General features: G+C 41.2%; 2 protein-coding genes and 1 long non-coding RNA gene across 8 annotated transcripts; 1 reads left to right on the top strand and 2 right to left on the bottom strand.

Annotated features, from left to right (window-relative positions):
- Positions 1–4,871: 4,871 nt before the first annotated feature.
- CDKL2 (cyclin dependent kinase like 2) lies at positions 4,872–97,908 on the top strand. 6 transcript variants are annotated; one of them, XM_055297311.1, is made up of 14 exons: positions 4,872–5,355; positions 9,481–9,677; positions 22,820–23,014; positions 29,748–29,926; positions 31,467–31,579; positions 33,152–33,291; positions 36,388–36,476; positions 40,309–40,444; positions 41,283–41,584; positions 42,178–42,271; positions 46,491–46,614; positions 46,840–46,946; positions 56,795–56,883; positions 59,218–61,915. In XM_055297311.1, the coding sequence occupies exons 2-13, from the start codon at positions 9,510–9,512 to the stop codon at positions 56,858–56,860; spliced, it is 1,713 nt and encodes a 570-aa protein (XP_055153286.1). In that variant the 5' UTR covers positions 4,872–5,355; positions 9,481–9,509; the 3' UTR covers positions 56,861–56,883; positions 59,218–61,915. The 6 variants fall into 6 exon arrangements, with proteins under 6 accessions (XP_055153286.1, XP_055153289.1, XP_055153287.1 ...); XM_055297312.2 differs by lacking the exon at positions 59,218–61,915 and adding an exon at positions 97,776–97,908 and having other exon boundaries at positions 4,892–5,355; XM_055297310.2 differs by having other exon boundaries at positions 4,892–5,355; positions 58,526–61,915.
- ODAPH (odontogenesis associated phosphoprotein) lies at positions 75,132–84,367 on the bottom strand. The gene is given in 4 exon segments (XM_055297335.2): positions 75,132–75,374; positions 75,377–75,728; positions 83,806–83,849; positions 84,241–84,367. Coding segments are annotated over 4 exon segments (528 nt in total). The 5' UTR covers positions 84,308–84,367; the 3' UTR covers positions 75,132–75,309.
- LOC134731524 (uncharacterized) lies at positions 94,265–101,417 on the bottom strand. The gene is made up of 3 exons (XR_010113860.1): positions 101,398–101,417; positions 98,892–98,969; positions 94,265–97,244 (listed from the first exon to the last, which is right to left on the bottom strand). It is a non-coding gene; the product is annotated as an uncharacterized lncRNA (long non-coding RNA).
- Positions 101,418–111,035: the final 9,618 nt, after the last annotated feature.

Below are 111,035 nucleotides of genomic sequence, written 5' to 3' on the forward strand. Positions count from 1 at the left end.
GGACTAGTGGTGGATGGGCAAGAAAATGGCCCAAGCACATTGTTTTTTGGATGTCAAGATATGTAGAAAATGATCGTTGTGGAGAGTAATTTAAGAGATGATTGCTAATGTGAGGAAGAATGGCTCTACTCTAAACTAAAATATATAAATTCATTGAAAAATACTTCTGGGCAGGCTATAATTTCTAATCCCCCTCTAGTCTATTATTATTTTATTTTATTTTATTTTATTTTATTTTATTTTATTTTATTTTGAGACGGAGTCTTGCTCTGTCCCCTAGGCTGGAGTGCAGTGGCGCGATCTCGGCTCACTGCAAGCTCCGCCTCCCGGGTTCACGCCATTCTCCTGCCTCAGCCTCCCGAGTAGCTGGGACTACAGGCGCCCGCCACCACGCCCAGCTAATTTTTTTTTTTTTTTTTTTTTTGTATTTTTAGTAGAGACGGGGTTTCACCGTGTTAGCCAGGATGGTCTGGATCTCCTGACCTCGTGATCCGCCCGCCTCGGCCTCCCAAAGTGCTGGGATTACAGGCTTGAGCCACAGCGCCCGGCCTATTTTTTTTTTTTTTTTTGAGACGGAGTCTTGCTCTGTCGCCCAGGCTGGAGTGCAGTGGCGCGTTATCTGCTCACTGCAAGCTCCGCCTCCCGGGTTCACGCCATTCTCCTGGCTCAGCCTCCCGAGTAGCTGGGACTACAGGCGCCTGCCACTACGCCCGGCTAATTTTTTTTGTATTTTTAGTAGAGATGGGGTTTCACTGCGTTAGCCAGGATGGTCTCGATCTCCTGACCTTGTGATCCGCCCGCCTCGGCCTCCCAAAGTGCTAGGATTACAGGCGTGAGCCACCGCGCCCGGCCTAGTCTATTATTTTTAAGTTGAGATACAAATTACATAAAATTCACCTTTTTCAGCGTACAATTCAGTGGTTTTTAGCATATTCACAAGGTTATATAACTGTCACCACTACCTAATTCCAGAACATTTTCATCACCCCAAAAAGAAACCTCATACCTATCAGTAGTCACTTTCCGTTCCCATCTAACCACAGCCCCTGGTAACCACTAATGTACTTTCTGTTTCTATGGATTTGCCTAGGCTGGACACTTTATATAATATGTGCCTTTCTGTGTCTGGCTTCTTTCCCTTGGCATAGTGTTTTCAAGATTCATCCATCGTGTATCAGCACTTCCTTTTATGGTTGAGTAATATTCCATTAAGTTGAATACACCAAATTTTATTCCTCAGCTGATGGACATTTGGGTTTTTTCTATTTTTTTGGCTATTAATAATGCTGTTGTGAGCATTTGTGTGTAAGTTTTTATGTGAACATGTTTTTATTTCTCTTATAATACTTGGAAGTGGAATTGCTGGGTCATATGGTCCTTAATCTATTTCACATTTATTTCACTGCCATTGCCATCTCTCAAGCTATCCTCTCTTGACATCTACCTCATGCACTCCCATACTGTTTTCTTTAGATTTTTAGAACATTTGCACTTTCTTCAGTGATTAATGTCTTTCTCAGCCTCTTCCACTATAGTCCTACTTGGTAGTTCATGTTAATGAACTTTTCATACTGTGACCTCAAGTTTCTTTGAACTCAATGACATTTTCCACTCAATTTCAGCTACCCAAGGAACAGCCAAATACTCCACCCTTTAGAACTGATCATCCTGTGCCATTTCCAACATCTGGAATACACAAACTGCTTTCTCTGATAACTTTTTCCTCCTATATTGCTCCTTTAAACTTATTATTCATGCCTATGATGACTTCCGGACCCTCAGTGCCTCCATTTTCAGTTTATCAGCTAACTGCTGTCAAAATTTATCTTCCTATTTAGCAGGAGCCCATGGCAAGCAATTTTAATGGTATTTTCTCCAGCATCTTTGATTCCTTTTTTTTTTTCTCAGTGATCCTTGTTCTGAAATTCCTTAACTCCTTTGTTTAATCTTTTTGCATTACCAGTTCTCTAAAAGAGGCGGCTTATATACCATCTATTTTCTCCATTCTTTCCTTTGGGGTTGCCCAATTCTGGGCAACAGTGTCAGTTGGTTCACTGTAAATTCATGGTATCCAGGCTCAAGTGAGCACATTTTTACTATTTTGTGTTCCTTTTATATCAAAATGACTTCTTAACTATTCTAACGTATTTCTGCTCTCAAATCCTTAAGCCTCTATCTCACCATTACCTTTTTATGCAAAAATAAAGTTCTTTTACTGAGATGGCCTGGGCCCGCCGTGTATGCCCTACACTTTTCTCGGTTTTTTCCATTTTCTCTAAACCTCTTCAAGCCTAACCCCTTCTCATATATTATTACCTACTCTTCAGTACCTCTCCTTGGTTTTTCATTAATTATTTGTTTTCTTGCCCCTTTAAAGTCTCTCTCCACTCTTTTTCCCTATAAATATTTCCCTCTTTAAAAAGAAAAAATAGGCTGGGCGCCGTGGGTCATGCCTGTAATCCCAGCACTTTGGGAGGCTGAGGCGGGTGGATCAACTGAGGTCAGGAGTTCGAGACCAGTCTGGCCAACATGGCGAAAACCCTCCTCTACTAAAAAAAGAAAAAAATTAGCCGGGCGTGGTGGTGGGGTCCTGTAATCCCAGCTACCTGGGAAGCTGAGACAGGAGAATCGCTTGAACCCAGGAAGCAGAGGTTGCAGTGAGCCAAGATCGTGCTGCTGCACTCCAGCCTGGGCAAACAGAGTGAGACTCCATCTCAGAAAAAAAGAAAGAAAGAAAAAATAGTAACACAATCCTGTTTCTACATAATACCTTCTCTATAACAATCCTGTAGATGGCCAGAATGTGCAAGTCTTTAATAACCTCTGTCTTCTACAACTGGCTTTCAAACTCAGTTCTTACTGAAATTGTTTTGTTTGTTTGTTTTCTTTTTTTCAGCCTCCCAAGTAGCTGGGATTACAGGCGTTCACAACCATGCCCAGCTAATTTTTTTTTTTTTTTTTGAGACGGAGTCTCACTCTGTCGCCCAGGCTGGAGTGCAGTGGCGCGATCTCGGCTCACTGCAAGCTCCGCCTCCTGGGTTCACGCCATTCTCCTGCCTCAGCCTCTCCGAGTAGCTGGGACTACAGGCGCCCACCACCACGCCCGGCTAATTTTTTTTGTATTTTTAGTAGAGATGGGGTTTCACCGTGGTCTCGATCTCCTGACCTCGTGATCCGCCCGCCTCGGCCTCCCAAAGTGCTGGGATTACAAGCGTGAGCCACCGCGCCCGGCAACCCAGCTAATTTTTGTATTTTTAGTAGAGACGGGGTTTCACCATGTTGGCCTGGCTGTTCTCAAACTCGTGACCTCAGGTGATCCGCCCGCCTTGGCCTCCCAAAGTGCCGGGATTACAGGCATGAGCCACCGCATCCAGCTGAAATTGTTTCCTAAAGCATCACTTGTTCGCCAAATCCAGTATTTTCAGTCTTTATCCTTTGGTTCCCTGTGAGATATAAATAGATTATTTAAGCTTCTAGGCCTCTTGCATGAAGGGGCCTTAAAATGTTATATGGTTGAATATGATTATAAAGTTGCAAAAGTAAAATAGTTTTGCGCTCTTGTTCTTGAGCTTCAGGCCCAGCAAAACTGAATCTACTCCCATACAAAAGAAGTTCATCAGATTCTCTTATAGCCTATAGAGGTACCAAATGGGACAGGGCTTCTCGCAACTTGGACACAGCTAAGGACAGAGCTAATTGCTACATTAACAGTCACATCTTGAATTGATCAAATAATTCCATTCTTTCCATAAGTCAGGTCTGGTTCTCAATATTACAGGTTCAGGAACTAGATTTTAAGCAGTTTGACCAAGGTAATTAACCACTGGGAGATTAATGCAAACTAACCAAACTCACAAAAGAATGTCTATTTCTTAATGTGCAAGAAGGAATCAATACCTTAACATTAATTATTTATACCTTAATATTGACTAGGGTATATGGTAGACACTTGTCTATCCAGGACACTCTATTCCCTAAATCAAAGTAGTTTCGAGACCAAAATAATCATGAAGGTTTAGTTATCATGGTTGAAAGTGTTATTTTACTGGCCTTATGGCCTCCTTGCTGCCTCAGATCCCTTGAAAATGGGGTAAGCTCTGTTCCTGTGTGATTTAAGCCTGTGCGTGATTCTGACCTACCAGTCTTGCTCAGTCATGGATTGAGCTGCATTTTTACATTTAAGGCAAGTTTCATCGCAAGCCCTAACTCCACCCCATTTGGCTGCCATACGCGGGTGTTGTGCGTGTCCTCCAGATCCCCAGCCATCCCAGCGCTTTCCCATTCCACTCATGCCCTCTCTTCCCCTTCCTCCATCTCAGTGTTTTCCCTCACTCTCAATGGCCAGACTGGCCTTCCCAAGGTCCCTCCTAACGTCAGGTCTGTCATCATCTACCTTCTTCCACCTTGCCTCGCCTACTAATCATCACCTCCTAGACTGTCACCGTTATCTCCTACCTGGCTCACACTGGCCCCACCGCCCAGAACGGAAAGGAAGCATGGAATCCCGGTCAGGCCGCGCCTTCGCGACTCAGGGCGCCCGGGGCCCGCCCCTGACCCAGCGGCGAGGCTGTGAGGGAAACCGTATCGCATTTTGCATAGTCTTCGCAGTCCTACATAACTGCCACCTTTACCCTTCGCGTGGGTATCACAATCGCCACCTCCCCCTGGGGAAGGCAGAAAGGCGCCTCCTGACGAGAACCAAGGCGTGTTGGGACGCAGGGCCTCTGCGTGTCAGGGAGCAGAACCTGGGCCCAGCCCTAGGTGAAGGGGCGGGGTGGTTGGCCCTGAGCCAATCATGGCTCGTGACGACACGGCTCGGCCAATCAGAAGAAGGGAGGCCTGGCGCTCTCGGGGCGGGCGAGGAACCGCCCCCCTTGCAGCTCTGCGACCAACGCCTTCGCCCAGGGGTAGTTGGAGCGGTGCAGGTTCCCAGGCTCCAGGTACTGGGCGCCTTACGAGCTGGGACGTGGCGCCTCTCACCCAGCTAATTGCTCTCTAGTCCTTGGCCTTCACAGGTGTTGGTGCCTGCGGTGAACGCATTCTGACCTGGGCCGTATCTGTCTCCCAAGACTTTGTGCCTATAGTTGGGGACAGAGTGAGGTCGTTGCCTTGACGACGACAGCATGCGGCCCGTGGTCCTAAGTGTGAGCTTGCGGCGGACCGAGGCCCACCTGCCTCCCTGCCTGCTTCGCCCTGGACTCGTGACTGCGTCCGCAGAAGAAATCACAACAGCGCTGGAATTGCTAGTTTGCTAAGCAGCATCTTTTGGACCTGCGAGCCATATGCATTTCACCTCAAATTTGTTTCCAAGTTGAAAACCTTTGGGTCTTTCTATGCGAACGGATTGAAGAAACGGTAAGTATAGTACATTTTAAAGCTTCTATTATCTCGTTCTTTGATCTATAAAAGATTTCAATCTGTCTTTTTTTTTTTTTTTGAGACGGAGTTTCACTCTTGTTGCCCAGGCTGGAGTGCAATGGCACGGTCTCAGCTCACCGCAACCTCTGCCTCCTGGGTTCAAGCGATTATCCTGCCTCAGCCTCCCAAGTAGCTGGGATTACAGGCATCACCACCACGCCCGGCTAAGTTTGTATTTTTAGTAGAGACAGGCTTTCCCCATGTTGGTTAGGCTGGTCTCGAACTCACGACCTCAGGTGATCCGCCCGCCTCGGCCTCACAAAGTGTTGGGATTACCGGCGTGAGCCACCGCTCCCGGCCCTTTAATCGTTTTAAACAAAAAATTAGCATTCTCCAAATATTTTTATCAAAATTGTTGCTATTAGAACCATCCAGAAATAACACCTTGCCCATTGGCCAGGTTTCTTTTTCGTTTGTATTACCTTTCCATTCAAGAGCAGAAGGCATGAGAAGTTATAGTTTATGAGTAACTGTTTCAGGAAACAAGAGGCTTGGTAGGCTGTGATACTTTTAAAGTATTTGTGGACAGTGCCACTTGAAAAAGCAGGTGTGTTCAATGTGGTGTGTCCAGATGTGCAATTGGTTGGGAGAATAAACTTGAAGCAGTCAACCTGCATTAATGTTAGCTTGTGATACGCTTCAGAACACCTCAGACATGCTTAAAGTCATTTTTTTTTTCACTTTGTGCTTTCAAATATTGAGGACACCAATTACAAAATGTTTAAAAATGATCCAGGTTATAGATTCAAGCTATTTTTGTCATTGGTGTGATAAACCTACAGTCTAGTCCCTAATAAAACATACTCTCTTAATGGAAGAGAAAAAAATTAAGAAGGGATAGAATTATATGGAGATTTTTTTTCAAATACAAACATTTTATTAAAAAATAGTTAATGGAAGTGAAATAGAAGGTAAAATGTCAAACGCATGGAAAGTTAGTGTCTGGGACACTGCTCTGTAAAAAGTTTCTAGTAGAATCTACTATGAAAACTGGTAGTAAAATAATAATTTAAGTTGATGTTCATTGGTATTGTTTTCATTTCCCACTCCTCAAGATCAATCTTCTGGTTCTCCACGTATATCTACATTAAAAATATGTATATTATAAAATCTCAAACTATTATATGTCAAGTGTGGAAAACGTATTGTATACATTGGATTAGCATAGTTTGCTAGAACAAAGAGAATATTTGTTTTGTCTTTGCATCACTGTTCCAGTAGAGAAACAGGAAAAACAGTTCACGATCTGAGTAAATTAATTTTAGATTGCCGTAAGTATATGATTAATACAATAGGCAAGAATTATTTCTCTTTCCAAAGTTTAATAAATGAGCATTTTTATATTGTCAGGTGTAAAAAAAATCAACCCTGAATCGTCATTGGATATATAATTATTAAAAGACTGTTTTTTTCTTCTGAAACCATTGGAACCACATTGGGATTTAGAGCAGCATTTTTTATTCTTATTGGAGTTATAGTTTAATAGCTTATATATATCATGGCAATCAAACCTTATGAGTTAAAATCTATCTATATTTGGACTGAAATAATTTTTTTCTGTACCAAAGCATTTTGTCCAATGACTGCTGGACCTTCATCAATCATTGGTAAAACAAGAAAGATTCTCTTAGGATTGCCTTTATTCAGAAAATGTCATATAATATGAGTAAAAAATTTCAAGGCCGGGCGTGGTGGCTCATGCCTGTAATCCCAGAACTTTCGGAGGCCGAGGCAGGCAGATCACGAGGTCAGGAGATCAAGACCATCCTGGCTAACACGCTGAAACCCCGTCTCTACTAAAAATACAAAAAATTAGCCGGGCGTGGTGGTGGGTGCCTGTAGTCCCAGCTACTTGGGAGGCTGAGGCAGGAGAATGGCGTGGACCCGGGAGGCAGAGTTTGCAGGGAGCCAAGATCGTGCCACTGCACTCTAGCCTGGGCGACAGAGCGGGACTCTGTCTCAAAAAAAAAAAAAAATTTCAAACACAAATTCAAATTATATTTATAGTGAGTAATCATTAACAGGATTTTTGAAATACTTTTACTGTATTTGGTACTACTAATATTTAATTTAATTTAATAATTACATTAAATTTAATAAAATTTAATTTTAAAAATCTGCTTATATACCGATGTCATTTCTCTTATTTTCTAATTTCAATATAGTAACAGTAACATGGCGAAACCCCGTCTCTATTAAAAGTACAAAAATTAGCTGGGCGTGGTAGTGGTGCCTGTAACCCCAGCTACTGGGGAGGCAGAAACAGGGAATCGCTTGAACCTGGGAGGCAGAGGTTGCAGTGAGCCGATTTCGCGCCAGTGCATGAGACTCCGTTTCAAAAAAAAAAGAAAAGTAAAGAAAAATATTTTATGAAAGATGCTCTGTGTTAATTTGTTATGTGATCAAATATTTTTTCCAATTAAGTGGAAGGTGCATAAGCATTTCCAACATTGATCTAAATTCAGTGTGACAAAAATGTTGATCTTCATTAAAACTAAATTCAGGCCGGGCGCTGTGGCTCACGCCTGCAATCCCAGCACTTCGGGAGGCCAAGGTGGGTGGATCACTTGAGGTCAGGAGTTCGAGACCAGGCTGGGCAACATGGCAAAACCCCGTCTCTATGAAAATACAAAACTTACCTGGGTGTGGTGGCTCATGCCTGTAATCCCAGCTACTCAGAGGCTGAGGCAGGAGAATTGCTTGAACCCAGGAGGTGGAGGTTGCAGTGAGCCTAAATCTCACCACTACACTCCAGCCTGGGCAACAGAGCAAGACTCCATCCCAAACAAACAAACAAACAAACAAAACCCCCCACCAAATTCAGTTATGCATCTTTGAGTGAAAGAGAATTGTGCTTTTTTTTTTTTTGAGACAGAGTCTCACTCTGTCACCCAGGCTGGAATGCAGTAGCGCTATCTTGGCTCACTGCAACCTCCGCCTCCCGGGTTCAAGGGATTCTCCTGCCTTAGCCTCCCGAGTAGCTGGGACTGTAGGGGTGCACCACCATGCCTGGCTAATTTTTGTATTTTAGTAGAGACAGGGTTTCACCATGTTGGCCAGGCTGGTCTCGAACTCCTGACCTCAGGTGATCTGCCTGCCTTGGCCTTCTAAAGTGCTGGGGTTACAGGTGTGAGCCACCACACCTGGCCTGTGCATTTTGTTTATTTGTTTTGTTTTGTTTTGTTTTTGAGACAGATTCTCGCTCCGTTGCTCAGGCTGGTGTGCAGTGCCATCACAGCTCACTGCAGCCTCAACCTCCTGGGCTCAAGCAATTCTCCTGCCTCAGCCTCCCAAGTAGCTGGGACCACAGGCATACACCACCACACCCAGCTAATTTAAAAATGTCTTCTGTAGAGACAGAGTCTTGCTATGTTGCCCAGGCTGGAATTGTGCTTTTTTTTTTTTTTTGAGACGGAGTCTCGCTCTGTCGCCCAGGCTGGAGTGCAGTGGCATGATCTTGGCTCACTGCAAGCTCTGCCTCCCAGGTTCACGCCATTCTCCTGCCTCAGCCTCCCGAGTAGCTGGGACTACAGGCGCCCGCCACCACGTCCGGCTAATTTTTTTGTATTTTTAGTAGAGACGGGGTTTCACCGTGTTAGCCAGGATGGTCTTGATCTCCTGACATTGTGATCTGCCCACCTCAGCCTCCCAAAGTGCTGGGATTACAGGCGTGAGCCACCGCTCCCGGCCTGGAATTGTGCTTTTTAAAGTGAGTTGTAATTGTTATGTATGATAGCTCAAGTATTGCTTTATTAGAATTAAAAATACATGGAATTTCATTAACATGACATTAGTAATTTAAAGTTAATGGCTTCAATTCCATTTGCTTTGTCTATTATGAAGTGTGTGTGACCATTTTGAAAACACAGCTTAATGTGTGTGACCATTTTGAAAACATAGCTTACATGTAGAAACACTAGGAAATTGTGAATTAATACAGGAAAGCCATGAACACAGTGACTACTCTAATATGGAAAACAAGCAGGGAAGAATTAATTTGCTGGGAAGGTGGAGGAAATTAATGTACTCAACGTTGTTAAATCTATGTTTTGGTTTTCACAGCAAAAAGTTTCTACTGACTTTAAATTAAAATGGAAAAATATGAAAACCTGGGTTTGGTTGGAAAAGGGAGTTATGGAATGGTGATGAAGTGTAGGAATAAAGATACTGGAAGAATTGTGGCCATAAAGAAGTTCTTAGAAAGTGACGATGACAAAATGGTTAAAAAGATTGCAATGCGAGAAATCAAGTTACTAAAGGTGAGTAAATGCATATATTGAATTGAAAAAATATAAGTTTCTTTTTTGGCAATAAGAAGAAATACAATGATTAGATATGCTAATTCATTTATCTGGTGAATGTAAACCTGATTTTAAAAGTGTTTGTTCCTTCTCTCTGTATCTTTCTGTGTATTTATCAATCATCTACCTATAGTCTGTGTTAGGAGTCCCAAAGACCACCCCAGATCTGATGACTTGTTAGGAGGAATACCATTAATTTTTGTTCTTTATTATTTCATTTTTTCTACTTATTTGTATGGGTTTATTTTGCAGCCCTTTTTCCTAATTTGTTGAGATAGATGCTTCTCTAATTTCCAGACTTTTTTCCCCTCAAATATGCATTTAAGGATATACATTTTCCTGTAGGAACAGCTTGGTATGTATCCTGGAAATTTTGATTGTTAACAATATTTTCTCATTTCCGTCCTATTTTTCTTAATCCCTGAGTTATTTAAAAGTACATTTCTGAATTTCCAAACATGGACATTTTCTATGTTATTCTTTCCTGGTTATTTATTTGTGAGACAACTGCCCTATGTTCTGAGTATACACCATATAAGAATTTATTTCTTTGAAATTTCTTGATATTTGCTTTTTGGTTCAGAATATAGTCAACTAAAAAAAACCCTCTTGTTCTTGAAAAGTATTTCATATATGTTCATTAGTTCATGTTAATTGTGTTGTTCAATCTTCCAAATTCTAATTTATTTTTCTTATATGCTTGTTTTATCCAGCACTGAGAAGAAATATGTTAAAGTCTTCCTTTGTGATTATTGATTTTTCTACTTTTCATTGTAGTTCAGTTAATGTTTATTTTTATAAACACAAACAGTATTATTAATGTGTTATATTTAGAATTATTATATCTTGCTGTTGAGTTAAATCTTTTGTCATTATGCAATAACCCTTTTTATTACAGTAATATTTTGTTTCGTTGGACTTTTTTGAGACGGAGTCTCACTCTGTTACCAGGCTGGAGTGCAGTGGCGCTATCTCAGTTCGCTACAACCTCCTCCTTCCGGGTTCAAGCGATTCCCCTGCCTCAGGCTCCCAAGTAGCTGGGACTACAGGTGCGCGTCACCATGCCTGGCTAATTTTATTTTATTTTTCGTATTTTAGTAGAGACAGAGTTTCACTATGTTGATTGGGATGGTCTCGATCTCCTGACCTCATGAACCGCCCACCTCAGCCTCCCAAAGTGCTGGGATTACAGGCGTGAGCCACCACACCCGGTCATTTCATTTTGTTTTTTTGACACAGGGTCTTGTTCTGTCCTCCAGGCTGGAGTGCCGTGGCATGATCATGGCTCACTGCAGCCTTGATCTCCTGGGCTCAAGCAATCCTACACCTCAGTCTCCCAAGTAGCTAGGATTGCAGGTGTGTGCCACTATGCCTGGCTAATTTTATTTTTAGTAGAGATAAGGTCTCACTATGTTGCTCAGGCTGGTCTCAAACTCCTGAGCTAAAGTAATCCTCCTACCTTGGCCTTTCAAAGTGTTCGGATTATAGGTGTGAGCCACCACACCTGGCCAGTATTTTGTTTTAAGATCTAATTTATTTGAAATTAATAAGAGTACATGCATTAGCTTAATTTTGGTTAGCATTTCCATAGTAAATCTTTTCCATATTTTTACTTCTAATTTTTCTGAATTCTTTTTTTTTTTTTTTTGACATGGAGTTTCACACTTGTTGTCTAGGCTGGGGTGCAGTGGTGCAATCTTGGCTCACTGCAACCTCTGCCTCCTGGGTTCAAGCGATTCTCCTGCCTCAGCCTCCTGAGTAGCTGGTATTATAGGCGCCCGCCACCACGCCTGGCTAATTTTTGTATTTTTAGTAGTGACGGGGTTTCACCATGTTGGCCAGGCTGGTCTCAAACTCCTGACCTCAGGTGATCCGCCCGCCTCAGCCTTCCAAAGTGCTGAGATTACAAGTGTGAGCCACCGTGCCTGTACCCCTAATTTTTCTGAATTCTTGTTTAGATGTATCTCTTGTGAAAACCGTATAGTTATATTTTGCTTTTTTCCTGTTTGATAATATTTGCCTTTTAATTGGAGCATTTATTCCATTTACTTGTAATATAGTATCTGATGTATTTTGAATACATATATCTATCACCTTAATATGTGCTATTTGTATTACCAGTTCTCTATTTCTTTGTCTTTTGTTACTTTGGATTGATTACATTTATCATTCCTTTTTTTCTAATAACTTGGAAATTATACATTGTGTTTCTGTCTTTTAGTGGTTATACTAGGGATTTGTTAAAGTCTAAGTATCTAATACTTGATCTTAATGATGGTGTTTGACACAGTCAAATCTTATGACTTTTCCCTTATGGCTATCCAGTTGTCCTAGAAACATTTATTGAAAATACCATGTTTTTCCCCACTGTTCTGAATATTCCTTTTGCCACATGTTCTCCCATATAGGCAAGATTTTATTCTGTCCCATTGGTCTATTTGTTTAAGCTTGCGCCAGTAGCCCACAATGTTTATCCTAGTTAGTAGGTTTATCCTAGTTAGTAGGTTTTTTTTTGAGACGGGGTCTTGTTGTATCACTCGGGCTGCAGTGCAGTGGCATGATCTTGACTCATTGCAGTCTCTGCCTCCCAGGCTCAAGTGATTCTCCCACTTCAGCCTTCTGAGTAGCTGGGCCTACAGGCGTGTGCCACCATGCTTGGCTAATTTTTGTATTTTTTGGGGTAAAGATAGGGTTTTGCCATGTTGCCCAGGCTAGTCTTGAGCTGCTTGGCTCAAGCAATCCACCCTCCTCAGCCTTCCAAAGTGCTGGGATTACAGGTGTGAGCCACTGCAGCTGGCCTAGTTTGTAAGTTTTTATATCTGGTAGAATAAATCCTTCTGTTTTGTCCTTCTTCTATAAGACCATCTTCCCTATTTTTGTCTGTTTGCATTTCCATATAAATTTTAGAATCAATTTACCAATGCTCATAAAAACTCTAGGAATTTAATTGAATTTATATAGATCAACTTGTGGAGAATTGATGTGTTTACAATATTGCATCTAGTTCATGAACATTGTATAATCCTTTTGTTTCTTGGTCTTCTTGTCTGTTTTTTTTTTTTTTTTTTTTTTTTTTTTGAGGTGGAGTCTTGCTCTGTCACCCAGGCTGGAGTGCAGTGGTGCGATCTCGTCTCACTGCAACTTCTACCCCCTGAGTTCAAGCAATTCTCCTGCCTCAGCCTCCCAAGTAGCTGGGATTACAGGTGCCCGCCACCACACCTGGCTAATTTTTGTATTTTAGTAGAGATGGGGTTTCACCAGGTTGGCCAGGCTGGTCTCAAACTCCTGACCTTGTGATACAGCCACTTTGGCCTCCCAAAGTGTTGGGATTACAGACGTGAGCCACCAGGCCTGGCCAGTCTTCTTGTCTTAACATACACTTTGTCATTAGTATGTTTGCACTTTTGATCATTATTTATATGATATATATTTTTTAATCCTTTCTCCTGTTAACCTTCTGTGTCGTTAGATGTAAAGTATATCTCTTACAAGCAGATACAGTTGTTTCTTTTGTTTTATTCAGTCTGACAGTCTTTGTATTTTACTTGGAGTGTTTAGTCTATTTATATTTAATATAAAACTTACATGTTTGGATTTATACTTATCATCCTAGTTGCCTTCCATATGTCTAGGTTTTTTCTTTTTAAAAATTATTTTGTTAAACATTCTTTTACTAGTATTTTAGAGATTGTTCTAGATATTTTAATATACAAACAACTTATTGATACTCAAACAGGTACTTTTACAATGCAAAAATCTTAGCAATTTTAACTTCAGTTACCCCTCCTTTCTCCCCTCCACCCATCAGATATATGTGTTATTGCTGCTATGTAATATTGTTAAATTCTGTATATAGTTAAATCCCTTTTAAAATTGTTCACAGTCAGCAGTTGTTAGGATATACCTAATATTACCCTTTCTATTACTCTTTATTTAGTCTTCCCTACATTTCTGAGTTTCCATCTGGGGTCATTTTCCTTATGCTTAAAGCACTTCCTTTATTTTCTTTAAAGCAAATCTGATGATAAGAAATTCTTTTTTTTTTTTGAGACGGAGTCTCACTCTGTCGCCCAGGCTGGAGTGCAGTGGCGCGACCTCGGCTCACTGCAGACTCTGCCTCCTGGGTTCACGCCATGCTCCTGCCTCAGCCTCCCGAGTAGCTGGGACTACAGGCACCCGCCACCTCGCCCAGCTAATTTTTTTTTTTTTTTTTGTATTTTTAGTAGAGACGGGGTTTCACCGTGTTAGTCAGGATGGTCTCGATCTCCTGACCTCATGATCCTCCCGCCTCGGTCTCCAAAGTGTTGGGATTACAGGCGTGAGCCACCGTGCCCGGCCTGATGATAAGAAATTCTATTCATTTTTGTTGGTGTAAAAAAAAGTATTTATTCTACTTTGTGTTTAAAATACTATTTCAAGCTAGGTGCGATAGCGTGGGCCTATAGTCTTTGCTACTCAGGAGGCTGAGGTGGGAGGATCACTTGAGCCCAGGAGTTTGAGACTGTGGTGTGCTATGATCATGCCTGTGAATAGCCACTGCACTCCAGCCTGGGCACTGTAGTGAGATCTCATCGCTTAAAAAAAAAAAAAAAAGAAAAAAAGGCTGTTTTCTCAGGATATAGCATTCAGGGTTGTCAGTTAATTATATTCAGTATGTTCAGGATAGAATCCTACTGTTCTGCTGGCTCCGTTGCTTGTATTGAAAAATCAGACATCAGTCTTATTGTGTTCCTTAATAACCATTTTCTTCTAGATACTTTTAAGGTTTTCTCTTTGATTTTCAGGAGTTTACAATAATATGCCTAGGTGTGGGTTTTTTTTTTTTGTCTGTTAATTTTATGGCTCTTGCTTCTATCAAATAATGTCGTTTGTCATTTTTAAAAAATGCTCAGGCTGGGCATGATGGCTCATGCCTGTAATCTCAGCACTTTGGGAGGTCAAGGTGGGTGGATCACTTGAGGTCAGGAGTTCGAGACCAGCCTGGCCAACGTGGTGAAACCCTGTCCCTACTAAAAATACAAAAATTAGCTGGGCATGGTGGTGCATGCCTGTAGTTCCAGCCACTCAAGAGGCTGAGGCAGGAGAATCTCTTGAACCTGGCAGGCAGAGGTTGAAGTAAACCAAGATCGTGCCACTGCACTCCAGCCTGGGCAACAGAATAAGACTCCATCTCAAAAAAAAAAAAAATGCTCAGCTATAATTGTTGCTTCACATACTGCTACTGTCCCATTCTCTCTTCTCCATTTAATAATTCAGCTTCATATACTAAGGTTCATATCAGCTGCTACTGATAACTTGAGGACTTTTAGGGCTAACCCAAATGAAAGGATTTCACCAGCACTGTACTCCTTCTTTTCACCTTCATGGCCCCTGAACATCAATCACTGCTACCTTAGGCCTGCAACATGGTGAAAAGTGCTACTGATCCTCTTAGTCTTCCCTCTAAAGTGGCATATGTTTCTTGGGTTAAAAAAATTTGGCCCTAATTGCCTGGCTCACTTTTCTGGGTTTTTGTCTTCCTAGCCCAGGTATTTTTTACTATATTATCTTTTTCGTTCCTCCAAGTAGTTGTGTTATGTATTTTGTCCAGCTTTTCTACTTGTATTCATTTGGAGAATTGTTACAAATTACCTAGTCTACTGTTACTGTGAACAAAAGTAATTATACTTTTCCATCCTAGAATTTTTATTTGGGTCCACATCTGTTATGTTACTTTTTATGGTTTTAAGTTCCCTCCATTTTTTGAGGTTGGCTTTCTTTTTTAAAGAGTAGTAGTCCATATCTGATAATTACAATATCTGAAGTCATTCTGTATCTGTTTCAATTGCCAATATTTTCTGGTATTTCTTACTTATGGTGTCATTTCATTGTATGCCTGCTTATCTTCAATTTTGTGCTGAATCTTATCTTTGAAATACTATTATTATCATTGTTATTATTTTTTAGACAGGGTCTTGGCTCTGTCACCCATGCTGGAGTGCAGTGGTGCAATTATGGCTCACTTCAGCCTCAATCTTCCAGACTCAAGCAGTCCTCCTGCCTCAGCTTCCTAAGTAGCTTTGGAGCTTGGACTACAGGCATGTGCCACCATGCCCAGCTAATTTTTTTTATTTTTTGTGGAGACAGGGTCTCAGTATGTTGCCCAGACTAGTCTCAAACTACTGAGCTCAAGCAATTTTTCCGCCTCAACCTCCCCAAATGCTAGAATCATAGGCGGGAGCCACCACGCCTGTCCTGAAAGATTATTTTTTAAAAATAATTTGAGGCTAAGGTAAAAATATTTTTCTCCACCGACAATTTTTATTTCATTCTTCCATGTTCATGGGCACTGTGCCAGTAATCAATTTATTGTCTATCAACTCCAAATCATTCCTTTTTTTACCTACTTTGTGATATTAGAGCTGGACTCTGTAAACATTTCTTTTTTTTTTGCCAGCTGATTTGATTTTAGGTTTTGTCAACAGATAGAGGGCATGGAAAGACACTGTCGGTCCTTAGCAAGACGAAGAAGCTTTTCTTCCAGCTTCTGGTGTGCTTTTTTTTTTTTTTTTGATACAGCTGTGAGCCCATCACCATGTGGGAGGTCTGTTAGCTCACTTCAGCATCTTTCTTTTTTTTTTTTTTTTTGAGACGGAGTCTCGCTCTGTCACGCAGGCTGGAGTGCAGTGGCGCGATCTCGGCTCATTGCAAGCTCCGCCTCCTGGGTTCACGCCATTCTCCTGCCTCAGCCTCTCCGAGTAGCTGGGAGTACAGGCGCCCGCCACCACGCCCGGCTAATTTTTTGTATTTTTAGTAGAGACGGGGTTTCACCGTGGTCTCGATCTCCTGACCTCGTGATCCACCCGCCTCGGCCTCCCAAAGTGCTGGGATTACAAGCGTGAGCCACCGCGCCCAACCAGCATCTTTCAAGGACCAGTTCTGTCCTACCTACTCATTCTGGTGAGTTTCTCTACTAACTGCTGGCCACTCTACAAACCATCTCTGGCCTGTGTGCTCTGGTGAATTTTTTCACTATTGGCAATCTTCACATTTTGGTGGCTGCTGGGCCATTTCCAATGAGGACTACATGTCTGGTGGTTATTGGGGGCTCTTCTACATTTTTAGTTCCTTCTTGTGCCCTACGTACTTTCCTTCAGCCATAAAAGTGGAGCTTCCTGTATTTGCTAGTTTAAACATATCCCTTAGAGTCTTCTTTTACCCCCTTTAGTAATTAACTACCCTTCGTAATGAAAAATTATTTACATTAAAATTTTCCCAGTTCTGGTTTCTGTCTGATCCAAGCACACTACCAGCCCAGGACCTCCTTAGTTAAGTTCAAAGTTCTTGCTTATAGTCTCTTTTTATCTGTGTTTCTCATTATCCTTTAGAACTGAATGTTATTTTTGAAATTTTATTTGTAGAAATATTTTGAGGCTAAGGTAAGGTTTTCTTTGTCCAGAGGCGATATTCATTTGCTTCTGACGGGTACATGGAGATGCTCCCAGTCCAGTATGTGAATACAAGTTCAAGGCTTTTAGTTCCTTGAACCTGATGTTAAGTCTAGTGAAGCCTCGTTTATTTCTGTTCATTTTCACTCTGGAGGATGTAGTTTTTTGGGTCCTAGCTTTAATTGGAGGTGGTTTCTCAGATATCCCACCTTTAGAAGGCTTTTGGACTTTGGCTTTTCCCTTTTAGCCCTGGGGAGCCACAAAAATCAAAGCTCATTTCCACATTTGTTACTTGATGTCAAAATTAGCTTTGAGTCCTGAGGTTAACTCTTTGGATTCTCATGTTCTTGATTTTAGCCCAGTAATCCTCACTGTCGTTTTAGCCTTTTATATGTTTAAGAAGATTTTTTGAAAACTAATCCAACTTTTAAAGAATTTTCAATGGCTGGGCGCGGCGACTCACGCCTGTAATCCCAGCACTTTGGGAGGCCGAGGCGGGCAGATCACCTAAGGTCGAGAGTTCCAGACCAGCCTGACCAACACGGAGAAACCCCGTCTCTACCAAAAATACAAAATTAGCCGGACATGGTGGTGCATGTCTGTAATCCCAGCTACTTGGGAGGCTGAGGCAGGAGAATTGCTTGAACCTGGCAGGCGGAGGAGGTTGCGGTGAGCCGAGATTGCGCCATTGCACTCTAGCCCGGGCAACAAGAGCGAAACTCCGTCTCAAAAAAAAAAAGAATTTTCAACTGGAGGGCTGGTCTGAGTTATTCAGTCTGCCATTACCAAAGAAGGTAACCATCTGCCATTAAAAATATAAGCACAAAGGCAGAGAACCTGTGGAGCTGATAGTCTGTGCTTTTTTTTTTTTTTTGACGGAGTCTCGCTCTGCCCAGGCTGGAGTGCAGTGGCATGATCTCGGCTCACTGCAACCTCCGCCTCCTGGGTTCAAGTGATTCTCGTGCCTCAGCCTCCTGAGTAGCTGGGACTACAGGCACCCGCCACCACGCCGGGCTAATTTTTTTTTTCTTTTTTTTCTTTATTTTTTTTTTTAGTATAATACTTTAGGTTTTAGGGTACATGTGCACAATGTGCAGGTTTGTTACATATGTATCCATGTGCCATGTTGATTTCCTGCACCCATTAACTCGTCATTTAGCATTAGGTATATCTCCTAATGCTGTCCCTCCCCCTCCCCCCACCCCACAACAGTCCCCAGAGTGTGATGATCCCCTTCCTGTGTCCATGAGTTCTCATTGTTCAATTCCCACCTACGAGTGAGAACATGCGGTGTTTGGTTTTTTGTCCTTGCGATAGTTTACTGAGAATGATGTTTTCCAGTTTCATCCATGTCCCTACAAAGGACATGAACTCATCATTTTTTATGGCTGCATAGTATTCCATGGTGTATATGTGCCACATTTTCTTAATCCAGTCTATTGTTGTTGGACATTTGGGTTGGTTCCAACTCTTTGCTATTGTGAATAGTGCCGCAATAAACATACGTGTGCATGTGTCTTTATAGCAGCATGATTTATAATCCTTTGGGTATATACCCAGTAATGGGATGGCTGGGTCAAATGGTATTTCTAGTTCTAGATCCCTGAGGAATCGCCACACTGACTTCCACAATGGTTGAACTAGTTTACAGTCCCACCAACAGTGTAAAAGTGTTCCTATTTCTCCACATCCTCTCCAGCACCTGTTGTTTCCTGATTTTTTAATGATGGCCATTCTAACTGGTGTGAGATGGTGTCTCACTGTGGTTTTGATTTGCATTTCTCTGATGGCCAGTGATGATGAGCATTTCTTCATGTGTTTTTTGGCTGCATAAATGTCTTCTTTTGAGAAGTGTCTGTTCATGTCCTTTGCCCACTTTTTGATGGGGTTGTTTGTTTTTTTCTTGTAAATTTGTTTGAGTTCATTGTAGATTCTGGATATTAGCCCTTTGTCAGATGAGTAGGTTGCAAAAATTTTCTCCCATTCTGTAGGTTGCCTGTTCACTCTGATGGTAGTTTCTTTTGCTGTGCGGAAGCTCTTTAGTTTAATTAGATCCCATTTGTCAATTTTGGTTTTCGTTGCCATTGCTTTTGGTGTTTTAGCCTGGCTAATTTTTGTATTTTCATTAGAGACAGGGATTCACCATTTTGGCCAGGCTGATCTCGAACTCCTAACTTCATGATCTGTCCGCCTTGGCATCCCAAAGTGCTGGGATTACAGGCATGAGCCACCATGCCCGGCCGATAGTGTGCGTTTTAATTATGATTGCAGGGTTGGAGCTACTGTGGAAATCTTTGCAAAAAGGACTTGACATAGGGTAGAGAAACAGAAATTATCTAGTGCTATAGTGTGAATTTTTTATAAAGAGTAAAAAGTTTTAGTGTAATGTTTTCTTCTATTAGAAATGTGCCAAAACAGCCCAATGGAACAACTGACATTCTAGTATTATTTAGATTTTTTATTTGATAAAATAGAACTTGCCAGAATTTATGGTTCCATTAGGATATGAAATTTGTGGGTTTTGGGGCATTTTTTGTTGATTTCTTTAGTTTTTTGGTTTTTTTGAGAAGGTGTTTTAATCATGCCTCTACCAGTTATTGCTGTGTGACCTTGGACAAGTTCCTTACCCTCTGTGTGAGTTAGTTGCTTCAGCTATAAAGCAGGATAATAATTGTACCTATTTCATAATGCTATTGTGCTTAGAATAGTACCTGGAACATAGTAAGCATTGTGTAAGTATTAGTTGTTATTATGTATAATATCGTACTCTTTTGTAATTTTTATTTTTTTCTTGGCAACACTTCTTTTACATTGTAAAATGTCTGTTTTAAGGGAAGGCAGGGTAGAAGTTTTTTTTTTAACTTTTAAGTTCAGGGGTACATGTGCAGGATGTACAGGTTTGTTACATAGGTAAACATGTGTCATGGGGGTTTGTTGTACAGATTATTTCATCACCTAGGTATTCAGCCTGGTATCCATTAGCTAATGATTAGGTGATGATGGTACCTAGTCTTTGAATTTGTTGACCACACAATTCTTGATGACTTGGAGCTCTTTCCAAATGGACTAGACTACCAAGTAGTTCAAAAGTACTTGTTTCAGATTATTAATAATGGAATTGGATTTTGTCACAGTCACGATGTAAGTCTTGGGTTTAAAGAATTATTTGTCAGTCATTTTTCCTGGTCCTCTCCCTTCTCCCACCCTTTGCCCTCCGGTAGGCCCCAGTGTGTGTTGTTCCCCTCTACGTGCCCTTATCATTTAGCTCCCTCTTATAAGTGACAACATGTGGTATTTGGTTTTCTGTTCCTGTTAGTTTGCTGAGGATAATGGCTTCCAGCTCCATCCATGTCCCTGCAAAGGACATGATCTCATTCTTCTTTATGACTGCGTAATATTCCATGATGTATATGTATAACTCTTTAAAAAATATTTTTCTATATGGTCTCTGAATTCCTTTTTTTTTTTTTGGAGATGGAGTCTTGCTCTGTCACCCAGGCTGGAGTGCAGTGGTGCAATCTCGGCTCACTGCAACTTCCGCCTCCTGGGTTCAAGCGATTCTCCTGCCTCAGCCTCCTTAGAAGCTGGGATTAATTCATCGATATTACTTCATTACTTCATGGTGGTGGCCAGGCATGCCACCACGCCAGGCTAATTTTTTTTTATTTTTGGTAGAGAAGGGGTTTTGCCATGTTGGCCAGGCTGGTCTTGAACTCCTGACCTCAGGTGATCCACCTGCCTCAGCCTCCCAAAGTGCTGGGATTACAGGTGTGAGCCACTGTGCCTGGCCCCTGAATTCCTTATATTATTTTTATATTTATATTGGATGTGTTTCCTTGGTAACCTTTTTTCGTTTTTTAATTTTTTAAGAGACAGAGTCTCACTCTGTTACCCAGGCTGGAATGCAGTGGCATGATCATAGCTTATTGCAGCCTACAATTCTTGGCCTCAAGCTATCCCTCAGCTTCAGCCTCCTAAAGTGCTGGGATTACAGGCATGAGCTACCATGCCTAGCCATATTGCTTACCTTGATAACTATAGTGTTAAATAACATAGTTACTTCTTTGTAAATTAATTATTATATTTCTATTTCCTTTTATCTCCCACTCACCTACCATCTGATTTTAGAAAATATCTTATTTACTTTAGTGTTTTGTTTTTTCATTTTGTTTCAAGGTAAGGTCTTGCTCTGTTGCTCGAGCTGAAGTGCAGTGGCATGATCATAGCTCACCACACTCATTGCAGCCTCCAACTCGTGGGCTCAAGTGATTCTCCCACATTAACCTCCCAAGTAGCTGGGACTAGAGGTGTGCCCAACCACACCAGGCTAATTTTTAAATTTTTTTGTAGAGATGGGGTCTCACTATGCCCAGGCTGGTCTCCAATTCCTGGCCTCAAGTGATTCTCTTGCTTTGCCCTCCCAAGTCACTGGGATTACAGGTGTGAGCCACTGCACCTGGTGTATATATACACTTTTATCTTGTTTACATCTTCTATATCATTTGTGCATTGTTGCATTTAAAATGTTCACTTTCTGTTTTGTAACCATGATGCCCACATTTGTATAAGATTTAGTCCTGCCTTAAATGGATTCAATGCTCATGTTGTCTTTTACTTGAATGACAATTTGGTTGGGTATAAAGTTTCTGGATCATACTTGGATTTTCTTGAGGATTTTGAGAGCTATATTCTGCGTTCCATTGGTTTCTTTCCCTTTAAAGGTGGCAACATTTTTTTCCGGTGAGTGTTAATCTACCATTTGTGTTTCTTTCTGCTTTCTTCCTCATTTCTTACATCTTTGAATAGATCCTTGATTGGTTCCTTTTTGATTGTTTCTTATAATAAAGTCTGAGTCTTTGGAGGACTATTTGTAGGAGGTTCTGGGGAGAGGCCATGACTTTGTTCCAGGCTAGCAGGAATTTACCATAATTCACAATGGTATTCCTTATCACATATGCCTGAGTGTGGGATTTAATTCTGTTAGGTTTAATTTCTCTAAAACTTGCAGTTGCAGGTTTGTTCATAATGAATTGTTTTGCCTTCTACACTGCTTCACTGAGAGATTGTTTCCAGCAAATGTGTTTCTGTGTGATTCCTTATGCAGCCCTTCCTCACTGCTGTTTCTTGTGCCATTCAGTTCTAGGGATGTTTTCACTGCTGTCTATGAGCCTTATTTCATATATATATATACACACACACACTATATATATGTATATATAGTTTTCCATTATATTAAAGGAGGACTTTTTTGTCTTTTCAGGGTATGTCACTGGCTTCAGAGAACTCTTACGCTGCCAGCTTTGTAGCCACAGATGATCTTTTGGTGTCCTCCTATACTCCTGTTTGACCTTGATTAGATTTAGTAGTCCCATCTCATTTGTTGTGAGTAGGGGGTCATAGATCTCTCTTAGTTTCAGCAAAGATGGAGTTACACTTATTTTTCTTATTAGCTTTATTTTGTTCTCTGAGAGGAGAAAGGAGCAATATAGTCTCTCAATTGTAGTTTAAAAACCAGAATAGCTTTTACAATTTACACTGTATATGCATTTTATTTATATATTTTTCTTATGCTGAGATCTATTTTAAATAATTAATTGCTAATAATTTGATCTTAGTTTATATAAACTATTTTGCATTTTAAAATAACAGCTATTTTGCATTTTTTAATAACAGCAACTGAGGCATGAAAACTTGGTGAATCTCTTGGAAGTGTGTAAGAAAAAAAAACGATGGTACCTAGTCTTTGAATTTGTTGACCACACAATTCTTGATGACTTGGAGCTCTTTCCAAATGGACTAGACTACCAAGTAGTTCAAAAGTATTTGTTTCAGATTATTAATGGAATTGGATTTTGTCACAGTCACAATGTAAGTATTGAGTTTAAATAATTTGCTTTATCACCTATTTATTCATTAATTAATCCTTTAATCTCTCTTATTGATTTATGCATTTGAAAATAAGTTGCAGACATCAGTATACTTTAACACTAAAGACTTCATCTGTGCATCTATTAATTGGAGTTAAATATTTGTTTTCTGGGTTTTTTTGTTTGTTTGTTTTGTTTTTTTCTGAGACAGAGTCTTGCTCTTTCACCCAGGCTGGAGTGCAGTGGCAAGATCTCAGCTCACTGCAACCTCTGCCCCCCAGGTTCAAGTGATTCTCCTGCCTCAGCCTCCTGAGTAGCTGGGATTACAGGCATGCACCACTACGCCTGGCTAATTTTTGTATTCTTAGAAGAGATGGGGTTTCACCATGTTGGCCAGGCTGGTCTCAAAACTCCTGACCTCAGGTGATCTGCCTGCCTTGGCCTCCCAAAGTGCTGGGATTACAGGCCTAAGCCACCGTGCCTGGCCCTATTTTCTGATCTTTTTTAAGGTAATATTTACTAAGTGAAATGCACAAATTTTAAGTGATGAATTTTGAGAAATGTATAGACCCAAGGGTCTGTGTATTTGTTAGTTTGTGTTCTCTTGCCTAATTATAAAGTGTGAATGTATGAAAATTTCTACCCTTACCCTGTAGTCTATCACAATAATTTTATATACTTTGAGTATCATATAAAAGCGCCTACAAGAAGAGTGATACCTATAAAGTATAAATGAATCGCTCAACACATAGATTTTGCCAGTTTTACAAAATATTTTAAATGACTTTTTTTGTGTGATTATAAAAGTAATAAATATTAATGGTAGAAAAATTTAAAACTAAAGATAATTATAAAAGAAAGAAAAACTCATTTTACATACCTGCCACCTAAATTGATATATTTCTTTTTGGTTATTATTATTATTCACTATCTTTAATTTTTTAACTGTCTTTTATTGTGTAGTTTTGTTATGTTACTGAGTTATAGTGTGAAGTTTACATATGTAAAAAAATTGCTCAGTAGAGGCAGATACCTAGTTTCCACTGGGAAAAACACTGCCCTTTTTTAGGAGGCCTTCCATAATGGCCTTCTGGCAACTTTGGAATGATCCAGGCTCAGAAAATCTATTTTGAGAAACCTAATTTAGAGTATCTGTCTCTTAGGGCAGACTCACATTGACCAAACTCAGGAGACTGAATGCTAGTTTAGTAAATTGCAAAGAGAGATAATTGTTACAGGGGTGAAATATATAAAGTAGAATAACAATAATGTTGGATTTGCAAGAAATCAGATCAGCATGAGGTGTTAGTGAATCAAATACTTAATGTATCAGTTTAAAAGATACTGATTCATCCTTCTTCATAAAAATGATTATATCTTCCCAATGGGCCTGTAATATTTGGAGTTAGGTGGCTGAATGCCCTACATTCATCTCTGTACTAAGGATAGGCTTGCCAGTGGAGCCAGTAAGCAAAAAGAACCATTGTCTCTCTCATATTAGAAGCGCATTTGAATGTGTCCTGCCTACATTGCTTCTGTGTCCCTTTATTCTTATACTTTCATGATGAATCAACCCATGTTTAATATAACACATTCTACCTTTAGATGTACAGATACATCCAGGCAGTTTAGAGTCAAGTACTGCTGGCATGAGTGCCATTCTGTGTTTAAGGAAAGAGATTTTAGGCCTGGCGTGGTGGCTCATGCCTGTAATCCTAACACTTTGTGGGGCTGAGGTGTTCTGATCACTTGAGGTCAGGAGTTCGAAACCAGCCTGGCCAACGTGGTGAAACCCCATCTCTACTAAAAATATAAAAAAATTAGCCAGGCACGGTGGCAGGCACCTGTAATCCCAGCTATTTGGGAGGCTGAGGCAGGAGATTTGCTTGGACCCAGGAGGCGGAGGTTGCAGTGAGCTGAGATCGTGCCACTGCCCTCCAGCCTGGGCAACACGGTGAGACTCTGACTCAAAAAAAAAAAAAGAGATTGTAAAATCCAGTGTTTCTCTGGGCGCGGTGGCTCATGCCTGTAATTCCAGCAATTTGAGAGGCCAAGGCGGGAGGATCACCTGAGGTCGGGAGTTTGAGACCAGCCTGGGCAACATGGAGAAACCCCGTCTCTACTAAAAATACAAAATTAGGTGGACGTGGTGGCAATGCCTGTAATCCCAGCTACTCGGAAGGCTGAGGCAGGAGAATCGCTTGAACCTGGGAGACAGAGGTTGCGGTAAGCCAAGATTGTGCCATTGCACTCCAGCCTGGGCAACAAGAGTGAAACTCCATCTCAAAAAAAATAAAAAAATAAAAATAAATAAAAGTGGTTCCCTGCTAAGCTTCAGAGCGTTTACATATCTCTTTAAACTATAGAAAATATGAATTTTTATGGGTGGAGAACTGATCTCACTCCAATTTATGAACACTTGTCTCAAGGGAGCATTAGTGTTATTAGTGTTGCCTGGCAGTCATACTACTTTTTTTCTAGTCCATTTACTCTTTTTTTTTTGAGACAGAATCTCACTCTGTCACCCATGCTAGAGTGCAGTGGTGCGATCTTGGCTCACTGCAACCTCTGCCTCCTGGGTTCAAGCGGTTCTCCTGCCTCAGTCTCTCAAGTAGCTGGGATTACTGGTGTGCACCACCACGCCTGGCTAATTTTTGTATTTTTAGTAGAGATGGGGTTTCGCCATGTTGGCCAGGCTGGTCTTGAACTTCTGGCCTCAAGTGATCCGCCCACCTCGGCCTCCCAAAGTGCTGGGATTACAGGCATGAGCCACTGTGCCCAGCCTCCATTTACTCTTAAACTCTTCTAGATTGTGATTTCTTACCCTCTTTCTTCTCAAACCCTAGTACCTCTTCTCCAATCCTTACTCCCAGCTCCTAGTTAAATGGAGATAATAATAGCACCTATCCTTAGGGTTATTGTGAGAATAAAATAAGTTAAAACATGAAAAACATTTAGAATAGTGCCTGACACATAAGTATTCAAGTGTCAGCTATTATTACCATTATTATTAAAGGTATATTTTAAGGTTTTGTTTTCTAGGCAGTTAACATTTCTCTTTTTAATGTAGACAGATAATAATGGTAGTGGCTGGAATAAATAAACACACAAATACATACATACATACATACATATATATAAACACATATATGTACACGTAAGGATGAGATGCTTGACTTTAAGAAAATGAAAACATTTATTCTCAAATATATTATTCATTTTTAAATGTATCTATATCTGTGAGCACTTGAATTTTTTAAAATATAAATATGATTTTAATCCTTTATGAGCCAGACTGAATAACATATTTAAAAACAAATTTAAGATTGCTGCCCATTGAAGTTTGACCCAAATAGTACAGAATATTATGAGGTTTGTAGAACCCTAAACGACTTTTTTTACTGAAATTACAAGGTATCATAATTTATTTGGGTTATACCTAGTATTAAAGACCCATGTCAGAGCCTACCCTTTTCATAGTACTGTCTCTGGCCACCCCAGTCTGCAATGATGAATTTTAGGAAAAATTCAACTCATATCATCTTGGTTATGCTTAGAATCCATTGTGTTACCATAAATTATAAGGTATTAGAGTAGGGAAGAAACATGGTGATCATGCACTTTAGCCCCCTCATTTGTGGGCTGAGAAGATAGACTTAGAAAGATTGAGTTGTCTATGGCTGTACTGAAAACCAGGGACTAGACCCAGGTCTCCGGACTCTCAGTTTAGCTCTTTTTTTCTTTTTTTTTTTTTGAGATGGAGGCTCGCTCTGTCGCCCAGGATGGAGTGCAGTGGCTTGATTTCAGCTCACTGCAAGCTCCGCCTCCCAGGTTCACGCCATTTTCCCTGCCTCAGCCTCCCGAGTAGCTGGGACTACAGGCGCCTGCCACGACGCCTGGCTAATTTTTTGTATTTTTGGTAGAGACAGGGTTTCACTGTATTAGCCAGGATGTCTCGATCTCCTGACCTCGTGATCCACCTGCCTCGGTCTCCCAAAGTGCTGGGATTACAGGTGTGAGCCACCGCACCCGGCCCCAGTTTAGCTCTTTCTACCACAGCACAGGTGGTCTGAGACTGGACCTGTGTCCTCATCACTGATATCTAGGGTAATAAAAGTTGGTAGCCTATACAACATGCTCAGCAATGGCAGATTGCCATTTAGGATGCTGGTCTTCTGAAAGAGTTTAAAACAAATCTATCCTTTTTAGTTTTCAAAATACAATTTGCTTATATTAGAGAATTAGGCCTAATAATGTCTTTTGCCTAGCTGTAGATTTTTAAATATATATGATATATATATATCATATATATATCCTATATAGGATATATATCTATATAATATTATATATATATATATATATATATATATATATATATATTTTTTTTTTTTTTTTGAGATGGAGTCTCTGTCGCCCAGGCTGGAGTGCAATGGCGCAATCTCGGCTCACTGCAACCTTCCCCCTCCTAGGTTCAAGAGATTCTCCTGCCTGAGCCTCCCAGGTAGCTGGGATTACAGGTGCCTGCCACAGCGCCTGGCTAATTTTTGTATTTTAACTAGAGACGGGGTTTCACCGTGTTGGCCAGGCTGGTCTCAAACTCCTGACCTCGTGATCCACCCCCCTCAACCTCCCAAAGTGCTGGGATTACAGGCGTGAGCCACCGCACCTGACCAGATTTTAAAATATTATCTGAATATCAGCATCCTGTTTTATTCTTATAAAGTCTCTCCTTTAGAAATTTTAATCACTGATGTTTTTGTTTACTCTTTACATTTCTAATTGCCTGATGAATGTCTATACTTGGGTGCTCAGCATTCCACCCAAAAGTCCAATGATTAAAACTAATTATTCCATTAAAACTAACTTTCTCTAGGCTTTTCTAATTTTGAAAATGAAACCACCATTCTTTTAAATTCTCAGGTTCAAACAAAATATCTACGACTCTTCTAAATTCTATTTCCTTCTTTTTTTTTTTGAGATGGAGTCTTGCTCTGTTGCCCAGGCTGGAGTACAGTGGTGCGATCTCGGCTCACTGCAACCTCCACCTCCCGGGTTCAAGTGATTCTCCTGCCTCAGCCACTCAAGTAGCTGGGATTACAAGCACGTGCCAGCACGCCCAGCTATTTTTTTGTATTTTAGTAGAGACAAGGTTTCACCATGTTGGCCAGGCTGGTCTTGAACTCCTGACCTCAAGTGATCTGCCTGCCTCGGCCTCCCAAAGTGCTGGGGTTACAGGTGTGAGCCACTGTGTGCGGCCTATTGATTTTTGATGTATTGTATTTCTAAACTGTATTTCCTCCTTCCCATTCCTCTGAGCACCAACCTAGGTTAGGCCTTTATCACCTCATACTGGTCCTACTGCTCTTCTTCCTGCCTCTCGTCTTTCTCTCTGATTTAGCTCATTTATGGCCAACATCAATTTTAAACACCACATTGTCTATCACTTCCATGGGTTCCCAGGGTCTTGCCACACTTCCTAGTATGTCAGCTGAGATATTCCTCCTCTACTTCACACAACCTATACTCTAGAAAAAAACGTTTTCTGGCCAGGCGCGGTGGCTCACGCCTGTAATCCCAGCACTTTGGGAGGCCGAGGCAGGTGGATCACCTGAGGTCAGGAGTTGAGACCATCCTGGCCTCAACCTCCTCTTTCTGGTATGCTGTTTTCAGTGTACGATGGCATAGCATAGATTGGTCAAGCTTGCTAGAGTTATGCGTAAACAAAGAATGAATAGGCTCTAAATGGAGCCTGAGAGTTTTATTTCCAGAATAAAGTAGTGAAACCCCGTCACTACTAAAAGTACAAAAACTAGTTGGGCATGGTGGCAGGCGCCTGTAATCTCAGCTACTCGGGAGGCTGAGACAGGAGAATTGCTTGAACCCAGGAGGCAGAGGTTGCAGTGAGCCGAAATCTCGCCATTGCACTCCAGCCCGGGCGACAAGAGCAAGACAATGTCTTAAAAAAAAAAAAAAAAAGTTTTTGGCCCGTGCGCGGTGGCTCACGCCTGTAATCTCAGCACTTTGGGAGGCCGAGGCGGGCGGATCACGAGGTCAGGAGATTGAGACCATCCTGGCTAACACGGCGAAACGCCGTCTCTACTAAAAATACAAAAAATTAGCTGGGCGTGGTGGCAGGCGCCAGTAGTCCCACCTACTCGGGAGGCTGAGGCAGGAGAATGGCGTGAAACCGGGAGGTGGAGCTTGCAGTCAGCCGAGATCGCGCCACTGCACTCCATCCTGGGTGACAGAGCAAGACTCCGTCTCAAAAAAAAAAAAAAAAAGTTTTCCCACAATCTCTTAACTATCCCCATTTCCATTCTTGCTCTCCTTGTTACATTCACTTGGGTTGCCCTTCTTTCTCTTTATTTATCTAGGTCATACTTAGTATTAAAGACCTATGTTAGAGCCCACTCCTTTCATAAAAATTTTCCCTGACTGCCCCAGCTTCAATGATAGCTTTACTCTCTTAGTCTTCAGAGCAGTCATTAACTGAACAGTTGATTAAGTAATTTGAAAAATATATTTTATCCAATATTTTTGATTGTTTAAATAAAATTTCAAGTATAAATGTTCTTTCTTGCCCAACTAGGTCCTAGGTTGTTTAAGGCTAGGAGCAACTTTCTATGCTTTTGTTTGTATTCTTTATAGGGACAAAATACAATGCCCTGCACATAGCAGTTGCCCCAAAATAATTAATTTTATTTAACATCCATCACACTCTGCTTCTTGTCTAGATCATACACAGAGATATAAAGCCAGAGAATATATTAGTCTCCCAGTCTGGCGTTGTCAAGCTGTGCGATTTTGGATTTGCACGAACATTGGCAGCTCCTGGGGAGGTTTATACTGATTATGTGGCAACCCGATGGTACAGAGCTCCAGAACTATTGGTTGGTGACGTCAAGTATGGCAAGTAAGACATCGGTAATGGGGAGGAGTAGATTTTTACTCTTGCTTCTTGCTATAGTGGAATATGTTTATGATATAGCAAATGATCCCTCTAATACTGAAAGGAAGGCTTGAGTTTCAGGGGCTATGTAAAGTGACTTATAATCATTTTTGGTGCTTCCCCTTTAAACGTTCCTGTGAAACAAGTTTACTTATTTTAGAGGTGCGGAAATTAAGTGGTCTATTTTATACAGTGGGTCGGAAATAGATATATTTATCACTTGTAAAGAGAGGTGAACATTGATTGGTTAAATGTAACATTGTTGGAATGGGGAAGATGGAGTAAGCAAGGGTGGAGGCAGAAATATAATTAAGTAAAATGTTTTTAAAACATAAATTGTCTTCACAAGGGAATTCTTCAAAGAAGAAAGGATTGTAACTTTTACTGCTTTTGATTGAAATCTTTCTAAAATATTTTCTATAATTTCTGTTGTCAGAGAACACTAAAGATTATTTATTATTTTCTTGATTACTGAGTTCTTATTTTGCTACCATGTTATAATTGTTGTGCCATTTTATAATTCAGCAATAACCTTACGCATTTTAAGGTAGTTGTTTCTATGCCAAATGATGCTTGCATATTCTTTGAGTTCTTGTAACTGATTTTTAAGATAGTTTCAAAATTTTTATCCCTAGGCTGGGCGCGGTGGCTCACACCTGTAATCCCAGCGCTTTGGGAGGCCCAGGCAGGAGGATCATGAGGTCAGGAGTTCAAGACCAGCCTGACCAACATGGTGAAACCCCGTCTCTACTAAAAATACAAAAATTAGCCAGGCATGGTGGCATGCATCTGTAATCCCAGCTACTTGGGAGGCTGGGGCAGGAGAATCACTTAAACCTGGGAGGCGGAGGTTGCAGTGAGCTGAGATTGCATGACTGCACTCCAGCCTGGGTGACAGAGTGAGATTCTGTCTCAAAAAAAAAAAGAAAAAATTTATCCCTATCAGCCCTCAGTTCTCTTCATTGTTACTGTATTTATCCTTAGCAGTCACCTCCTCTTTCTGGTATGCTGTTTTCAGTGTACGATGGCATAGCATAGATTGGTCAAGCTTGCTGGAGTTATGCGTAAACAAAGAATGAATAGGCTCTAAATGGAGCCTGAGAGTTTTATTTCCAGAATAAAGTATACATAATAACTGTTCTGGCTTTTCAGAAGGCATTTCCCTTTTATGTCACATGATTGAAGTTTCTGGAAAGCTCACTTATGCAAAATTGGGAGTTAGAACTTTAATAGGGAAATATCTTTTCATGGGTAATTTAAGGCTTACTATAGGTTGAGTATTCCTTATCCTAAATGCTTGGGACCAGAAGTGTTGCAGATTTCAGATGGGTTTTTTTTTTTTTTTTTTTGGATTTCGGGATATTTGCATTGTACCATTGGAGCATGCCAAATCTGAAATGCTCTGGTTCACATTTCCTTTGAGCATCACCTCAGTGCTCACAAAGTTTTGGGTTTTGGAGCATATTAGGATGCCAGATTTTACACCACATTGCTTTTCTTTCAGGGCTGTTGATGTGTGGGCCATTGGTTGTCTGGTAACTGAAATGTTCATGGGGGAACCCCTATTTCCTGGAGATTCTGATATTGATCAGCTATATCATATTATGATGTGTTTAGGTAAGGTTACACATCTGTGTTTTAAATTTTAGAGATTTTTCTGCGTATTTGTTTGTGCCTGTGTGTTTGTGATTTTTTAAGCTGTTGCATTAAAGATTGTATATGTTTTAAGTGAAGGTAGGGAGCATATAGGAAAACTATGTTTGTGTGTGTGTGTGTGTGTGTGTGTGTTTTGAGATGGAGTTTCGCTCTCCTTGCCCAGGCTAGAGTGCAATGGCAAAATCTCGGCTCACTGCAACCTCTGTCTCCTGGGTTCAAGCGATTTTCCTGCCTCAGCTTCCCGAGTAGCTGGGATTACAGGCATGTGCCACCGTGTCTGGCTAATTTTGTATTTTTAGTAGAGATGGGGTTTCTCCATGTTGGTCAGTCTGGACTCGAACTCCTGACTTCAGGTGATCTGCCCACCTTGGCCTCCCAAAGTGCTAGGATTACAGGCATGAGCCACCGGGCCCAGCCGTGTGTGTGTTTTAATTTATTTTTTCCTTCAGTCTGGCATTGGTCTATCTGATGCATGTTCTTTTTTTTTTTCTTTGAGACGGAGTGTCGTTCTGTCACCAGGCTGGGATGCAGTGGCGATCTTGGCTCACTGCAACCTCCGACTCCCAGGTTCAAGCGATTCTCCTGCCTCGGCCTCCCAGAGTGCTGGGATTACAGGCATGAGCCACCGTGCCCGGCCCTGATGCATGTTCTTAATCACGCTGACCTCCCCTTTCCCCTCAAGAGAGAGGAAAAGAGCAGAGATTGTGCATTTCTCTGTACTTTTACATACAGTTAATTACATGTAGAGAGGATGCAATGATCATTTATTATTCTTGAGTCAGTAAGCATTTGGTGTAATAGACTACTGTCCTTACTTTCACATTCAAGAGGAGAGACACAGAGATTTCCAAGGTTGGTTTAATCTTGCCACAGATTTGGACTTCTGCTATTAGTGCTTTTGACAGATTTTCAAAGCTGGACTATCAAAATCTTACGTTTGTTGAAATATCAACTTCATGTTTGAAGATGGAGCTTAGAAATGGAAATAATGGGAAAATACCTGGGGGTAATTTAACTATTTGATTTGAAGTTTTCAGATTAGAAATTAAATAAGCAGTACAATGGTTTCTTACAGTGGAATTTTCAGATATGTTTTACATTCAACTAGATATTAAAGTTGAGAAAAAAGATAAAGTGCTCAAATCTGACTTTAAGATAAGCACAAAATCAGTTGACCAAATATTAAATTCTTAAAGGGGTAGAACTGATTCATCTAGATTAGATCCTGTCCATATGACTATTAATATTTTTATTGTTTTATTCAGCACTTTATGCTTTCTAGTTAGAAACAAAGTGCTGGTACTTATATCTGGAAAGTTATAAAATATTTTTTACCTGTCCTTTTCCTACACTCCTTAAGACTGCCATATACCACCACAGTAACAGCATTGTCTTTGGTCAATTTTGCATGTTGAGAGAGCCCCAAACTCCATAAGCTGTGTTCCACTATTTCCTCTACTTCACACCACCTGTCTCTTCACCATTTCTATCATGTTGTATAATAACAGAGATATGTGCTGTTTTCACTTCCAGGTAATATAATTCCAAGACATCAGGAGCTTTTTTATAAAAATCCTGTGTTTGCTGGAGTAAGGTTGCCTGAAATCAAGGAAAGAGAACCTCTTGAAAGACGCTATCCTAAGCTCTCTAAAGTGGTGATAGATTTAGCAAAGGTAATAATACTTATTGTTTACACTTTATGACAGGGAATTTATGCACTATCAAGACTTTTTTGTTTTTCTTGTCTAGTTGATCTTTTTTTTTTTTTTTTTTTTGATGGAGTCTCGCTCTGTCACACAGGCTGCAGTGCAGTGGCATGATCTTGGCTCACTGCAAGCTTCGCCATTCTCCCTAGTAGCTGGGACTACAGGCGCCCACCACCATGCCTGGCTAATTTTTTGTATTTTTAGTAGAAACGGTGTTTCACTGTGTTAGCCAGGATGGTCTCAATCTCCTGACCTCGTGATCCGCCTGCCTCGGCCTCCCAAAGTGCTGGGATTACAGGCATGAGCCACCACGCCTGGCCTCTAGTTGATCTTTTAGCTCAACAATTTCCTCTAATAATTTTAATTTTTGTGCATTTAGAAACAATTTAAATAATTTGATGGGGGTAACTTCAGAGAAAAAGTACTGAAAATTTTACCTGTTTTAAAACTCATTAAGAAAAAATTTATTGTTACCTAGCATTTTGTAAATGTGAAAACATCCTCATTGAAAAACATATTAAAAACATAAAAACACTGTATGATTTTAAGTTTAACATTTAAAATACAAGCCTTGCGTAAATGGCAAAGAAAATAAAAGTAGGATAAGAAAATAAAAAGGGGCTGGGCATAGTGGCTCACACCTGTAATCCCAGCACTTTGGGAGGCTAAGGCAGGTGGATCGCTTGAAGTCAGGAGTTGGAGACCAGCCTGGCCAACATGGCAAAACCCCATGTCTATTAAAAATACAAAAAAATTAGCTGGGCATGGTGGCACATGTCTGTAATCCCAGCTACTCGGGATGCTGAGACAGGAGAATCACTTGAACCCAGGAGGCAGAGGTTACAGTGAGCTGAGATCGCACCACTGCACTCCATCCTGGGCGACAGAGTGAAACTCTCTCTTTAAATAAATAAATAAATAAAGGATAGGGAAGTAGGAAAATATTAAAATGTAGGGCATAGGATGGCCGGGCGTGGTGGCTCATGCCTGTAATCCCAGCACTTTGGGAGGCCGAGGCAGGTGGATCATGAGATCAGGAGTTCAAGACCATCCTGGCCAAGATGGTGAAACCCCGTCTTTACTAAAAATACAAAAATTAGCTGGGCGTGGTGGCACGTGCCTATAACGCCAGCTACTCGGGAAGCTGAGGCACAGAATTGCTTGAACCTGGGAGGTGGAGGTTTCAGTGAGCTGAGATTGTGCCACTGCACTCCAGCCTGGGCAACAGAGCGAGACTCCGTGTCAAAAAAACAAAACAAAACATAAAAGATAGGGCATAGGATCATGATCTGTATGATATTATCAAAGGGGTTTTTGCTTAGCCACTGGATTGGCTGCAGGCAGTTTACAAATGGCCAATACTTTTTTGTTGTATTTGATTAAGGAAGATGTTAGAGAGGTTTTCATTCTATCAAGTGAGAATCAACTCTAAAAGTTGACCTTTTTGGGGAATTTTTAGCTCAAAAATTTCTCATCAGTTAAGATTGTTTAAAGTATTGATAAAATACGTACCTCTAAAACACTAGGCTATAACATTTACCCATTTTGTTTTGTTTTTTAATTCTTTAACTCATGAAGTTTAATAGGCTTATAACTAATTATAACAAGTTCTTAGAATAATACGTTTCCAGTTTTTTACATAATCTTCCAACAGATGCAAATATTTTTAATTGGTACAAGCTTTATGATCTATCTGTAAGGAGATAAAAAGGGAATAAAGGTAAAACTATTGTCCAACTTGTGTACCTTAATCGTACCTTAAAGAATCATATAAAACTTTTAAAACATTTTATTATGGAAAATTTCAAACAGAAAAGAAAATAGAAAGAATAGTTGTATAACAAACCTCCATGTACTTATCATTTAGTTTCCACAATTATCAACCTTTTGATAATCTTGTTTAATTTATCTACATTCTTCAACTTTTTTTGGAGTATTTTGAAGCAAATCCCAGACATATTATTTTACTTATAAGTAGCACAGTTATGCAGAGAGCTTTTCTTGTTCATTTAAAGCTACTTATTGAGTCCCTTCTATTTTTACTGGCATGTTAGGGGTTTTAATGAATCAGAACAAGACTTTGCAATAAAATAAAATAAAATAAAATAATCTTTGTAAAGCATCTAGCCTAGGGATAAGCACAGGGTAAATCCTTTCCTTTCCGTTCTGTAATAGCCTTAAGTTTAAAAAATTCCAAATAATTTCTTACTATCATAAAATATCTAATTGATGTTTAAAGTTTCATTAATTTTCACAAAATTTCATTTCATAGTTTGAATTAGTATGTAAATGAAGACTATAGATTGCAATTGGTCTATATGATTTTAAAACTTTATTCGTAAGCTTCTCTTCATCTCTTTCTTTTTTGTTTAAACCTTGCAATTTATTTGTTGAAGAAACTAAGTTGTTTGTCCTTAGAATTTTCTACATAATGCAGTATACATGTTCCTCCGTGTCCTGTATTTCTTATAAACTCACAGTAGAGCTAGAGCTTGATCAGAATCAGGTTGATTTTTTGGCAACACTACTTCATAGGAGGTATTGTGTATTTCCATATAGAGACACTGAATGTTTGGTGGTCTTTTTGTGATACTAGCAACCATTGATGGTCATTGTCTAGATTTGTGCTTTATTCTTTATCCTTGATTATAGATGTGTAAAATTCATTGGTGGGCAAGTGTGGTGGATGGCGCTGGTAATCCCAGCATTTTGGGAAGCTGAGGAGGGTGGATAGCTTGAGCCCAGAGTTTGAGACCAGCCTGGGCAACATGGCGAAACCCTGTCTCTACAAAAAATACAAAAATTAGCTGGGTGTGGTGGTACGCACCCGTGGTCCCAGCTACTCAGGAGACTGAGACGGAAGGATCACCTGACACTAGAGAGGTCCAGGCTGCGGTTAAGTAGTGATCACACCACTGCACTCTAGCCTGGGTGACCGAGTGAGACCCTGTCTTAAGAAAAAAAAAATCGTTGACGATAAAGATGGTTTTTTTCCTATATTTATAAATTTAAATGTAGGTAGTTTTTCTTTGATATGAACTCTAAGTGTTCTTAATTTTTCAGAAATGCTTACATATTGACCCTGACAAAAGACCCTTCTGTGCTGAGCTCCTACACCATGATTTCTTTCAAATGGATGGATTTGCTGAGAGGTATAGTACTTACCCATGTTTTTCAGGCCATACCAACCTAGGGTTAAAGTAAGCCTTCCACAATAGTCACAAACAGCACTTCTCTTATTTCTGTTCCCACCTACTTTGCAGGATCTCAGATATCTACCACCCTACCCCCATATTCCCTTAGCAATAATGCAGTTCCTAGGGGTGGTCTCCTACATTTACTAAATGGTTTTCATGAAGCAGTCATTTTATGCTCTTCTTTCTGTCTCCCTGTGGTGACATCTACCAGTCAGGTCATTGATTTCTATGTTGCTACCAACTGTGTGATGCCATCATCTTAGATGCTGATGTAGTTACAAAAGTGCCACCTCCTATTGCTGCCAAACTCATGCCACACCAAGTCCTTTGATACTGCTGACACTGCTGATGTGTTGGAGACCTTGATATGCCAAACCTGTGGGTGCCAGAGTTGCTGGCATGGTCTTCTGTGCTGCTCAAGCTGCTGGCAACAGTGCAGCTGACGAAACAAAGAATAGTAAGATGAGTGGCAGTAACATGTAGCTTAATAAAAGGTAGCTAGGTTTTCCTATTTGCTTCTGTACTCAATTAGTTGTGATATGTTGTTTTTGTGGAAGTATATGAAGAAACTTTGGCCTCACGTAAGTAGATAATTGTGGGTATTCTTTGGTTCTATACCAAAACTCTGATACCACAGCAAAACTTGACAGTGGTAGTTTCTTTTTTTTTTTTTTTGAGATGGAGTTTTGCTCTTGTTGCCTAGCCTGGAGTGCAGTGGTGCGATCTTGGCTCACTGCAACCTCTACCTCCTGGATTCAAGCGATTCTCTTGCCTCAGCCTCCCGAGTAGCTGGGATTACAGGCATGTGCCACCACAACCAGCTAATTTTGTATTTTTAGTAGAGAGGGGGTTTCTTTATGTTGGTCAGTCTGGTCTTGAACTCCCAACCTCAGGTGATCCACCCGCCTGGGCCTCCCAAAGTGCTGGGATTACAGGTGTGAGCCACCGCGCCCGGCCCAGTGGTAGTTTCTTTTTTTTTTTTTTTTTTCTTTTTAGAGACAGAGTCTCGCTCTGTTGCCCAGGCTGGAGTGAAGTGGCGCTGCAAGCTCCACCTCCTGGGTTCGTGCCATTCTCCTGCCTCAGCCTCCTGAGTAGCTGGGACTACAGGCATCTGCCACCGCGCCCAGCTAATTTTTTGTATTTTTAGTAGAGATGGGGTTTCACCCTGTTAGCCAGGATGGTCTCGATCTCCTGACCTCGTGATCAGCCAGCCTCGACCTCCCAAAGTGCTGGGATTACAGGTGTGAGCCACCGCGCCCTGCCTAAGTGGTAGTTTCTTAAAGACTGGTTGCATTGTGGAATTTGAAACTATATCATTGAGTTTTTCTTCCTTCGTTAAACTAAAACCCATTTGTCTGTCTTGACTTTTTAATGGATCTTTTACCCATGCATGCTTTTGTAATATCATGCTTTAGTCATTTGGAAAATATTAGTTTGCTGAGTTATGCAGATCCTAAAAATATTGATATATTTCTTGTACAGCATCAAAAATTACATTCTATCTCATAAAAGTTTGTGAGTTTTGGGAAGCTGCTAAGCTCACAGTGGTGGATACAAGTTTAACAGAATTGTAATTTTTGCATAAAATTTTGAATTTTATCATTGACACAATAATTTCAGTTTTCCTTGAAGTGACAAGATGACTTTATTTGTTAAAAGAAAATGTTTCCCATAGACCCAAAGTCTTTTTTTTTTTTATTAATTTTTGCATACAAAAACAATAAACATTTTCTAAAAATACATACAAACAAAAAGATGCATATCAAACATATTAGGAAGGTTGCACATGGGAAGTCGGGGAATAGAAATGGGGGGTGGGAGTTAAAATAAATGAGAGAGGGACTTTATATGGATCAGTGATAATAACTCAATCCTCTATTTGACAAAGAAGAGGGAGAAGGAAGAGGAAGAAAAAGAAAGTGGGATAAAGGATCAGAAAGGGAAGAAAATAGAAAAAATTAGAGTATGACTCCAGGGTAGACCTGTTTTGTTGTCACTGAGTTGGTTGGTTGGTTTGTCTGTTGTATTCTTCATGTTTTGCCAAGTTGGCCAGACTGGTCTCGAACTCCTAGCCCGAAGTGATCAACCCGCCTCGCCCCCCAGAGTGCCGGGACCACAGGCGTGAGCCACCACGTCCAGCCCCCACATTGCTTCTGGCCTCCGTGGTAGACCTCCCAGACGGAGCGGCCAGGCAGAGGAGCTCCTCACTTCTACCCAGACACAGGGCGGCCGGGCAGAGGAGCTCCTCACTTCCCAGATGGGGCAGCCGGGCAGAGGCGCTCCTCACCTCCCAGACGATGGGTGGCCGGGCAGAGGCGCTCCTCACTTCCTCCCGGACGGGGCGCCCGGGCAGAGGCGCTCCTCACTTCCTCCGGGACGGGGCGGCCGGGCAGAGGCGCTCCTCACTTCTTCCCGGACGGGGCGGCCGGGCAGAGGCGCTCCTCACCTCCCAGACGATGGGTGGCCGGGCAGAGGCGCTGCTCACTTCCCAGACGATGGGTGGCCGGGCAGAGGCGCTCCTCACCTCCCAGATGGGGCGGCCGGGCAGAGGCGCTCCTCACTTCTTCCCGGACAGGGCGCCCGGGCAGAGGCGCTCCTCATTTCTTCCCGGACGGGGCGGCCGGGCAGAGGCGCTCCTCACTTCCCAGACGGGGCGGCCGGGCAGAGGCGCTCCTCACTTCTTCCCGGACGGGGCGGCCGGGCAGAGGCGCTCCTCGCTTCCCAGATGGGGCGGCGGCCGGGCAGGGGCTGCAATCCCAGCACCCTGGTAGGCCAAGGCAGGCGGCTGGGGGGCGGAGGCTGCCGCGAGGCCAGACCACACCACCGCACTCCAGCCTGGGCAACACTGAGCACTGGGTGAGCGAGACTCCGTCTGTAGTCCCAGTACGTCGGGAGGCTGAGGCAGGGAGAGCACTCGGCGTGAGGAGCTGGCGACCAGCGTGGCCAAGATGGCGAACGCGTGCCTGCAGCGAAAGGAGAAAAGGCAGGCAGCGGTGGCGCACGCCGGCAGTCCCAGGCAGTCCGCGGCGCGGGCAGCAGCAAGCCGAGTAGATTGCAGCCTGGGCCAGAGAGGGAAAAGAAGAAAGAAAGAAAGGAGGGAGGGAGGGAGGGAAGGAAGGAAGGAAGGAAGGGAGGGCCCAAAGTCTTAATAACCATAGTTTTTCTGTCAGTCTTTCTTTCAAGTAAAAATATCTAGTTTAGTTTGTATCACAAATAATTATGCAAGCATTTTTCTTAAGACAACCATAGCGTTTTGGTTTGTAGCAGAGGTGCTTTACGTATATTCTCATTCTGTCACACAGACCATAAAAAAAGGATGCGTTTAAGAGTTTGGCTTTAATGAAGTTAATATCTTTTTGCTGATTCATCAGAGACATTCTTAAGCAAGACTGCCTTTTTTAAAAAAAAAAAAAAAAAGCAACTGAGAATGTGTGGTTATCAAGAAAGTAATGACTGCTACTACATTTTGGTTTTGCTGCTTTTATTCTTGGTAAGGTGTCAGCAGTTTTATCCACCACTGCTTTCATGTTAACCTGGTGAGAAGGACGAACATCTTTATGTTAAAATAATAGCGTTGACCTTGTGAACCTTCTGAAGGTTCTTAGGGATCCCCAAATATCTACACACCACCCTTTCCAAACTGCTGATCTAGGCCAGGATTTTTCTCATTTTTAATAACATAGACTAGTTTAACATTCCATTTTAAAAAAATAAATATCTTGAAAGTCATTTTTTTTTGTAGGTTTATCCATGTCTTACAATTTTATTTTATTATATTTTTATGTAGGTTTTCCCAAGAACTACAGTTAAAAGTACAGAAAGATGCCAGAAATGTTTCTTTATCTAAAAAATCCCAAAACAGAAAGAAGGAAAAAGAAAAAGATGATTACTTAGGTGAAGAAAGAAAAACACTTCTGGTACAGGTAAATGTTCATGTTTCACATTTTAAATTTAATGTACTTTTTAAAAAATATTTTCAGAAAAAATGATGATTTTGAAAAAAGTTTTCTGAGCAGTGAGCAAATTGTTAACTTTTAGTTTAGTTGTAAAAATGTATCTTCTCAATGGATATTACCTGTTTAGAAAACTTAACATATCATGTTTTGAGTACCTGTTATGCGCCAGACTGTGCAACAGTGCTTGAATCACATTCATCCAAGAACATCTAGATATGTGTTTTCATGCACACATATACACACAGACACATGGAACAAACAACCCTCACTCCACTTATCTTTCTTAAAGGATATGAGTGAAAAATATTGTCTGTAGAAATTTATATGAAGTAAAGCATTTGAAAAGTGAGATTTGGATACTTAACTTAGGTTTGCTTTTCCTGGTAAACTACCCAGGATCTGTTCTTGATAAGGTAATTCAAATCCACCACCAATCCACTTATATCAAGTATACCAAAAGAAGAAAGAGTTATCAGTTTTGTGTTCCCTGACTCTGAATACGTAAGAACAAAAGTGGCATTCTTGATTCCTTTTCCATGAGTTTTTCCACTGATGTGTGTGTATGTGTGTGTGTGTGTCTGAGCGAGCTGTGTGAATTGCATTTCCATTCTTTTTGTATTTTCCCAATAACTATCTGAATAAGAATCTAGCTTTAATTTTAATACCCTAGGAAGAATAAAGAAAACAGTTTCAAAAAGGTGATATTTATGATATTCTGCTCTAGTTGACAAGTACTTTATAAGAAGAGGTAAATTTTCATTCTCTTCAGATCATTAACCTTATTAATATTTTTATTAATGATCAGGGTACCAATGCTGATCCCAAAATTAAGGATTGTAAACTATTTAAAATAAAAGGCTCAAAAATTGATGGAGAAAAAGCTGAAAAAGGCAGTAGAGCTTCAAATGCCAGCTGTCTCCATGACAGTAGGACAAGCCACAACAAAATAGTGCCTTCAACAAGCTTCAAAGACTGCAGCAATGTCAGCGTGGACCACACAAGGAATCCAAGTGTGGCAATTCCCCCACTTACGCACAATCTTTCTGCAGTTGCTCCCGGCATTAATTCTGGAATGGGGACTGCGACTATACCAATTCAGGGTTACAGGTATGAATTAGCAAAATAAGACCAAAAAATTGTTTAAGGATATATTTGCAAATTGCAAGGGTTTGTCAATTCATCCACATTGTTTTTATTCTCAGAATTCTGGATGCTATTCATTTTTGTCAGGTAGCTGTTTCAAAAGGCTTTTTGGCTGTGTGATGAAAATTATTAGCATTTGATCAAAACAATTCACCAAAGTCCTGAAAAAGTAGGGTTTTATTGCTTAAGGTGAAGAGAATCTACAGCTATATAGTCTAATAATGTGAAAGCAGGTTGTCATACTAAAAGAGATAATTTTTGAGTGGTTGCTGCTGCATGGTGTGACTGTGAGCCTATAGTAGTATAAGGAAGCTCCATTTGGGAATTTTGCTGAAAGGAGGGTAATGTATTTGGTAGGAGTTGGGGGCTGGTGGGAGGCATGAGGGTAGTGTTAAAGAATAGAATGTTTCACCAGATTTATGTGCATTGTATATTTGAGAATAGACATTACATTCTGGTTAAACTGCTTGTTAGTTGGTGCTGTGTCATTTGGTTTTGTGCTTGAAAAAATAATTATTGCTGGTTCTAACTTAAAAACATTTTTTTTGTTGTTACAGAGTGAATGAGAAAACTAAGAAGTGTTCTATTCCATTTGTTAAACCAAGCAGACATTCCCCATCAGGCATTTGTAACGTTAATGTGACCACATTAGTAAGTAAGCAGTTCTCAGTAGTAGAAGAGCAAACACCAGTCAGCTCTAGACTTTTATTAAAATTAAATATGATAGTGAAGAATTGAGAATTCTATTTGGATACACATAAAGTGAAACCTTAATGGTGCATATATTATCCCAGCCCATCACAGTCATAAATGTGAAATTCTGAAAGTTTAAATAAGTTTTATAAGTCTGAAAACTCCTTCCTTCCTTCCTTTCTTCCTTCCTTCCTTCCTCTGTTTCTTTTTCTTTTCTTTTTTTTTTTTTTTCACGGAGTCTTGCTCTGTCACCCAGGCTACAGTGCAGTGGCGTGATCTTGGCTAACTGTAACCTCCACCTCTTGGGTTCAAGTGATTCTCCTGCCTCAGCCTCCTGAGTAGCTGGGATTACAGGTGCCTGCCACTGCACCCAGCTAATTTTTGTATTTTTAGTAGAGACAGGGTTTCACCATCTTGGCCAGGCTGGTCTCGAACTGCTGACCTCGTGATCCACCTGCCTTGGCCTCTCAAAGTGCTGGGATTACAGGTGTGAGCCATCTGTGCCTGGCTTGTTTTATTTTTTCTTTAGTAACATAGTAAATTTTCTCAACTTGATGATTGCTGGTCAGTTCTTTTTTAGAGTAGATGAAAAGATAAATTGTCTTGTCTCACCCACACCAGATTTTTGGTGGCTGTATTCTATTGGCCGGGGAAGGTAGCACACATCTATAATCCCAGCACTTTGGGAGGCCGAGGCAGGAGGATAGTTTGAGCCCAGGAGTTTGAGACAAGCTTGAGCAACATAGCAAGATCCTGTCTCTATAAAAATTTTTTTAAAAAGTTAGCTGGGTATGGTGGCACATCACTGTAGTCCTAGCTACTTGGGATGCTAAGATGGGTGGGTTGCTTGAGCCTGGAAAGTTGAGGCTACAGTGGTAAGCTGTGGCTGTAATTGTGCCCCAGCACCTCAGCCTGAGTGACAGACCAAGACCCTGTCTCAAAAAAAAAAAAAAAAAAAGAAAGAAACGATTCTATTTATATAATAAATATCAATCATTTATTATGTGTGAGACACTGATGATAAATAAGTCAATCTTTCTTTTCAAGGACTTCATGATCTAGAGGATCAGCAAATTAAAGCATAGTATCATATTGTATTTAGAGATAGCATAGGAAGGAGCATTATTATTCTCAGCATGGCCTCCAGAATGTTTCTCTTTTAAAGTTAGGTGGAACCCTCATCATTCTTCTGCTCAACATCCTCCATTAGCTTCTTATCTCTGAGGAAAGGCCAAAGTCCTTACAGGGTCTATAAGTGCCTGCATGATTGACTCCACCCAACCCTTTATCCCATCTCCACCTACTCTTTCTCCATCAATCTATTCTACCACACTGATTTCCTTGTTATTCCTGGAACATAGTCAGACATACTCCCACCTTTGGGCTTTTGCACTTGCTATTTCTTTTGCTTTGGAACATTCTTCCCCCAGATAACCCAATGGATTTGCTTTTTCTCTTCCTTAGCTCACATGAAACCTTATTGTGAAGTCTTGTAACTCATTATGCCTCCCTTTATGTTCGATGCCTTCTCCTTGCTTATTTTTTTTCCATTGCATTTACCTGACATCGTCTATATACTCTTATTTATATATTGTCTGTCGCCGCCAACTAGAACGTAAGATTCCAAGGCAGAGATTTGTGCTTTTGTTTTCCTCATTGTACTTTTCCTTCCTATGCAAGTAGAAAAAATAATTTTTTTTTTTTTCGAGACAGAATCTCACTCTGTCGCCCAGGCTGGAGTGCAGTGGCGTGATCTTGGCTCACTGCAACCTCCGCCTCCCAGATTTGAGCGATTCTTCTGCCTCAGCCTCCCGAGTAGCTGGGATTACAGGCACCCGCCACCACACCCAGCTAATTTTTATATTTTTAGTAGAGGCGGGGTTTCTCCATGTTGGCCAGGCTGGTCTTGAACTCCTGACCTCAGGTGATCTGCCCACCTTGGCTTCCCAAAGTGCTGGGATTACAGGCATGAGCCACCAGGGCTGGCCTAAAATTTAAAAATGACTTCAGACTACCAGATTAACATATTCAAAGAGTGAAAATAAAACACATAATAAATATTTATAATAATACATTTATTCACACCTTAGAATAGGGGTATAAAACATGGGAGAGAGGTATTGACCTTTAACCCACAAGTTGAAGAAAGTCTAGGCTTATCTCTGCTTGCATTAATTTTCATTAAGGAAAGACTCCACACTGAATGAATGAATGCTTTTCACAACCAAGGGAGGTATGGATGTATTCCCAAAGGAATATTTTGTGTGTATGTGTGTGTGTGTGTGTGTGTATGTGAGACAAATTTCCCTTTTCTACTTCTCTCACTATCTTCAGAGCTGAAAAATGCAGCCTTTTCATCTCTCTTGTGATTTGGACATTGCATTTGTTTTTCTTTTAATTATTCTTTTTTTTTTTTTTGAGACGGAGTCTTGCTCTGTCGCCCAGGCTGGAGTGCAGTGGCGCAGTCTCTCGGCTCACTGCAAGCTCCACCTCCCGGGTTCACGCCATTCTCCTGCCTCAGCCTCTCCAAGTAGCTGGGACTACAGGCCCTTGCCACCACGCCCGGCTAATTTTTTTGTATTTGTAGTAGAGACGGGGTTTCACCGTGGTCTCGATCTCCTGACCTCGTGATCTGCCCGCCTCGGCCTCCCAAAGTGCTGGGATTACAAGTGTGAGCCACCGCGCCGGGCTTCTTTTAATTATTCTTAGTTTATAATTTCTGTGCCAATAGTACTTTCTTTTTTGGTTTCTTCGTGGATATTTGTGTTTTAAAATCCTGATTTGCTTTGGAAGATTATTTTAATCGGGAAGCCTTTTCAAAATAGCTGGTTCAATACCATTTTGCCAGAACTGATATCAACCTGCTTTCAGGTATTGCATAATCAATGCTGGCTGATAATTTTAGATCTGATTTATTCTTCTTTGGAAGAGGTAATCAAGAGAGGAGGTGAAGATTAGGAGGGCGAAGACCCAGTGGAGTCTTTCCTTAATGAAAATTAATGCAAGCAGAGCTAAGCCTAGACTTTCTTCAACTTGTATGTTAAAGATCAATACCTCTCTCCCATGTTTTATGCCCCCATTCTGATGTGTGAATAAATATATTATTATATTATATATTATATAATATATATATTATATGTTTTATTTTCACTCTTTGAATATGTTAATCTGGTAGTTTAAACTCATTTTTAAATTTTATTTTTTTGTGCTTGCATATAGTTTTCTTTAACTATTTTATTTTATAGCCGACTTGAACCAATAGCCTTAGCGCTTGTTCTATGAAAAGAGTAGGCAGAAACATCCAAAAGAAAGAAACTCAAAAGCTCACTGCAGGACTCTTGAAGACTTTCTGGCAGCCAGAATGGCATAACTCACAGAATATTAAGTTTGAGGCATCAAGGAACCTCAATAACTTAATGTCATTATACATATGTTTGTGTGTATGTAGTTCATTATACATACATATGAATACAGGCTTTCTGTGATTCTCGAATGAAAAATATTGGAAAAGTGTCAAATTCATAAGGATGCAGAATTGAAGTGCTGCTGCTATTCCTCACTATTTTTTCTGACTTTATCAACTGTGAAATAATAGTACTAAGAAAGATCAGGAAAATGATTGAAGTTACAATTCTTTACTTAATAAATTGTATTCCTAGGAAGATAGTATTATATTCTAACTCTGAGGAGCAAGACAAGGACAAATACAGAAAAATGAATAGCAAAATTTTATTGGGAAAGTGAAAAATAAGCTAGGGGATGATATACATGTGAAGATAAATTGTTCAAAATTTATGAAGGCAACAGCAACTATTTGCTGAAAAGCCTAGGAAGCGTTATAAGGCCCAACCTTGCTGGCCTGAAGAACCAGGGCATCAATGCCCATCTTTTAACCTTTTACTACTTGCTGGGACTTACACCCTGATAATTGGCAAAGGGAGAAGGAGAAACTCATAGCAATCAAGTTATCTACTTGTTAGCAATTTTAATGAATTTAATGAGGAAGACATTTGAAATAATTGGATGAGTTTTTTGTATTATTCGTGTCCGTCAAATTTTTTATTATAGACCTTCAATTTCACAAATTTTAGGATATGAACATAGGAGTTACAGAAGAAGGAAAGCCTAGCTAACCTTGAAACTAATTCTTTTTTGTTGACTATGTTGATGATATTAGGTCTCTAGTGAAAAAAGCCTCTTTTGGGCAAGTAAGAAAAGAAGAGAATACTCCAGGACAGATGTCCATTTGCCTGAACTAAACTATAATCATCTCCCTGAACTAAGAGCATTGGAAGGCATAGGTGTGTTGATAATGCTTTTACTTTGTATAGTCTGTTTCGATTATTTAAAATGTATGTTAAATAAACAGAATTTAAAATAAAACTTTTTATAGTAACTTTACATATTTAAGTATGTAAATACCTATTATAATAAGTACATACTGAGGAACAAGTAGAGAATGTGAAAAACTAAAAACTAACAAAATGTCTAATATTTTCACTGTGTTTATGGTCATTTCTATCTAGCTCGAAATTCCAGGCTAACAAAGAAAGAGAGCAAAATTCTTTCAGAATCTCGAATTCCTTCTCTGGCTGCTATTGACCTGCACACCCCCAGTATTACATTACATCAGGTACAGAAATACTCTTTATAGGATGGACAGAATTCGGGTCTCTCTCTTACTAGTAAAGTATTTTAGGGAGAGTTTGCTCTTAAGAATTGTGCAGGTTTATTGGTGGGATCTATAACATTTTGCTTGCTAAAGTTTGTTTGATTCATTGCACTTAGTGCCTTTATTACGTATATATTTACACAAACATTTCCTAAGTTCCCATAATACTTTTTTTTTTTAGAGACATGGTCTCACTCTGGTGCCCAGGCTGGAGTGCAGTAACATGATCCCAGCTCACTGCAGCCTCAAACCCTTGAGCTTAAGCAATCCAACTACCTCAGCCTCCCAAGTAGCTGAGATTACAGGCATGCACCACCATATCCAACTAATTTTTAAATTTTTTGTAGAGATGAGGCCTTGCTATGTTGCCTGGGCTGGTCTCAAAACTCCTGGCCTCAAGTGATCTGTCTGCTTTAGCTTCCCAAAGTGTTGGAATTACAGACGTGAGCTATGGCTTCTCGCCAGTAATCCATTTTTTATAGGTTAAAAATGTGTGTGTCTGGGTATGCAGCCTAGCTACAGTTTTTGTTAACTACTGGGTTGTTTAAATATTTTGTCGTATTTCACTATATTAACTCCAAAGTAATAAACAACCTACCTTTCAAAGGGAGAAACTCTGGAATTGTTTTTATTCTTCCAAAATAGATTATCTGTTTGACATTTTTTCCCCAAGACAATCCATGTTAAAGATTTGCTATTCCATATAGTCATTTTTTTCTATCATTGCTCTTAACTTTTCAGAATATATGTGTTTCTATTACCTTTATATCAACAGCCATATCACTCATTTTTACACTGAAAAAACTGGCAAACTTAAATCTCCTGAGCCAACCATAACTAGCTACAAACTTTGGCTATGGACATTGTACTTTCCGTTTACTACTTCAGACAGATTTTTCACCTTTGCTTGAAGCTAGGCAACTTTTGTTTTAGAATTAATTCTCCGCCCTCATTATTAACACATTTCCATTTCATAGAGATTTCCTGTATGTTGTTCTTTATCCATGGTGATGCTTTTTCCACTGTTAACTCTTTTTTTATTTTTATTTTTTGAGACAGAGTCTCACTCTGTCGCCCAGGCTGGAGTGCGGTGGTGCAATCTCAGCTCACTGCAACCTTTGCCTCCCAGGTTCAAGTGATTCTTGTGCCTCAGCCTCCCGAGCAGCTGGGATTACAGGTGCGTGCCACCACACCCAGCTAATTTTTGTATTTTTATTAGAGGCAGGGTTTCACCATGTTGGCCAGGCTGGTCTTGAACTCCTGACCTCAAGTGATCTGCCTGCCTCGGCCTCCTGAAGTGCTGGGATTATAGGCATGAGGCATTGCCCCCAGCCTCACTGTTAACTCTTTAATAGTTCTGTAGAGCTCTACAAAGGAGTAGTGTTACTGTGAGGATAACAAATTATCTAGAGATGCTGATGAAAGGGTTTATTGCTGTGATTGCTTTGCCTTATCTCTTGCCAACAATTTCTATAGCAACATTTAATTAAAACTGAACAAATTCCTGTCAAGTGAAGAGATAATCACTGTCACAGATTCCACATTTAGGAACCATAGAGTATCAATACATTTCTTATATACTTCTTTACTTCTTTTTTTTGAGACAGGGTTTTGCTGTGTCATCCAGGCTGGAGTGCAGTGGCAACATCATGGCTCGCTACAGCCTTGATCCCCTGGGCTTAAGCAATCTTCCCACATCACCTTCCTGAGTAGCTGGGACACAGGCATGCACCAACACACCTGGCTATGAGCCACTGTACCTGGCCTCTTTTTTTTTTTTTTGGACACATGGTCTTGCTCTGTTGCCCAGGCTGGAGTGCAGTGGCATGCTTATAGCTCACTGCAGCCTTGAACTCCTGGGCTTAAGACATCTTTCCACCTCAGTCTCCCAAGGAGCTGGGACTACAGGTGCAGGCTACCATGCCCAGCTAATACAATTTTTTTTTTTAGAGATGGAGTCTATTTATCTATTTATCCATTTTCCAGCTGAGGGACAGTTGAGTTGTTTGCAGTTTTTGACAATTAAACGTGAAGTGTTATATAAACATTTGTAAATTTTTTTGTGTGTGAATATACAGTTTCACATTTAGTTGGTAAATAACTGAGAATGGATTTGCTGGGTCACTTGGTAAGTATATGTTTAACTTTAGAAGAAACTATCAAATTTTTCCAAAATGTCTACACTATTTTGTATTTCAACCAGCAATGCATAATAATTTCAGTTGTGCCTTATCCTCACCAATACTTGGTATTGTCAATTTAATTTTAGCCATTCTAATAGGTGTGAAGTGGCATCTCATTGTGGTTTTAATTTGTATTTCCCTAATGACAAAGATGTTGAGAATCTTTCCATGTGCTTATTTGCACATGAAAGAGCTGTATGTCTTCTCTGATGAAATATCTGCTCAAATCTTTTGCCCATTTTTAATGGTTGTTTGTTTTCACATTGTTGAGTCATTAGTTCAAATTAGTCCAGTTTTTCTAGTGGGATCCCCTTCAAGGTAGCTTCTGTCTCCTTTTGACAAGTCCTCATCATTCTTTGAGGAATTCCTTGCTATCTGGCACAACAGATAATGCAGATGGATTTGTACCAGCCTGAAATCAGCCATCTCTCTAAGGATCCCTAGTTTCCTTTAGTAGAAAATCATATTTAGAAATTAAGATCTGGGCTCTAGGTGTGTCCATTGATTTGGGGGGAGTCATTGTTCCAAGGCCCTCTTAGTGGACAGAGCTAGGTACACAGACATATGTATATACATACACATTTACTATGAGTTTATTTCTATTTCTACCTATGGTTACTGAAATCTACAAAGATACCTCTAATTGTGAATCCAACACCCAGGTTTGGCCTAGTTTACTATTCTCTTCTTTAGCAGTGAGAAATTTAGCTGTATGTTATTCCATGTATAATTTAATATATGTACTTATTTGATTAATTATTTTATATATATCTAACCTCCTATTACTGCTATTATGATTTCCCTTTTTTAAAAAAGATATATTTGTCATGTTTTAACATTAAGGTTTTGTTAGCTTCATAAAACAAGTTGAGCAGTGGTCTCTCTTTATTTCCTGAAAAAGTTTAATAAGTTGGTGTTATTGGTTCCTTGAATATTAATAGAATTCACTGGTGAAGCCATCTGTCCCAAGAGCTTTATTCTGAGGAAAGTTTTGGATAATTTTTTTTTTTTTTTTGAGACTGAGTTTTGCTCTTGTTGCCCAGGCTGGAGGGCAATGGCGTGATCTCGGCTCACGACAACCTCCGCCTCCTGGGTTCAAGTGATTCTCCTGCCTCAGCCTCCTGAGTAGCTGGGATTACAGGCATGTGCCACCACACCCGGCTAATTTTGTATTTTTAGTAGAGAAGGTGTTTCTCCATGTTGGTCAGGCTGGTCTCGAACTCCCAACCTCAGGTGATCCGCCTCCCAAAGTGCTGGGATTACAGGCGTGAGCCACCGTGCCCAGCCTGATTTCAGATTTCAATTTCTTTTTTTCTTTTTCTTTTTTTTTTCTGAGACAGAGTCTTGATCTGTTGCCCAGGCTGGAGTGCAATGGCGCGATCTCGGCTCACTGCAAGCTCCTCCTTCCAGGTTCACGCCATCCTCCTGCCTCAGCCTCCCAAGTAGCTGGGACTACAGGCACCCGCCACTACGCCCAGCTAATTTTTTTGTATTTTTAGTAGAGACGGGGTTTTACCGTGTTAGCCAGGATGGTCTTGATCTCCTGACCTCGTGATCCGCCCGTCTCAGCCTCCCAAAGTGCTGAGATTAGAGGCGTGAGCCACCACGCCCGGCCTCTCAATTTCTTTAAAAGATACAGTGCTATTTAGATTTTCTGTTTCTTCTTGTGTCTCTTTTGGTAGGTTTTTTTTTTTTTTTTTTTTTTTTTGAGACGGAGTCTCGCTCTGACGCCCAGGCTGGAGTGCAGTGGCGCAATCTCGGCTCACTGCAAGCTCCGCCTCCCGGGTTCACGCCATTCTCCTGCCTCAGCCTCTCCGAGTAGCTGGGACTACAGGCGCCCGCCACCACGCCCGGCTAATTTTTTTGTATTTTTAGTAGAGACGGGGTTTCGCCGTGGTCTCGATCTCCTGACCTCGTGATCTGCCCACCTTGGCCTCCCAAAGTGCTGGGATTACAAGCGTAAGCCACCGCGCCCGGCCGGTAGGTTGTATTTTTTAATCTTTTTGTTCGTGTCACACAATTTTTAAAATTTGTTGGCATGACGTTGTTCATAGCATTCTCTTATTGTCCTTTTGTTTTGTTTTTGCTTTTGAGACGGAGTCTTGCTCTGTCACCCAGAGTACAGTGGCACGATCTCAACTCACTGCAACCTCTACCTCCTGGGATTAAGTGATTCTCCTGCCTCAGCCACCCGAGTTACTGGGATTTCAGGCATGAGCCACTAAACTCAGCTAATTTTTGTATTTTTAGTAGAGACAGGGTTTCACCATGTTGGCCAGGCTGGTCTCAAACTTCTAACCTCCAGTGATACACCCACCTCAGCCTCCTGAAGTGCTGGGATTACAGGCGTGAGCCACTGCACCTGGCCTCTTATTGTCCTTTTAATATCTGTAAGGACTGTGATGATTATTCCTTATTTATTTTTACTTATTATGTTCACTTTCTTTTTCTCGATCAGTATAGTTAGGAGTTTATCAATTTTGTTGTGTTTTTCAACAAAATCAAGCCTTTGGCATTGTTAATTTCCTCTGTTATCTGTCAGTTCCCTATTTTATTGATGTCTTCTCTTAGTTTTCCCCTTTTACTTACTTTGGGTTTATTCTCTCAATTTTTCTAGGTTCTTAAGGAAACCCATCACTTGGTCACTTAGTTTTTTGTTTTTTGTTTTGTTTTGTTTTGTTTTGTTTTTGTAATGTAAGCATGTAAAGCTACACATTTTCCTCTAAGCACTGCTTTACCTTCATCCTACAGCTTTTGATATGTTGTATTTTCATTTCTATGCTTACTGAAATCTACAAAGATACCTTTAATTCTAATCCAACATCACAGAGTTTGGTGTAGTTTACTATCCTCTTCTTTGAGAGTGAGAAAATTAGCTGTATGTTATTCTATGTATAATTTAATATATTTCCTCATTTGATAATTATTTTGTATATATCTAACCTCCTATTACTGCTACTATAATTTCCTTTTTTTAAAAAAGATATTCTTTGTCATGTTTTAACATTAAGGTTAGTCCAGGCTGGGCACAGTGGCTCACGCCTGTAATCCCAGCACTTTGGGAGGCTAAGGCAGGCGGATCACAAGGTCAGGAGATGGAGACCATCCTGGCTAACATGGTGCAACCCCATCTCTACTAAAAATACAAAAAAATTAGCCGGGCGTGGTGGCAGGTGCCTGTAGTCCCAGCTACTCGGGAGGCTGAGGCAGGAGATTGACGTGAATCTGGGAGGCAGAGCTTGCAGTGAGCCAAGATGGTGCCACTGCACTCCAGCCTGGGCGACAGAGCAAGACTCCGTCTTAAAAAAAAAAAAAAAAAGGTTAGTCCAAACGTTTTCTAATTTCCCTTGTAATTTCTTCTCTGACCTATGAATTATTTAGAAATGTTGTTTAATAGCGAGGTATTTGAGGTTTCCCTAGATATCTTATTACTGATTAATTTGTAATTTAATTCCATTGTAGTCAGAGAATACACTCAGTGTGATCTTGATTTTTTTAGATTCAATGAGACATGTTTTATGGTCTACGGTCTATCTTGGTGATTGACTTTGTTCCCTTGAAAAAATGTATATTCTTTGTTGTTGGATTAATTGTTCTATAAATGTGAAATTAGATCAAGGTGGTTAATAGTACAGTGTTCTTCAGATCATCTATGCTCTTAATTTTTTTTGTTTAAGTCTATCAGTTCTTGAAAGAGTGCTGTTAAAATCTTTTATTATGTTGTAGAATTGCCTTTCTCTCTTATATCTGTTTATTTTAATTTAATTAATTTATTTATTTCAAGACAGAGTCTCGCTTTGTTGCCCAGCTGGTCTTGACCTCCTGAACTCAAGTGATCCACCTGTATCGGCCTCCCAAAGTGCTGGGATTACAGGCATGAGCCACCATACCTGGCCTATATCTATTTATTTTTGCTTCATGTATTTTATTATTATTTTTTTAGAGATGGGGTCTCACTCTGTTGCCCAGGCTGGAGTGCAGTGGCATGATCATAGCTCACTGCAACCTTGTATTCTTAGGATCAAGCCATCTTCCCCCATCAACCTCCTGAGTAACTAAGACTACAGGCACAGCTCACCACATCCAGCTAAATTTTTTCTTTTTTGTTTTGAGAGATGGGGTCTTGCTCTGATGTTGTGGCTGGCCTTGCTGTGTTGCTCAAACTCCTGACCTCCTCCTGAGCCTCCTGAGTAGCTGGGATTACAGGAGTGAGCCACCACGCCTGGCTGCTTTATACATTTTAAATCTCTATTATTAGGTATTTGCACATAATTGTTTTGTCTTTCTGATACATTGTACCTTTTCTCATTATGAAATGCCTCTCTTTATCTCTGGTAGTGGTCTGTGCTTTGAAGTCTATTTTATCTGATATTAAAATAGCCATTCCAAACTTCTTATACGTATGTTTGCATAGTAAATCTTGATTTCATTTACTTTCACCCTATCCGTTTTTTATATTTATATTTAAAGTGTTTCTTTCACAGACAGCATATAAATAGGATCTTTCCTTTGTATACATTCTGTCAGTCTTTGCCTTTTAATTGGAATGTGTATTCGTTTATTATTTCTGCTACCTTAGAGATACGGTAGTCCCCCCTTATCTATAGTTTTGCTTTCTGCACTTACAGTTACCTATGGTCAACTGTGGTCTGAAAATGTTAGTGGAAAGTTCCAGAAATAAACGGTTCTTAAGTTTTAAATTGAACACCATTTTGAATAAAGCTTGAGCTGTCTGGCTCTGTTCTGCTCAGGACATGAATTGTCCCATTGTCCCGTGTATCCATGCTGTATACATGTATGCTACCTACCCTTTTATTGCTTAGTAGCTGTCTAGGCTTCCAGATAAAAAAAAAACACAATACTATATATTTAGGGCTTGGTACTATCTGAGGTTTCAGGCATCTGCTGGGGGCCTTGGAACATATCCCTCATGGATGGGGGGGACTACTTAACACACTAAATTAATATCCATTTATTATCTCGCAGTTTCTGGGTCAGAAGCTAGGGCACAGCTGCTTCTCTGCATGAGTCTCACAGGTGGAAATCAAGGTGTCTGCAGGGCTGCATTATTTTCTGGAGGCATTAGGGGAGAAACCATTTCCAGGTTCACTTGGGTTGTTGGGCTAATTTAGTTCCATATGGTTGTAGGGCAGAAGTCCCTATTTCCTTGCTGGCTAACAGCTAGGGGTTGTTCTCAGCTTCTAGATGCCACCCACATTCCTTGGCTCATGGCCCACTTCCTCTGCCTTCAAAGCTAGCAACAGTGGTCAAATCTCTGTTACACTTGAATCCCTCTGACCACTCCTTCAGCCACATCTCTGACTTACTCTGATGCTAAGAGCTCACATGATTACACTGGGCCCACGAAGATAATCTATCCTAATTAGTAACATTTAACAGCTAATTAGTAACAATTAACAGCTAATTAGTAATATTTATTCCAGGTACAAAGTCCCTTCATATCGGTACTGAAACTAGTTTGATTAACTAGCTGGGGACAGGAATCTTAAGGGCATAGCTTTACAATCCTGCTGACCACAGAATGTTTAGACCATTAACATTTAATGTGATAATTGATATTTTTGGATCTAGTCCCTTCTTTTTATTATTTGTTTTCTGTTTGCTCCTCTGTTTTTCCTTTTCAGTTTTCTTTTGTTTTTGAATAGTTTTAGTATTTTTTCAGCAATATCTTTTTATGTTTTTTTTAGTGATTGCTCGAGGAATTACAATATACATCACTAATTTTTCATAGTCTACATTGTACCCCTTGAAACAAAAAGTAAGAATTGCCCATCCATTTCTCCATCTTCCAGGAAAGACGTTGGTTTTGAGGTTGACATACCTATAAAGGACAGTAACTACCGTGGCTTCCACCGCTTTGGCAAAACCTCAGATGTGTGGTCTTCTGGCCAAATGTCTGTGATTTCATATGTTGGAGCCTTTATTGTATCCCTGGGGGTTGCAGCTGTCTGTAAGATTGCTGTGGCTGAACCAAGAAAGAAGACATATGCAGATTTCTACAGAAATTATGATTCCATGAAAGATTTGGAGGAGATGGGGAAGGCTGGTATCTTTCAGAATACAAAGTGATTTTGGAATGCAAAGGATTTCTTTGGGTTGAATTACCTAGAAGTTTGTCACTTAACTGTGTTCCTGAGCTATGAAACATGAATATGTGGTCTAAGAAATAGTTTCTCTTGATAAATAATTAACAACAAAAAAAGTAGGAAGCCTTGCAAGCATATTCCCTTCTCCCCAGTTTGCACTTTAAGTTAGAACTTCATATGTACTACATTTACATGTCTTCAGAACCCCAATACGTTATGTGTTTTGTTTTAAACAGTCATAAATAGTTTAAACAGTTTAAGAGAAAAAGTTGTCTTTTATATTTACCTAGCTCTTTACCATTTCTGTCGGTCTCTTTTTTCCCTAGATTTTCCTCTGGTATTATTTTCCTTCAGCCTGAAAAACTTCTTGTTAGCGTTTCTCGCAGAGCAGGTCTGACGGTGACAAATGTTCTTAGTTTTTCTTCATTTGAGAATGATTTTACTTTAATTCTTGAAGTATATTTTATTGGATATGGAATTTGGGTTGACATATTTTTGTTTTTTTGTTTTTTTTCCTCCCAGCACTATAAAGAAGGGATTCTTCTGTCTTCTGATCTCTGTAATTTCTGGTGGGAAATTCTCAGGCATTTGAATTGTTTCCCTATATGTAATGTTTCATTTTCCTTTAGCTGCTTTCAAGATTTAATTTTTATCTTTTCTTTTCATTGGCTTAAATATGATGTATCTAGACACAGTTTTCTTTGAGTTTGTCCTGTTTGGGGTTTGCCAGCCTTCTTGAATCTTTAAACTTATATATTTTACCAGATTTGAGGAGTTGTTGGTCATTGTTTTTTGAAATTTTTTTTTCTGCCATAATCTCTCACCTCTCCTTCTGAGAGTCTAACGATATGTATGGTAGACCATTTAGTATTTTCTCATAGGTTCCCGAGACTCTGTTCACTTTTTCCTAATCATTTTTCTTTCTATTCTTCAGATTGGGCCATTTCTATTCATCTATCCTCAAGTTCTCTGACTTTTTACTTTATCATCTTCATTCTGCTATTAAGCCCATCCAGTGAGATTTTAAAATTTCAGATACCATGCTTTTTAGTCCTAAAATATACATTTGGCTCCCTTTTATGGCATCTATTTCTCTGCTAAGAATTCCTATCCCTTCATTCATTTCAGGTATGTTTTCCTTTACTTCATGTAGCAGAGTTATAAGGGCTGCTTCAGAGTCTTTATATGATGGTTGCAACAGGTTTTTGTTTTTGTATTTTTGTAATAAGTAGAAGAGATGGGCTGTAGTGGGCTTACACTGCCTTGGCAGATCAGAAGTATCTTTTAACATATGCATAAACCAAGATCAAAGAATAACATCCACTCAGCAGTAATGTTTGGGACTAAAGAAAAGGAAAAGAACAATGTCCCCTTACTTCATTCTTTTCCATGTAGGCAACTTGAGCTATGGATAGTTAATTATAAACATCTAATATTTGAACAAATAGAATTGAAATTTTGGGGAAGTGGAACTTTTGCAATTACTGAGAACATATGATGCTGTATTATTAATTTATAGGTATCAGGACCTCCCCTGTCAGATGATTCAGGGGCTGATTTGCCTGAAATGGAACACCAGCACTGAGAACCATTTTGGTTCTGAACTGGGTAGGTGTGATTTCCCATACTTAAAGCTGTGCGGCCTTTCACAGGTACTATTTTGTGGCTTGCTGAATACCAATTTTTCAGCTGAAACCTTCTCCATTGACTGATTCCATGAGAACTTCTGATAGAGAAAGAGTTGTGCCACTTAGAAAACCAGAAGTAGTATTTATCTCTGAGATGAAATCCCTTTTCACAGAGCATACCTCTCTTGCTCTTAAACTAATCTCCTGCATTTTATTGGACATAGTAATGTGAATTTAGGGTGACAAGTGCTCAAGAAAGATATATACCTATCTCCCTTATCAGTCATTTGCCCTGTGGGCCTGTAAAGCAAGATTGATTGATTATAGTGATGCCTAGCTTAATGTTCTGAAAGATGAGTCCTTAGGTGATTTCACTGTTATGCTAACATCATAGTTTACTTACACAAACCTAGATGATATAACCTACTATACTCCTAGGCTATATGGTATAGCCTATTCCTCCTAGGCTACAAGCCTGTACAGCACGTTACTGTACTGAATACTGTAAGCAATTCTAACACAATGGTAAATATTCATATATCAAAACATAGAAAAGGTAATGCATTGCACTATGATGTTACTAGCTACAATGTCACTAGGCAATAAGAATTTTCAGCTTCATGATAATCTATGGGACTACCGTTGTATATGCAGCTCATTGCTGACCTAAACATTGTTATACAGTGCATGATTATACTTGGCAATATTTTTCCCAATAAAGAGAGATCAGTGCTATACCAAATTATTGACTTCCTTTTAAATATAACTTTTTTAGTATTAAAAAATCAAAACAAAAATCAGACTTTTTTTTTTTGAGATGGGATCTTACTGTGTTGTCCAAGCTGGAGTGCAGTGGTGTGATCTCAGCTCACTGCAATCTCTGCCTCCTAGGCTGAAGCGATCCTCCCACCCCAGCCTTCTGAGTAGCTGGGGCCACAGGTGTGTGCCACAAAGCCCGGCTAATTTGTTGTATTTTTGGTAGAGATGGGGTTTCACCATGTTGCCCAGGGTGGCCTTGAACTCCTGAGCTCAAGTGATCTGCCCGCCTTGACCTCCCTAAGTGCTGGAATTAGAGATGTGAGCCACCATGTCTGGCCAATCAGACCATTTTGAATGATAATTTATTTGCTCAAGCAAGTCATTCAATGTTTAATATCTCATTAACTGTGTAAAATATTATGATGATAAATTCCCACATTCTCACAACTGTATTTATTTATTTATTTTTTTGAGACGGTGTCTTGCTCTGTCACCCAGGCTGGAGTGCAGTGGCACGATCTTGGCTTACTGCAACCTCCAAGTGATCCCTCATGCCTCAGCCTCCTGAGTAGCTGGGATCACAGGTGTGTGCCACCACGCCCAGCTAATTTTTGTATATTTAGTAGAGATGCAGTTTCACCATGTTGGTTAGGCTGGTCTTGAACTCCTGACCTCAGGTGATCTGCCCACCTTGGCCTCACAAAGTGCTGGGATTACAGTCATGAGTCACCATGCCCAGCCCCTAACTGTATTATTGGAATTAATCTGTTAACCTTTACAAAGCATTTTGAGCATTTGTGACATCAAAGGTGAATTTACTGTGAAGTGAACAAAGCTTAAGTTTTGATCTTTCATTTGCACAGGTCTTTTCAAGGCCCTGGGAGAGTCTCTGCAATGCATTCATTTGAGTTAATTCATGTTGGGCAATGAACAACTAATTCATGCAAACTGTGTAAACTGCGGGGTCTGCAAAACTTGGATGCGTTTTGTCAAAATTAGTCATTATTTGCATAAAAGGAGATACGTGTTACACATGATAGTTTTTTTTTTTTTTTTTGAGATGGAGTTTCGCTCTTGTTGCCCAGGCTGGAGTGCGATGGTGCGATCTCTGCTCACTGCCACCTCCACCTCCCAGGTTCAAGTGATTCTCCTGCCTCAGCCTCCTGAGTAGCTGGGATTACAAGCATGGGCCACCATGCCTGGCTAATTTTTTTGTATTTTTAGTAGAGACGGGGTTTCTCCATGTTGGTCAGGCTGGTCTTGAACTCCCAACCTCAGGTGATCTGCCTGCCTCGGCCTCCCAAAGTGTTGGGATTACAGGCGTGAGCCACCGCACCCGGCCATACGTATGATTGTTTTGATTGGTAATTATTCTAAAGATTGTCTTAAAAATTTGCTTTTGATACATCTAATTGAAATCTAAGGTTTTCTTAAACTACATAGTACCCACCAATATTATCAATATATACAATGTGAGAAAGCAAGTGAAATAGAAATTAATTTTTAGAAAGATTTTTTGTAAAATAGTTGGTGGTATACCCTCCTGTGCTTTTAGATGATGCTCTTGCACTTGAGATGACATCTTCTTGCAGCAAGAGTGCTGATATCCCAAGAGGAGAGATTCATGGTTTTGATCATTTCCTCCTGAACTGCCTGCATTTTCTGAGGAAGGCCTTCTAGAAGAAGGAAAGACAAAGACTTCCAAATGTTTCAAAGGAAGATTGAACAAATGGCCCTCCCCAACTGTTATCCCATTACCTTTCACGTCCACCGATGCTATTTCAAGATATATCCAGTAGAATAACGGTGATATGGTTCTTGTTACATGAATGTGTATTTATTGTTAAGAGATTGTATATTTTAAGTTACCCATGATTAAAAGTGTGTAAAAAAGGGGGACAGAGAGAACTATTATAAAAGGCCATGTTACTCATGCACTGAACTTTGTGTGTTTTCTGTATAAATGTGTACATTTATTTAGGAGTGGGTTTGGTAAGGTAGGTGATAAAAATTAGGATCAGTTGAAGAAAATTGAAGAAACTAGGATCAGTAAGAGAAACTGTTTGCTTTACTTGAATTTAACTATGAAAACACACTTAACAATCTTACACGTTTCTAGATATTAAGGGAATATGTAACTCCTGTCCATGGGTAGATGTGTATCTTTGGCTTCTGTAATTATTATTGATATTCTGTCAGTGTATTATGAGACTCTGGCCTCTTTGCAGATCTTCTAAGAACCACACTAATGCAAACTTGACAGAGAAACCTTCTCTTTCGAATGACTTACTACAACTCTGGCATTGGTTAGTTCTATGTATTATAAGATTCTGGTGCTAATGCTCCATACAGAATTAATCAGGACTGATTACTCTTCTGTGGACCAATTGCTATTGAACCACCCAGCTGAAGACGCTTTGGGGAGAGAATGTTCATTATTATGGACTCCACTTTTGTCCCCTGGTAGTTTAAGGGTGATACTAGAATCCAGAGAAGTTCCTGTCTCCTTGTGGCCTCAAACACTTAGGCCTTCTGAAAAGCTTTTCACCAATGTGCAAAATCATTTACCTGCATTCCACACATCTTTTCCAATGCATGGATCCAAAACTTTTTAGGTGGGAGGAATAAACACTAAGTTGGCTACAGGTTCTTGATTTCTGGGTTTCTAGACATGCTCTGCGTTTATCATTTTAGAGAATGGTTGTTTAGGGAACCAGAATTTGTGTGAGTTTTGTTTTTTTTTTTGCCTTAACCAATTAATAGTGTGTTGCTTTTTTTCCAAAGCCATTGACTAGAACTTAGCTGAAGAATTTAACTAGAACTTTTCTTTACTACTCTGAGGAGCTTAATATTGAAATTCTGACCTTGGATATTTAATCCTCAAAAGAGTAGGACATTCAAGAGGAGGCAAATAAGGGGTTTCAATGTACAAGTCTATAGGTGGTGGTTAAATTAAAATTTGGTCTGGATTTAAAAGCTCTACTTTTAATCTGTGACCAGCTGTTTGACTACATTAGTATGGATAACATGCTGAAAAAACTAGGGTATCAGCATTAATAGGCTGCATATTAAAACGTTACTATTTTATTTTTACTTGAAAAACACTGCCAATAGATTCTGCAGCATGGCAAACAGGTAATACTTAAAGCCAAATGGTGCTTCAGCTTATTTCAATACCATTTTTATGTAAAGATCAGTGTGAAAATATCAGCTCAATGGTTAAGGTTCTAGGATCAATTACCTTGCAGTTTTTATACTAGCTTTTGATATCTTTTGCCTATTAAAACACCTTGTGAACTTTAGAATTAAGGAACTAAAAAATATTTACTATAAGTCCAAGTTACAACTTGAGGATCATATCTAATTAGAACTGTGGCAGAACTACTAGAAAAAGAAGATTCCGCAAATTGGTTTCAGTGATTCTTGTTGATGTAATCAACAAGATTACATAATCATCAACAATAATAGATATTGAACCAAAATGATCCTTTTTTTAAGTTTAAGGTCATTTAGTTTCGCTTGCAAGGATATGATTTAGTCACACACTAATAGGGAATATGTGTATGTATTGGTGGGGAGGAGTGGGCTTGCTGCGTGTATGTATGTTTTAAAATTAATAAATATTATCTTACTGGGCTCCATAGATGGTTTTAATTTAGATTTATTTAATTAAGAGGCTATAGATAATATATACACTACTGTATCGTATTTAAAAAATAAGTTTTAAATCTGTTAATTCTTCTGGAAAACTTTGGATGTAGGGATGGCAAGCTAATTTTCTTGTATAGCTGGTGATATAAGCAGCATGGTCATAAAATAACATTTCTTGTAAAGACTAACTGGTAAAAGTTGTGACAGAACCTGGTTTTCCTTACTGAGAATCCCTTGCTTGCTTACAATATCTGACTTCCCATTGAAATGGAACATAGAAAATGTGTTTTCTTATGTGACTCTCATTATTGGTTCCTTTATCTTAGTTGTGCTACAATATAAGGCTGGACCTGTAATACACTATGTATCAGACTAGACTGAAAAATGTGATCGATTTGTTTCCTAAGCCCTCCTCTGTATAACTGAACCATGGTCAGGGGATTAGAGAAGCAACAGAGCACTGCTCCTAAGGCTTTAGGCTAGTCTTAGTGAATTGGACTAAATGGATGTTTCTCTGTTGTTTTTTGCATTAAGTGTTTTTGCACTAGAAGAGGGTGCTTAACACTCCTCTATCTATATGAATAAAAAATTATGTTCTCACATTGTTTTCTCAAGGGTCTTATTTTTTCTCTTGACAGCTTCAGACACGAAATAACTAGAAAATGTAATTAACGTACAGCATATTTTTTTCTTAACGTGCCCTCTGAGAAGTAAGTACCTTATGTTATCACTCGTGGGTAACTTGTGATTTAGAGCTTTGTGTTTATAGATATTTGTGGATATCTGATGTTGAATATATTCTGAGAAATTTTCTTTAAAACCAAAACCCATCCACAAGACGGCATTTTTCTTTGTTTTCAGTGAAAATTTAGTTTTGCCCATTGCACATTCTTAATTTCTATATTCTCTACTTTGGCACTCAGGGCCATCTCCTGTAGAAGTGAAGTTTCTGGTAACATTTTGGAAAATGTATTGTCGATTAATATGAACATGTAAGAAAGGTTCAGGGAAATGAAAACAGCATATCTCAATTCAGCATGTTTTCCTATCCCTAAGCTAGGGTAGGCTCTCCTATCAGTCTGGAGAACAGGCTTTCATACCAGTTTACCTCCATCCAGCTATCCCACCTGCTCTAGACCTGGAAAGTGATCTTCATTAATCTTGCTGCTAGGATTTAAAACTATCCCCTGACCGCCCCCACCCCCCACCACAAAATAATGTTTTAATTGGTCACTTCCCTCCTTGTTTTATTATTTTATTTTATTATTATTATTTTTATAGAGATGGGGTCTCACTGTGTTGCCCAGGCTGGTCTTTAACTCCTGTGCTCAAATGATCCTCCTTCCTTGGCCTCCCAAAGTGTTACAGGCAAGAGCCACCACGCCCGGCCTCCTCAACCTGTTTTTAGTTGTCTTCCTTGGCTTCTCACTCTTTTTGTTTACATGTATATCTATCTCCCCCCAAATTTTTTTTTCCCTTTAACTAGAAAAGCCATTTATTGAAAGGTGTTAAGTTGCTCCTCAACCCACCAGAAGAGTCAGGGTTAGATTCTGAAGGCACACAGGCAAGAGCAATACCCAGTGTCACTGTCTCACTAAATTTTCAGTGTCTATAAAGATGGGGAGGCCGGGCGCGGTGGCTCACGCTTGTAATCCCAGCACTTTGGGAGGCCGAGGCGGGCGGATCACGAGGTCAGGAGATCGAGACCACGGTGAAACCCCGTCTCTACTAAAAATACAAAAAATTAGCCGGGCGTGGTGGCAGGCGCCTGTAGTCTCAGCTACTCGGAGAGGCTGAGGCAGGAGAATGGCGTGAACCTGGGAGGCAGAGCTTGCAGTGAGCCGAGATCGCGCCACTGCACTCCAGCCTGGGCGACAGAGCGAGACTCCGTCTCAAAAAAAAAAAAAAAAAAAAAAAAAAGAAGATGGGGAACCTTATTTATCTATTTTTGCTCCACACCATCTAGCACAGTAATAACCCTATGAAAGTAGGAATGTTATTCATGTTTTATAGGCAAGATAATAGGCTTAGAAAACTTAAGGAATTGACTCAGTGTCACTCAATAAATGATAGAGCCATGAGTGTTGAAATAAATATATGATTATGGTTAGAGCTGGAATTAATTTTTAAAATCTGTTTAGATAATATAACATTGAGAGCTTAGACTCCTGGAGCTACATACTTCCTCATTTACTTCTAGAGGAGAAGACAAGGAGTTTCCCCAGCCATTAAACAACACTTCACTGTCATTGAGCCTAATTTGGATACTGCTCATCCCTGAATCAATCACAGTAGCTAGGTGAATGACAAGCACTGATGGGCTTGAACCTTGGGCCTCTGTTAAATTCCTTCCTTGAATTAATAATGGGATCAAAGGGAAACCGGATTATACTGATTGGCTTAGGCCAATTGCAGCCCACCCATGGAACCACATGGCTTCCACAAAGCAGGGCAGGCACAGAATGGACATTGGAAAAATGATCACAGTGCTAACCAGAGATGGACATTTTCAAAGCTGCAAAAGCAATGCTTTATTTTAGATTTGGATTGATTTTACCAAATTGTCTCTCAAAAAGACTGTACTAATTTATATTCTTACCAACAGTATATGAGAAACTTTTTTCACGTTAGATATTAATAGTTTCCATTTTGGCCAGATAGATGGGTGAAACTTATCTTGCTTTGGTTTTACATTTTCTTGATTACTACTGAGGTTACACATATTCTGATATTTTATATATATATATATATGTCATTTGAATTCCTTCTGTGAATAAAAAATATTAAGGTCTTTAAAAAAGGTAAGACAGATTTTAGTTTGAGTATTGGAGGCTTCCCTCTATAGTTGGTTTTCCTATATCTGACAACAAGGGAAAAACCAGATTCAGATAATAAGGTTTGGCTCAAAACATATTGTGGATAAAAAATGATTTTTGAGAAATGCAACCCAGCCAGAAAAATGCTTTTTTTTTTTTTTTTTTTTTGAGACGGAGTCTCCCGCTGTTGCCCAGCCTGGAGTGAAGTGGAGCCATCTTGGCTCACTGCAACCTCCGCCTCCCAGGTTCAAGAAATTCTCCTGCCTCAGCCTCCCGAGTAGTTGGGATTACAGGCATGCACCACCACGCCTGGCTAATTTTTGTATTTTTAGTAAGGATGGGGTTTCTCCATCTTGGCCGAGTTGGTCGCAAACTCCTGACCTCAGGTGATGCGCACACCTCGGTCTCTCAAAGTGCTGGGATTACAGGCTTGAGCCACCGCGCCCGACCAGAATATGTTTTAAAATTACACTTGTTTTAAGTAAGATAGGTCCCCTTTCTTCTTCTGGGTTTTGGGAGGAAATAAGTCAATGAGAGATTAACACGTCTCCCTCCTGGGGCAGAGGGATGGAGAAGCCAGTTCTGCTGGGATGGACAGGAATTATTTAAGGAAAGTTGTGAAAGATCTGAGCTCTGGGATTGCGCCTTTGACCTCACATCCATTTCACTAGGATGACACCTTATTCCCTTGGCTCTGTTGAGGACTGCTTGGTGCTGCCAAGCCGTGATCCAGCAGGTGGCAGTAAAGCCCCTCTCACTGCAAGCCATCGCTTTCCCAAGGGCAAAAATACTAAAGTCTGTGACGAATTTTACCTGAGGGGTATTATCTGTTTCTTTTTGTCCATGCATTCAATAAATGGTCTTCTTTTTCCATTTTAAAGAGCAGTCTTAAGGAGTGCTCAAACTATTTGAACTACAGGCCTGGCCAGGGAGAACTGTAAAAGGCCATCAGACGGCACTGCTGGTGGAGGGGCGCCCCCTGGTGGATGGACATTGTTAGTTAAACACTAGTAGTGCAGGTTCCTAGGTGTTCAGGAAGCAGAAGAGATCCAATGCACTTGACCTGCTCAGTCTCTGCGATTATGTTAGGGCCTCCCTAATGTCAGCAGATGGCCGGTAAACTCAGCAAGGCAGAGCCAGTGGCTAGAGGGGGGTCTAGGCTGGAGAGAGCATGGGGGTGGTGGGGAAGAGCTGTGGACTTCACTGAGAATCCCGAACAAGAAAAACAAGTTGGAGAATTATGAAAGTAAATTTGCCTCACAAAATGAAATGTTGGCAGGTGAGTAAAGGCAGAGTGGAAGGAAAAATTTTACTTCCAAGGATGCCAGCCTAATAAGGGTTCTGAACATCTTTGGAATTAATTGGAAACATGGTTTTCAATTGTGATGTCTGTGTAAGTGGCAAAATGTAAGTCAATCTTCATAATGCTTGGAAATTTGAAGATGAGTCTGCACTGCCACTGGCTTTCTTTCTTGATTATATTTGGAGTACAGCATAGGGAGTTTGCATGGTGCAACCCCAGACACATTTCCAACCTTTATAGCAGTTGGTTAATATGTGTATTTAGCCGTCAGTGCACTCAAATTCCGAATCTGAAAAAGTGCAGGGCATAATGTTGTTTTGGGAAAATAAGCCATGTATTTTGTGTCTAAAATTTAAACCCTTGATACACTTCTCAACGTGTTGATCTGAAAAACAGAATCACCAAAGAAAAATGCAGAGGGACTGTAGAAAAGGAGAAATGTATTGCCAATATGGAAACAGAACTTTAAATTTTTATTGCTATGACTCTATGAAATCCACCTCTATCCTGAGTGAGGATGAGCATCTAATTAGCCAGGTGGAGTAAATTGTAAAAGAAGTTTCTAAAGAAGTTAAAAAATTTATTATGTGCAGAACATGTAATAATCTTTTAATTTAGAACATAAGCCAGGAAGTAAATAAATTTTGCTGGCAGAAAATCAATTTCTCTGTGCTTATTGAACGGATCTTTGAAGAATAACAATTTGAGGAGCCATCTCAAATAATTAGCCTTCCAAGGAAACCTATGTATCTTGACCTGGCCCTGGAGGAGGGGTTTTAGAAATAGGACTGGACTCAGTTTAAAAAAGAGAGAGTGATAGATCCTGCTAATAGAAGTTTGAGAGAATTACAAAATTAAGTCAGCAATTGAATCGGAGCATTCTCTATCTCTGGTTGCTGTTCCTACCTACCCTGCAACAGACTACTGGAAGAGAGAAAATTGCATCTCCAGTGAAACAGAGAATTCATTTTAAAAGAGAAATTCATTTAAAAAATCCTGAAAGGAGATTGAAAGCATACATTGGTGACCAGTAACTATTTTATTCAGGAGAGACGTGTGTGCCTTATCTTTCTCTCCTCAATAGTTCTTTTTTTTTCTGGGCGAAGATTTTAAAATCTTGAGGCTTCCCTTGATATATGTGAACTGATACATAGAAGCAAATAGGGTTAAATAGCAGGATGTTTAAAAATTCATTTATTTAACAAATATTTATTGAGTGCAGACCATGTTTTAAGTCCTGGGGATAAAGAAGTGAATAAAGACTGGGTGTGGTGACTCACGCCTGTAATTCCAGCACTTTGGGAGGCTGAGGCGGGTGGATTGCTTGAGCTCAGGAGTTCAAGAACAGCCTGGGTGACATGACAAAACCCCATCTCTACAAAAAAATACAAAAATTGGTCTGGCATCATGGTGCCTGCCTGTAGTCCCTGTCCCAGCTGAAGTGAGAAGATCTTTGGAGCTTGGGAGGCTGAGCCTGCAGTGAGCTGTGATCTGCCACTGCACTCCAGCCTGGGCAACAGAGCGAGACCCTGTCTCAAAAAAAACAAAAAAAACAAAAAAGAGCAAAATGGACAAAAATCTCTACAAATAATGAACAAGATAACAAAAAATACCTATGGATGCTTAAATGTGAAACATGCTGGGTGTAAAAATAAAGCTGGGAGCAGGGAGAGGAAGTGGGTCTCCTCCTGCACATTTTGATAGGGTGGCCAGGGAACTGAGGTAGAATTTTATGAATGTCCTGAAGAAAGGGAAGGAGCCATGTGGATGTCTGGGGGAAGAGCAAACAGACCTGCAAGGGCACAGACCCTGAGGAGGGAGTGTGCTTGGTTAGTTTGGGAAAGAGCGAGGAGGACAGTGTGTCTGGAGTGGAGTGGGAAAGGAAGAGAGTGGTGTGAGATGAGTTCAGAGAGGAGGAGGGTGGGGATGGGGAGTGGGTAGGCCAGGTCCTGCAGGCCACCCTAAAGACCTGGACGTCTGTGTCAAAAGCTTGCAGAGGTGACTATTTGTTTGTGATGATCCCTTCCACACAAATCATTGAATTCCTACTCTCCAATCTACATTTTTCCAATGATGAATCTGAGAGAGAGATTTTCTCTTCGGAATGTCTCTCTGTTTTTGTGGTTCTCTGGCTAGCCAACTGTATGATGTCTGGCTAGCCAAATGTAACCTCTGCTAGGGTTACATTTAAGACTGTTGAAAGATTTCTGGTTTAAATTTACCCTACCTGGGAGGGACAAATATTTATTGACATATACTAAAAAATATTCAGGGAAGTCCTACTTAATACAGCCTTGGTAACTGCCAGTCCACAGAATATTCAAATGCTTGTTTGATAAACGAAAGCTACAACTATAATTAGGGTGCATTTACTGATTTCCTGTACACTGCAGCATTTTTTGTTTTTTGAGACAGAGTCTCGCTCCATTGCCCAGGCTGGAGTGCAGTAGTGCGATCTCGGCTCACTACAGCCTCTGCCTGGGTACAAGCGATTCTCCTGTCTTAGCCTCCTGAGTAGCTGGGACTACAGGTGTGTGCCACCACACTGTAGCATTTAAAATTTTTCCAATTAATATGTAACTTATATCTAGTAAAATACATAAATCTTACATATATAACATGATAATTTTTATAAATGTATACACCCCTGTGACCACCTCCCAGACCAAGCAAGATACAGACTACTTCCAGCATCTACCATGCTCTCTCTTGCCCCTTCTCAAACCAAGGTCATCATTATTCTGGCCTCTATCACCATGGATTAGTTTTACCTGTTCCTGAATTTCATGTAAATGGAATCTTACTCTATGTATTCTTTTGTGACTGACTTTTTTCACTCAGTATGGAATCTGTGAGAATCATCTATGTATTAATAGTAGTAATCTGTTGGTTTTCATTGATGTGTAGTATTTCGGCGTAGGAAACAAAAGCAATGGATTTACCCATTCTACCGCAGGTGGACGTTTGTGTTGTTTTCAGTTTAGAGCTATTTTGTCACACTTCAGTGTTTTTTGTTTATTTGTTTGTTTTCTTTTTGAGACACAGTTTCACTCTTGTTGCCCAGGCTGGAGTGCAGTGGCGCCATCTTGGCTCACTGCAACCTCCGCCTCCTGGGTTCAAGTGATTCTCCTGCCTCCCAAGTAGCTGGGATTACAGGTGCCCACCACCACACCTGGCTAATTTTTTGTAGTTTTAGTAGAGTTGGGGCTTCACCATGCTGGACAGGCTGCTCTCAAACTCCTGACCTCAGGTGATCCGCCTGCCTCGGCCTCCCAAAGTGCTGGGATTACAGGCATGGGCCACCGTGCCCGGCCACTTCAGTGGTTTTACTTGATGATGACCCTATGCGTTGCTGAGGTTTATAGAACTGATTGCCCCATGCACATTGTTCAGTTGTGTCTACTCTTTCATACCTCCCACCCTTTGTTGGTTTGTCTCTTTGCTGTTTAGAACAAACCTGGAGCTTGCTGTAGGAATCTGATCTCTACTTACGTTTGATTGTAAAACTAAGTGAAATATGCTCTGTGCTTGAAAAAGTGGTAGTTCTCTTTATCTTTATTTATTATTCTTATTATTTTTGAGACTGGATCTCTCTCTGTTGCCCAGGCTGGAGTACAGTGGTGTGATCATAGCTCACTGCAGCCTCCTAAGCAGCTGGGACTACAGGCATGCACCACCATACCCAGCTAATTTTTTTTTTTTTTTTTTTTTTTTTTTTGTAGAAACTGGGTTTTGCCATGTTGCCCAGGCTGGTCTCAAACTCCTGGACTTGAGCAATCCGCCTGCCTCAGCCTCCCAAAGTGTTGGGATTATGGGTGTGAGCCACCATGTCTGGCCTATTTTTTCTTTTATTATTATTGTTGTTGTTATTATTTTGAGACAGGGTCTCCTTCCATCATCCAGGTGGGAGTGCAATGGGGTGTGATCATGGGTCACTGAAACCTCGATCTCCTGGGCTCAAGCAATCCTCCCACCTTAGTCTCCTGAGTAGCTGAGACTACAGGCACATGCCACTACTCCCAGCTAATTTTTTATTTTTGGATTTTTTTGTAGAGATGGAGTTTCACCATGCTGCCCAGGCTGGTCTCCAAATCCTGGGTTCAAGTGATCTGCCCATCTCGGCCTCCCAAAATGTGAGGATTACAGGTGTGAGCCATCAGGCCCAGCCTATTTTTTCTTATGTAAAAAAGTGCTTGAGCCAGGTGCGGTGGCTCATGCCTGTAATCCCAGCATTTTGGGAGGCTGAGGCAAGTGGATTGCTTGAGGTCAGGAGTTCCAGACCAGCCTGGTCAACGTGATGAAACCCTGTCTCTACCAAAAATACAAAAATTAGCCAGGCATGGTGGTGCACACCTGTAGTCCCAGCTACTTGGGAGGCCGAGGCAGAAGAATTGCTTGAACCTGGGAGGCGGAGGTTGCAGTGAGCCGAGATTGCGCCGTTGCACTCCAGCCTGGGTGACAAAGGCTAAACTTCATCTCAAAAAAAGAAAAAAAAAAGGTGCTTGGGCATTGTAACCCTGTCTTCTTTAGAATCAGAGCCAGGTTTCTCTAGATTATGTAGCTGCTCTGGGAGTTTTTAGCTACTGCTCTGAAAATTGGATACTTCTTGTTATGGACTGAAGTGTGTTCTCCCAAATTCATATGTTGAAGGCTTGGCCTCCTCAGTACTTCACCATGTGACTGTTTGGAGATGGAGCCTTTAAAGAGGTGATTACTTTTTTTTTTTTTTTTGATGGAATCTTGCTCTGTCGCCCAGGTTGGAGTGCAGTGGCGTGATCTTGACTCACTGCAAGCTCCACCTCCCAGGATCACGCCCTTCTCCTGCCTCAGCCTCCTGAGTAGCTGGGACTACAGGCGCCCACCACCATGCCTGGCTAAGTTTTTGTATTTTTGGTAGAGACGGGGTTTCACCGTGTTAGCCAGGATGGTCTCGATCTCCTGACCTCATGATCCGCCTGCCTCGGCCTCCCAGAGTGCTGGGATTACAGGCGTGAGCCACTGTGCCCAGCCAAAGAGGTGATTAATTTAAAATGAGGCTGTTAGGAAGGTCCCTAATCCAATCTGACTTGCGTCTTTATAAGAAGAAGAAATCGCAGCCATAAAAAATGATGAGTTCATGTCCTTTGTAGGGACAGGGATGAAACTGGAAACCATCATTCTCAGCAAACTATCGCAAGGAGAAAAAAACAAACACCACATGTTCTCACTCATAGGTGGGAATTGAACAATGAGAACACATGGACACAGGAAGGGGAACATCACACACCGGGGACTGTTGTGGGGTGGGGGGAGGGGGGAGGGATAGCATTAGGAGACACACCTAATGTAAATGACGAGTTAATGGGTGCAGCACAGCAACATGGCACATGTATACATATGTAACAAACCTGCACCTTGTGCACATGTACACTAAAACTTAAAGTATGATAATAATAAAATTAAAAAAAAAAAAGAAGAAGAAATCTAGTCACACACGAGAGACACCAGTAGCACATGTACACAGAGAAATGACCATGTGAAGAGGAGGAAGAGGGTGGCCATCTGCAAGACAGGGAGAGAGGCCTCACAGGAAACGAAGTAGGAAGCAGGACTGGACTCCAGAGGTGGGGCTTAGACATCAGACCAGATTGAGGACCAGCTAAAACGGGGGTGGAAAGTGAGGAGGAAGCACCCTTCAATCAGACACACCCACCAGTGTGCTGTGTTAATTTACCATTGTCATGGCAACACCCAGGAGTTACTGCCCCTTTCCATGGCACTGACCCAGTGACCCAAAATTTACTACCCCTTCCCTAGAAACTTCCTGCATAAGTCACCCCTTAATCTGCATGGACTTACAAATGGGTATAAATATGACTGCAAAACTGCCCTGGGGTACTACTCTCTGTCTACAGGGTAGCCCTGCTCTGCAGGAGCAGTCACAAAGCCGTAACCTGCCTCTTCAATAAAGCTGTTTCCTTCTACCTCTGGCTTGCCCTTGAATTGTTTCCTAGGCAAAGCCAAGAACCCTCACAGGCTAAGCCCCACTTTGGGGCTCACCTGCCTTACATCAAAACCAACCCTGATGGCACTTTGGTCTTAGACTTCTAGCCGCCAGAAATACATTTCTGTTGTTTAAGCCACCCAGTCGGACATTTTGTCATGGGAGCCCTAGCGAGCTTGTAGACCTCCTCAAATAATTTTTCAAATGACATGAGGTAACATTTATAGAACAAGTAGCCTCTTTAAACATTTTTCATTTTTAATCAGGAAACTAGCAAACTCCATTGTTGACCATGGTTTAAATGTGTTCACAAACCAATTGTTCAGTAGCAGACCCCACACAGCCTACATACCCTTCTGACTAAGCTGTCTCTTGTTGACACGTGCTGCCCACAAAGCCCTGCAAGGTGCTTCCTCACTGCTTAGGTGGACAGTATCCTTCGTGATGAGATGGTGTTCAGTATAAGGTGCTGCTGTTTCCTAATTGTCCAAAAATTGCTGCTATTTTGCAGGGTGTCAGAACAGGGGTGGGTTCTGTGCAGAGGTGGAGATACTGGCCCCCTATTCAAATCTGTGCCACACTGTGTCATTTTGACTCCAAATCAGCTCTGTTAAGAGGCCGCCAATGTCTCTTAAAACACTGACATCAGCTTCTGGTGCTCACTGCCAACTGTGGAGGCTCAAATTCAACCCAAGGGGCTGGCTGGTGGTGGTGGTCGTGGGAGGTACATGCTAGTTCATTTCTTCTCTTTCTTCCTTTGCACGCAAACTTCCAGCTAAACTTTTTCTTCCTCCTCCAATTAAAAACTACCCTTCCTCAAATAATAGTGCTCATCTGAATCTCAGCTCAGCCAGTCTACATGCCCCATCACTCTTATAACCAATGTGAGTCGCTGAAAGGATGTTGTTAGTGTGGGAAGGTGGGAATGGGGTTTCATTTTTAACTTATCTTCAAGGGCATGGATACATTTGAGATTAATTTTTTGTGTGGTTTTCAATAATGCTTTTTAAATATTGTTCTTGAAATAATATTGAACTCTAGAAGAGCTGCAAGAATAGTACAAACAACTCACATATACCCTTTAGTCAAATACATCAACTGGAAAAACATTTGCCACATGTAGTTTATTACTTCCCATCTGTCTGTCTATCTATGTATCTGTGTATCTATCTATCATATATATGCACATATCTGCATATCTATGCATATTTTTCCTGAATCTTTTGAGATTTAGTTGCAGAAATCATACTTACTTACCCTCAAATGCTTCAAAATCTATTTCCTAAGAACAGGAATATTCTCTTACAGAATTATGAAATTCAGGAAGTTTAACATTGACAGAATACTATTACCTAATACATGGTCCAAATTTAAAATTTGCCAGTTGTCCCAGTTATGCCAAAATGTCCTGTCCCTCCCCTTCTGACCTCCAGGACCTAATCGGAGATCACATATTGCACTGAATTGTCATCTACTTCAATCTCCTTTAACCTTTGTCTTTCATGACATCTACATTTTTGAAGATGCCAGTTTTGCAAATGTTCCTCAATTTGAGTTGTTTTTTGACGATTAGATTCAGGTTGTGTGTTTTGCGCATAATTAGAACTTTAGACTTACAATACTATTGTTGTCATTCCTGCCTGAAAAGAAAAAAAATGCATTGAAGAGTTATTATACCCTTCCCACAGACTCCCATTGCTTCAAAAACAGCTAGTCGAAAGGAAGTTATTTGAGAAACTAATTCACATGGAGGTATTAGTGGTTCCACATTATCCTTCTAATTCAATAAACCTGCTAGGAATCTCTGTATTTAAAAAGTGAATTTGTGAATCCAAAGGAATGATGCAAATTTTTCTAAGTCACAGAAGCATATACTTCCCTCCCCCAAATAAGCCTTTTGCACTCCTAGGCCTATACTTTTAATAGCAGGTGTGGGCTGCTTCTCATATTCTATGCATGTTCCAGGGTGAGGAATAATGCAATTTTACCTAGAGCTATGTTGAAAAGGCCCTTACTCTGAAACACTATAGGAGTAGCCTGCCTTCTATAATTAATGCAGTGATTAATGCATCAAAGCTGTTCATCCATCAGTAGTTTGTCTTAGTTTACCTGAGGCTTGCATATTACTTAGCAAGTCCTTCAAGGACTAGATTTCAGAGCGATTAAATTTTGAATTGCAAAAGTTCTAACATTTGGGAAGAGAAAGCCCAGTCAAAGGCAGGTTAGTTTTTGGCAGTTGCTGGCACTATGAGGACACCGAGTACCTAGGTGAGTGGTGAGCATGCCGGAATAAAGGAGGAGAGTCAGAAGGGGAGGTGGGTTTCAAATACAAGCCTTTATCTGTCTTCAAGTTTGCCTGAAGCTGGCCCTTTTCTGGTATGTCCCCATCAACCAAAAAAAGAGAGCAGGTAGGGTGTATTTCCAAATATAGTTTTGTTTTGTGTTTCTGATGAGGTTTTCAAGTAGGTTTTTATTGAAGCCTGTAAATTTGAAGCAAAAATCTGTTGTTAAAATGAATATTTTCTAGAATGTGAATTAAATAGTTTTTTTCTTTTTTGATCATTTTAATAAAGCAAAGAAACATAGCATGATGATTTTATCTCTCTTTCCTTTTTCAGGGCAACCATTCCCAAAGTCCTTTCCTGTCTTCGTCCTGATTTTTTTTTTCTGTTTTTGTAGCAGCAGCAGTAACAGCAACTTTTGCTTGTAGATCTTGGGAGGAAAAAGTGCAAGCCACTGACCACATATGCAGAACTAAAGTTCTTATGTTACAGGCAAGATAAGCGGCATAAACAGGAAGATGTGTTTCACAGAGTGGCCAAAACAAATAACCAAGGAATGCAATCTGTGGGATTTGTTTCTTATATTGCACCCTGAGAATACCAGGTTCCAAGAGTTGAGGGAACTTATGTCTGTAGAGTTCTAGAGGTACCAGAATATTCTTGTAGCAGTTTAATCAGGCTTTTTGAACCTGGAATTACGTTAAAAGTTTGAGAGGAAGTATATCATTTTAGCCAGCATCTATGTAATGATAACGGGAAACAGTGAGAAAATTATCCAATTAATTTGCATCAGTTGAAGTCAATATTAAAGTAAATTTAGATGCTATAGTTTAAAAGTAATCATTTGGGGCCGGGCGCAGTGGCTCACGCCTGTAATCCCAGCACTCTGGGAGGCCGAGGTGGGTGGATCGCCTGAGGTCAGGAGTTCGAGACCAGCCTGGCCAACATGGTGAAACCCCATCTCTACTAAAATTACAAAAAATTGGCCAGGCGTGGTAGCGGGTGCCTATAATCCCAGCTACTTGGGAGGCTGAGGCAGGAGAATTGCTTGAACCCAGGAGGCAGAAGTTGCAGTGAGCCGAGATAGCACCACTACACTCCAGCCTGGGCAGCAAGAGTGAAACTCTGTCTCCAAGAAAATAATAATAATAATTGTTATTTGGGTTAGACAAGTCAGTTTATATCTTTAAAGCATTATCTACAGTCAGACTCCTCATAACTTTTTAATTGCTTTAAGCTTTATAATTTCTTTTAAAGTTTACTTTGACAATGCACCTTGCTCTGTATGTTTTCCAATGAGTATAAAAACGGTGTCATCAGTGTCTTCATGTGGTTTGTAATGATCTCAATTTATTTAAATCCTGTTTAATTTAGAGGAGGAGATGGATTCTTTCAGCATCTTAGTATGGATAGGAATTACTAGAGCCACCCATTTAAAGATTTTATTTGCATAAATATCCTGTGACCATAAGAGGCTGAGGATAAAAATAACGTGGTTATTGTCCAATTTTGCAAACATCAATAACCTATGATCCAATATCTTCACTGCTAACAAAGAGAACAGTTTCTAGTCAGTGGTGTTTAGGATACTTAATCTTCAAATCCAATAGTTTTAGTTTCGAAAGATAAAACAGAAATCTTTTTGTTGCTTTTTTCTGAAGGATAGGCTTTTTTTGCTTCAGTATGTTTGGGTTTCTCTTCCCTCTCAGCTTTCCTCAGATGAGCTTCCTCTCTGGAGTCTTCTTCTGGGGAAATATCTGTAAGTAAGGTGACGGTGTGGCCAATAAAATGACTGGAATGGAAAACGGTGGTTACACCTTGAAGGGAGGAAAGGTCTGTTTGGAAACCTAAAATGGATTCTGGGCCTTCGTGGAAAAAAATGGAAGGGACACCTGGGTGTCTTTGTGATGGGCTGGACCGTTGTGACCGGACTCCTCGGGGCGGGTGGAGGGGTGAGTGTAAAGATCTGGCAGTCGGTAGCGTCTGCGTTATTTTGTGAGTCTCCAGGAGGGGTAAATACCTCTTCTTGTCCTGTGGAGAGGAAAACACAAGTCAGGAAACAGCTCTGGTAACAGAAGCAGAAGAGTGGTTTAGAGTGGTGGCAGAGGAGAAAGATGAGAAGAGAGAATTAGAGAAATCTCAATGTATATTTGAAAGAACTGCCAATGTTCAATAAAATGAAACAGACACACCGGATGACCCAGCATTTCCACTGTGGGGAATTTACCCAAGAGAAATGAATGTTTATGTCTATAAAAAGACTTGTTCAGGGGTGTTCACAGTAGCCTTATTCATAACAGCCTAAATGGAAACAATCTAAGTGTCCGTCAACAGAAGAATGCATGAAGAAACTGTGTATATTCATACAATGAAATAATACTCAGTGACGAAAAGGAGGAACTAGTAATACCCACAATATGGATACAGCCCATGAATGCTGAGCAATAGAAGTCAGACACAGAAGTGTACATACTGTGCAACTCCCTTTATATGAAGTTCAAAAACAAGCAAAGCTAATCTATAGTTAAAAAAGAGTCAAAATAATAATTCGGCTTAGGGAAAGGATAGGTATTTTTTAGCAGAAAGTGTAGCCAGGGGCCATTCTTTAGAAATGTTTCATATCTTGATCTGGGTGGTTGTTACATAGATATGGTTATCTATATATCTATATGTATACACACACAGGTGTACATACACATATATAATTTGTATATAAACACATATATATGTACATACATATGTTTATACACATACACACATTTATATGTACCCATATGTAAAATGTAATCAAGCCTTACCTTTAAGATGTGTGGATTTTGGCCGGGCGCTGTGGCTCACGCCTGTAATCCCAGAATTTTGGGAGGCCGAGGCTGGCAGATCATGAGGTCAGGAGATCGAGACCATCCTGGCTAACATGGTGAAACCCCGCCTCTACTAAAAATACAAAAAAATTAGCAGGGCGTGGTGGCGGGCGCCTGTAGTCCCGGCTACTTGGGAGCCTGAGGCAGGAGAATGGCGTGAACCCGGGAGGCAGAGCTTGCAGTGAGCCAAAGATTGCGCCACTGCACACCAGCCTGGTGAGACTCCATCTCAAAAAAAAAAAAAAAAAAAGATGTGTGGATTTTATTGCATGTAAATTACAACTAAATAAAGAAAATTCAGCTGAAAAAAAGATCTTAATTAATGTTAAGAAAATAAAAATAACTGTTCAAAAGTTCTGCTTCAACGACCCAAGTAGTGAAATAATTTCCTAGGGGAAGGGAGGGGCCATCTACAAGCAGCAGGAGAAAGAGCACTGAGAACCAGGATACAATTATTTTTTGAGAAGAAATTTGGATCAAACCCAAGTGTCATAGTCTTCCTTGGCTGTATCATTGAATCAAATTGGCTACAAAAAAGTAATCTATTCTTTAGAAAACTGTTCCTTCACTCCCTTAGAGGCTTACATATATAGCCTGGAAAGGGCTGCCAGTGTGAATGATGATAAAATGAACTTCCCCTGTAATCCCAGCACTTTGGGAGGCCGAGGTGGGCAGATCACCTGAGGTCAGGAGTTCTAGACCAGCCTGACCAACATGGAGAAACCCCGTCTCTACTAAAAATACAAAAATTAGCCAGGTGTGGTGGCGCATGCCTGTAATCCCAGCTACTTGGGAGGCTGAGGCAGGAGAATTGCTTGAACCCGGGAGGCGGAGGTTGCAGTGAGCCGAGATTGCACCATTGCACTCCTGCCTGGACAACAAGAGCAAAACTCTGTCTCAAAAAAAAAAAAAAAAAAAAAGAAAAAAGAACTTCCCACAGGAAGTTGAGAGTGCTGAGGCACTTATAAAGGACTAGATTCCCCTCTCGTTTGGGACAGTTGAATTCAGGTTTCTTGGCTGTATTGGATATGCTTGTTATTTGCCTATGTCCACAGTCCCTCATACATATTCTGTTTCATCGATGAACCCTGGAAATATCAGTTGTCAGTCCTACACACCTTCTGGCTGCGGCTGATTGGACCACTGATAGACACTCAACTCATTCATTGTCTGGTCAGTGACCAATCAGATTCTCACTTAAGAATTAAGCCACAGTGGAAGACATCAGTGGAAGGTGTAGAGCAGGGGCTGGAGTGTCAGATTTTGTCCTGTGGAATGTTGAGAATGCAGAGAAGCCAGTCTGCACATAGAAGCAGCAAAATAGGGAAGGCTTCTGGGACAGAGGAAGAGACCAGAAGCCTTGTGGTAATAGAGTGATGTTGGGAGTAGCATCCTTGGTGTTTTTTTTTTTTTCAACGGAGTCTCCAGCTGTTGCCCAGGCTGGAGTGCAGTGGTGCGATCTCGGCTCACTGCAGCCTCCACCTCCTGGGTTCAAGTGATTCTCCTGCCTCAGCCTCTTGAGTAGCTGGGATTACAGGTGCCCACCACCACGTCTAGCTAATTTTTGTATTTTTAGTAGAGATGGGGTTTCGCCATGTTGGCCAGGCTGGTCTCGAACTCGTGACCTCAAGTGATCCACTTGCCTTGGGCCTCCCAAAGTGCTGGTATTATAGGCGTGAGCCACCATGGCCGGCCAGTTTTTGGCTTTTCAGGGAGCCCTAGCTATTCTTCTTTTTTTTTTTTTTTTTTGAGATGGAGTCTCGCTCTGTCGCCCAGGCTGGAGTGCAGTGGCACAATCTCGGCTCACTGCAAGCTCCGCCTCCCGGGTTCACGCCATTCTCCTGCCTCAGCCTCCGAGTAGCTGGGACCACAGGCGCCCGCCACCACGCCCGGCTAATTTTCTTTGTATTTTTAGTAGAGATGGGGTTTCACCGTGGTCTCGATCTCCTGACCTCGTGATCCACCCGCCTTGGCCTCCCAAAGTGCTGGGATTACAAGCGTGAGCCACCGCGCCCGGCCAGGGAGCCCTAGCTATTCTTAAGTTTCTTGGAGATGTCCTTATAATAATCAATCCACCTCCAGCTCTACTTGTTTCTAAAGCTAGCTTGAATGGGTGTCTGTTCCTTGAACAAAATACCAACCCCTTCTCCCATAGCTTTCAGGGTACATTGAAACTCTAAAACTGAAACTAGATTGAGACACTTTAAACTACAGAAAATGACCAAATCCCACATTAGTCGCTTTTTTTCTGGTAAGTTCTGAACCTTACAGGAAGAAGACATTCTGCCAAGAATCTAGTCGCTAGGAGAGAAGCTAGTCTCTTTTTTTTTTCTTTGAGATGGAGTTTTCCTCTGCAGGCTGGAGTGCAGTGGCGCTATCTCGGCTCATTGCAAGCTCCACCTCCTGGGGTTCACGCCATTCTTCTGCCTCAGCCTCCCAAGTAGCTAGGACTACAGGTGCCTGGCACCATGCCAGGCTAATTCTTTTTTTAAAAATATTTTTAGTAGAGACGGGGTTTCACCGTGTTAGCCAGGCTGGTCTCGATCTCCTGACCTTGTGATCCGCCCGCCTCGGCCTCCAAAAGTGCTGGGATTACAGGCATGGCCACCACGCCTAGCCAAGCTAACCTCTGTTTTAAGCCCCATTTTGACATTTTGCTGTCAGCTCAGGCTTAACAAGGCCTTGAGCTCTGCCACTAGGTTAACTGTGCTCCAGCTGTTAAAAACCACCCACCCACCAGCCTCTTGTGCTCATCTCATTTCTAGAAACCTGAAGCTACTCTCTAAATCCTCCTCTAACAGTTGAGTTTCAGAGCCTGCAAGGCAGGTTTTCTCTGACTCTGGGATGTCCAGTAGTGTTCAGTGCTGTCTTTTTCTGGAAATTTTCAAGGGTGCAAGATCAAGGTATAAGCTTGCTTCAATCACGTACCCAGGAATGTGGGCAGGACCACATAAAACCACATTCTTCCAAACAAACTAGACCTATGGTGATTCTATCGAGTCTCTAGTTAGCTAGCACAAGTGTCCTAAAATGTGGGAGCAATAGTGATTGGTTTGGGAACCTGTCACATCTTACGAAGTTAGGGCCACACATCTGAGAAAGTGGGTTGATGCCGTTTATGGTCTCTGACTTCAGCTGATCTAATACTGCTCATTAATTCTTTTATCTTTGTTCTTCTCTGTTCCTTATCTTCTAAACATTTGCTATCTCCTCGAATTTCCCTCAAAATTTTCATTCTTCGTTCATCTGAAGAATTTGCTTTGAAACTCTACCTTTCTAAGTTGATTAATCAGCTTCATATTCTGGAGAGAAAGCTGAGGTAAGCTACCATGAACTTCTTTGGTTCCTACTCCTCTCTCTTTAAAGTCTGTACACCTACTGATTCCACTTCTCCCCCTATTTAATCCACTGGAATCTAACCCTGCCTCCTTCCCTCTCCAAAAGCCACTTTGGCAACAGTCATCAATTGTCCTGGGCTTCTGAAAAGGTGGTTGCAGATGCCCAGAGCACTCTTTGCCTGGCTAACTCCTATTCAATTTCAAGTCTCTCTCTCTCTTTTTTGTCAGGGAGGCCTTTCCTACCCAGAGGCTTGGTTAAAACCCTTTGCAACATGCTTTCGTAGTACCCTGTGCATCCACTTTCATCATGCTCATCAGCTGTGTGATTATTATTCAGTGGCTATCTGCCTGCTCCACTGAAAGATCTACGTGACCGTCTTATAGACTGCTGCCTCCGCATCCCTAGCACGGTGCCTCCAGTACAATTGAATTGATTGAGAGAAATCTCAGTTTCTATAATTGCAAAGTTACCAAGTTCCTGCTTCTCAGGAGTAGTGTGTTGAATAATAAGCAAATATTTCCCCTTACGTAACATACTGACATGCTATCAAAGGCACTGGATGTCAAAGATGAGAGCTCTTCTGCAACCTTAATAAGACCAAAGTAGGTCAAATATTTAAATGCAGATTAAAAACATTTTGAGAGGCAGAACAGCAAAGTGTTTAAAAGGATAGGCTCTAGAGCCAGGCTTCCTGAGCCCTGCCATTTAATAACTGGGTGAACATAGATAGATTCCTTAACCTCTTTGAGTGTCATTTTCCTCCTTTGTAAAATGAAGAAAATAATACTACCCATCTCATCATCTCTTTGTGAGTGTTACCGGAAATAAAATGTGTAAAGTGCTGAGAACACTGTTGGACGTACAGTTCGCACTTAATAAGTGTTAGCTATGGTTACTAATCTTGAATGTTATGGAAACATTCTGTTAGCCTGAGCACCATTTTCTTAGGCCCATAAAATTTGTGCATTAAAGATAGGGCTACTGGCCGGGCGCAGTGGCTCACGCCTGTAATCCCAGCACTTTGGGAGGCCGAGGTGGGCGGATCACCTGAGGTTGGGAGTTCGAGACCAGCCTGACTAACATGGAGAAACCTCATCTCTACTAAAAATACAAAATTAGCCGGGCGTGGTGGTGCGTGCCTGTAATCCCAGCTTCTCGGGGGGCTGAGGCAGGAGAATCACTTGAACCCGGGAGGCGGAGGTTGTGGTGAGCCGAGATCGTGCCATTGCACTCCAGCCTGGGCAACAAGAGCAAAACTCCGTCTCAAAAATTAAAGATAGGGCTACTGGGGACACATGTTACTAGAATAGGACCTCCCCAATGACAGGGACTGTTGACTTTTGGTCACTGCCGGTGTCTCCAGCACCTAGAATAGTCCCTGGCTTATAGTGGTGCTCAGTAAATACTTGATGAATTAAATGGTCAGGCCGACCTTGAATGTTCCTCTCTGTATATTTTTGTGGAGTTCAGCGAGTATTTAATTTCAGTCCCAGAAAATCTGCAGTAATAATTTATATTAAAAATTGGCTGGGTGTGGTGGCTCACACTTACAAGCCCAGCACTTTGGGAGGCCAAGCCAGGCAGATTACTTAAGCTCAGGAGTTCAAGACCAGCCTGGCCAACACGGTGAAACCTCGTCTCTACTAAAAATACAAAAATTAGCCGGGCATGGTGGCGGACACTTGTAATCCCAGCTACTCCGGAGGCTGAGGCAGGAGAATCATTTGAACCCAGGCGGTGGAGGTTGCAGTGAGCTGAGATGGTGCCACTGCACATTCCAGCCTGGGCGACAGAGGGAGACTCTGTCTCAAACAAACAAACAAACAAAAAATTAGAGTATAATAGAATAAACAAGGCAAAATATTGCTTGGAATTTGAGTATCAGTTTTAAGGTGGTTTATTATAGTCTAGACATGAAATTCATAGCATACCAACAACTACTTTAAAAACAAGTACTTTTGAAAAAAAAGATAATGATGAAAGACCTTTTTTTTATAATTACCTATACTCTGTGGTTATTTGGGCAGACAAAGCTGGCTTGCAGTGAACTATACTGATTTTAAGAGAAGTCAGCTTTCTACTTAAAGTATGCAGTTCTTGCCTTACATGGTGCATGGAGTCTTGGAAACTAATTCTCATGTGCTTTCAGACTTGAGCCAGAAAGAATAAGTTCTATGATTGATTTTTACTCACAATAACTGCAAGACTCAATTTATTTTGTAGACTCACAGAATGACTATCTTGGTCAAATCTCTAATTTCACAGATCAAATATCGGAGCCCAGAAAGTATCAGACAGGCCTCTTTCAATTCTATGCTGTGAGTCAAGTTGTTTCAACAAAGTACAGGTTACTACATTAGGGGGCTCTGGCAAACGCAGAGATGATTAAGATTAAGAGCCTGAGCTCAAGGAGTGGGCAGATGCTATGAAGCCAGGGATCTGCAGTACAGAGCAGATGCCATACGTGCCGTAGGTGATGCACAAGTAGCTGTAAGAATTCAAAGGTGTCAGGAAGAGAAACTGCAATTTTAAAATTATTATGTCTTAACAAAGACTTCGTAAAGGCAAAATCGTAGTGGCATTTAAATGTTGTGCCTTAAAGCAGAATTGCAACAAACAGAGGTGAAAGCAAGAGGAGGGAGCAGCTGTGGTTGCTACCGTGCATCAGTGAGAAGAGGGTGAGTATGGAGATCCACACATGACCTTGTCGGGCAGACCCAGGGTGTGTGTGAATGAGTGATGAACTGCAAGCAGGGCTGCTGGGATAGAATGAAGCTACATTTGAAGGACTTCGAGGGATTGTAGGGAACAGTGAGCCAAATTCGGAAATCAAATCTGATGTTTTAATGGGTGTTTTGTTTTTTGAGACAGAGTTTCACTCTCGTTCCCCAGGCTGGAGTGCAATGGCACGATCTCGGCTCATGGCAACCTCCACCTCCCAGGTTCAAGCGATTCTCCTGCCTCAGCCTCCCGAGTAGCTGGGATTACAGGCATGTGCCACCACACCTGGCTAATTTTGTATTTTTTGTAGAGATGGGGTTTCTCCATGTTGGTCAGGCTGGTCTCGAACTCCCAACCTCAGGTGATCTGCCCGCCTTGGCCTCCCAAAGTGCTGGGATTACAGGTGTGAGCTACTGCACCCAGCCTCAGGGGGTGTTTTAAAGATGTGAATAAAATAAATCTCTAATCTCATTATAACTTGCTTAGCTATGTGTTTACAAAGCCTCCTGAAGAGCGGTTCACTTTTTGCAGAGAAAGTGGCAGGTGGCTAATTTTGTTTTATGATGCTTCTTTTAGATGTCACTTTTAGCAGGTGAGGCTTGGGGGCCTTGCCTTGGGATATGGGGGCAGGTTTTGTTCATAATCTATGCTGTTCCCTGATTGCCAGAGTGTGTGCAGAGGTTGGATCTGAGTGGATCCACAACCAGCTCTTATGTCTCTCCCTCTCTGCTGTCTATTGTGACCTCTGAGGGATGGGAACAGGGAATCTGTCTGGGGATGAGCAGGGTTTGGCTGAGCCCCTGCAAAGCCCCCTCCCCAAGACATGTGAAAGGGGCGAAGGGCTCTGTTTGACTCCTAGGTCCATCTTCCCTAAACAGCATCTAGTTTTGGAATTAAAATAAACTGAAGAAAAGGTTAGATCTAGGCTCCCCAAGATTTCCTTCCCTTGTATTTCCCTCTTTTCATCCCTTCCCCAGGCTTTTCTTTCCCTTTCCTAGGTGTTTGCAAACCAATTCTAAGGCTCAGGACACATTTTGTAGTGGGAACAAAGAAAGAGAATAGGAACAGTTGAGAAATGGAATCTAATATAATCCTAAAGAAAGAAACCTGTGCCCACCTCTGTGGCACCAAAATGCAGCTCAATAGATGTGATTAATTAAAGCAATGAACAAAGACTAAATACCCACCATGTGCAAATTAATATGCTGCTGGAGATAGAAAGTGGACAGTGCTGTAATTCAAAGTGGAATTGTTAGCTTTGTAACCATAATAACTAGTATTTGTATAGTGTTTTTAGCTTGAAGAGTTTTTCACAGATGATAGCTTATTTGGTCCTTGCAAACCCCGTAACAATGGATATTATTAATATTGTCACTTCACATATGAGGAGTCTGATACTCAGAGATGTTAAGTTTGTCTAAAGTCACAGAGCTATTGCTGAGACGAGGACCAAGGTCTTCAGGTGACAAAATCCAACCTCCTTCTCTTTAACCACACAGGCTGATGGAAGCTGAGGTAAATATTTCCAATTTATGGGAACGTATAATCATGGAGCCAGTTTTGTCTTTTCCTACAACTTATTAATTAGTGGACCCACAGTAGAATAAAAGCAAAACCCTTACCTTCTGCCACAGTTACCACCAACCAGCATACCAGTAACCAGTATGAGAAGCAGTGTCTGTGAGCCATGGCTTCTACTGAGCAGTCACTGCGTTGAACCCGATGTTGCTTTAAAGGGCCGTTGGTGAGTCACCAGCAGCCTGATTCAGGTAATTTGCATTTGCACAGTGGACCACAGTGATCAGGGCTTGCGGTGTGAGGGTAAGAAATAATCAAGGAAATACCAGACAGTATTTGTCAACCAGAAGCTTCTTGGAATGACAGCCAGATATCAATCATCTCTCCTCAGAGGGGGATTTTGGACAACCACGCCTTCACCATCCTTCTAATCCCTCAAATCTTCTCCCATGTTAGTGCCTTTTAGTTGTGTATATCAGCCTTCCTCTACAAGAGAAATAAGCTGTCCAGAAACATGCAACAGTGCTTCGCTCTGTGCAGCTTATCTACTTAAAAAGCGAAACAAGAGGGAGAGGGCATTACCCGGAGGCTTCCTGACCCCGGTGGTTTGCAGTGGAGAGTTGGGGATCATTCTTAGGCCCCCAACCAGGTTTTATGCTGCTTCTCTGCTCTGCTTTTGTCCAGGAGGCGAGGGCAGCAGAATCAGGAAGTGATCTTCCCTAGTGGTCGTGATGGTCACTGTCTAAACAAACATAAACATTTGGGAGAGTAACTTAGTGAGTCGTCCTTTCACGGCTCCTCCTGATTCACCATATTGCATATAAGATGGACATGACATGTCTACGTCCAGTTGGTTTCCTGAGAGAAAGACTTCATCAGCTGCTGGATATATGAGAGGGGATTGTCACAGGTGATTAAGAACATGGACCTAGGAGTTAGGTAAAATTCCAGTCTTTGTTCCTTTTCTTACTAGCTGAGTGACTGTGGTGAGTCCCTGAGACTTGCTGAAGCCTCAGGGGCCTCATCTGTAAGATGGGACTTGTGGTATTACCCTCAGAGGAATTTGTGAATTAAGGAGATCCTTTTTTTTTTTTTTAGGGTTTTTAAATTTTATTTTACTTTATTATCATTATACTTTAAGTTTTAGGGTACATGTGCACAATGTGCAGGTTTGTTACATATGTATACATGTGCCATGTTGGTGTACTGCACCTATTAACTCGTCATTTAGCATTAGGTATATCTCCTAATGCTATCCCTCCCTCCTCCTCCCACCCCACAACAGTCCCCGGAGTGTGATGTTCCCCTTCCTGTGTCCATGTGTTCTCATTGTTCAATTCCCACCTATGAGTGAGAACATGCCATGTTTGTTTTTTTGTCCTTGCAATAGTTTGCTGAGAATGATGATTTCCAGTTTCATCCATGTCCCTACAAAGGACAGGAACTCATCATTTTTATGGCTGCATAGTATTCCGTGGTGTATATGTGCCACATTTTCTTAATCCAGTCTATCGTTGTTGGACATTTGGGTTGGTTCCAAGTCTTTGCTACTGTGAATAGTGCCGCAATAAACATACGTGTGCATGTATCTTTATAGAAGACTGATTTATAGTCCTTTGGGTATATACCCAGTAATGGGATGGCTGGGTCAAATGGTATTTCTAGTTCTAGATCCCTGAGGAATTCCCACACTGACTTCCACAATGGCTGAACTAGTTTACAGTCCCACCAACAATGTAAAAGTGTTCCTATTTCTCCACATCCTCTCCAGCACCTGTTGTTTCCTGACTTTTTAATGATGGCCATTCTAACTGGTGTGAGATGGTATCTCATTGTGGTTTTGATTTTCATTTCTCTGATGGCCAGTGATGATGAGCATTTTTTCATGTGTTTTTTGGCTGCATAAATGTCTTCTTTTGAGAATTGTCTGTTCATATCCTTTGCCCACTTTTTGATAGGGTTGTTTTTTTCTTGTAACTGGATCCCTTCCTTACATCTTATACAAAAATTAATTCAAGACGGATTAAAGACTTACATGTTAGACCTAAAACCATAAAAACCCTAGAAGAAAACCTAGGCAATACCATTCAGGACATAGGCATGGGCAAGGACTTCATTTCTAAAACACCAAAAGCAATGGCAACAAAAGCCAAAATTGACAAATGGGATCTAATGAAACTAAAGAGCTTCTGCACAGCAAAAGAAACTACCATCAGAGTGAACAGGCAACCTACAGAATGGGAGAAAATTTTCACAACCTACTCATCTGACAAAGGGCTAACATCCAGAATCTACAATGAACTCAAACAAACTTACAAGGAGATGCTTAAAAAATTTTTTTTTTTAAAATTTCAATATCTTTTGGGATATGAGTGGTTTTTGGTTACATGGATGGACTCTATGGTGGTGAACTCTGAGATTTTAGTGCACTCATCACCCGAGCAGTGTACACTGCACCCAATATGTAGTCTTTATCCCTCAACCCCTTCCCAACCTCCCCCACCCCTAGCCTCTAAAGTCCATTATATCATTCTGTATGTCTTTGTGTCCTCATAGCTCAGCTCCCACTTATAAGTGAGAACATACGATATTTGGTTTTCCATTCCTGAGTTACTTAACTTGGAATAATGGCCTCCAACTCCATCCAAGTTGCTGCAAAAGACATTATTTCATTTTTTTAATGGCTGACTAGTAGTCCACAGTGTATTTCTACCATATTTTCTTTATCCACTCATTGGTTGATGGCTACTTAGTTGGTTTCATATCAAGGAGATAATTGACATACAGCTCCAACCACAGTGCCTGGCCTGTGAAAGGGAGTGTTTGTGATTGTCATTAAATTATAATAACCCCAACTGATAATTTATTCTCCTAGGAGGCTGTACTTGCCAAATCAGTTAATCACGGAAAAGACCTCCACTTTAACCAGAACATTTTCCTGGGTATCATATGAAAAAAAAAAACAAAAACAAATTAAACATGGTCCCTGTATTTGAAGGACTGACAATCTAACAAGAGAGGCTGTGTGAACTGAAAATCAAAATGAATAAGGATGCAAACACTCACAGATAGAAAATGGAAAGTTCCTCAGGCTTGATGTTAGTCCTAGGCAAACTTCCAGAACAGATAATCAGATGGATGATTTGTCAGCAGTTTGAAAAGGAATCAGGAAACATCCAGGACAGGTTGAGTTCCTTAGACTACCCACTCATTCAATAATTCTGTATTGACTTTTATTTATTCAGTGTCAGACACTGGTCGAGGTGCCGGGGCTAAAGATAAGATTCCTGCTGTCATGGAACTTATAATCTAGGAGACATTAAAAATTAACTCGGGAATAACAATAAAGGGTTTTGAGTGCTAAGAGAGAGAAAGGACTGAAGGCTATGGGAGAATGAATCAGAGAAACACAGTCTATAATTTAACATCAATGGGTCAGTATCACATATGCTACTTTGTCCCCTGCATTGGAAATACACTACAATGCCAATAGAATTAGATTCACATAATCACTTTAGCCACTGCCCGGTGTTTCATTTTATAGATTTACTGTAATTTATTTAACCAAACTTTTAACTGATGGACATTTCTGTTATTTCTTCTGATTCTCTTTCTTTTTTGTTTTGGAATGCTAATGAGCTTGCATCTTAAACGTTGATGAAAATGAACAACAAAACAAAATAACTTATTTTTTCATTCAAATCTATTGTTCTGAAGTTTATAAAATAAAGGAACAAAATGTTAAAAGGAACACTTTTTTTTTCTTTTGAGATGGAGTTTCACTCTGTTGCATAGGCTGGAGTGCAGTGGTGCGATCTTGGCTCATGGCAACCTCTGCTTCCCGGGATCAAGCAATTCTTGTGCTTCAGCCTCCCAAGTAGCTGGGATTACAGGCTACTCGGGAGGCTGAGGCATGAGTGTGCGCCACCACACCTAGCGATTTTTTTTGTATTTTTGGTAGAGACGGGATTTTGTCATGTTGGCCAGGCTGGTCTCAAATGCCTGACCTCAGGTGATCTGCCCACCTCAACCTCCCAAAATGCTGTGATTACAGGTGTGTGCCACCGTGCCTGGCCAAGGAACACAATTTTAAAAAATTTTATCAAATTCTTATCCAGCAGAAAATTCTAACATTTCTTTATTATTAGTGTATAGAATAACTAAGTCTCGGCATATCTTATGTCTTTGTATGTTACATATAGAGTGGAGCCAAGTGTTTCACAACACACAAAATCAATGAAACTGGTGTGAAGTTATCAGATTCATTTGCCAAAATCCTTATACCTTAAAAATATGAAACTATTTCTGAAAGCTTATTTCAAATGCAGTAGTTTTGGTAAAAATATCTTTTTAGTCATATACTTTAATTATCCACAAATCATCTAGTTGCAGACTGATCAATGAGACTCTAATGTCTATGTTTCCCAATGTCAAGAAGGCTATAAATGGCTTTGAGTCACAGTTGTTAATCCAGTGTGTTAAGGGGAAGGGCCCATGTACGTAGGCCGGTTTGTGTTAGGTCTTTTTCTCACAATAACCTTATGAGGTATTGAGAGGAGTTACATTTCTTTCCTCAAGACTGAAAGACATTAAATGGTAAGATTGTGAGTCAGAACTGAGATTTTTCTGATTCCAAAATTTATGGTTTTTCTTCTAATTAAATATACAGTCATATGCTATATAATGACGTCTTGTCAATGACAGATTGCATATATGACAGTGGTTCCATAAGATTATAATGGAGCTGAAAAATTCCTATTGCCTAGTGACTTTGTAGACCCCATAAAGTCATAGCACAATACATTACTCACATGTTTGTGCTGATGATCCTGGTATAAACAAACCTGCTGCACTGCTAGTCGTGAAAAAAGTATAGCACTTACAGTTATGCATAGTACATAATACTTGGTAATGATAAATGACTATATTACTGGTTTATGCATTTACTATACTATAGTTTTCATTGTTATTTAAGACTGTACTCCTTCTATTTACAAAAAAGAAGTTTGTTCTAAAATAGCTTCAGGCAGGTCCTTCAGGAAGTAATCCAGAAGAAGGCATGGTTATCACAGCAGATGGCAGCTCTATGCATGTTATTGCCCCTGAAGATCTTCCAGTGGAACAAGATGTGGAGGTGGAAGACAGTGACAGTGATGATCCTGACCCTGTGTAGGTCTAGGCTAATGTATATGTTTGTTTCTTAGTTTTTAATAAAAAAGTTTAAAAAGTAAAAAAAAATAAAAATTTTAGAAATAGAATAAAACTTATAGAATAAGAATACAAAGAGTATGTTTATACTACTGTACAATGTGTTTGTATTTTAAGCTAAGTGTTATTACAAAAGGTCAAAAGGTTAAAACTTTTTAATTTAGACCGGTGCAGTGGCTCACGCCTTTAATCCTAGCACTTTGGGAGGCCGAGGCAGGCAGATCACGAGGCCAGGAGATCGAGACCATCCTGGCTAACATGGTGAAACCCCATCTCTATTAAAAATACAAAAAATTAGCTGGGCATGGTGGCGGGCGCCCGTAGTCCTGGTTACTGAGGAGGCTGAGGCAGAAGAAAGGCATGAATCCAGGAGGCAGAGCTTGCAGTGAGCCGAGATTGGGCCACTGCATTCCAGCCTGGGTGACAGAGCAAGACTCCGTCTCAAAAAAAAAAAATTAAATTAATTAAATTAATAAAATTTATTTATTTTTTCAGACAGAGTTTCACTCTTTTGCCCAGGCTGGAGTGCAATGGTGCAATCTCGGGTCAACACTGCAACTTCCACCTCCTGGGTTCAAGCAATTCTCCTGCCTCAGCCTCCGGAGTAGCTGAAATTATAGGCATGCAACACCATGCCCAGCTAATTTTTGTATTTTTAGTAGAGACGGAGTTACACCATGTTGCTCAGACTGGTCTCGAACTCCTGACCTCAGATGATCCACCTGCCTTGGCCTCCCAAAGTGTTGGGATTACAGGCGTGAGTCACTGCGCCTGGCCAAATTTAATGTTTTTAATTTAAAGATTTATAAAGTAAAACAGTTAGATAAGGTTAATTTATTATTGAAGAAAATATTTCCATAAATTTAGTATAGCCTAAGTGTGCAGTGTTTATGATGTCTTCAGGAGTGTAATGTCCTTCACGTTCACACACCCCTCATTCACTCACTGCCCCACCCAGAGCAACTTCCCATCCTGCAAGCTCCATTCGTGGTAAGTACCTTATACAGGTGTATTTTTTTAAATCGTTTATATGATATTTTTACTCTTCCTTTTCTATGTTTGGATATACAAACACTTACCATTGTGTTACAACTGCCTACAGCATTCAGTACAGTAATATGCTCTACAGGTTTGTAGCCTAAGAATAATAGGCCTATACCATATAGCCTAAGTGTGTAGTAGGCTATACCAACTATGTTTGTGTAATGCCTACTATGATGTTGGCACAATGATGAAATTGCCTAATGATGCATTTCTTAGAGAATATCCATTTTGTTAAGCAATTCATGACTGAATTCACTTTGTTTTAAACATCCATCCATCCATCCATTCATTCATTCGTTCACTCACTAATTCATTAGTGTATTTATGTTCTTATTTTAATGGGCTCTTTTGCTTTATATCCTTCTTCTTAACAACCTGTGAGAAAGGAGGCTCTTTCCTGCCGGCACCACTTAGGAAAGTCCCAGGGAAGATCTCTGGTTGGCCAAGCCTAGGTCTTGTGGCTGGGGAGGGCGGGAAGGGTCCATTACTAGAGGAAGTGCGGGGACAGCAGAGACTGGGCCACTGGGAATGTCAGCTGAGGAGCTATCCTGATTTGTGTCTAGTACACCTATAGCATCAAGTGGCCTTCCCACCCAATCAATCCCAGTATGTGTGTGTTACTCAGAATGCCGGATAACAGGTATAGGAAAATCAATGTTCCTGTGAAAAAGAAAAGAGAACAACTTTTTATGACCCAAAGCCTGGGATTGCTATAAACAATACTTATACTGTAATGCTTCCTTGTGGGGAGAATGTTAGGAAATAGTTGTCAGTGACTGTAGGATCTTGTGGTTCAGTGACATCTTGGCATGTGAACTTGTCCCAACCAATTGTCAACCAAGACGGAATTGTTCATTGGTTTGTCTGTTCAGTGTCTGTGTCTAAGTCACCTTGAAAAAAAGTTTCCAATATATGTAGTGAGACATATTGTCACAGAAGGAATACTAATCTAAGAAGGCTTTGTTGAACTTCTTAGGGGAAAGTTCCTGATGTCCTCCACCACAGGTTTGGAGCCCAGAGAAGCAGGGCCTCTGGCACCTGGGAGTGTAGCTTAGGGAGTTGAACTTTGCTGTCTCATCACTTAGTTCATTCAACAACTATTTATTGGGTGCCCACTATCCACCAGACACTATTCTAGGGGCTTGGGATACAGGTAAAAATACCTGTTCCAGTGGAGTTAACATTCTAGTGTGGTGGAGACAGAGAATAAGCAATAAATACAACACATGAGTAAATTAGTTAATATGTTAGAATATTCCAAAATAGGTGCTATAAAAAACAAAGATGATCAGGTTAAGGAATGTGGGGGAGTTGGAATTTTAATTAGAAGATGATATTCTGGTGGGCACCGTGGCTCATGCCTGTAGTCCCAGCACTTTGGGTGGCTGAGGTGGGCAGATCATTTGATCCCAGGAATTAGGAGTTCGAGATTGGCCTGGGCAACATGGGAAAACACTATCTTTACAGAAAATACAAAAATTATCCAGGTGTGGTGGCCCATACCTGTAGTTCCAGCTACTTGGGAGGCTGAGGTGGGAGGATCACTTGAGCCTGGGAGGTCGAGGCTGCAGTGAGCTGATTGCACCACTGCACATCAGCCTGGGTGACAGTGAGACCCTGTCTCAAAAAAAAAAAAAAGGAAAAAAAAGGTATTCCAACAAGGACTTGAGGGAGGTGGGTAAACTATCCATGTGCATATCTGGAGGAAGAATGTATCAGGCAGAGAGTACAACCAGTGCCAAGGTCCTGAGACCGAAGTAGGCTTGGGATGTAACTCAGGACAGCAGGGAGACTGTTGTAGCTGAGGCTGAGTGAGTCAGGCAGACAGGCATAGAAGAGGTCAAAGATTAATGGGAGGGGAGATAATTATTCTGAGTGAAATGGGAGCCACTGGAGGGTTTTTCAGAGAGGTGTAACATAATCTTACATTTAAAAAGGACAACTCTGGTCACTGTAGAGATGGCTGGGGGCAGGACGGTCCTGCTACAGCAGACAGCTGCAGTAGTTTTGTGGGGAGATGATGTGACTCAGATTGGGATGGTAGTGGTGGAGGTGTGAGAAATGGGGAAATTCAGGGCATATTTTGAAGGTAGAATTGACAGGATCTCCTGATGAACTGGAAGAGGGTGTGAGAGACACCGGGGAGTCACAGATAATACCATGGCTTTTGGTCTGAGCATTTGACCGCTGGTTAGGTGTGTTCAGATGATGAGATTATGGTTGAATTAAAAAAAAAGTTATTATTTATTTTTTTTTTGAGACAGAGTTTTCCTCTGTCGCCCAGGCTGGAGTGCAATGGCATGATCTGGGCTCACAGCAACCTCTGCCTCCTGGGTTCAAGCGATTCTCATGCCTCAGCCTCCCGAGTAGCTGGGATTAAAGGCACGTGCCACCACACCCGGCTAACTTTTTTTTTGTATTTTTAGTAGATACAGGGTTTCACCATGTTGGCCAGGCTGGTTTCAAACTGCTGACCTCAGGTGATCCACCTGCCTCAGTCTCCCAAAGTGTTGGGATTACAGGTGTGAGCCACTGTGCCCGGCCCTATTTTTTTTTAATAAATAAAAAATTGGGAGAATAAAAATGTCTTGTTTTGGAAGACACCTAGATACTTTAGTGAGTAAATACTAAGAAATTTTACAAGTTATTGAAAGAGTGTGTGGAGGGGGGCTGGGCACAGTGGTTCACGCCTGTGATCCCTGCACTTTGGGAGGCCCAGGAGTTTGAGACCAGCTTGAGTCACATGGCGAAACCCCGTCTCTTAAAAAAAAAAAAATAAACAAAAATTAGCCAGGTGTGGTGGCGCTTGTAGTCTCAGCTACTTGGGAGGCTGAGGTGGGAGGATCGCTTGAGCCTGTGGAGGTCGAGGCTACAGTGAGCCATGATCGTGCCACCACACTCCAGCCTGGGTGACAGAGACCCTGTCTCAAAAAAAAAAAAAAAAAGCGTCTGTAGAAGGATGGATAAGGGGTGAGCACTGTGGAATGTCAACAGTGGGGAAGTGAGATTTCCACATCTGGGCATGAAGGCCTGGTTGGCAGTGTGCCAGGAGACTTGTGTCCAGAGCAGCTTTGTTGGGGGAGAAAGGACGAGGTGAGCAGATGAGCCGGTGGGTAAGGCACAGTTTCTGTCGACCCACACGGGCTCTGCATTCTCTGGCTTGCCTTATTTTACCACCTGTGACCTCCTATATAGCAGGCCCTTGAATAACGAGGTTTTGTTATAAAGTTGATGAGGGAGAAAAAATGTTGATTTCTGGCTCGGGCCGCTGTGTGTGTGGAGTCTGAGTGTTCCCCCCAGGTCTGCATGGGTCTTCTCTGGGTGCTCTGGCTTCCTCCCACTTTCCACAGCTGTGCAGGTTAGGTGAACCGGCATGTCCACGTGGTCCCAGTGTGAGTGAGTCTCGCTGTGTAAAGGAGTGTGCCCTGTAATGGGATGGTGTCCTGGCCAGGGCTGGTTCCCACCTTGAACCCTGAGCTGTCAGGACAGGCTGCGGCCACCCGTAATCCTGAACTGGAATCATTGGGTGAATAAATAATTTACTTGTTTTTATTAATCTTTCTTAAGTGTATGTAGAGCTCACATTTATTTCAATGTTTAATATTAGAAGTGTTTTGGCTCTGATGTTTACTACTTTATGTAGCAAGGTTTGGTGGTATTTTTATGACCAGAAATATGTGGTAGAATCTTAACTCCTGTTTCTATCCATTAGCTTATGGTAAAATTGGTTTCCTTACAGTTATTTTGCTTAAAGTCGCAGTTTCCAAGAAACTGCTATCAACGCTGTTAGTGAGAACTTAGACTGAAATTGTGTTTTGTGTATGCCCTCCCTCTCTGGACATTTGCACCCTTGATGACAAGAACAGAGTTTTTAAATTTTTTTTCAAATTTATTTTAAATTGTGATAAAATATACATAACATAAAATTGACCATTTTAACCACTTTTAAGTGTACAGAAGAACCAAGTCTTGATTAGTTTTAGCCCCAGGGCTTGGCACAGTGACACTCAGCAAATAGTTGTGAAAGGCATGGAGGAGGAGGGAAGGGAGAAGGGTCTGCGCCTGTACCTGCATGTTCACGTATCTGGCTGTCCAGCGAGTCTGCATCAGGGAAGGACTTTGGGGCAGGAGGTGGCTTTACTCAGGGGTCTTTAGCTCTCTGTTGTGCCCTGCTTTCTGGATTTGGGCTCAGGGCAATCTCATCTCTTCTTTTTTCTCCTGCTCACACCCTGCAATGATTAATTTGATGTGCCAACTTGGCTGGGCTTTAGTACCCAGATAGTTGGTCAAACATTATTCTGGATGTTTCTGGGAGGGTGTTTTGGGATGATGTTTATATTGAAATCAGTGGGCTTTGAGTAAACAGATGGCCCTCTGTAATGTGGGTGGGCCTCATCTGATCAACTGAAGGCCAGAATGGAATAAAAGACTGAGCTTCCTGAGTAAGAGGGAGCTGTGCAGCAGGTAGCTTTTTGACTGGAACTGGGTATAGGCTCTTCTCCGAGTCTTCAGCCTGCCTGGCCTACCGCGCAGATTTTGGACTTGCCAGCCTCCATAACTGCATGAGGCACTTCCTTAAACGAAACCTCTCCTCTCCATATACTCATCCTATTGGTTCTGTTTCTCTAGGGAATCCTAACACATGCCCATATTCTTTCTCTGTCATGCTTAAATGTGTTGCTTGACAGGTTTAGTGAATAAATACATAGGAAAAGATTTGAGAAATCAGTTGCTTCTAAATAAGAGCCTGGGTGTTTATGGACAATGAAGGGGCATGGCCAGCGCTCCTTGACTGGAGATGTGTGGGAGGACTAAGAATTTCAGGCTGCTGTGCGAGCACTGAACTGCCTGTAACACAGACACTTCAGAAAGGTGCTGGTGAAGAGAGAAACCCCTCTGTCTCAGGATGGAATGTCCTTCACCCAGAGGCTGAACATTGGGATTTTGGGGAGAATCTCATAGTGACTTCCCTGCTTTAGTCCCCCTCTTCTCAGTGTCTCCCTCTTTCCTGGTGGTTTGAACATGTGTTTGGAATTTCAGGGAGCTCAAACTGAAGACACTGGGTTTGGATACAATGAAAATGGTTTTTGCTAAGTAGTTTGTTTCAGATGCTTAAATTAAGACAATGGCAACCATCCTTCAGTATTAAGTGAGATGGAAGCTAGCAGCCTGAGAAGGAAAAAAACCCTAAAGATGAAACCTCTTAGGCCGGCAATGTCAGAAAGGCTAGGCTGTTCTAGCTGTCCACATGCAGCTCTAGGGTGGGCCCGCAGAGCTGCCTCTCACACCCTCAAGGGCCCACTGGAGGTCACCTGCTTCTTTTATTGTTCAAGTTCCGCTCAGAGAAAGGCCCTGTCCTGCTGCTGGGCCTTGAGGAAGCCAAGGTGAGCTGCTGGTAAGTCCAATTAGGCTAGTCTCCCCTCTGTGGTCACAACTGCGGACGCTGGCTTGGAGAGGCATTCTTCTCACAGGGCCACGGTGAGTAATCCAGGGAAGCTGCTATTTGGGCTGCCTCAGCCAGGATTATGTGTGTCAGGGAGGATGGGGAGTGGTGGGCACCCCTGAGTCAGGTTGAGGGAGGTCTAGGGTTGCTCGGGGTTCTCTGTCAGAAGCACCATAAAGGGACAGGTGCTCTTTTGGGGGATCTAAAGATTCTGCGGTTGGCACTGACTTGAAGGTGGCCTGGATGACTTCCTGCAAGGCTTGCTTGGGCATCTTCTGCTGAGATTTCTCCTAAAAGGGGGTTCAGGCACCTTAACCACACCTCCAGTTCCTTCAGTTTGCAGAGCAGGAGCCTGAGGCCTGCAGAAGTTTCCTAACCTCATCCCAGTGATTTAGTAACAGAATGGCAGTAACATCCTGGTAAGGGGCAGAGTAATGCCCACATCAACGAGAGTCTGCATTCATCGATGGTTTGAAACAGAGTATTAAACCAGTGGGGTAAATCCACGCTCTGCTCTCTGCCCTGCCATTGTTTAGCTGCGAGACCTTGGACCAGTCAGCTTCCCTGCCTCTCAATTTTTTCTCACCTATGTTATCTTTTACTATATTCTAAGCATCACTGTTCTAAGAATTGGACATACATTAAGTCATTTAATTCTTAAAACAACCCAGTGAGGTAGTTACTAGTGTCATCCCCATTTTAGAGATGGGAAAACTGAGGCACAGAGAGGTTGTCCTGTGGCTAAGAAGTGGCAGAGCCATGCTATGAACCCAGGCAATTTGGCTCCAGAATTCTTGATTTTAATTTCTATAGTAGGTGTGCTCTTGAGACTCTGGCTGTCGTCCTACTGCAGTGAGAGCTCTGTGATAGTATCTTTAAAATTCACCCAGGTTCTGTAGGGCAAAACACTTGGTTAACCTTTTTTTCAAGGTAAAATAAATAATGGAGTGGGAACCTACAGATTAAAAGAGACTTCAGAGACATATCAACCCATTACAATGTTTGGAGGGAGATGATTGTTAAATGTTTTTAGGTGAAACAGTGATATATACCTTTGTCTAAAAAAAAACAGTCCTAGGCCAGATGTGGTGGTGGTGACTCACACCTGTAATCCTAGCACTTTGGGAGGCCGAGGTTGGGGGGAATCACTTGAAGCCAGGAGTTTGAGACCAGCCTGGCCAACATGGTGAAACCCCGTCTCTACCAAAAAATACAAAGATTAGCTGGGCATGGTGGTGCACTCCTGTAGTCCCAGCTGATCAGGAGGCTGAAGCATGAGAATCACTTGAACTTGGGAGGCGGAGGTTGTAGTGAGCCGAGATTGTGCCGCTGCACTCCAGCCTGGGTGATGGAGTGATGAGCCGAGATTGCGCCATGGCACTCCAGCTTGGGTGATGGAGTGAGACTCTGTCTCTAAAAAAACAAACAAAAATGAAAAAATAAAGTCCTTATCTTTTAGAGATATATGCTGAAATAGCTACAGATTATATGTTGCTTGGGATGTGCTTCAAAATAATCAGAGGAGGGGAGAGAGTGAGGGTATGGATAAAACAAGACTGTCCATGTTTAATAACTGTTGAAGCTGGGTGATGGATGCATTAGAATATATTATACTCTCTACTTTTGTTTGGAACTTTCCATTATAAAAAGTGTTTAAAAAATCACCCTATATAAATGTTTGGTTTATTCTCTCTGAGAAATGTCAAAAGCACATGGACCTACCTCATGGCTAGTGGGAAGAGCAGTAGTCCACAGGGAGGGAGTGGATGGGACACTGCTAAGAAGAGTCAGCTTCCAAGAACGTCATTTATTGGGGGTGACCCATAGTACCTATATTGTCTATCATGGCCATAACAAGGATAGAATACTTCTATGCTGTTCCCCTTGTTCTGGTAAACAAATGTACACGAAGCGATTTACTAACAAAAAATCTTCACTCTGCAGCTATGCTCCACCACTACAGAGCCAGCCTACTCTCTTCTCTCTGCTCCACTGCCATTATTTTGGCTTGCCCAGCCCAGTACCTATCCGTATGAATGACTGGAAAGGAGGCACGCATTTTGTCTTTGGACTTGAAGTTGTGAGGAACATACCTACACGAAGGGAGAGGCTGCTTGATGAAGCAGAGTTGAGAGACTCCAGATTCTGAAAACATCATTTGAACTCCTAGATCCAGCTGTACCTGAAGCCATACACAGTATGCCACAAGTGGTTTGCTAAAACTGGTTCTGAAATATTACTAATAAACTATAGTAGCAAATCACATAGAGAATGAAAATTCTTAAGCCTAGTATTAAAATGGAGAAAGAAGAGCTATTAATTTTTTATGCTCTTGTATTTGATTATAGACTAGAGACGTAGACATAGAGTAAAAAATTGTGTCAGTTCCAGTGGTTGAGTAAAGCATTAGCAGAGATCAGGACCAATCTTTTATCATTCCATGCATTCTTTCTGAGAGCTGAGAGAAACCAGGTGCCTAGACAGACTCCTGTGCTGGTGAAACCTGTGGATCTTTGAATGTTTTTGCCTGTGTATGTGGTAAGGTGACTTCATCCTGAGTGTGCATCTGCCCTGTTTATGCTTGGCAGTAGCATCAGACAGATCCTGATTGTGGTAATGAGTAACTATGGGCTTTCCTCAGCTTCAGACACAAGATGAGTTCACATTTTATCCTTCAGCCTCTAAATGCCCCAACTGGAGCTTCCAAATGGAGTGACTGAAGTCTGGCTTTTAAGACATTGTGAATGTTCAGCAACAATTCAGCAATGAGTGAATCAAAGTCTCTGGGTCTCCAGAACAAATAAAAAAAGACAAAATAAAACAAAACAAAAGTCTCTGGCTCTTGCATTGTAGATCAGAACCAACAACAATGTGACTTCATATAATGATATGAAGACATCGTTATACTGGCTGTGAAACCTTGGGCAAATTACCTAGCTTTTCTCTGTTTAATTTCCTCTTCTGTAAAATGAGAATAATAATAATAGTACCTACCTTATAGGGTTGTTGTGAAGTTAAATGAGTTAATAAAGTTTAAGTGCTCTGAATAAAGATTGGTACCTTATAAATGTTGGCTATGATGATTACTGAGAAATAATTATTTGCCTTGAACAAACATTTCCTCTTGAACATGGATATCTAAAACAAAACACAGGCAGAAATATGAGGATTTACGAAAATTGCGATCAGCTCTATTACAGCATGCAATACTTCTCAGATATCAGTACTTTGAAGTCACGTTCTTTAGTTTTCTGAGGTATTGGGTCAGTTGGAAAGCTGTATTGTTGAGAACAACAAGGGATGGAGGCAGTCATTTGTAGGGTTCTGCTGGTGACCAGTCACAGGCAAGCTAATTAAAATCTTTAAAACACACCTACCCTGACAGCGGTTTCTTTAAATCTCAAATAGCTGGGCTGGCAGGGGTTTGGGAGATTTCTTTGAAATATGTAGGTGTCACGGGAAATATTAGTAATTCAAGACTTAGATCCAACTTTAGCCAATGTCCCAGGGGGATGATGAAGGTAATGATAACAAGTAATGCCTCATTTTTCAGAGATGAAATGGTTTTGATTTTTTTTTTTTTTGGAGACAGAGTCTTGCTCTGTTGCCCAGGCTGGAGTGCAGTGGTGCAATCTTGGCTCACTGAAACCTCTGCCCCTCTGGGCTCAAGCGATTCTCCTGCCTCAGCCTCCTGAGTAGCTGGGATTACAGGTGCCTACCACCATGCCCAGCTAATTTTTGTATTTTTAGTAGAGATGAGGTCTTGCCATGTTGGCCAGACTGGTCTTGAACTCCTGACCTCAAGTGATCCACCTGCCTCGGCCTCCCAAAGTGCTGGGATTACAGGCATGAGCCACTGTGCCCGGCTGGTTTTGATTTAAATTTGTAGAATGCTGTTATTATAATTTTCCTTTCCTCCCTTCTTGCCTTTTTTTGTTCTCCTTTGCTCCCTCCCTTCATCTCTCTTTCTTTCATGTGCACTCTCTCTCTCTGTTCCCAGGAAGTATATAACCCCCTCTCTAGAAGTAACCACTTTAATAGTTTGCATATGTCTTTTCTTTCTTTTTCTATATACTTACACACACACATACACACGTACACACTTATAAATTGTTTTGTAGGTGGGTTTCAAAACATTTTATATAAGTGAGATACTACTTTGAGTTGTGCTTTATATTGTTTTTATCCACGTTAAGGTCTTGTCTTCCCATGGCGATAATATGGATTGACGTCTTTTTGAATTGGTGCTTATTGTTTCATTCCATGGGCACGCCACGGTTTTATTTATCCATTTACTGCTTGATGGATATTTGGGTTGCCTTCTACTTTATGCTGTCATGAACAGTCCTCACGTAGCCCTCACGTGGCACATACAGAGTCCCTTTGCTATGATCAGGTACATTTAAAAATAACTTACTAAAATGGCTTTTAGTTTTAATATATAGAATACATTTGCATTTCATCCTAAAATTTACCAGTCTTTATGGTGTCCTGGTGAGTTTGATCCTTTGGATAGCCATGTCTTGTTTCTCGTTACACCCTTTTCCTATGTGATTTTCAACAAAATATGTCCAGATGATGGTGATGGCCATAGAAACTTGAATTGTACATCTCAATAATCAAGACATTCTCTACTCTTAAGACCCATTGACAAGTGTTATAAGAATGACAATCCAAAATTTTTTTACATCCTCAGGATTTCAAAGGTAGTTTCTTTCAGCTGTGTAGCCTGGCAACATTTTATACCGTTATAAAATCTACCTGTTTAATAAGCACCAGTATCCTTCATTTTTATTGAAATTTTATATTGAATACATTTTACTGGCAAGTCTGTAGCTGAATGCTTGTCTCCATAAGGTACTAATCACTAGTATCTGTGGTTAGCATCCTGCATAGCACATACACTTCACTCTTTATTTAATAAAATTCTTCTGTTTAAAAAGCACAAGGCCCAAATCTGCAAATTCGGATGTGATATTACTTTTCAACTGCACAAGCTGTACCACAAGGATTTGAGAAGTTTATTATTGGACACAAATCTGTCAGGAACTCCTCTGCTGTTAACTGACCACAAACCATGGAGCTCAGGTGAGTTCAAGGATTATCCGTTTAGTAAGTGACTTGATACTCTGAGACACTGCTACACAAAGTAGCTAGCCTATGAACTCTTTCTGACTGGTTCAGAATGAGAAAAAGCTCTTGTTCCAGAACGTAAATCAACATATGATTTCATTTACTAAGGAAGTCTTGCTCAGAAAAAAAATTGACTGAGCTAAATGGTGTGCTTTGTGATGTAGTTGATCTACATTCTGCTCCAAGTGCCTTGATTTGTATACACTGGTCTGGGAACATTCTAAGTAACACTGTCAAGATGTTTTATAAAGTTGAATGAATGGCTGAATGAACGAAACATATCTAAGATAGATTAAATGGCTTGTCAGTATTGGAGTGAGAGGATGAAGAGGAGGATGGTGATTAAAATTTTCCCTTTCAGTGATACAATGTTCCTTGCCTGCTTCTGAGCTGCCACAGAGAGGGAAGATTACTTAAGGCACAAATAGCCTACCTGACCACTGTTGCCTGTCCACTTGCCATTCCCTATGAAATGCATTTCTCTCCTCTTGGTTTTTGTTCTTCTTCCTGTTCTTGTTTCCTTTTCCTGTGTTTCTGGGATGGGATGGAATTTAAAGAAGAAAGAAAAACAGTATGTGGATGGCTCATTTGATGGTCTATGTTTTATACACAATTAAATAAAATTCTCACCACCAATCGGTAAGATGCTATTGTCTACTTTGTAAGTGCTCAGAGAAGTTCAGCAAGTTGACCCACTTCCCATATATAATGAAGTGGGAGGCTGGGGACTTGAACCCAAGTCTGTTTGGTTCTTCCCAGCTGGTTTGGTCTCCTACTCTCACATCCCAGGAAGGTGCTTACAGAATCCAGGTTCTGGGACAGCACTTTCAAAGTGTCCACACTGACAAATTTATGTTCTATTTTGTAATTTTGAAGCTCCATTAATTTCATAGTTTCAGTACCTTTAATTGCCACAGACCCTGCTATATTGCCCACTTATCTGTATTTGTGTTATATACTTGTATGTCCCTGTAGGTTGTGAATGTCTTCACCTTATTCCTGTTGTTCCCTCACACTAGTGTATGGGGCTTTGAAAGCAGTATATGTGATGGGTTATTACACTAAACATGTTAGTTTGTAAACTTCTTTATGTACCTGAGAAGATAGATATAAAATGATAGACCCAAACACTTAAACTGTAAGATGCTGTGGTATAAATCTATTGAGCCATGTGTGTTGTCCAATAAAGTAGTGCACAATGAGGAGAAAGGCATTAGGCTGAATTCAAGAACCCATTGTCTTGAGATATATGGCTGCGCTCCCTGGTATCCTTGGATTGTGGCTTTTGGAACTTCATACTAGCATGTAATCTCCTTGAAGACAGGAAGTGAATCTATGTTGTTTCTCCAATGCCTAGCATATTCCCTGGCATACAGTTCCTGGCTCCTGAAAAATATGTGTGGAAATGTTGAATGTGCTAGGTTCTCAGCATTTCGTCCTCAACAGCTGTGACTAGTGCTCATCATGGACCCTCATGTGGTTCTTAGATTACAAATTGTAGGTCTTCTGCTCTTGGGTTTCCTGGTCCTAATCTAACATTTTCTTCTTTCGTTTCAATCTCTGTCAGCTCCTGCTCTGCATCAGGCACAATTCTATGATCAGAAGCATAGCTAACTGGAAGGTGAGGGATGTGGCAGCAGGGGGACAGTTGTTTATCCTGAGCGTGTTCTCCAAAGGGAGCTGTGACAGTTGTTAAAATATTAAATGAAGTTTCAGGCAGCAATGTGAAAGTAAAATAATGAGACCTATGAAGAGGGTAGCCAACAAGAGGCATCAATGGCTCAGGCCCTACCCAGGCTTGCCTTTAGGTTTTAGAAACCTGGCTTCCCTCTTCCCATTAGTCCAGTGGAAGAGCCAATTATACCTCTCATCTTCCTAGGGATAGAATATTTTTTCTTTTGGCAGAGAATCAGGCCCTCTACAAGTAGAATTTATCTTCTCAGGCACAAGCCAGGCTTCCCTGGCCCACTCCAATGACATTCTTATGTTCCTGTGTTTTTTTTTTTTGTTTTTTTTTGTCACAATACTGAGGCTGTGAAACACAGGGCTTCCTAGTTCTGCTCACCTTTTTCTGTTTTTGAGAATCTCAAATCCTACAATCTGGGTCACGTATGTAATTTCCTGTTTTGGGGCACTGTATGTGCATGTCCAGAGTCCCTTGCTAGAGGAATATGAAACTTTTTTGAGTGTTTCAGGATATTTTTTAATGCTGTCTCCCAAACTGGGGCTGTCTACTCATGTGCCATGCCCTACCTGGCTCATCATAACAAGCTAGAACCAATCTTTCCTTTAGATTCTGTCTTTGCCGCTTGTTACATTTGACTAACTTTGCAGTTGCTCCCACTTCTTGGCTTGGTTCTCTGATATTGTCTTAGCCTAGTATTAGTTTCCTATTGCCATTGTAACAAATTACCACAAACTTAGTGGAGTAAAACACAACACAAATTATCTTACAGTTGTTCTGGAGGTCCAAAATCTAAAATGGGACAGCAGGGCTGCATTCCCTCTGGATGCTCTCTGGGAGAATTCATTTCCTTTCCTTTTCCAGCTTCTAGAGGCTGTCCACATTCCTTAGCTCATGGCTATTCATTACCACAACCTTTGCTTCCATAGTCACATCTCCTTGGACTCTGATTCTCCTGCCTGTCTCTTGTAAGGACTCAGGTGGAGAATCCAGGATAATCTTTCCATATTTTAGATCCTTAATTTAATCAAATCTGCAAGCTGTCTTTCACCATGTAAGAAATGTGATTGTATTAGTCCATTTTCACACTGCTGATAAAGATATACCTGAGACTGGGCAATTTACCAAAGAAAGTAGTTTAATTGGACTCACAGTTCCACGTGGTGGGGGAGGCCTCATAATCATGGCAGAATGCAAGGAGAAGAAAGTCACATCTTAAGAGGATGGTGGCAGGCAAAGAGACAGAATGAGAGTCAAGCAAAATGGGTTCCCCCTTATCAAACCATCAGATCTTTTGAGACTTATTCACTACCATGAGAACAGTATGGGGGAAACTGCTCCCATGATTCAATTATCTCCCACCAAGTCCCTCCCACAACACATGGGAATTATGGGAGCACAATTCAAGATGAGATTTGGGTGGGGACGCTGAGCCAAACCATATTAGTGATATTCACATGTTCTAGGGATTAGGACCTGGACATCTTTGCAGGGGGCATTATTCTTTCACAGTCCTCGTTAGTTTTGGTGCCCCCCTAGACTTCTGAGACCACGTCTTTTCCCTCCAGGACTGTTTTCAGCTCTGCCCATACTCATATTTTTTTTTGACAACTCTTGTATTTACCTATTTCTTCTTGCAGTTCTGCAAGTTTTTGCATACGAATTTTAAGCTTTCTAATTAGGTGCATAAATATTAGGACTGTATATCCTCTTAATAGACCCTTTCATCATTATGAAACAACCCTCATTTTCCCTGTTTATATACTTTGCTTTGAAATCGATTTTGTCTATTATTATCCCAACTTTCTTTTGATTAGTGTTATCACAGGGATATCTTTTTCTATCCTTTAACCTACTGGATTCTTTGTATTTAAACTAGCTGTGGCCAGGTGCAGTGGCTCACACCTGTAATCCCAGCACTTTGGGAGGCCGAGGTGGGCAGATTGCGTGAGCCCAGGAGTTCAAGACCAGCCTGGGCAACATGGTGAAACCTTGTCTCTATAAAAAATACAACAATTAGCTAGGCACGGTGGTGCGCACCTGTAGTCCCAGATACTTGGCAGGCTGAGGTGGGAGGATCGCTTGAGCCCAGGAGGTGGAGGTTGCAGTGAGACGTGATCACGCCACTGCACCAGTCTGGGAGACAGAGTGAGACCCTGTTTCAATAACTAAATAACTAACTAACTAAATAAATAAAATAAAAAATAAAGTAACTGTCTGTATCCAGCATATGATTGGGCTTCTCTCTTATTTTTTTTTTTAGATAGAGTTTTGCTCTTGTTGCCCAGTCTGGAGTGCAATGGCGTGATCTCGGCTCACCGCAACCTCTGCCTCCCAGGTTCAAGCAATTTTCCTGCCTCAGCCTCCTGAGTAGCTGGGATTACAGGCATGCACCACCACACCTGGCTAATTTTGTATTTTTAGTAGAGATGGGGTTTCTCCATGTTGGTCAGGCTGGTCTTGAATTCCCGACCTTAGGTGATCTGCCTGCCTCGGCCTCCCAAAGTGCTGGGATTACAAGTGTGAACCACTGTGCCCAGCCTGGGCTTTGCTTTTTAATCCAGTCTCACAATCCCTGCCTTTTAATTGGGATTTTTAGATCACTTGTGTTTAATATAATTATTGATATATGCATTTTAGAAAAACCCCTCTGGAGATAGACTGGAAACAGGGAGACCAAAGACTTTCTTGCAGCAGTGAAGTTAACAAATAACAGCTTAAACCAAGGAAATGGTCCTAGAGATTGAGTGGGAAAGGGGCTGTATCTGAGAGATGTTAAGGGTATACAATCAATAGAAGTGGAGCTAGGACAGAGAAATTTGTCAGTTATGATGTAGGTACCCAGATAGATTGCAATATACAGAAAGGCATTGTTTTAGATGTCTGGATAGTTTTGCAGACTGCCTGGTATTATACCAGCTCATGTCTGATTTTCCATCTTTACCCAGTTTATGTTGAATCTAATGCAAAAAGTACAAAAGTACCTTAGTACTTAGTACTAAGTAAGCACCACAGTAAGTTAACATATTATATTATTATATTAACTATGGTTAATACCATAGTAAGTCTCCAACATACAACAGATCTTTGGGAAATGCATCTTTTCATAACTAGAGGGACCTGCTAGAGCAGTTTTACTCTGAAGTTGGTTGACATATCACTAATTCTTCACTACTGAGAGCATTAGATTACAGAGTAACTCTGGGTTAGAGCAGAATAGAGAGAAGTGAGTGCTAGGGAGTTCAAAAAGATAATGAACTCTGAGGTACAGAACTCCCTTCAGGAACAAAGGACTTATTCCTCCAGCTGCTGGGAGTGCTCCTGGGAGACAGACCTCAGCCTTCTTCAGAAATTGCTTCAGTTGAACTGCCTTGCTGGATGGCATGCCCTCTTCATAGGGCAGCCCTCATCAAATAACTGGTGATACAAGTATATAAAGGCATAGCTTCTGATATGGTTTGGCTCTGTGTCCCCACCTGAATTTCATCTTGTAGTTCGCCATGTGTTGTGGGAGGGACCCAGTTGGAGATGAATGAACCATGGGGCATGTCTTTCCTGTGCTGTTCTCATGATAGTGAATGGGTCTCATGAGATCTGATAGTTTCTTGAAAAACAGGAGTTTCTCATACATGTGCAAGTGTCTTTATAGCAGCCTGATTTATAATCCTTTGGGTATACACCCAGTAAAGGGATGGCTGGGTCAAACGGTATTTCTAGTTCTAGATCCCTGAGGAATCGCCACACTGTCTTCCACAATGGTTGAACTAGTTTACAGTCCTACCAACAGTGTAAAAGTGTTCCTATGTCTCCACATCCTCTCCAGCACCTGTTGTTTCCTGACTTTTTAATGACTGCCATTCTAACTGGTGTGAGATGGTATCTCATTGTGGTTTTTTTTTTTTTTTTGAGACAGAGTCTCACTCTGTCGCCCAGGCTGGAGTGCAGTGGTGCAATCTCGGCTCACTGCAAGCTCCACCTCCCGGGTTCACACCATTCTCCCACCTCAGCCTCTCCGAGTAGCTGGGACCACAGGCGCCTGCCACCACACCCGGTTAATTTTTTGTATTTTTAGTAGAGACGGGGTTTCACCATGGTCTCGATCTCCTGACCTCGTGATCCGCCTGCCTCAGCCTCCCAAAGTGCTGGGATTACAAGCGTGAGCCACCGCGCCCGGCCCTCATTGTGGTTTTGATTTGCATTTCTCTGATGGCCAGTGATGATGAGCATCTTTTTCATGTGTCTGTTGGCTGCATAAATGTCTTCTTTCGAGAAGTGTCTGTTCATATCCTTTGCCCACTTGTTGACGGGGTTGTTTTTTTCTTGTAAATTTGTTTGAGTTCTTTATAGATTCTGGATATTAGGCGTCTGTCAGATGAGTAGATTGCAAAAATTTTCTCCCATTCTGTAGGTTGCCTGTTCACTCTGATGGTAGTTTCTTTTGCTGTGCAGAAGCTCTTTAGTTTCATTAGATCCCATTTGTCAATTTTGGCTTTTGTTGCCATTGCTTTTGGTGATTTAGACATGAAGTCTTTGCCCATGCCTATGCCCTGAATGGTATTGCCTAGGTTTTCTTCTAGGGTTTTTATGGTTTTAGGTCTAATATTTAAGTCTTTAATCCATCTTGAATTAATTTTTGTATAAGGTGTAAGGAAGGGATCCAGTTTCAGCTTTCTACACATGACTAGCCAGTTTTCCCAGCACCATTTGTTAAATAGGGAATCTTTTCCCCATTTCTTGTTTCTGTCAGGTTTGTCAAAGATCAGATGGTTGTAGATGTGTGCTATTATTTCTGAGGGCTCTGTTCTGTTCCATTGTATGTTTATTGCAGCACTATTCACAAGAGCAAAGACTTGGAACCAACCCAAATGTCCAATGACAGACTGGATTAAGAAAATGTGGCACATATACACCATGGAATACTATGCAGCCACAAAAAATGATGAGTTCATGTCCTTTGTAGGGACATGGATGAAGCTGGAAACCATCATTCTCAGCAAACTATTGCAAGGACAAAAAACCAAACACTGCATGTTCTCACTCATAGGTGGGAATTGAACAATGAGAACACTTGGACACAGGAAGGGGAACATCACACACCGGGGCCTGTTGTGGGGTGGGGGGAGGGGGAGGGATAGCATTAGGAGATATACCTAATGTAAATGATGAGTTAATGGATGCAGCACACCAACATGGCACATGTATACATATGTAAGGAACCTGCATGCTGTGCACATGTACCCTAGAACTTAAAATATAATTAAAAAAATTAAAAAAAAAGGAAAAAAAACAGAAGTTTCTCTGCACAAGCTCTTTTTGTCTGCTGCCATCCATGTAAGATGTGACTTGCTCCTCCTTGCCTTCCACCATGATTGTGAGGCCTCTCCAGCCATGTGGAACTGTAAATCCATTTAACTTTTTTCTTTCGTAAATTGCCCAGTCTTGGGTATGTCTTTATCAGCATTGTGAAAATGGACTAATACAGCAAATTGGTACCGAGACTGGGGTGCTGATGAAAAGATACCTGAAAATGTGGAAGCAACTTTGGAACTGGGTAACAGGCAGAGGTTGGAACGGTTTAGAGGGCTCAGAAGAAGATAGGAAAATGTGGGAAAGTTTGGAACTCCCTAGAGACTTGTTGAATGGCTTTGACCAAAATGCTGGTAACAATATGGACAATGAAATCCAGGCTGAGGTGGTCTCAGATGGAGATGAGGAACTTGTTGGGAACTGGAGCAAAGGTGACTCTTGTTATGTTTTAGTAAAGAAACTGGCAGCATTTTGCCCCTGCCCTAGAGATCTGTGGAACTTTGAACTTGAGAGAGATGATTTAGGGTATCTGGTGGAAGCAATTTCTAAGCAGCAAAGCATTCAAGAGGTGACTTGGGTACTGTTAAAGGCATTCAGTTTTATAAGGAAAAGAGAGCATAAAAGTTCAGAAAATTTGCAGCCCAACTTGCAATAAAAAGAAAATCTCATTTTCTGAAGAGAAATTCAAGCCGGCTGCAGAAACTTGCGTAAGTAATGAGGAGCTGAATGTTAATCCCCAAGACAATGGGGAAAATGTCTCCAGGGCATGTCAGCGATCTTCAAGGCAGCCCCTTCCATCACAGATCTGGAGGCCTAGGAGGAAAGTATGGTTTTGTGGGCCAGGCCCAGGGTCCCCGTGTTGTGTGCAGCCCAGGGACTTGGTGCCCTGTGTCCCAGCCACTCCAGCCATGGCTGAAAGGGGCCAACATAGACCTTGGGCCATGGCTTCAGAGGGTGCAAGTCTCAAGCCTTGGCAGCTTCCATATGGTGTTGAGCCTTTGAGTGCACAGAAGTCAAGAACTGAGGTTTGGGCACCTCTGCCTAGATTTCAGATGTATGGAAACGCCTGGATGCCCAGGCAGAAGTTTGTTGTAGGGCCAGGGTCCTCATGGAGAACCTCTGCTAGGGCAGTGCAGAACAGAAATGTGGGGTTGGAACCCCCACACAGAGTCCCTACTGGGGCACTGCCTAGTGGAGCTGTGAGAAGAGGACTGCCGTCCTCCAGACCCTAGAATGGTAGATCCACCAACAGCTTACACTGTGAGCCTGGAAAAGTCACAGACATTCAATGCCAGCCCATAAAGGCAGCCAGGAGGGAGGCTGAACCAGGCCTGCAAAGCCACAGGGACGGGGCTGCCCAAGACTATAGAAACCTATGCCTTGCATTAGCATGACCTGAATGTGAGACATGGAGTCAAAGGAGATAATTTTGAAGCTTAAGATTTGACTGCCCTGCTGGACTTTGGACTTACATGGGGCCTGCAGCCTCTTTGTTTTGGCCAATTTCTCCCATTTGAATGGCTGTATAATGCTTATACCTAATGCTTATACTTCATTGTATCTAGGAAGTAACTAACTTGCTTTTGATTTTACAGGCTCATAGGTGGAAGGGAATTGCCCTGTCTCAGATCAGACTTTGGGCTGCGGACTTTTGAGTTAATGCTGAAATGAATTGAGACTTTGGGGGACTGGTGGAAAGGCATGATTGGTTTTGAAATGTGAAGATATGAGATTTGGGAGGGGCTGGGGCGGAATGACACGGTTTGGCTCTGTGTCCCCACCCAAATCTCATCTTGTAGCTCCCATAATTCCCATGTGTTGTGGGAGGGACCTAGTGGGAGATGACTGAATCATGGGGGAGGGTCTTTCCCATGCCATTCTGGTGATAGTGAATGGGTCTCCTGAGATCTGATGATTTGAGAAAAAAAAAAGGGAGTTTCTCTGCAGAAGCTCTTTTTGCCTGTCGCCATCCATGTAAGATGTGACTTGCTCTTCCTCGCCTTCTGTCATGATTGTGAGGCCTCCCCAGCCATGTGGAACTATAAGTCCATTAAACTTCTTTCTTTTGTAAATTGCCCAGTCTTTGGGATGTCTTTATCAGCAGTGTGAAAACGGACTAATATAGCTTCTTTGCCATAACGCAGGACAAGTTTGGAAGGTCATCTGTGTTGAGGTCCCCAAGAGCACACACAAGTTTCATGATTCACTAGAAGGACTCACAGAATTTGGCATATAGTTGTACTCAAGGCTATGATTATAGCAAAAGGATACAAAGAAGAAGCACAATCAGCTAAGGGAAAAGGCATATGGTACAAAGTCTAGAAGAAACCAGGTGTAGCTTCTGAGTCCTTCCTCAGTGTAATCACACAGGACACATTTAAGTCTTATAGCACTGAACTGTGACAATACACATGTTGTCTACCAGGGAAGCTCATTAAAGATTCAATGTTCAAAGTTCTATTTGGGGCTGGTCATACAGCCCCCCTTTACCTAACAGATTCTCAAATCCAGACTCCCAGAAGGAAACTGGGTGTTCTGCATAAACCACATTGTCTGTACAAACAGTCTGGCACAGTGAGCTACTCTTATCAGTTGTTACGGAATGGTGGAAGCCCTCCCCAAATCCAAATTTCCAGATGCCACTCAAGAACCAACCTTGCAGGCCTTTCCAAGGATAGCAGTCTCATACCTATGTTAACTCATTTTTGTGTACGACCCCAGTTTCAGAGTTTTCTGTGGAGCTCACTAAGGTGCTACCTTAACAGACATACAAGACAGACATGAATGGTGGCCTCCACTACCTCTTCTTCATTTAATTAACCATTCTGTCCCCTGCAAAATTTAGACAGATCCTGCAAGATGACAGTTGGACTAAGGACAATTCAACCAACTGGTAGCCCTTATTACAGCTGTGCCAGATGTGGCATCTTTGTTAGAGCAGATTAACATGTCTGTGGGTAGATGCCATATAACCATTGGGTGCATGGTTTTCCATCCCTATTAAAGGATCAGAAACGGCTGACATTCACATGGAAAAAACGACAGTATACATATATGGTCTTGTCCCCAAGGCTATGTTA

This window comes from Symphalangus syndactylus, chromosome 10, assembly GCF_028878055.3.
Source record: "Symphalangus syndactylus isolate Jambi chromosome 10, NHGRI_mSymSyn1-v2.1_pri, whole genome shotgun sequence".
NCBI classification, from domain to species: Eukaryota; Metazoa; Chordata; class Mammalia; order Primates; family Hylobatidae; genus Symphalangus; species Symphalangus syndactylus.

Bases quoted from the DNA above. Each gene is read 5' to 3' on its own strand.
- CDKL2 (XM_055297311.1), top strand. From the start codon at position 9,510: ATGGAAAAATATGAAAACCTGGGTTTGGTTGGAAAAGGGAGTTATGGA. The intron at 29,927-31,466 runs GTAAGACATCGG...CTTTTCTTTCAG, and splicing joins GGTGACGTCAAGTATGGCAA to GGCTGTTGATGTGTGGGCCA. The intron at 41,585-42,177 runs GTATGAATTAGC...TTGTTGTTACAG, and splicing joins ATACCAATTCAGGGTTACAG to AGTGAATGAGAAAACTAAGA.